This window comes from Diceros bicornis, chromosome 36, assembly GCF_020826845.1.
Source record: "Diceros bicornis minor isolate mBicDic1 chromosome 36, mDicBic1.mat.cur, whole genome shotgun sequence".
Taxonomy (NCBI): Eukaryota; Metazoa; Chordata; class Mammalia; order Perissodactyla; family Rhinocerotidae; genus Diceros; species Diceros bicornis.
The window spans coordinates 4,300,369-4,444,547 of record NC_080775.1 but is presented as its reverse complement, the minus strand read 5'-3'; the positions used below and the strand labels follow the sequence as shown (position 1 = coordinate 4,444,547).

At 37.6% G+C, this 144,179-nt stretch overlaps 1 pseudogene; it reads right to left on the bottom strand.

Annotated features, from left to right (window-relative positions):
* Positions 1–51,152: 51,152 nt before the first annotated feature.
* On the bottom strand, positions 51,153–118,680 carry LOC131398874 (eukaryotic translation initiation factor 2A-like; annotated as a pseudogene).
* Between the last annotated feature and the right edge of the window lie 25,499 nt (positions 118,681–144,179).

Genomic DNA, 144,179 nt, shown 5'->3' with positions numbered 1-144,179 from the left:
ACTGAGACAAAGAAATCTCATTGAATAACTCTGAAAGGTGATATCTACCCTGAAGTTTATTGTAAATAGATATACCCGATGGATTTTTTTCCTCCCTTTCTCTGTAAGCCCTGCTTTTCACAGGGTCATATATCTGAAGTCCTCAGGCATTCGGTATTATCAGTACAGAGGTTCAAGTGTATTAGAAACTCAGGACCTTCCATAGTTTTGTGCACACAGCAGACTTAATAAAGACATATACACATGTCCCATTCTATATTTTTACTGACACATTCTTTGTCCATTTTGTATCCTGATTGAGTGACTTTAGTCCCTTAAATATAAAAACTCTGATTTACCCAAGAAGAATTATTTATTTGCTCTTTAAATTATTCTGTCCTTTATATTTATAATTATGTGTGTTTAAAAAAATACTTGATTTTTTTAGAGCAGTTTTAGGTTCACAGTAAAATTGAGAGGAAGGTACAGAGATTTCCCCTTTACTCTTTGTCCCCACACATACACAGCCTCTGCCACTATCAACATTCCCCACCAAAGTTGTACATTTGATACAATTGGTAAACCTGCATTGACAGATCCTCATCACCCACAGTCCATAGTTCACCTTGGAGTTCACTCTTGGTATTGTACATTCTACGGGTTGGGACAAATGTATCATGACATGTATCCATCATCATGGCATCATACAGAGTAGTTTCACTGCCCTAAATATCCTCTGTGCTCTATCTATTCATCTCTGTCTCTCAAACCCCTGAGCTTTTACTGTCTCCATAGTTTTGCTTTTTCCAGACTGTCATATAGTTGGAATCCTACAGTATGTAGACTTTTCAGATTGGCTTCTTTCACTTAGTAATATGCATTTAAGGTTCCTTCATGTCTTTTCATGGCTTGATACCTCATTTTTTTAGTGCTAGATAATATTCTATTGTCCAGATGGAATACAGTTTATTTATCCATTCACCTACTAAAGGACATTTTGGTTGCTTCCACGTTTGGCAATTATGAATAAAGCTGCTATAAACATCTGTGTGCAGGTTTTTGTGTGGACATAGTTTTCAACTCCTTTGGGTCCACCAGTAATTTTCAGAGCTGTCCTGTTTCCTTCCATTCTGAGGTCTGTTTTGACTTTTTCTCATTTATCTGAGGTATGCCAAGTACTTTCAACACATTCCATTTTTCCTTCTTAGCCAAGTTTCTTTAAGTTTCGTGCCAGCAGAGAACTCTAATAAGACAGGCCCTATAGTTGGGCCAGAGCCTAGCAGCATGATTTCCAGAGAGTTCTGTAGACAAACTCTTAATTCTGGTTGTGCAACTCTAAGCTCAGAACTTTACTTGGACCATACTGTATCAGTCTGGGAGGCTGATAGTGGTAAGTGAGAAGTCCATTCTTAACTAATCAGACTGTATCAACTCTGCACACTCTTTCATACCCTGTACAATTATCATGTTGCATGATGATACATCGATGACTTACAAATGGACTTGATAAATGCTCCCTGACACAGACCCACCCTACAAGTCTACATGAAGAACTAACTACCTAGATTTGATATATATCTTATATTATACATGGATTTGAAGGGAGGAAGTTGATCTTCTATAAGATCTGATGTATTATTTGCTTACTCAAATGTCATTATGCATAACTGTGTAACTCCTAGTGATAATTTTGGGGTCTGGAAGCTTGAACTTCTGTTTTAGATAAATACTTATTGTTCTAGCTGTGGTGCATGCTGACTTTGCTGACTCCCTTCTGTGTCCTTTAGATAAGTAAGCCCCATTTGGCTTACTCACATTCTATCTGTACCTGGGTCTTTCAGTCAGCGTGAGCTAATTGGTAATGTGTCGATCTAGTGGTTTAACACTTATATACTTGATGTTTATATATTGCTCTAATTCTAAGTAATCTTTTCATAATTTTATCTTACGCAATGTTTTGTTCATTGGAAAGAAATAATTCAAATGTTTAAATGTTAAAAAGTTGCTCTTCTCCAGTTTGTTGCTGTTGTTTATTTGTTTTGTTTATTTTTGAATAGAGTTGCTTATCTAGATTTCATTTTTAAATATAGACCTTTCATGTAGCCCTGTGATCTTTAACATTCAAACTCAGATATGTTATTGTCTAAACTGATACTTAAAATATCTGTTGTGTTAACTCGCAGGGTTGTTGCGAAAATTGAATGATACAGAATCTATGATTTCTGCACATGGAAGCAAATTTAGACTATCATAGTTGAAATCTTTTTATTGCATGGATAGAAAATCAAGGCCCAGATAATGCGAAGAAATTGCCAAAGCTGTGTACCTAATTAGAGACTATGTAAAGTATATAAAATATTTTCTAAATGTAATATGCAAAACAAACAAACAGAAATCCAGAAACTGTAATGTGATATAAACTGGAAGAAAATATGCTTATTACTTCTTGGAACCATTTTGTTCCCAATATGGTGCATAGGATGAAAGAAAATTATAAGTAAAATAGAAGACGTTATCTGTGTGGGTAACATACCCAAATGCTCTGACAGAATTATACAAACTAGAAGAGGATCTTTTGGAATGTTATTCATCCCTGCCATCACTCATTTATTTCTACATTTTCTCTATAAAATGATAGTATCTTCTGAAGTTGAAATAGTGATAAAGAAAAAGGACTTCTGGATAACCTTGGGAGTTTTTACATTTGTATTTATCTTCATTTCCTCCTGAGAGGGAAAATTTGAAATTGATAGATTGCCTGATGTGTTTGACCTTATTAAGAGGTGTTTTGCATTTAAACTGAAGAGTTTGGAAGGAATTAGAGATTGATGCTTAGAAAACTAAGGACATTCATTCATATTTTAGTTTTTCCCTTCCACAGACAGATATTGATCAACCTTCTGCACCAGGCACTGTTTAGGTGCTGGAGATGCGATCATGGACCAAAACGACAAAGGCATAGGTGGGGCACCTAGCTGGTGTTCTCAAGGAATGGCAATGAGGCCAGAGGCGGGGCGGAGGGATGTAAGAGATGATGTTGACAAGAAAGCGGAAGGATAACAGATGGGCTTAGGCCATCATAGGACTCGGCTTTTCCTCTTGTGGGGATGGGAAGCCTCTGCAGGGCTTTGAGCAGAGGGTTACATGTTAACAGGGTCATGGATCACACTGGCTGTTGTGTTGAGAATGGAATCGAGGGGGCAAGGGCAGAAGTAAGGAGACTGGTTATGAGGCTCATTTATGAAGCTCAGGCAAGGATGGCGTGTGCTTTGGATAAAAGTGGGAGCAAGGGTTGTGGTGAGACAAGGCTGGCTTGTGGATGCATCTGAAAGGTAGACCTGGCAGGGCTTGCACTTGGATCGGGTATAAGATAAATAAAGGAGTTAAAGGAGAATTCAAGTGATTAGGCCTGAGCGACACGAAGGATGGAGTTCCCATTTACAGATATAGAAAATTTTATGCGAGGAAACATTTTGGGGGTCAGAGCTGGGGAGGTGGTATAAAATCAGGAGTTTTGGTTTGGGCATTGTCATCGTAGGTGCCTATGGGACATCCAAGAAGAGATATAGAGAGACAGTCTGATATCAAGTTAGGAGTCTGAGAGAGGTGTCTAGACTAAATGTAATGTGGTGTCATTGGCACGTAGATGATATTTAAAGTCATGCATCTAATTGCAGTCAGGAGGGGAGTAAGTGCAGGTAGAGTGGGGGCAGTTCCAAGGCCTGAGCCCTGTGTTGCTCAACATTTAACAGGTGGAAAGACAAGAAGTAACCAGCAAAGAAAACGAGAGAGCAGCCAGTGAGGTCCAGGGAAAAAGAGCATTGTATGGTGTTTTGAAAGCAAATGAAGTGGTTTCCATGAGGGGCAAGTGACCTCTGTGCCAAGTGCTGTTGTTAGCACGTGGAAAGTGAAGACAAAAAATGGCCACAGAGTTTCGTAACCTTGAGGAAAAGCCTCATCTGATAGACTCAAGAGAGAATGGGAAGAGAAGATTGGCAGATACAAGTATCTTCTTTTAAGGAGATTTTCTGAAAAGAGAAGTGGGGAAATGGAATGATAAAAGGCAAAGTGGGATCGGAAGAAGTTCATATGTTTATTTATTTTTAATATGTTTGCATAGTGAATGGAATGATCCAGTAAGAAGAAAAGTAGAGAAAGAGAAGATTAAAAAAAAAAAATCATTGCACCTAATCAGTTTCCTAATTAGTTTTCTACAAGTTAATTTTAACCTTATAGGATTGTAAAGTTTCCAGGCCCCCATCAAATGTTACACAAAGATACATGTCTATAGACAGTCAGGTGATCCTAAGGTGGGTGTGTCAGAAATGCTCTAGCATGATATTAAAAGTTTATGCAATCATTTCACTCCTTATCTCAAACCTGGAAATAATTTTCCTGAATAGTGATCTTTTGTAGCTCTAGTGCACACTCGTACAAGTTGGCCTTGCTAAGAACACAGAGAGCTCAACCGTCATGATAAGAATGGAACGGTGTGGGTGTTGATGCTGGTCTGGGTGGATTTATTAACTTCGCATTCAAAGGAGGACAGGCCATCAGGGATGAAATGGTGGGCAGGAAAAATTAGTAGTTACTCAACAATGGAAAACATATATATATATAGTACAATATTTGGCTCAGTTGTAAGCAACGTGTATAGTGGTAAAATGTAAACAATGCATGTTGAATTAAAGAAAAATTGATATTTGACAATTTTGGAAGATGACAAAGGGAGGATTTTGCTGAGTGGGGGTATGCAGGAGTTAAATTCGGATACTTCCTAATAGGAAGTCAAGGCTAATATCCAAAATTGACAAACCAAGTAACAGCAGTATGAAAATATGATTTAGAAATAGATAAATGCCAGAAAAAACAGAATTAGGAGTATGTCCCGGTGGCAGGCAGTGATGGGGGCGGGGGCCTGTTTTTCACAATGAGGCACATCATACAGTGTGGATTTTTAAATGTAAACAGATCATTGGGACAGAATTGAAAGCACAGAAATAAAACCACACATCTATAGGCAGTTACTCTTCGACAAAGGAGCCAAGAACATACAATGGAGAAAGGAAAGTCTCTTCACTACATGGTGTTGGGAGAACTGGACAGCCACATGCAAAACAACAAAAGCAGACCATTATCTTACACCATACACAAAAATTAACTCAAAATGGGTTAAAGACGTGAATGTAAGACCTGAAACCATTAAACTCTTAGCAGAAAATATAGGCAGCACTCTTTGACATCAGTCTTAGTAGGAACTTTTTGAATACCATGTCTACTCAGGCAAGGGAAACAAAAGAAAAAATAAACAAATGGGACTACATCAGACTAAAAATCTTCTTCAAGGCAAAGGAAACCATGAACAAAACGAAAAGACAACCCACCAACTGGGAGAAAATATTTGCAAATCGTATATCCAACAAGGGGTTAATTTCCAAAACATATAAAGAACTCATACAGGTTCTTTATATATATAAGAAAAAAACAAACAACCCAATCAAAAAATGGGCAAAGGATGTGAATAGACATTTTTCCACAGAAGATAAATGGCCAACAAACACATGAAAAGATGTTCAACATCACTAATTACTAGGGAAATGAAATCAAAACTACAATGAGATATCACCTTACACCCATTAGAATGGCTATAATCACCAACACAAAAAATAACAAGTGTTGGAGAGGATGTGGAGAAAATGGAACCTTCATACACTGCTGGTGGGAATGCAAACTAGTGCAGCCACTATGGAAAATGGTATGGAGATTTCTCAAAAAATCAAAAATGGAAATACAGTATGATCCAGCTATCCCACTACTGGGTATTTCACTACTGGGTATTTATCGAAAGAACCTGAAATCCACAATTCAAAGAGATTTATCCATCCCTATGTTCATCATGGCATTATTCACAATAGCCAAGTGCCCATCAACAGGAATGGTTAAAGAAGATGTGGTGTATGTATATATATGTATATATATATATATATATATATATATATATACACACACACACACACACACACACACACACATAATGGAATACTATTCAGCCATACAAAAGACAAATTGTGCCATTTGCAACAACATGGATGGACCTTGAGGGTATTATGCTAAGTGAAATAAGCCAGACAGAGAAAGACAAATACTGTATGACTTCACTCATATGTGGAAGATAAACACACGGATAAGGAGAACAGATTAGTGGTTATCAGAGGGGAAAGGGGTGAGGGAGGGTGAAAGGGATAAAGGGACTCATACATATGGTGACAGATAAAACTAGACTATTGGTGGTGAGCACAATGCAGTCTATACAGACACTGAATATAATAATGTACATCTGAAATTGCACAGTGTTATAAATCATTTTGACCTCAATAAAATAATTTTAAAAAAACAAACAAACAACATAAACAAAACAACAAAAATAGGGAAAGGGAGAAGCAAGTATGCTGAGTGTGACGGACAAAGTTCTACGTGTGGGGGTTCTTTCATGTAACGCTCTTGCCCCATATTTTGTAAGCTTACAGAGATATTGTATCGAGAAATTGCCAATACGCTCACGTTCTCAGGAAAGGATACTGCGTACTATTCATTAAATTACAGATAATTAGATATGGTTAAAAATTAATTACTAAACACCTCACAAATTATTTAAATGTCCTACTGTTATTAGACAGAACTTTCTGGAACAGAAGGGACAAGTGTATTCTGTTGGTTGGTTGTGTTTTCATCTTTTTATGAAACAAGCACGGCTTACAACCGTGTTTGATACCCTGTTGGATTCTGTTTGCTTACATTTTATTTAAGATTCTTTTCTACCAATATTCATAAGTGAAATTAGTGTGTGTTTTTTAGCAAAAGTTTTTGAGGTTTTCAGATCAATGCTTCACCTGATTTATGAAAATGGTTTGGGAGTTTTCCTTTGATCTGGCATAGATCAATATTCAGAAAGTTAAATACACCTAAATACAGCTTCCCTCGGCCTTTAAGGGGACTGGGACTCATATGGTTGGGCAGATCAAGATCAAACTCCTTTTCCTTCATCCTCAGGTTCCCAGGTGTGGCTTAAAAGGAATAGCTCCCCAAGCTCGGGTGGCCCACTATTGCCCTTGCAGTACTCCCACGTACACAAAAACGTGGCTGCAGGTTGGAGGTGAGTGGTTCTCAGTACTTAGAACTGACTCTTCTTCCTGGGGGACTGTCAACTCTCATAGATGGTGGCAGGCAATATGAGGTGGTGACATCCTTTTGTAGCTATGGCCTCCAGTGGTGGGATTTGGGATTTGCTATTTCAGGTGAAGGGTTACATTACCAGACTGTTTATTAACATGAATAATTAACTTTAATGGAATTGCTTCTAATAAAATATAGAAATATTTGCCCTCCCCCTCAAAAAACATTAAATATGAAATATTTTTTTGTTCTTTTCCTAAACTCCATACATAATTTAGGTCAAGGTATGTTTGGGGAGGGTCAGGAGGTGAAAAGAAGAAGAAAATAACGGCTTTCACAGTGAACTGCCGTTGTAACCTCTGACGAAGTATGTGATCTGTGACTACATTTATTCAGTTGACACAATTGCTCCAAAACACATTCTGGATGTCTACATTTGTTGGACATTACTGGATATCAACAGAGTCACTATGGGTGAAGTGAAATCTTAAATATTATTTACTTACAAATTATCTTCTTTCCTAAAGATTTCTTTTTTAAGGAAATTTATTTAACTGAATTAGAAATTTGTATACTGAACCTCTATCTTCAGTAGGTGGAAAGGTAGTATGTGGTTTTTTAAAACTAAGATAAAGTGGAGTTATTTACACTTTCGTACTGAAGGTTAAACCAAGTAACAAATTATATGCAAACGTTTGCCCAAGAGAGTTTCCTTTAGGTCATTTATAATTAGCATATATTTGAAATCTCCAGAGAACATTTTCTCTGTAACTTAAGGCCTAATTTATTATTATTTTTTAGTCATGGGCTTAAAAAAAATTCTATAAGAGAAATGAATAACGATAATAAATTTAGCTCATCAAATATGTTAGGAATTTGGTTGTTAATCTAATAAAGCCTTTGAACTGTGGGGCTTAATCCTTGTACTGCTTTTCATATAAAACAATGTTAAAACAACTTGAACTACTGCCTTCAAAATGCCTTAACCAGGCATTCTGCACCATTCTGCACCAAAGAGGAAATATCCGTATACTGAGACCATGAAAGGAAAGGAAATTGTCAGTTTTTGGCTGCTTAAGTATAAACCTGCCTGAAGGCACTAGATATCTGCTAAATATAAATGAAGATACTAGAAGTGTCAGACTTCACCAGAATGATGGAAGCAAGGGAGGGAATTCACATTGTGCAGCCAGAGCACCTGTTGCTAAAGAAAATACAAAGAAAGAATTGATTATTTTCTAACGTTATCGAGGCTCATTTCTTCCCTTAAAATTTAAACGTTGCCTGCATGTGAAAGATATAACCACTGACTGGGGAGAAGTAGCGTGCTACCTGGCTTGTGACAGTTAAATGTTGAAAAGATAAGGCTTCTAGACAACGGTGCCACACATCTAGGAGAAAGAGCAGATGAGCAAATTGTTTAGGTAGGTAACTTAGCAAAGATGAAGAAAAAAAGAGAGAAAAAAAGTTACTGTATATCTTGGAGTCAATATAAAGGCTGTTAAATGCCCCATAACTCATAATGTCTACATCTTTCCTTATGATAAAATTGTAAAAAGCTAATGCTCAGAGGGAGAACCCTGAAGAACTACAAGATCAGCTAATATACATATATATATTCAATTAGCTAAATACTGTAAGTTGGAAAAGATTGGCACATCAAAAATTAGCAAAAATTATCCAAAACTATTTTTGGTAATGCTCAGGTGATCAATTAATCAAATTAACCTAACACTGAAGGGTTGAACAGCAGGCACTATGACTCAGAGGATAGGGCCACAAGCCTCCTCTCCTACTCACATGATAATGACCTGGGAATTTTTGATGGCCCTTCCCAGAGGGATGCATCATTCCTTCCCTTGAAATGCCACAGTAATTTATCTCTCACTTCCTTATGCTGGAGATGGTTATCTACACATTTTGGTTATGTTATGACTTAAGTCCATTAAACATTTATTAGACTCAAAGCTCTTGGTTACCATCACCTCCTTCTCTGTCTGCCACAGCTTCTGGAAGAGAAAGAGGAGGACTTCCATGCATGCTCTGAGCATCTGTTCTGTGCCGGCTGTACTGAATGGATTTTGTTTTGATTTGTTTTCTAAGCAGTGATTGCCTCCTTTGAACCTCAAGATCAGCTGGCAAGATAAAGATCCTGATGCTTGGAAATCATGTGTGTTTAAGGCAAACAGCTATTGAGCTGTGGCATCCTACTGATGTCCCGTGTGTTTCACTTTCAAGCCCAGGTCTGACCTTTCCTCGCAGCGCCTCAGTGACCAGCAGAGAACACAGCTAACACTATTTCTTGTGAGTTAATGTGGACCGCCCTGTCACCTGCTTGGGTCCTCTTTCTACCCAGAGCTCCCTACTTTGTCTCAAATACTAGCGTGGCGGTGCTTGTTTCTCTCATGACTCATCTTCTTCCCCGCCTCTCTTCTCTCCGTTTCCTTGTTCTGTTGGCAATCGGGACCCTCCTTTGCAGCTCTCACCACAGTTGTAATTTGCACTTGTTGGTCTTCGTATTGCTGGTGTTTCTCGCCACCACCCAACTACAGCTGTGTCTGTTTTGCTCTGAAGTTTCACCTATTGACCCCTGCAACAGCGCCGGGACCACAGGCTTGTTTACATAATAAACAAACACACAGATCATCTAAAAATGAAAATTGCATGTAGAGCTGTGTCTATTTTCACAATATTTTATATTATTCCTTTTTTCTAGTTAGTATTTCCCAAAATATGATAAATCTTAAAAATGATGGCAGGCATCCCTGACTTGTTCCTGATTTCACTGGGGGTCCTTCCAGTGGCATATAAATATGCATAATACTGGATGCTAGTTTGAGATATGTTTTTACTAAGTTTTGTTGATTTATTTTCATTCCTTAGGGTTGGAAGCTAAATATTATCAATGACTTTTTGGCATCTATGAAGTGGTCACATGTTTTTTTTCCTTCAACATATTAGTATTGGAACTAAATAATACATTTTCAAATATTAAATCAATAACTTATTCCTGGAATGAACTGTATCTGGTTGGTATATGACTCTTTTAATATACTTCTGATGTGTGTTTTGTTTCAATACTCTCATGTTCAATTTGCCTATTTTGTCTAGTTTTCTTTCTTTCATTTTAGAGTGCTCTTCCTATCCTCAGTTTTGTTGTCAGTTAATTTGGTTTCACAAGAAAAATAATTTTACATCATCACTTTTTCCCTGTATTACAGATGAGTTTCTAAAAATGAAGAAATTTCCCTTTTCTTAAAAGTTTGAAAAAAGTTGTTCAGTAAGCTGTCTGTGATGGTTACATTTAGAAGGATGACTTTTCATATTTTCTCAGGGTATTGGTCTATTTAGGTGTCTGCATTCAATTTTATCAAAAACTCTTTCCTAGGAAGACCTAGGAAACCATCTGCCTCGTTTAGGTTTTCAAATTCATCGCACAGACTTGCCTGGTGTGTTCTGGTGGGACCTTGTAGTTTTTAGTTTTCTCTGGTTCTTTTATTTCTCTTTGTTATGTCTAATTTTTAACTCATCGCCTGTCACTCAACCTCTTTAACTGGCAGGGAAGCCCCTCACCCCTCCCTGCAGGGCTGGACCAGCTCCTCTAAGAGGATTCAACAGAAAGTTCACACCCTGCAACCCCTTCCCCCAACACCACAGACACAGACACAGACACACACACACACACACACACAATACACAAACCTGCCCCCTCCAACCTGTTAATCCGGTTTCAATGGAGAGCTGAAGGGTGCCTTGGGCATGGAGCAGTCCACTTCTAGGTTCTTCTGAGTATAGTGCTTATACTGATTCTAATTTTATTTAGTTGGTGTCCATGTGGTGTGGAAATGCCCAATTCCCCTACAGATATTTACTCCTCTTTTGATTGTGATACTTTTTGTTTATTTCTGGGAGGCTTGGGAAGAGCAATTATACAAACGTACACTTACTGAACCGTCTTTCTCATAAGGCCAGTGATCGCTTTGTTTCTCATTTCTCACTATGAAGCCACAGTAAGATTCTAGCTCAGTGTGAAAACCTGTCAGAACTGTGAAGGATTCCGTTGTCCGTGAGAGGACTTTCAGCTCTGGGCCTGCCTAGCTCCCATTTACAGTGTGTGGTACTAATAAGGTTTCTGGAGTGAAAACTATTATAGAGCTTTGCAAGGTTATTCAATATTCGACAGTCTATTACTCACCAGCTAGTCTTCTAGATCCTAAAGAAACAAAGGTGAGCATAAATGGGAAGTTGTTCCCAGCTCTCATGGAGCTTAGATGTTTGAAGGAAATAGGCCATTAAAAAAATCAAACTTTCAGAGTGTGGAAAGAGTTATGAAGGACATAAACAGGATGATGTAATAGTCATAAGCAGAGAACAGGGTGATGTACTCTATAAAACATGGTCACTGGAGTCCTCACTGAGTGGATCACATTTGAGTGGACACCTGAAGGATGGAGAGGAAGTTGGAGCAGGTCAGACAGCAGAGACACACTGTGCAGAGGCCTCCTAGTGGGAGGGAGGATGGCTGGGGCATAATGGGCTGCTGGACAGAGTGGGCTTAGAAGAGATTGAGAGGGCGGTCAGGGAAAATCCTCCAGGGATCTGTTTAGTCCATGACAAGGAGTTTGCATTTCATTCTAAGTGTAGTTGGGAGACCTTGATTGGTGGAGGACTTTGGCTAGCTGCTCTGAAGGAGGCAATTCTGAAGCAGGAAGAGGAGTTAGAAGGATATTGCTGCCCCTCAGGTAAGGGATCGTGATGAGTGGGACTAGGATTCTTGCAGTGAGGATGGAAGAAAGGTCTCGATTGTGGAACTATTTTGAAGATAAGTCCTACAACTCGATGTTATATGTGGGAGTTAATAAATATCCATGACATTTACTAAGATTCGGAAAGATGCAGCTCTTTCAAAATGGCAGTAAGTCTTGGCGACTCATCAGAGCTCTTAGTAACAAAGTAGGATTCAGATTTGGGATTTCTAATGGTTTTACACCAGTTTGGAAAGGGCATTCCTATAGGTCCACCTTGTGAGGTTTCCTTTCCAACGGTCTTATAATCATCTTCTCTTACAATCTTCCAGTGGCCGCTTCTTCCTTGATCCCACGGCACTTTGTGCTGTCTTCTACGGGTATCACCTCACTTTTCTTGTAAGTACACTAAGTCTGTGTCGTGCAGATTATTTAAAATAGTTGACGTGTTTTCTAGAGAAAAGAAGGACTCTAGGTAACTTACAGTGAAAATATCTCCAAGGGTCCACTGCTAATTTTCATTTTAATTTTGATCTAATTTCTATAGCTTTAAAGACAGATGTTGCAATCAGATTTTGTATGCACTAGGAAACAAAACACTCAAGAATAAATTTTGGTGAAAACAACAGAATGTTATTAACTTAGTCTTTTTCCAAATAAGGACTTTAAAAATACAAAACTAGGATTTTCTAACAATGTATTTCAAAAAAGAAACAATGTTTTAATACCTACAAAGTAGAAAGGGTAGAATTTCCAAAAACAGTTTTGTCTTTTAAGCTCAAGAAATGTAAATTTATTAAGAAACTCATTTTGCCCATTTCTCTCTTGATCTGTAGGACACACTCACAGTACTGAACTACTCCAGGGACAGAAATTTGGGTGCCAGAGGGATAGGAGATGGGAAGAAAAATAAGGGATACATCCTTTCTTTTTTACTTGGAACTGCCAATTTAGCTGATCATAAAGACAATAACCAATTTATTTCTTCAATCTTTTTATTGTTATTTTACTCGTAGAGTATCATGATATCAAATTTTATTGTAAAGAATAACAAATAGAGAGCTGTGTGTGACTTCTTACCTCTACAAATAGTGAGATACCAGTAAATGTCCCTATGTTCTGGAAAAAGAAAAACAGGCCCCCATGGAGGCTGAGTAAAGAGAGCTGATGACCTTGTGGGGAGAGATATATTAAATCAGTGTCTACAGTAGAGAACAAGATCAGGTCCCTTCTTCCTGGGGAAAAAGTCAAGAATTTGAGTGTGTGGCCCATCAGTTTCACAGCGAGTGAGTCCAGTTCGCATGCAGTTCAGAGGCCACTGAATATGAGCACGGCCCACGGCTCTGAAGAGCAGGACATGGAGTATGTTCAAGAGATTTCAGAGGACCATAGAGTGAGGCACCAGCATCAGAGAAACCTGAATGGAGCCATTCTACAATAGTGATAACAGCAAAGCTACAGCTTTGAGTTGTCATTAAGTGTCCAGCATCTGCTAAGTTCTGTATCTTATCACATTGCATCTTCACGACATGCTCTGCACTGACTGTTTGTGTCCCTCAAATTCATATGTTGAACCCTAACCTCCAGTGTGATGGTGTTAGGGGGTGGGGCCTTTGAGAGGTGATTAGGTCATGAGTGTGGAGTCCCCATGAATGGGATTAGTGCCCTCATAAAAGAGACCCCAGAGAGCTCCCTCACCCCTCCACGAGGTGAGGACACAGGAGAAGATGCCGTCTATGAACCAGACAGGGAACTCTCACCAGACACGGAATCTGCTGGCACCTTGGTCTTGGACTTCCAGCCTCCAGAACTGTGAGGAATAAATGTCTGCTGTCTGTAAGCTGCCCACTCTGTGGTGTTCTGTTATAACAGCCTGAAGGAACTAAGAAACAACTCTTTAAAAGAGTTATAATTATTCTCTTATTGAATATTTTTGGGAGTTTTGATTAAGCTGAAGAGCTATCTGTCAGAGATCTATCCCAAAGCTTCACGTTGTTTCTCACAGCATGGAGCCGGTGACACCGGCTCTGAGCTGGCCACTTGCTTCCATTGTTCTCTGATTGTGAGAAGCCACCACCAGGCTCAGAGCTGTTGATCCCCAAGCCTTGTTTCCAATAAATGAATATCCTTAGGAAAGGAAACTTCCAGGAAGCTTCCTGTTTATAATGATCTCACAAGTGAGCCCTTAAAACCAATGTGGATGCATCCCTAACTGATAACTCGACAGCCTAATCAGAGTTCAAAGATATGCAATCACTGTAGTGCATGAGATGTCAAATGCCTGGTCACGTCACCCTGTGCAAAGAATGATCTCATTGACCAGTAAGAATTAAAGCTGAGCTAACAATGACCAATGGCAGGCCTGATGTTTGGTGCACACTTATGCATTTATCCACATAATCGTCACAAGAATGTCAGCATTACTGGAATTATCTACATTTTACAGATAGGAAAGCTGAGGCTCAGAGAGGTCACAAACATCGGGGATTGCAAGTAAAAAATGAAAGAACTGGCTTTCAAAGTCTTTTTAGTACATCTGCTGGTTTCATCAAAACAATACATCACCCAATATGGCAATTTCAAGAATTTTCTCTATTGGATGAGAAATCTGTAAAAATCCTTAACCATCTCTCTTTCCTACCATGTTCCCGACCACACTTAGCACTCAGTTCCATCCTCTGAGCAGCCATGTGTACAAGGTGACCTGGAGCCAGCATTAGTTGTTAAAACCACACACATTTCCACTATCTCCTTCTATCCATCTTTTCCCAAGCCCTGTGCCTTGCTCTTGTTCCATAAATTATCATCATGCAGACCAAAATCACATTCAGCAGGAGCTCAGCTTTGATTACAGATGTGCTGATGCAACCAAAACTCTCCAACGCAGTGGCTTCCCTTTAAAAAAAAGTGTATTCCGCATCCAGGAAAGTGCAGTTTCAGCCATCTCTTTATCTAATGCTAAGGGAAAATGTAGTACTGTCCAGTTAGATTAAGAAAAGAGAATACTCTGTTTAATTTTCCAGGCTAATGGCCTATGATCCTGCTTTGTGTCAAAGTTTCTTGAACGTATTCTCTTGTATATCAGAGCTTGAGTCACTTTTTCCCCCGTGGTCAATAAATCTTTGGGAAATCTTCTGCCCAATGCAGTCGTTAACATTGCATGATAAACTGGAAGGGTGAAAGAAAGATCAGTTATGCAATCTCAGAAGGAATGTTCTGCCACTTCTCCAAGAGGGGGTGTTTGTAGCAATGCCCCCCACCAAGTGGGGTGGGAGGAAAGAAAGAGAAAGTGAGAAGACAAATGACCCATCCTCCAACTTACCAGTTAAAAGGGCACAGTCTCCACTATTCCCAACAGTAGGGACCATCGCCTAGATACGTTTACTGTGCAAATAACAGGAGCTAAGAAAGCAATTGAGAAATACTTCTAAGCTGATTTAGAGTATTTTGGGGGTATTTTTACTGCTACTACTACCACCAACCCTATGACTAATGTTAAAGTAATTAAAAAAGGAGTCCCTTAGACTGAGGTGGCTCCAATGCCTTGATAGCCGACATAACCAAATTGAAACCTAAGTCAGAGTCAACGTCCTCAAATCTGAGAGAGTGAAACTTAAGAACAACCAACCAACCACAAACAGCCAATGATGCTCTCCCAAACAAGGCAACCGCTGAAACTATAGCCAAGCAAATAATTTATTTCTTTGCTTCAGCGTCTTCTCTATAAAAAACCTCCCCCTTAGCTCCTGTCTGTGGAGCTCTCCTAACCACCTTCAGTTTGGTTCTGCCCAATTAGAATTGACGCATTCTCAAACACTTGAAAAATTGTAATATGCCTCAGGTTCCCTTTTAACACTATTAATCCACCACTTTCCAAAACAATGATTCTGCACTTTTTGAATGGCAGCCCACTAAGAAGGAGCAAAAGTTTCCACACTGGTAAATCCACTTTTTCCCACTTTTCCTAGAAAAAGACGTCAATGAAACGCAAGGAAATGTCACGTCTAAAGACATTTTGGGAGAGATACCGTTAAAACATCTTTAATGATGAGATAAGAATGATGAATAATTTCTCCATTACACACACATGTTTAAGGAGCAGTTAATGAAAACTGATAAAACGGGTGATGAAAATATGCACGATTATACCATACATTATGTGTTAACCAAGTTACAACAATTAACTCGAAAATGGTGAATGGACATTATTTAAAATTAAAAAAAAAAACGAGAGAGAGCTGCCATTTTAAACTCCACCTCAAGACAGCATTGACACAAACACAACCACGTGTGCATTCTCACACCTGTAGGTATCCCTCCGTGCTTGTTGACCACGAAGTGCTGAATTCTCCCCATGATTGCTGTAGTAGCCAGACTTTCTGGTAGAGCAGTTCATCAAAATCCTTTGTAAACTCTAGAAATTGGCTCATTTTTGTTCATGAATAAGACATTTTAATAAACCTTAATAACTCAGTGATTAAGATCCAAATGAATAGCTCTCATCCTATGTAGAAGGAACATCAGTGGAATTAGGTTATTTGCTGATGATCATTGAAGAAGAGTGAGTTTGGGCAAAAGTTTGACCATATGTTTTATGATTCTTGAAATATCATCCAAGGAAGAAAGAAATCGCGTGGACTACCATGAGATTGTAATTACACTTTTGGGGAGAACACGCAGTCACGAACCAGATATACCACATCATAAATGAAATTTATATATTACGTTACTTCCGGAAATTGAGCACATTTAACAAATTATTTCCTGAAGTCACAATCAGGAAATTAGTTTTTAGCACAAAAGCCATAGCCATCTGACTGCTTTAAAAATTCAGGTTCTGCTTGGACAGAGGAGGGAAGTGAGTACAGGCTTTCCTGGCTCTGCAGTGGAACCAGACCGCTGTGCCTGGCTCTGCTCTGGTCCGAGGTATTGCCTGCTTGTTAAAAGGATCTGGAGAAGTCTAATTTACAGAAAGCGCCATGCTCAATCAGAAAACAAGAGAAAACATGTATTGTGTCAGTTTTAGAGTGAGCTAGTGAAAGGCACAGGATGAGACGGGCAGGAGACAGAGAGACTGGAAGGTGTTGGCTCCCAGAACAGTTAGAGAACTGCACCTTCAAGGAGTGCTCAAAGAAATGCTGATCCCAGTCTCCCTTCCAGGCCTCAGGAGTGTCGGATAGCCTGGTACCAGGCTACAGGAGAAGGAAAATAAAAAGAGACATGAGTAAGGATAATCATCACAAGTAACATTGTCTTTTGTCTTCTTCTTATCAAACGTTCTGAGAGAGAATTTTACAATAGTTTTCCTTGGGGAAAATTGATGTCATGGAGTGTGCACAAATTTCCAGCACAGCTGTGCTCATGAGAAAATCCATCTAAGCAAGAGCAGAAGACAATTCCCAGACAGCAGTGAGATGCGGTGTCACTTGTCACAGCGGGAACTGGCTGTAAGCGCGTGGGGGCAGGGTGCCGAGGGAGGGCAGGAGAACACAGGCATTTCTAAAGAAGAGAAACCAGAAGAAGTGGGGGAGAGACTTCTACCAGCTGCTGTGAAATTTCACACAGAAGTGTGAAATGTGGGGCGAGTGGGCGATGTCTGCAGAATAATTGTGGAAATTTGGTTGTGTGAATGACTGTGTCACCCCTGATTCACCACCTCAGAACATCTACAGTAAACAGATTATTTTTAAAGCATGTTGCTTTTAGAATATGATTCCTTTTGCATGTGAAGTGGGGCTGAGGCTGCCCCTGAGGAGACCTGGCTTTGCCCGGGTTACACTTCATTTATTGAGGACGTGTCCATAAAGACTCATTTCCATCACATAGTGGTTACAGAGGGCTAAACTTAAACTCATCATCACCCTCCTCCCAGGTCAACCAAACATTTCAAGCGTCCTTATTCTGTTAATGGTGACACTAATTTCCCAACAAAAGAACAAAATCAACAGTTTCTTTGTATCGACTCATTAGTGCTATCACCAGCAGTGGAGGGGGAGAGTTAATGATGTTTTACATCGAATAAGTATGATCAATTCTGAGTTCTGTTATCACCCACAGGAATAGTTTGCAGCAATGGTGTCTGATATGCAAGTTCTTCAGGTAACTGCTTTCATGGAATATCGCCACCGTGTCATATTCATCCCTCCCAACATATAGCAAATTTAATTAACACAAAAAGCATTTATTAATTATGATATAATGAATTAAATGTTAAGTAAGTGTGCCAAAGTCCTTATCCCCATGCTAAAAGTGTTCCAGTTGTGCAAATGTCTGTCACTTTGCAGATAATGCCTACAGATAGGAGGAGTGAGTTGATACACACGTCTTCAGATGTCACATTTCTGCAGCCTTCCATTCCCATTAGTGGCATGGCTGTACAAAATTTGTGATGACAAGGGGAAGTGACTCTCCTGGTTTTATACAGCCATCTTTATTATATTCAAGTTTGTTTTTAAATTTCTATGTCCTATTATTTACTCTCTCTCTTTATTTCTTTCCTTTATTCATCAAAGTTTAATTTTGGGTCTTTTTTCAGGGGGTCCCAAGAAGTTCGACACTGCATCTCTCTTCTGGATATGTTCCTGTCTTTTCTATCTCACTAGCGGTCACAAGCTGTGGATTTGCAGGCTTATACCATTATACATTCTTATCATGATCATATATATACTAGTCTAGAAAAATAAAAAAATCAATATTATCTTGCCAAATATTGTAAGTTTCAGAGGTTCTTAAGTTTGGCATATAATGCCATACAAAGAGCAATGGCCAGGAATTCAAAACACCCAAGTTTTATTCCTGATCTATTAAATAATTGTATCAGTTTCCATGAACCACAGTTTTTATCATCTGTAAAATGAGAATAATCACATTTACCTCACTCCTTTTAGAGATTTGTTGCTAGATATTTCTTGTGGCAATGCGAGGTTCACAGTCAATTGATAGTTGTTTCGTGATCTGGATTCCTGGCTTTCTGTTGAAACTCCTGAGGTAGGAAGAGGGAGAAGCCAGAAGAGATACTGAAAAGGGGAAAAGAGCTCAACTTATATTTGGCAAACTAGTCACAAACACACTTCTCAGACATAAAACAACAATATAGGTATTTTCTGTGCAAAACTAAAAATATATAAAAATGTGAAAAAAAAAAAGAAATGCTAAAATAGATGAATAAATCAGTGGTAGATAGACTCTTCCCTGTTAGGATAAATAGGATTTTTTTTAATTAGAAAAGTTCCTGATTGTAAGAAAAGTGATGTAAAGGTTTATTAAAAATATAGAAGCAAGAAAATCAATTTGGTCTTCATATCATAGTCAAGGAGCCACAGACATTCTTTTTGCATTTAAGAGGCTGTTTTGATTCCTGAAGCACAGTCTACTCCAAAGAATATTCTGCTTATTTTCAATCTACATACTCACTTATTGAAGTGCTCATTCTTATGGAATAATGATACAAAGATAATTTTTATAAAAGAACAGTTATGACATTGTCAGGAATAGCTATTTCCTTTTGAGAAGTTAATACATTAATTTCATAATGACGTTATGGAGAAGGAGAGAAAGAGAGATTGGCAAACAGAGAGAGAATGAGAGAGACACACAGAGAGAAGAGAGGCTTAATGTTTCTTATTAAACCAGAAATCAGAACAAAGGCTGAAAAATCGACGATGCAATGTGGAACTAGCATTGGACCCCAGTTCAGTAATTCACACTGGCTGGTTTCTGCTCTGAAATTAGCATAACTGGCAGCTGACCATCATATATTTCCAAGTCACTGCAGGCGGAGAGGTCCTTAACTTCAGTAAAGGTATGGCTTTTAGCAAATGTCTTGCACACGATCAATGCTTGTTTTAAAATTACAAGCCAGAGATAATCACCCTGTATGATCCATTAGAGTTTGGGCCTTTTTTCCTAAAGGCTTTTAGAAATGGGAAGGGCACCATATTAATTCTCCTTGATATTTCATTAGTTTCATGTCACTCGTTTCATTAGTTATGTGCTATTTCACATTGGTGTCACTGACACAATGCTAATTTCTTGACATGTACTTTTTTATAGTTCTCATGAATTGTGCTCATTATTGAAAATGGGCTGAATTTTTTTCGGTTTATCCTGAATGAATGATTATATTGAAATAATTCACTTTGTAATTGTTGCCAAGAAGATACTTTGGCAAAAGCGTGTATATTTCTAAAGAAATAGTTTGTTGGGAATAAAATTTTACAGTATTTGATAGACAATGAATACAAATAATGTAGTCACCATATTCACTGAAACTCACCCCCTCAACTACTGTCTCAGAAAATAAATATAATTTTTACCATCCAATCTAATTCAAGAAAATTCTTACTTGTTAGAGCTGCTGATATCAACATTTAAAAAGGTGGAAGAAAGGCTCCAAAATATTTAACACGAGAAATTTGCCTACAGAATATATGGACAAAATATGGTAACAATATGTTTAGAAGGATATAAACTTGCTACAGTGTATTAAAACCTTTAATAGTAACTATACTGGAAAACATTTGGCAGTTGCACAAAATATTAAATACAGAGTTATCATATGACTTAACAATCCCACCCCTAAGAACATGCCCAGATATGTTCAATTGATAATTGAACATATGTCCACACAAATCTTGTACATGCACATTCATTGCAACATTATCATAATAGCCCAAAGTAAAGACAACACTAATATTCATCAATGGACGAATGGAAAAACAGAATGTAGTGTATCCATATAGTGGAATATTATGCAGCCATAAAAAGGAATGAAGTACAGATACATGCTAGAACACGGATAAGCCTTGAAAACACTATGCTGAGTGAGAGAAGCAAGACACAAATAGTTACGTATTATGTGATTCCATTTTTATGAAATATCCAGAATAGGCAAATCCATAAATGTAGAAAGTAAATTAGTGATTGTCAGGGACTGGGAGGAGAGGTGAACAGGGAGTGTTTAATTGTAAACTACATGCCATTTTCTAGGTGATGAAAATGTTCTGGCATTAGATAGTGGTGGTGATTGCACAACTTTGCAAATATATTAAAATCCACTGAATTGTATGCTTAAAAGGGTGAATTTTACAGTATATCAGTTTTGCCTCAAAAATGAATGAATGAATAAGTGAAAATAACTGAAAGTTGATTGATGAAAAATAACTAGTGTTAGAATTCCACCGATATCTTGGTCTTGCACATTTTCCACTAGATCATGTCAAAGCAAAATAGAGATTGGGATATGAAGAGGAGTTTTTCAGTTCCTTACTTTTGTCTGACTCAATACTTCTGGGTTTGGACCTGGCAGACACAGAACATGGAGAAACAGAAAGAAGTAAGAATAAAGCAGAACTGGATATTTTGCACAATGAAATAACAGATATTTTGTCTTTTAATCTTTGAAAAATACTACAGCATCTTATTTCTCTCTAATCTCCTTTTCTAGACGTCATATCTTTCTGATAATTAATCAGAAAGGATGCATATACTTTCTACATTTGAAAGAAAATGGCCAAATATCTTGTTGTAGAGTCATTTTCATATGAAGGGTAAATAAATATATTTTCAAAGAAGAATTCATTATAATGTCATGAGTTTCATACTGAACTTAAAAGCTATTGGGGCTTGAATTTTGTTGAATTTGAAGAAGACAACTTGCTTCTTCAAAGAAAAACATTTATAAGGGGCTTACAAGGTTTTCTGCACATCAAATAGCCCTCATAAAAATACATTTGGACGATTTAATTGTAAATGAATAAACAATAAGATTTTAATTGTCTTCTGACCACCCATGAATTTAAAAATTCAAAAGCTGAGTGGGAAGGAGGGAAATAGAGTGGAAAACTACTATATTCAAATTTATTTAGAATCTTTTTGAAACCTATGATGGGATAACGTAGAAAGACAATTTTCTTTAAAAGATTTTTTTCTTTAAAAGATAAACATTAGGGCCGGCCTGGTGGCTTAGCGGTTAAGTGCACGCACTCCGCTGCTGGCGGCCTGGGTTCAGATCCCGGACGCGCACCAACGCATGGCTTCTCCGGCCATGCTGAGGCCGCGTCCCACATACAGCATCTAGAAGGATGTGCAGCTATGACATACAACTATCTACTGGGGCTTTGGGGGGAAAAATAAATAAATAAAATCTTTAAAAAAAAAAAAGATAAACATTACTATGATCAACAGTTAGTCTTTAACAGATAAGGACCAATTGAAAGATATTTTACAATTTGAGAGAAGCAATGAATTTCAACTTACTGAATAGTTGAGTTTGAATAATAGCTTTGATTTGGAACAGACATAATGAAATCTGAATCCACACAATGGGCAGTTTTCATGCAAGAGGTAGACGTGACATATCATTTTCCTTGTACTAATTTTCCTGATAATTTAGGTAGGAAAATATGATTTTTTTTCTGAACACACTTGGAAAGCTCTAGATGGAATCTCAATTTCATAAACAATACAGTGAACTTTAGTGTGTAATATTAGTCTACACCAAAATAACACACCTGTTAGATAAATCATATGTGTCATTCAGTTATATCCTACTCAATTGGACTTTTGTAAGTCTGAAGGAAGAAGGAAAAGATATGTTAGTCCATTTAATGAATCAGCACATTATCTGGATTCCACGGACGTTAGATTCAGAGGTCCTTATGACTCCTAAGCTACCAGATAGCTGGCACGATCAGTATCTGTTGAATAAATGAAGTAGATAACCAAGACATAAACTTGTCGTGAAAAGAGTATTTGCACCAGATTGTAATTTTATTTATTTTTGGTCAAATGTGCTAACCGAGAAAATGTATGTGGACATTTGTTGACAGTGCCGAGAGCTGCCCAAATGTAGAGTATACAGAAAGAATCTAAGCGCCTGACGTTGGGTAATTCATGGACTCAAGCAGGTCCCAGAACCTATTAACATCCAAAATGAACAGCAATTAAATATATTTTTGTTGAATATTGGTAAAAGCAAAGAAATATTAGATGGAAAAAATCACTAAAATGCAATATCTCTAGACCTGATGGTCCATGGTTAGCCTCTTATGTTTACCCATGAGTCCACAATACACTTAAGACATACAGTGTGGTCTCCTGTCAATCCCCGGTTGAACATAGAGTGTGTGTGTGACTACCTGTAACTCTTCCGCCATAGTCTCAAATTTCTTCCCACACTGAATCAATGAACGTTGCAACATAATTATACACTCAAAGGAATGCAAGTATCCAGGCAGTTTCTGTTGACTTTAGAGGAGAATGTAATATTTCCTTAGAATTGTTTTTGCTTAATTTTTAATTCCCACTGAGTTCATAGGAAAAGAACACACAGTCGAGGCAGAACTTAAGCAATTGATCATAATATGCTCCTTGCATCCACCCCCACAAGTGACTATTCTCTTGGGGGCGCTGTGTAGATTCTGAGAATCTAGCATAATACAAAACTAACTATAACTGTTAAGAACAAACAAAATATGTCTTTTGATACTAACTGGAATTGTATTTTTATAAGGAAAGGGAATGCTGTAACTTTTAAATTGCACTGCCATAATGACTGTATAAATAATTTTTTTACTTAGTGGCCGTGAATCTCAAATTATGAATTCCCAAGAAAAGAAAATTATATATGTGTGTGTGCATGTTTAATTTTCTTGATAATAAATTAAACAGGTAAAAAGGATTTTAAACCAGATGGAAATGAAGAGTGATTTGGGAATTAGACAGCATATGACCTTAATATGTCACTGTTAATTAACCAAAAAAGTCTTATTTATTTTAGTTAAGTGGTTTGTGCTTATTCTTTTCAAATTTTATCATGTAATTAACAGTGCCATTAATCATGTAATTTTAAGCAAATGTAAATTCAGTACCTTTGAGACTGAAAAATGAAGAGAAAATACCCCCAAATCCAACAGCAACAATGACTTCTAGACGAAAAATCACTAGAAAGAAAGCTGTTACACATGGCACATTGAAATTCACAATATGAGGCAATTTAGAGAGCTAAATTAAATCAGCTTCATTACACTGCCAGATGAAGGAGTCATCGTCTTTGACAAGTCTAGCTATTATTAAACCACGCAATGTCTTCAGCATGTAGCTAGCTTAGCTCTCAGAATGCTGGTGACATGAGAGATGGCAAAAAAATGTGTTCCATGAGTATTGGGAATCCAAATTTAAATCCTTAAATGTAACCAGGTAGCAACTCAAATAGTCCAACTGCTTGACTGTGAGAGGTAAAGGCAATTCAAATTCCTTTTGGTACGTTTCATATTTTATTTTGTTTTGTTTCATTTTCTTTCCATCCTACACTATCATCATCTATTAAGAGGATACCAGGGGTCCGGCCCCATGGCTTAGTGGTTGAGTGCACTTGCTCGATACTGGTGGCCCGGTTCGGATCCTGGGCGTGCACCGATGCATGACTTGTCCAGCCATGCTGAGGCGGCATCCCACATACAACAACTAGAAGGATGTGCAACTATGACATACAACTATCTACTGGGGCTTTGGGGAGAAAAAGGAAAAAAAGGAGGAGGATTGGCATGATGTTAGCTCAGGGCTGATCTTCCTCACCACAAATAAATAAATAAATAAATAATCAAAAAAAAAAAAAAGAGGATACCATATTACATAAATTCGGCACCTGCTCCATCAATTAAAAAAAGTGATATCTCAAGCCTAAATTACTGCTTTATCCTTTATCTTACTATCACTGCGGACATCAATTCAATATTGGGGAAAAATAGTAGGTTTGGACTGTTTGGTAAATGTAAAATTTGAGAGCTATTTGGTTTTTTCCTTGCATTTGTTTCATTCAAGGGAAAATAAGACTCGAAGATACTAAATCTTAATTTCATGTTATTATGCCAAATTACATTATCCTAACAATGATAATAGAAGTGACTGATTACAACGATGTCTTTTGGTTGTGACTAAAAGGAACGTTTCAATTCTAATTGTAGACAAAGTAAATACACTAGGGATTTGGCACCTGAAATTGCAGCCAGAAGAAGAAACAAAATATGTACCATTTTCTTTTGACAGGCTAATTCCGAAGAATTTGTGTGTGTGAGTATGTGTGTGTGTGTGTCTTCAGAGCATAGGAGGTAGACATATAGCACTATCCACTAGAAAAACATCCACACTGCAAACGAGAGTCACATACACAATTTAAAATTTTCTATTAACCACATGAAAGAAAGGGAAAAAGACAAACAGGTGAAATTAATTTTAACGATAACGATTATTTCACGCAATATATCCAGAATACAGCATTTCAACAATGATCAATATGAAAAAAACTATTGAGATGTTTTACTTTTTTATTTTTGCACTAAGTCTTCAAGATCCAATGTATATTTTATATTGTCATCATGTCTCGATTTGGACTAGCCACATTTCTGGAGCTCACCAACCACGTCTGGCTCACGGTTACCTTATTAAACAGGACAGCTACCCAGGAGAGCAGCTTCAGGTTTACCTGTGACATTGACACTACGTGATCCCACCCGCACCCCCTTGACAAATCATCCAGTGTACATTTGTTACTCCACCTGTCAAAAATGGGATTATATTTCTGATTTTTCCAACTGCGTGTTGTTGATTATGACGAAGAGCACTAGTAACAATAAAGCTTTGCAAGGTCTCCAGACCTAACCCATGATTACAACAGGCCTCTCACAAGGCCTGATGGTCATTGATTACTTGTTGCTAAATGTCTTTAATATTGTGATTGAAACGTGTTTTTTAAGGCTGTGGTGTTAAGTAAGTTAGGGATAAAACCAATTAGTTTTTAGAAAAATGTTGGACACTTGTTTACCCCAAATTCATTTCCCCATTCTTCTTTGTTCACACAACACTGATTTTGCTTAAGCATCTACCTGTCATGGGAACTAACCTTATCACCTTCTGAGGGGTAAATCCTGTGTGAGGTTGGGCTCCCCACCAAACAGACCCTGAGGCAAAGATCTGCCTCTGCAGGCATTCATGGGAAAGCGCTCTGGGGATGAACCCCGCTCAGGGACTGAAGGAATCAGGAGTGAGCCATATGCTTGTAGCAGGGCCTCAGGGAAATCTATGAGAGCTCTGAAGCCCTGGGATGTCCCTTCAATGATGTCCCAAGTTCAGGCAATGAGGCTGGGCCATGCACCCCATATCAAACAGGCGTTGAATGTGGGCTGCACCCAGCATGGGAGATGAACTTGGGCAACGCTCTCTCTGCTGTGGAAGGAGTTCCTGAGAGGGTTCTCAGCTGGGAGTTCTTAGCCAGCAACACTCCCAGCTTCTGGAGAGTTGAGCCCCTTGTTTCTTGTCAGTCCATTTACACTGCTATAACAGAACACCACAGGCCGGGCAGCTTATAACAACAGACATTGATTTCTCACAGTTCTGGAGGCTGGAAGTCCAGGATCAAGAGGTCAGCAGATCTGGTGACTGGTGAGAGCCTGCTTCCTGGTTCACAGACAACATCTTCTCCCTGTGTCCTCACGTGGTGGAAGGGGCGAGGGAGCTCCCTGGGGTCTCCTTTATGAGGCCACTAATCCCATCAAGAGGGCTTTGCCATCCTGACCTACTCACCTCCCAAAGACCCCACCTCCCAGTACTATCACCTTGGAAGTCAGGTTCCAACATATGAATTTTGGGGGACACAAACATTCTGTCCATGACATTTCTGAAGGGGGTACCTGGACAAGGACCACAGCGCCTCTAAGATGCTGAATAGTATAATCTAATCCTTCCAAAACTATTTACCTCCCAATCCTTCTTGAAAAATAAGTGAATTATGCAGAACACTGGGGTAAACAGATAAGGGTGCCGTGGTGGGAGGTCTTAGCTCTCTGGCCCCGAAGATGAAGGGTGTCAATACCTTGGCACACCTGCAACCTATCTGTGGCATGCAATGGTACCTTGACACAATGGTGGGAAATTCTCATCAAATGGGATCCCATCCTCCTTGTATAGAAATGGGCATGATGTCCAGTTGTGACCTACAAGATGGACCAAGATCCCCCTGGAGAAATGTCTGACACACTGAAAACTGCTACTGGTTGTGCAATGAAAATCTGCACAACTCTTTTGAATAGCAATTTGCTAAAAGAGAGAGACAGATGGAGGGAGGGAGAGAGAGACGGCAGAAGGTAAACCAATTAGGGTACATAGTAGTATAATATATTTTGAAGCCCTTAAAATATCTAATTATAATTTGTTTTCAAAACTGCAGGGTCTGCAAGGGACTTGAAAATGATAACAGTCAATGTGTTGGTACAGCAGTGATTTTTATATTAATTTCCTTTGCTTTTGTTAAAGTCGAACAATATTCTTTTAGCAACATACCTGTAAGATTGAGGAATATTTGAATCCCTTTTTTAAATTAGAAGAATGAATAAGAGGGATATACTTTGATCCTTTTTGCAGATTAGAAGAGTGAGTTAGAGAGCAGGGAAGTGAGGTAGCCACAACTGCCTTGGAAGTTGGCAGCAGAGTGTGAACTGTGGACCTTGGACAAGTGGTTTAATTCTTGGGTGACAACCTTGGGGCTCTGAGCATCTCCTGTCATTGACAGCAAGCTCTGCCACAGAGGATCCTACCAGGTCTTGGGAATCACACATATGTCCTATTTGTTTCCCCAGCTAGATGGCCACATCCTTCATGTTACATGATGCCTCAGGAGGGGACAATATGATAAATAAGGTATAATGCTGAAAACTTTCTTTTCATTTGTTTTGTCTTGTTTTGAGGTAAATATATGCTCTGCTTAGTTTCAATGGTGATGGGCTAGTGTTTAACTCCTACAGGGTTCAGCAGAGATGGATCTCCCTCCTTGGGTTTATTACTTTAATAGTTATTCACTTGAGTAACTGTGTTTCTAAAGCAATTTTGATCACGTCATTGAACACAGTTAAAGTAAGACAGGCTGACTGGGGCCTTTTCATGTTTCTTACTATGGGTAATTACTATTTCTACGAATGTCAAAAAATGCCATGTTTTCACAGAGCTGTGGACAACGTTGTCAATTCAAGGCCAGCAAAATGTAGAAACTACTTCAATGCTTTATGGGTATTGATTTAGAAATAAACAGTAGGAATAGTTAATACTCAGTATTCTCTGTTATAAATCTGGTGCTTATAAGCTTCAGATATCCATTAATACAAAGGATCTAGAAAATGACCAGGATAGCATCTTGCCACTTCTTACAGAAAAGAATCATAATATTCTTTAATTCTTCATTAGTTGTTACATACCAGGCTTGCCAAATCGTATGTAGCCAAGAGAATATCCTAATGTGAAGCCGTATTTCTAGTTGGCTTTTGTGTTTAAATTTTTTGTTTGGAATGTGCTAATGTAATAAAGAGGAAGGTTTTAAGGAGCAGTTATGTCCACAAGCAAATTATAATACAGGCCAGAAGTTGAGAATTGGCGGTTGTGGGTGAAGGCATGGAACGGTCCTGGGGTATTTCTTTCCTTGTCTCACTTCTCAAACAATCCACTATTCAATCAGCAAAGACGTAATGTCAATGCCAAGCAAAACACTGCTGTGTGCTAATAAAAAATGAAATTTGATTTCCCTTCTCTATTCAGGGGGAGATAAGAAAAAATTCCTTTGAGTCTAGAGGAGGAGGTGAGCAGAAGATTTGGCATGCAGGTGTGGGGCAGGGATTTCCCTTTGAAGCTTTCACTCCCAGAGGGCAGGTACCTGTCTTAGGCTGGTCACCAGCCATACCACTCCCGTGGATCCTGTACCCTCCTGCTGCTTCCTGGGAGGCACTACGGACCATTGCTCACACACAAGGCAGGTGAGGGTGGTGCCCGGGTCAGGGCCAACCCTGCTGAAGGCCTCATTCCACAGGAAGGAATACAATATGGCTTGAAAAGGAATACTCACAATTATAATAAGCAGAACTTTTGGCCCCCGCAGGGACCTAACTGTTTAAAGGGCAGCAAGTCCAGCATCCTCACTCCCTGACTCTGCAGGCTCCTCTCATGAGGCTCAGAATTTGGGGAGTGCATCCATGAGGAGCTAGAAAAGCACCAGAGAGCTGAATCCATTTAATCCAAGTGTTTTTGTTTTTGTTTTCCCTCCCCAAAACACCAATACATGGCTGCATATTCTAGTTGTACATTCTTCTAGTTCTTCTATGTGAGCTGCCACCACAGCATGGCTACTAACAGACAAGTGGTGTGGTTCCATGACCAGGAACTGAGCCCAGGCCACGGAAACAGAGCACACTGAACTTTAACCACTACACCATCAAGGCTGGCCCTTGCTCCAAGTGTTCTTAATGGGTGTATGTTCTTTGTGCCTCTTCTGTTTTTTTTAATAAGTGAAGTGCAATCAAAACAACACAGAACTTGCATCATTATTTTCATTGATCTTAAAACCCTTGCCAGATTCTGTCCCCTGGTCTGTGTCATACAGTAGACCTCTTTGTGGTAAAAATAATAGAAGCAAGAGGAAGTTAACTCGGTGAGGAGAATCCACAAACCCCATTGCATCTCTGGCTGCAGCAGAGAATGGTAAAGGGTAAACAAGAGTTCATACTTTCTTCTATTGCTAAAAACCTTCACTGTCTTACCCTATTGTTTCAAGCATAGTGTAGAGTGGAAATTGCACGATTTTTCTGTAAAATCCAATTGTATAGATTTCTCTGTGAAATATTGATCATGTCCACAGCCCATTTTTCTACTGGTTTGTTTTCTCTTATTTAATTTTTCAATGAGAGCATTAGCTGTTTGCCTAAAAATTATGTTGCATTTTTTTTTTTTGCAATTTGTGTTTCTCTTATGACTTTATGATATTTTTAAGCTAAAATATTTGTATAAAGTTATATATTTTGTTTATGGCATGTATATTTATGTCCAGCTTAGAAAGAGCTTCTCCACTCCGTGATTATAAACAAATGTTTCCACGTTTTCTTCTAAAACTTTTGTGGGTTCATTTTTTAAAGTTTAATATTTGATTCTCCTGGAATTTAGTTTCATATATAAATTAGAAATCCAACTACATATTTTTTAAAGAATTGGTGAAACAGCTTCCCTAACACATTTATTGAATATAGGATACAATACAGGATGAAAATGCACTTAAATTCAATTACTTGCACTAAGCAAAACAAAATATATAATGCAAAATAAAGCCACAGTGTGGGGGAGGACAAATTATATAATTGGGGGGATTTTAAGCTTTTTCACTCAGGGAATATTATCATTATTATTACATCTTATTAATTATTATCATAAAGTTCCTTTTAAGCAAGGAGCTGATAAATAGGAAGAAGGTGTAGAGGTCGATAGAAAGGAAGCAGGAACTCAGCCTTAAACCTCTAACAGTAATTGAGGATTAAAACCTGTAAGAAAAAATCCATTAGATCTACTAGAACTGATAGCTTTGGGGTAGAAAGGGATGAAAAGGATTTACTTTAAAAGATTGACAATACAAAATTCAAATGGTTTTATAAAGTTAAAACAAGCAACAGATTAGAAGATAAAGTTGGTATTTCTGTATTAGAGAAAAGTTTATTATTCATAGTATAAAAGGAATACCTATTGTATTAGTTTCCTTCTGCTTCTGTAACCACTTACCACAAATTTAGTGGCTTAAAAGAATAGTTTATCATGTTACAGTTTGGGAGGTCAGAAATTCAAAAGGGGTCTCACTGGGCTAAAATCAAGGTGTCTGCAGGACTGTGTTCCTTTCTGCAGGCTCTAGGGGAGAATTCCTTTTGTTGCCTTTCGAACTTCGAGAGTCCCCCGAATTTCCTTGCCTCAGGGTGCTTTCTCCATCTTCAAGGTGAGCTATGGCCAGTGGGGTCTTTCTCAGGACGCCATTTCTCTGGATCTGACTTTTCTACATCTTCTCATGTAAGCGCCCTTGTAATTACACTGGACCCAGCTAGATAATCCAGGATAATCTCTTTATCTTAAGATCAGATGATTAGCAACATTAATTTCATCTACAACCTTAATTCCTACTTCCTTGTAAAATAACGTACTCACAGGTTCTGGGGATTAGAATGTGGGCTTGTTGCTCTGCCTACCAAACCCACAAGTCAACAAGAAAATAAAGCAACTCAATGGAATAAATGAGCAAAAGATAGGAAAGTGTGGATCACAGAAGAAGAAACTCAAATATACAGAAACATATGTTTCATATGTCACTTCAGTAGTGACCAGAAAAAATTCAAATTTAAACAATATCACATGATGTTATAATATTTGTATGGACAAAAAATAACACTCATATCAAGTGTAATGAAGGCTATTGGGAAAAAGGAATTCATTGCTTCTGCCATCGGGTATCTAATTTGGTATCACAACTATTTATTACCCCCCACCAATGTTATAAACCCTGTACATGAAATTCCACTTCTAGGTACGTCCTCTTGAAAACTTTTTCAAATGTACACAAATAGGTACACATCTCAGCTATCTCAGATTGTCTGAGAAAATCTGCATTTATGCCTAGTATCTCAGTATAACTATTAAGTGTGTCTTCCTTTTACTCCCCAAAGAATCTTATTTTGAATGCCAAAGTATTTGGTCATCCTCATTTTGGATCCTGTAAGAGTTGCAAAGCCCTTTCAATCCCCAAATAAAGACTTGAGTCTGTCAGAGAACTAGGTACAATCCATAGTCCTTTCCAATTCCATGGAGCTATTTGAAATTATCCTTCACTTAAACTTTTTAAGATAAGTTTATCAATCACTTTTAATATCACGGTATCTCTCACTGGATATCCTCTAAGTGAGTTAAAAAAAAAAAAAGAAATCAATCCCTTTCACTGACTTTCTTTCTCCTTAAGACAAAGGGATAAAGCATGGAGAAAGCATGTTATTTAATTCCTTCTTTTTATCTCCCCAGTGATTTCACACTTGAAAATGCATTAGAATATTATTTCTTATTTAAATATTTCTTATTGTTCCATAAGAATTTAAAGTATTTAAATTTAGCAAATAAACTTCAGTAAATCATACCCAACGATGCTCGATAATAAATAACACTCAATGAACGGTTAGCGTTGCAGTTGTCAGGTATGAGATAGCAACACCAACGATAAAGATAAATTTGGCAGAGGAGTTAGTGTATAGTGAAGTATTTAAAGTGAGTAAAAAGTGAAAGCGCCCCAGGCAGAGTGTAAGAGGAGCTTCTTGGAGTTTTAGAGCAAGGGTGAGAGCAGGATTTATAGCTACTGGGATTTACGCTTTGGTTGTTGGCTTTTACTTATAACTTGGAAGATTAAACTTTTTATAGGCCTGGAAAAATATAAGAATACACAGTCCATCTTCTAATCTAATCTTCTAATCTTCTATTAACCGTGAGAAGGATGTTCACAAAATAAAAATTAAGAAAAATATTTGAAATTGTAGATAAATATTCATTATAGGTGGGTTTTTGGTTTCCTAAGTGTCTTTGGACATTTTCTTAGAAAGAGCAAGGCTCTTCAACATAAAACAATATAGCTAAATAAGAAGATATTAAAGTAACTTACTAGGCCAAACTGAAGTGTCCTGTGGTATGGTGAAATAAAAGCTGGTTATATACTGTCGCATCTGCTTAATGTGGGGGGAGGTAATTTATGCATGAACCACCGTCAATGGTGACTCAATCTGATGCATACTCAGTAAGAGTTTGGATTACTATATTATCTCAAGACTCCAAAACTTACTTTCTTATTGCAAAAATCTCGCTTTGCATAAGGTGACAAGTTTTTTAATATGAAAGCCAAAAATAAAAAAAAAAGGAAAAGAATGCTTTACTATTTTATGCTTAACTATTCTATAGGGAATATTTTGGTTCTGTGTTTCAGACAATTCATCAAAGAATTCTCAACAAGGTCAAGAAAGAAAGAAATGAAGGTGCCCGGTGTTAGAGAAGCCTCAGAGAAACTTCAAGGTCAAGTCATGGACTGTAGCAAATTCTTAAATTTGCTTTTGAAGAATGTGTAGGTGGGTATACGAGCTGAAAGTGTAATAAGTTCTATAATTTTTCAAGTTAAAGGTCACTTCTAAAGCAAATGATCTCTCCTCTAACCTTTCTTTTCTCTCTCTCAAACGCACGCGCACACACACACACTTATAGAGTCTTCCTCTATAAGGTGACACATGGAGAAGGGTAAAAAGATTTAGTTTCCAGAATTTGTATCATATGCCGAGGTTTTTGAGAAATGGAGTGTGGGCTGTATAGTTTCATGTCACTGATGATTTTGGGAAGAAATGACAAAGACTGACGAGCATTAAAGGAATGCTGTGTAAAAAACTTGGCCTGAGAGGTTTTATGAAGTTATATATACAGTAGAATAAAACCTGGTACACTGGGTTGAATGCGATGTCTTGCTTCCAAGGAATTAACATTCACTGTGTTACTCTATATGTTATGAGACGTATGGGATGGCATTCCACTTGAATAAAAATGACTTCACCCTAAAATATATCATTAACAAATTATTATTATATAACTATATATTTAGAGTAAATGCTTCTTGGTCAAAATAGAAACAACTCAACTAAAACAGGAATCTTCTATTCAAGCAACAAAATTTGCATTTATCATATGCAAGCCAGTGCATTAAGACACAGCAATTTTAAAGGTGTAGCCCTTACCTACATGCAGATGGCTTTGTGGTAAAATTACATTTGTCTCAGCTATTTGTTCGTGATGGAAAATACACACAAACCATTTGGGAACTAATAATAGCTATTTCTTTTTATTATGACACTTGATTCTACTATTTAATTGTTAGATATAACACCATTCACTGTGGGAACAATGGCAACTTTCTTTTCCGCCTTTGCAATTGTCTCGTGAATCAAAGAGCGCTGGTAGGCTGCAAAAGTAATAACAATAAAAATGCACCATAAATTTCTCTAAGCAATTATCGTATTTCATGCATTATTATTAAATGGAACTTGAATTTTTCTACTTAGGTAGAACCATGATTTTTTGTGGAATAAAAGGTCTCTTATTCAAATGTATTGCAATATGATCTATGGGACACACAATTCCATAGGGGACTTGTAACATTTGTGATAATGAAGGATAAACTCAAATGTATATACGGGGCCATCAGCCCTCCTCTTTTCCCCCACATCCCACATCCCAGTGCGCTTGAGCAAACAACACCATCACAAATGATGCTAGTCCCTGGCTTCCCCAATACCTTCTTGTCTGAACCACTGTCTAGGAGAGATGGACTCAGGATTCTGATTCCCATGCATGGTGCTCTAGGCACAGCTCCTTATCTAGACTGCAAGTGACATGATATGGCATTGCTGACTTTCTTTTTTAGCAGCCCTTTGGCGATCCTTATGTATCACAGCCAGAGGGGGGAGAAATTCATTCATAAAGGCAAATAAAACTTTTTGGAATTTAATTTTGAAACATGTCTTTCTTATGGAAAATTATAGCGGGGACACTGTGTGATACAGTGGCTAATGTTCTAAACATTGTCCTGTAGCAACTGCAATAGCAGGTTTCTAAAGTGGTGTCTTGGCTCTTGTGTTTGGAATAAATTCCCCTCGTAAATATAATACTTGCCAAAGTTTGAAAACTTCTTCAATAGATGTTTAATATATGTTTCCTGGTTGACTGAATTTAAAAAATTTTTGCATAATTACTTACACATGACAAAATTTGAAACTATGTGAGATAAAACTATATAAATGGTCCCTTTTCTCTTAGGTATTCAAATCCATGACCAAAATCTGAACATGGAATAATCAATTTATGTGATATTCCAATCTGCAGTAGATAACATTTGAAGAATTCCAGACAAAAGTTTCTGCCAATAAAGATTCATTCTGTATGAATCATAGTATATGCAATACACTGCTTCCTGACAAGAAGATTCACATAGACTTTCTAATATCTTGGGTGGATAGTGGGAATTACTGCCCACTGTATGTCACCGTGTGTGTGTGTGTGTGTGTGTGTGTGCATGAAAGAGAGAGCAAGAGAGAGAAAGAGAAAGATTCTTATATTTTATAAACATACGGAGTCAACCTTTTCGGCCTATGAAAATCCATTCTTCTACCAGCTTGATAGAACTGAGACTCAAATTTTGCATGAAGATAATTTTTACTATATTTCATTGAGCGATTTTAAAGATTGGAAAGTGTAATTTAATGTTATAAAATGTCAATTAAATTACTTCAAAGAGTTGATAATTCTTGTAAAATTGTTTGAGAGAAATTGTGTTAACAGCTTTATATATATATTATATATATGTGTGATTATATTTAATGCTTACAACAGCTCTATAACGTAAGCATGATTATCTTTATTTTATATATAAGGAAATTAAGAGGTTATGAGTTCTAACATCTATTACTTGCAAAAAAAGCATCATCTGATTTTATGAAGGTACATAATTTTTTTGAAAATCTGGATATTTTTAGAATAAGCAACTAAAATATATATATGAAGTATTCAAATTGTACCTCAGAAGAATAATATAGTCCAAAGGTACATATTTATTATTATCAATCTCTTCTATGTTATTGGTGATATATCATGAAACTCAGCATCAAAGCAGAATAACACAAACTGTGAACATGCCAGGGACACAGATCTTTATCCCTAACAGACGCTTGAAGCCAGGAGATTAGTTTAGTGGACACTAAAAGTGCTTTTGTAGAACTAGATTAAACAGTTACCTTATGAACCTGAGTCATATCCAGTGCGCAATCGAAGGTCATCTGTGCAAATGCTGTTTCCCTCTGCATCTGGTTCCATGACTCTCCAGCAGAAACTGTGGGTCTAATTAATGATACGGCCGCTAATAACCACTCCCTCGGGCTAGCAAAGCTCTTTCCGTTTTTATATATCGCACTGCACTGTAGGGAACCCATTTAGTCTTCCCCAGTTGGATGAAAGCGAGAGATGTTGGTCTTCTTAAACATCTTCTTTAAGAAGTATTTAATACAAGATAAATGCTATGGAAGTTTCATCACAATTTCATATTAAAATAATTGTTACTCTTGAGAGAGAATCTGAAAGCCTCCAGAATTCTTATTAGAGTAACCCACTTCTCGAAATAAATGTGCATGCACGAATGCCTCAATTATTAAAATAATGTATATTTATTGTGAAATGCTAAAAAGCATGAGGACGAGGAAAACATCCTGTAATTTCACCACCCATAGATAGCATTAATAAAATAAATACCTGTAGACAAATTTTAAAACCAGGATCCTATGCTACACTCTGTTATTATTACTTGAACCTTTGTCCTTGTTAATACATATTATGTAATCTTCTAAATTTTCACTTTTCTGACAATCATAATTTATATGAACAGTTTTCTACTGTCAGACACTTAGGTTATTGTTTATTTTTTACTCATATTATAAAATGTGGTGACAAACTTTTTTTTTTTTAAGGACTTCTTTTTTTTGTATTTTTGAGGAAGATTGGCCCTGAGCTAACATCTGTTGCCAATCCTCGTCCTTTTTTCCTTTTTTCTCCCCAAACCCAGCAGATATTTGTATGTCATAATTGTACATCCTTCTAGTTGCTCTATGCGGGACACCACCTCAGCATGGCTTGATGAGCAGTGCATAGGTGCGCGCCCAGGATCTGAACGGGCGAACCCCAACCTGCCAAAGTGGAGCACATGAACTTAACTGCTACACCACCGGGCTGACCCCACAAACTTCTTTTGATACAAATCATTACATTTCTTTCTTTTTTTTTTAATTTTATTTATTTATTTTCCCCCAAAGCCCCAGTAGATAGTTGTATGTTGTAGTTGCACATCCTTCTAGTTGCTGTATGTGGGACGCGGCCTCAGCGTGGCTGGAGAAGCTGTGCATTGGTGCACGCCAGGATCCGAATCCAGGCCGCCAGCAGCAGAGCGCGCGCACTTAACCGCTAAGCCACGGGCCGGCCCCCGTTATATTTATTTCTTATCATTGTCTTCGGGTGTATTCCTAATGGTAATTCCTGGTCAAAAGGTTTGAATATTTATTGTTTTGATATATATCGACAACTGGGATCCACAAAGTTTGCAATAATTTGCAGCTTTGCCCTCAATATACAGATGCCCATTTCCCTGCGTTCTTACTAACATGGGTGTTACTCTTTTTGATCACATCGGTTTGGCAGTGAAAATCATGTTTTACTGCTGTTTTAACCTGCACCTGTTATTTCTAAAATAATAGAATATTTTTATGTGTTTACTTGTCATTTGCTTTTTCTTCAATGTACCATTAGTTCTTACTTTGCCCATTGTCTATTGTGGTGTTGACATTTTCCTCATTGACTTTATGAGAGTTAAATAAAGGAAGAACACTGACACATTGCATCGTGTACATTTTAGGTTTGTTCTACATTAACCTTTGCACACATTATGAGCATTAACTCAGGGACAAATTATACATGCTAAAGGTCAAGAAATAGATAATTGGTAGAGTCCATTTGCAGTAACTGGGATAAAAATTTAAAGATTCTTTTATTTGAAAAAATAATCTATGATCTTGAAATACATTTGAAAAACGAATATAAGCCTCCTTTTAATCATCTCATCCAGGATATTTTAAAGGATAAAATCACTTCATAATAATAGTGATAATGTTAATAACAGTTAACATTCACTGTATGTATGTGTAAGGCATGGTGCCAATCACTTCACACCCTAAGATGATTCATGAAGCAGATACTCTATTCGTGTTTTACAGACAAAGAAACTGACGCTCATGATGTCACATGCACAAGATTACAAAGACATTGTATGTTCTACCACAGTTTTACTCAGGATCACATAGAGAAAAAATTGTCCATAAAATTACCTTCTGTTGTGAAGGAAGAAACAGATTTCCTAAAATAAAACCCTGGGATTAATGTATTAAGTTGAACCACATGAAATGTTCTTTTTGTAGATCAATAGTGATCGAATATCAGCAAGTTCATATGGTTCAAACTAACTAATTTAAAACTAGAAGAAATTATTGAAAAAAAGTGCATATAAACAAACTGTAAAAGAAAATTTGTTACTGGAATATCATTATTAAGGCCCAATCGATATATTTCACAGAAGGTGAAACTGAGACGGATAGAGTTTACACAGATTTCCCCAGCATTTAAAAGCATTAGACTTTTTGAAAGATTATATCTTTACTAATGTCTTGAATATTCAATGACTATAAATGTCTTTATTCCTTTCATCATATTGGTAATTTTTTTGCCTCCTCACCACCAAAATTTCTCTTTCTTCTCCCTTTGTGTCCCCACCTTCTCTCCCTACCCAGCCCTACTCTCTCTCTCTCCTTTTCTCACTCTTACTCTCTACCTTCATCTCTTGTTCTCTTTGCCTCTTCATGTCTATAAATGTTCATTGAGGAACGACTAAGTCATACGTTCAATGCTGAATTCCCATATGTGATGGTGAATGGGGTACAGTATTCCTTTCAAGGAGTTTGTTTATGAGGCAGTAGAGAAGAAAATAGGCAATTTATTTCCACTAGATAAGACATCACTTAGCAGGGGCACTTAAAATAATCTTGGATGATGGTGGGAGACCTTTCCATAGGAGGTGACTTTGAAACTGTGGTGTAGCCCAAGGAGAGCATAGCATTCTCATTGAACTTAGACAGAAATCCAAATTCAAGGTCACTTGAATTTGAAGCGGTCAACATTAGTGGGGTTGGGGACTAGAGGTGAATAATTGCATTTAATAGCACCATGTTCATAAAGAAAATTAAATTCTTAGATAAAAATCTTCCCACAAAGAAAACTATGTTCAGGTGGTTTCACTGATGAATTTTTATTTTAAATTTTTTTTTGATTTTTAAATTTAAAATCTTTATTTTAAATTTTATTTTTAAATCAAATATATAAGAAAGAAATAATACTAATCCTACTCAAGTTCTTTAAGATAACAGAAGAATAGAGGACAGTTCCCATTTATCTTATGGGGTTAGTTTGTCTGATATCAAATCATGACAAAGATATTAAAAAAAAAGAAATTATAGACTAATACCCCTCATGAAGATAAATCACAAAATCGTAACAAAACACTGGCAAATCAAATCCAGCAATATGTAAACATGAGACACATCATAACTGAATGGCTTTTATCTCAGGAGTGTAAAGGTGTTTGACAATCACAAATCAACGTAATTCACCATCTTGACAGAACAAAAGAGAAGATCCATATGATAATCTTAAGAGATGCAGAAAATCACTTGCCAAAATTCAATAAATATTCATTATAAACACTCCCAACAAACTAGGGATAGAAGGGAACATTCTCAACTGATAAAGGGTACCTACTAAATGTTCAGCTAACATCTTACTTAAAATCAGAAATAAGGCAAGGATATGGGCGCTCACCACTTCTATTCAGAATTGCACTGGAGGACCTAGGCAATGAGATGAGGCAAGATAAAGAGAAAACATCATGGCAATCAAAAATGAAGAGGTGAAATTGTCTTTATTTTCAGTGGTCATTATCACTTATGTATAAAATCCTTAGATACCTACAAAACAACTGTCAGAACTAATAAGTGAAAATAGTATGATGGCAGGGCACGTGGTCAAGAGACAAAGCAATTAGATTTCTATACTATAGCAGCAAAGACTTGGAGAAATAAACCATATAAAGGGATTTTTTAAAGTTCCATTTATATTAGCATAAAAATCATAAAGTACTTAAAATTAACAAAAGGTATACAAGATCTCTGCACTAGAAACTATAATGCTTTGAAGTGATAAATTAAAGAACTATATAAAACGACAGTTATACTATGTTCATGTATTAGAATATTCAATGTTGTTAAGATATCAAGTATGTTCATTCTAGTATATACCTGGGTAAAGGGAAATGACCACCGCATGTTCCACTGACTCACTGGAACCAGTAGAAGATGGTCCTAGCCCCAATGCCCCCAACCCAAGAGGGGTCCATGATAGTGCTTCAGGTCCTCAGGTGTGAAAGCAACTTGGACTCTGAAATGGTTCCCAATATGTCTGGCTATTCCCTAATGTATGGTTACCCATGTAAATATCGGTGGGTTCCTTTGAAGGAGCACTGGAGGAGTCATTACTCTATATACTTTCTCTGGGATGGCAGAGTCCTTCCTTATGGAGACCTAGTCTCTCCCTCAGACAATGAGTGCCATTTCTGAAAACTGGCATATTCACATCTGGAATCAAAATATACTCCCAGAGAAGGCAAAAGAACTCAGCGGAGAGAGCACACCACGGGCCTCTAGGAACCATGAAAGCAAAACTAGATGATATTTGACCCTCTTATGCTTTATTGAACTATCCCCCAAATCTCTTATTTTTATTTAAAAGCGTAAAGTTAAAGAGAGCATCCAGTAAAGAGTTCATCAGCTGTCTTAATTTCCAGTCTGTCTTATTAACATATCCTCCCCCTTATTCTGATTGAACTCCTGTTGTCCTTACCGATATGCTGTCAGTTCTAGACTCTTCCCATTGCCTGTCAGCCTAAACGAAGACTCCGGGGGCTTTTACTGGGCAGGCCTTGTTAATGATGCTACTGAAAAGCTGTCTTTCAAACGCTACCATTCCTTGCTTATGACAGATTTCAAAAGCAACTTCCCTCTAGTTGTAACAAAAGGACATCATTTCCATCACTGCTTTCTGCTACAAATGCCTTAATGCAATTGAGAAACACTGTTCAGTTCTTGATTTTTAACAAATGTTACGTAGGGGCAGGCCTGGTGGCCGCGTGCTCCGTTTCGGCAGCCCAGGGTTCGAAGGTTCGGATCCCAGGCGTGGACCGCTCATCAGGCCATGCTGTGGCAGTGTCCTATGTACAGAATAGAGGAAGATGGGCATAGATGTTAGTTCAGGGCTAATCTTCCTCACAAAAAAAAAAAAATAAAATAAAGTGATATGTAAAGTATTCCATTTTCACAGCATGTTTCAACCCACACTAGATTGCTTACTGTGGTATCTTATTCTGACCAAGCTATTTGATTTAGAAACGATGTACATTACTAAATGTACCAAGTGTCTATTACTGAGCGCCTTCCATCTGTTTATGAGACATTGATGAATGCTGCTTCATGAACTAGGACTGGCCATTGTTCCAAAACTTGAGTGTATGTTCCAATCATCATTTAAATGCATAGCAAATTTTGGCATTTCATATTCTGTCTTCGACAGTTGACATCTTTAATTCTGATCATTAGACAAACACTATTTCCCTGAAAGATTGTTTTTATAACCTTCTTTGGGTGAATTGCATTTGCTTATGAGGACTAAGATGCATTTCAGCAGCTATACATCCTTGTTTCTTCTTTACTATGTTAAGGCCACATCTGTAAAGATTTAAAAAGATAGTCCATCTCCTGGATATGTGTTTATAACTTCTTCCAAGTCTATCAAAACCTTCTACAGATATATTATACAAAAGAAAAAATGATGTAAGGTTCTAGTTAAATTAATTGTCAGTTTTGCTAGAATGGAATTAGTACACTGTGCTAATTTCAGCACTGCAGCAGGTTCCACTGGAAATAGGTGGTGAACGACGTATTTAATGGTCTGAATTCTAAGCCTGGCTCTGTCAGAAATGAATTTAAGACTTTGTGTAAATCATTTCCTATATCTGGACTTCTATGCCACTGCTCAAAAACGAAACATATAACATATTGGAAAAGAGACCCGATCCAAGTTTTCCGCCATCTCTAAAATGCTTACCTTCTATGTAGCATTTGAATATATGGTGTTACCCTAAGTTTGTACTGGAAGGAAATCTTTTGTGGAAATATAAGTTCTAATTATAGTTTGATTCCTCCCTATGCCTGGCTAGATCAGTTTTTTTTTTTTTTGCTGAACGATGAAACAACAAATTGCTTTAGTTTGCCTAGAATGGGGGGATGAACACAGAAACTCAAGTTCCACACAGAAGACATTCTTTGTCACCCCAACCAGGGTGTCTGTGCATAGGACGGCTTAAGAGCTCTCAGTGTTGATGGAAGGAATAGGCAGCATCCGTAACTAGCTGTGCAGTTACAGGCAGGGACTCCCACGTCTGGACCCTGTTTCTCTCCTGTGGGCTATGGAGGAGCTCTGAATTATACTGTATACTGACGCGGTAAACTTGACCAGGAAGAAAAGCGGTTTTGCCCAGCTCTCTATTCAGGACAAAAAGCAGAGTTAGCACTTTATCCCAACAATGCACTTCCCTATTTATTACAGGCTTTCATATGAATTTCAGATTCTCTGAGGACACGCACGAAACTCTCAGGTGGCAGACAAAGTGTGTCTGGGTTGATAGCAAACCCAAGTAAGGTATTCCTGGTTTTAGATTTCATGTTCTGGGCATCTCCACCACATACACCATGGTAACACACAAGTTACACATCCAAGTTTTCCCGAAAAGAGCCGTTAATTAAAAACTACAAAAATAAAGGACTCAGACAGTCTCATTTCTGTTTTTCTCATTTCTTTCCTTTTTTCGTTTTGGAAGCCTGTTCTTTAAAACTCGCCGAGCAGTTGAGTTAAGCCAGGGCGGGATTCCATTTGAAGAGAAGCCGGCCTAAACCGTCTGTCCTTCTGGAACCCTCCCAAGCACAGAGGAAAGAATGCTTGGCATCCCAGTCCATTAAGGAGTGAGATGTGACCAGCTCCAAACGTTTTCCGCTTTACTGATGCAAGGCCGCTCTGTGAAGCGGCAGTTGAATATAAAATAGGCTTTTAGCCTGAAATAGAATCTCAATATTTCTCTACCCCTGTCATGCAAATACTGTTTTAAAAACACCATCAAAGGATGGATATAATTCTTCAACTATTTTATCTTGACTAGTATACTTTCATGGTAAAATTATAAGTTTTGTAGCATAGTTCATACTTTGTCATAGAGGAGTTTTTTCTGTTATTTGAAAGCAGAATAGTAACTTTGAGACCTATGAAAAGATGGAAACATATTGTCCTTTTTTTCCATGTTGTATAATTAATCACTTTTAAGTATATTACATTTCTTTCCAATTTGGGTAAATATTATTTTTAATTCTGTGTGTCTATGTGTATATATACATGTTGGTACTTATATTTTACATAAAATTTACATCTAAGCATAAATATTTATATGCTTAGATTTTACATATTTTAGATTTTAATATTTGGTTTAATATTTATATGTATATCTCAGTATAAATAAATATTCATACGCTTATATTTATGTTGCATCTAAGTATAAATATTTCTTTGCATATACCTATGATATGTGGCTAAAACAATAAGACTCACTGTGTTTATACATGCTCATATAGGGATCTTATGCATTCATACATTGAACTTTGCCAAGCACTCTTCTAGATTTGTGGGATATTTCAGTAAAATTTAGACCAAAATTCTCCCCTCAAGAATTCTATATTCTATCAATTGCAGCATTCTAGACTTAGTGTCACTATTTGGAGTAAGGTGAGTACACTTAAGGCTTTCAGCAGCAGCAAAAATATTATTATAGAGGAAGAATTAATAAGTGACATTATTATTTTTTCTGAGCTCCATTGCTTCATTTGTTATCAATTATTAAGTGCAAGATATTTTTATCTTGATCAATTCTATTTTGTTACATTTTATAAGTACATCTTTATTAGGAAGCACCCTATGGCATTTATTATTCATATTTTAGATCCTAATAAATATTACCCACCATAAAAAAGGCATAGAAAATTCAAATAACTGTATAATTATTTATCTTTTAAATTAATTTGTTGACAGATAAGGTAACAGAGAGAATTTTGTATTCCCTATTCCTAGCTCAAGATCCAAAGCCAAATTTTTTTTTTAACATAATCTTCTCTGTTCATATCTATCATGCTGTATTGTTTATTTAATTAGGAAAGTTATATAATACAGCTTGTAAGAATGTATAAACTTCAGTAAGATACCATGTTAAAACTGAAGATAAAACAAAAGTGGAGACACAAACGAGGCGTCAGTATGGGACTGAACTGTATTCCTGATCATGGTTGTGCTCAGTTGGTGTCAGTGCTTCCCAATCATAGTTGCAGGTTAAAATGATTTATGTAGCTTAAAAATACCCCTTCGTTCTTAAAGTCTGGTTTGATTGGCACCCTGAGGTGGGGACCTCGCAATGTTAGATTTTTAAGAATTACAAAAGTGGCTCTAATCTATAGTCGAAGCGGGAGAGCCACTGCTTAGCTGGACCATAGATTTGTCTCTCAGGCCACTTAAGTAACATCTGTGAGAGTGAAAACAAGCCCATTGTTCAGGATAAGTATAACATTGTGGTCCTAGAACTAAGCAGACTTTTCCTGGAGGATGCTCCTAGGAGGACGTGTCATGACATAATGAACCACATCCTCAATAGCGTCTCTGTAAAAGACACAACTATGAGAACCGTCGGACTCTTTCTTATAATGATTCTGATTGGTGACACCACATTTGTTTTAATGATATTAAATTTTCTCAGCTACTGTGTTATTAAAAATAGAGGAAAAAGAAGAAAACTCAAAACAGGTGAAGCCTACGGAAATATCTTGCACTGGAACTTACAGCAATACTACTTCTAGCCTGCTTCCAGTAGACGCTCATTAGATACAGACTAATTCTCACTGCTTTGACTCTGCTACATTACACAAAAGGAAGCCCATCATTAAATCAACAAGCAAACAACCTATAAAGGTAATTAGGGAGGAACAAAAGGTAAAATTAATCCCAATAGATGGTAAGAGAAAGGTTTATTTTCGTAAGACTTGGATATTTTGCAATGGTGAGGATAATGTTTTATAAGTACCATTAATCTTCGTAAAGGGCTGATACCAGTGGAAATTGAAAACAGTGAAGTGCTGAAGCCTGATCTATACTGTTTTAGCCATAGTCTTAGAATTAGATTTTATGAATCCAAATAGCAACTTTTTACATTATTCCTGCATCTTTCGATGTGACAGAGACAGGATTCCTGTCAAAACCAGTTAAAAAGCTGGGATTATTTGGAAGCATGAAATGCTTAACATTAAGACTACAAAAAGCAGACTGTAAAAGTTTAATATTGTGACCATCAAAAGGGCATATTACACAATATAGAAATCAATGATGACTGGGGGATCAATCATCAGTGGCATTATGCCTAAAGGCGGGCCATTGATCATTTCTGTTGCCACTGCCATGATCACTGTTGCTGCGGTTAATGAATGCTATTGAACCTGCTACCCAACCCTAATCAGGAGCATCAGCCATCCTCCTGCCCCCAGTTTCCACTGTTCAAGGAGAACGGGATTAGAAATCCAGATTTGAAAGTTTGCCAAATCTTGATGTCAGATTTATTTTGATGAAATGTTTGCTGTAAAAGATACTGCCAAATAATTCAACAAATATATTCATATTTATAAAAGTAATGGTATCTCAAATTCTGAGCTAAAAATTGTATTTATTTCATGTACAGCAAAAGTCTGGAATAACAGCCTATTGGCTCACCCTAAAAATTTGGGAGAACCATGGCTGGCCACTGGAAGTCCATGTACACAGAGTCTTAGTCTCTTGAGAGAAATAGTGAGTTAAATTTTGGGTACTACTACTAAGGATTCACTACATCAGGATCGAAAGTTTCAGAAAAATGAAACAAGTCTGCTCTATTCTCCAAGGTAAAGATCTAAGTTGTGAAGGACACCTCCCAGAAATTGAAAAGTGAAAAAACCTGAACAAGCAATAACTTTCTTTTGGGCTACCATTTTGTTATTGTTTTTTTAAACTTTTATTTTAGTTAAAATAGAATGCTTTTATCCATAACAGTGTCTCAAGACACTCGAATTTGCTTAAACCCGGTTCTGCATGAGGGGTTCAGAACTGAAAGATCCAGACTACTTATTGGCAGCCTGATCAGGAACTATACATATATATAAATAAAACAAAAACCAGTGTGGGCTAATGAACACAGTGGTAGCAAACATACCAGCAATGAGTAAAGACAAATGCCAAAGGCAAGAGTGGCAGAGTGATGGCAAAACATCCAGTCAATGTAGCCTATTCATCCACTAACTTAAAGAAAGTACTGGAAAAAAACAGCAGGAAAATTTAAAACCATTAAAAACAATGTGTTTTCTTCTTTTTTCAAGAAAAGGAAGGGGAACATGAGGTACCTGATGCTCCACTGTATTGATGTGTAGGTCTCAGAATTAAAGACAACTCCCTACTTATCAATTGTCTTGGTCCTGGTCCTCCCTTGGGGTGTCTGGACTCTGGCTCATCTACTCGAGAGCCTCACAAGATTACAAGGTGTCAGTTGGAGCTGTGGTCTCATCTGAGGCTGGACTGGGGAAGATCTGCTTCCAAGCTCGGTGGTTGTTGTCACATTCAGTTCCACAAGGGTCTCAGAGTGAAGGCCTCTGCTTCTTGTTGCCTACAGGACAGAGGTTGCTGTAATCTGCTTTCCATGTGGTCCTCTCCATACACCAGCTCTCAACCCACAACTTGTTTCTTCAAAGTGTCCCAGAGAGAGTCTCCTGGCAAGATGGAAGCCACAGTCCTGTGTAACATGGTCACATACTTGTAATCAGGTACACTCCTCCCCTTTGCTGCATTTTATTGTTTAGAGGCAAATCTCAGGCCACACCCACAGCCAAGGGAGGGGATTAGACACAAAAGATTCACAAATACTAGTAGTCTGGGACCATGGGGCCACCTTATAGTCTGTCCCACACAAATATAGAGGCAAAAGTTTTAATAAAGTGTTAACAAATTTAAACAGCAGTATGTAGAAAGAGCTATACAGTATGACTGGTGGAGTTTATCTCAAGAATGCAAGATTGGTCTAATATTAAAAAACAACCAATATTAATTCTCTACATTGACAGAATAAAGTAAAATAAATCATATAAAAATCTCAATAAATGAAGAAAAGGCATCAACATGATTCAACTTTCATGAGTGGTAAAATCTCTATTGCTAAGTATAGAAATAGTCTTTCTCAACCTAACAAAAGGCGTATAGAAACAATGTATTGCTTATATCACATTTAATGGTGAAAAACTGGATGCTTTCTATGTAAGAACAGAAGTAAGGCAAAGATTTTTATTTTCAGCAATTCTGTTTACTATTGTACTAGAAATCTTAGCCAATATAATAAAGCAAGTAAAAGAAATAAAAATCACAAAAATAGGAAAAGAAAAAGTACAATTTTTATTCACACATGAACATGTATTTATAAAATCCTAAGAAACATATTTAAAAGCTACTAGAAATAATTGAATTTAGTAAGCTCACAAGAAAAAAATCAATATAAGAATAAATTGTATTTCTTTGTGCTCACAATGAACTATCTGAAATTGAAAAAAAAATAATCCGTTCACAATACTAGCAAAAATCAAAATACTTAGGAATTAGTTTAACAAAAGACACACAAGATGTGTTCCCAGACGCGTTTTTGAAAGAAAGGAAGGAGGACAGAAATAAATGGAGAGAGATAGATGTTCATTGATTATAAAATTCAACAATGCTAAGATTTTAATTTTCCCCAAATTTATCATTGGGTTCACTGCAACCCTGACCAAAACCACAGCAGGAAGTTTTGTAAAAATTGAAAAACTGATTTGATATTTATGCAAAAATGCAAAAAACCTACATAAGCCAGAACATTCTTGAAAATGAAGAAAAAAGTCAGAGAACTCACGGCACATGATTTCCAGATATAATATAACAATAATTAAGACAGTGTGGTGAGGATAGGGAAATAGATTGATGGAACAAAATAGACCATCCAGAAAATGACGCACATCTAGTTTTGTTGTGTAATTGTGTGGTGACCTCTAGGTGTGACCCTGGACTGAGTCCTGTGACTTGCATTAGCCAATGGGAAGCTAGCAAATGTGATGCTGGCAGACAGAAAGTACTTGCCAATTATGCTCACTCACTCTTACACCTCTGCCATCACCAGGGGAACATACCCAAGCTAATCTGACAGAGGATGGAGGACGCAGGGCCCAGAGGCTCCTGCTGCCCTGTCCCAGAGCCAGTCAACTGCCAGACATGTGAGTGAGCCCATCGAAGAGGACAGCTCAGCTGAGGCCAGTCTCAACTGCAAGCTCGCAAAGCCATGAGTTATATAAAAGCTTATGATGTTCAGCCCCTGGTTTTGAGGTGGTTTGTTAACGTGGCATCTTTCTGCAGTAGATAACTGATGTACTTACGATTAATCTATTTCAAAATTTCACCTCAAAGGAATTCTCATTTATTTTAAGAAGTTTTTAGTGTTATTGAGGGGGGTGTGTGTGTGTGTGTGTGCATGAATTGGTTGGAAAGCTTGGTAATTCATATTATGGGTTTTGATTTTTTTTTTTTCCTTTGGTAGCTTAGCAGTTAATTTTTCTAGTAATGAAGGTAAAGCTGCTCCAAGGTCTCAGATATCATGAGTACTTGCAGAGGGTACTATGTATAAATAATTGGACCCCAGTTAAATTTCCTCGATGTTAGTATAATTTGTTTTTCCCACCAAATTCCAGAATTCTTATCAAATTGCCTCCATTTTATGCAATGAAAACGATATTTATCCTACAGAAGAGTTTCCGTAAGGTCACACTTGACATTTGCGTTCATCACGGTCGAGACTTTTGTTTCGAAATGTAGAGTCTGTACACCCACTGCCTCCCAAGATTTAGTAAAAAAACAAAAAGACTCTGAGAATTAATTTCCATTTTTCATGTTTCAATTCATGTTTCCATGAATTGAACAATTCAACAAATGTTACTGCACTTTTTAAAATAGCCTCTCTTCCGTTCATTTTAATATCAATTGGCTTAGCTAATATCTCACTGGTGTAAATCTTCTTCAGCCCTTAGGGAAGCCTTAGAGAAGGCTCTTAATGTGGGAGTGAAGAACAGTGTCAAATCTCAAATGACAATCAATTAATTTCTAGTTATATTTCTGCATTTAGCATCTACCCTCTCTGAATTTTTTTAACTGAAAATGTGACTATTCTTATACTTCTTCTTTAGCATTTATGTCTAAAGCCTGCTATGACATTTCAAGTGATATTTTTCTAACCAGATATTTTTATTATAGAAACTGTGATAGGAATTTTGGAAAACGATATGACCTCTCGGAGCAGCAATTGAATATATTAGAATCCTAAATGGTACTACATGATGGGAAAGAATTCCACAAGTAACCCCAAGGAATGTATGACATTCAGGAATAATCTTATTCTTGAGATAATTCAATAATCTGAGCTTTGTTCAAAAATTGAAAATAAAGCTACAGACTAAAACCATAATTTGCTTCAGTGGGTTAAATTGTATGTCAATTTAAATTTTATTTTTTTCTACTATATTGAGATGGAACTCGTTTGCAGCAAACTACACATATCTAAGTTGCACAATTTGCAGAATTTTGACATATGTATGCACTGTGAAAGCATCACCATAAACAAAATACCAAACATTTCCATCTCCCAGAGAAGTTTCTTCATGCTTCTGGGCCATCCCTCCCTCCCTCCAACCTTGTCCCAGCAAGCAATGATCTTCTCCCTGTCGTATGGGTTAAACTGCCTTTCCTAGAATCTCATATAAATGCAATCATAGAGCAGCTATGATGTTTTGTCTGTCTTCTCTCACTGTGTGATTATTTTGGGATCCACCCACGTTGTTGTTGCATTTATCAGAAGGGTATTACATTTTATTGCTGAGTAGTTTTCTATTGAATGAATACACTGTATTTTGTTTATCTATAAGCCTATTAATGGACATTTGCAATGTTTCCAGTGTTTGGCTATTAAAATAAAGCTGCTATGAACACTTGTGTATAAGTCTTTTTATGGACATTTATTTCCTTCTCTGTTGGGTAAATACCCAGTAGGGGAAGGGTGCTTCTTATGGTAAGTGTATGTTTAACTTGTTTAAAAACTTGTCAAACTGTTTCCAAAGTGGTTCTATCATTCTCTCCCACAGTGTATGAGAAGTCCAGGGCTTCTGTATCCTCATGACAGTCTTTTTAGCTTGATTATGGTTTGAATTTGCATTTCCTCGCTGGCTGATGGTATTGAGCATCTTTTTGTGTACTGTTTTCCTTTTTTGGAGGGAAGTGGGATTTGTCTATCTTATTTTGTGAAGGCCCCCTTCAATCTTTTGCCCATTTTATTGGGTTGTTTTCCTACTACTGAGTTGTAAGAATTCTTCTTATAATCTGGAGACTAGTCCTGTGTCTGATACATGTGTATTGCAAATATGTTCTTCATACTGTGAATTCCCTTTTGATTTTATTAATTGTGTGATAGTGTTAATTCTTTTTAAGAAAAATTGTTTTAATTTTAATGAAGTTCAAGTTATCAATTATTTTTTCTTTTAATATTCAGGGGTATGTGTGAGTGTGTGTGTCTTTGTATTTACTGAAGATCATAAAGTTTTTATTTTTTTTTTACATTTTCTTATAGATATTTAAGAGTTAGATTTTACATTAATATCTATGATCCATTTCAAGATTTTTAATGTATGGTATGAATAGAGTCTGTGTCTAATTTTCTAATATTTGTTGAAATGATTTTCCACTTATTAAATTGTCTTGGTATCTTTGCAAAATTAAATTGACTATATATGTGTAGGTCAACTTCTAAACTGGTGGTTCTGAACTGGGAGGCAATTTTGCCCCCAGGGAATATTTGGCAATGTCTGGAGATACATTTCGTTGTCACAACTCAGGGATGTTATTGGCTTCTAGTGGAGAGAGGCCAGAGATGCTGCTGAGCATCCTCCAATGCACAGGACGCCCGCCACAACAGAGTTATCTGTCCCCAAATGTCAATAACGCCAAAGTTAAGAAACATTTTCTAGGCTTCTCTTAAGTTCCATAGATCTACCTTTTCACTGATATCATGCAGTCTCATTTCCTGTAGCTTTAGGGAAATCCTGAAATCAGCTGGAGTAAATCCTCCAACTCTGTTTTGCCTAAAAAAAAAAAAAAAAAATTACTTTGGCTACTTTAGGATTCTTTGTATTCCCATATAAATTTTAGATACAAATGGCCAATTATTACAAAAGCAGTGCTGACTTTTGTTCAACTGCACAGGTTGTATTAATATGTTTTAGGGGAACTGATATCTTGACTACTGAGCTCTTGTATCCAGGAACATATATTTCTGGCCTTCTTTGATTTCTCTCAGCAATGTTTTTTATAGTTTTCAGTGTAGAGTTCTGGAACGTCATTTGTTAGATTTATTCTCATGCGTTTTATGGTTTCTTGCCCTGTTTAAAAAAAACCTTGGACAAATAGTTCAAGTTATAGATGACTATTAAGGGTGGGCACATGGATATCCATATATATATGCCAGTGCATTTAACAGAAGATGTGTCTGCACTGAGTTCTGGTAACTAACTTGCTTTCTGGGAATCTTTGGATCCCCAGCTCCAAGTCCTCCAGCTCCTGGAGAAAGGCTCTCTTTTGGTGCATTTCCTCTGACTGAAGTTTTTCTAGCTGTCTTCCAGGTTTCGCAGCTGTTTGATCGCTTTCAGCTGCTTCTGTAGGTAGGTTCTTTCTCTGTGTGTCTGTCTCAGGGTCTCTAGAAGGAGACTGAGAGGCAGGCTTTCCTGGCATGCCTGTGGAGCAAGGGTGCGGCCAAATCTGGACGCCTGTCCCTCCTCACTTCCTGCTCTTCAGCTCTCTTAGCCTCACGCTTCCTTCAAGTTTTAAGAGCTGTTTTCGATAGTGGCTCTCCATTTCCTGCTTGTGGTTTCATATTTCCAGGTGGTTCCTCCTCACGTAGTTTAGAACTACCGATTGGTTTATTTCTTAAAACGGGGCATCTATAAGCTGTTTCAGCTTCATGTTCTTCCCTGGAGACTTCACTTGGAACTACTTGGTAAGTTATTGTTTTTGCTGGAAATGCGCCATCCAAAAACCGCTGCCAAGAAACCTGCCATATTTGCATCTGATGGCACATCATACTTGTGCAAGATAGAGCCAGGTAAATGCCAAATCTTGTCCCCAATGTTAACACAACCTGCGAGGACATGTGGCTGTTAAAATGCACTCACCATCTGGGTAGCAAGGAAAATAAGTAGAATCAGAGGCCAGGGGGTAGAAATAAGTTTGTGGTTTGTAAACTCCCACATTTCTTTTGTCTCTTCAGATTTCCAAATTCAGCTAGCACTACTATGTGTCCATGAGGGCTGTCGCAGGCTGGATTGTGACAGCCAGTTCCAAAGTCAAACACAGAGATCAGATTTGGCAAGCATAAGACCGTAAAAACCACAGAACTCAGTAGAACTAGAATTCCGAACTACATCATACCAGAGCCGCCTTTTGGTAATTGCACTAGAGTACTGTCTGCGTCTGTCGTAATGTGATACAGTGTTTCCCCCACAGTAGGAAGCCCCTGTCTTGTCAACATCTGTACCTGCTATTTCAACACAGCAATAGCTCTTTTATTCCCTAGCACTGTAACCTTATCAGCCTTAGAGGAACTTTTGTCGGCGAAAGCTGCATGAGACACACCGAAGTCGGGTTACTGATATAGTCTAAAAAGTGAAGATATGTTCTTACTCGCTGGGACATGGACAGCCACCTTGTACGGTTAAGGTCCAGATGACGACACAAAAGAATTAATTCATTGCAAATTCAATTTACTCGCAATTGTATTAAAATTGTTGTTTTCAAAGAAGTGAAATTCTTTGTTAACATTTCTGGCACAAACAATTTCACCTTCTGATGAGGATGGATGCCAATTTTGCATTTTTTTCTGAATGAAGATTTCAAACATGCCTTGGTTTTCACATCACAAAGTTGGAGCTTGGGTATCCCAGCTGTGCTGTCAGTTAGTTTTAAAAGACATAGAAATTATGTAACATTTTGTAAGGGTCAAAGAAAATCACAAGAATAAAGAATAATATTTACTGTATATTTTTGTTGTCTTTTGGGTGGTTCCTGACTCACGAGGTAGTTTGTCAAAGAAATCTATTTTTATTTATTTTTTAATTAAAAAAATTTTTTATTATTTTTATTTTGAAATGACTGTAGACTCACATACTATTGTAAGGATTAATACAAAGACAACCCATGTACCTTTTACCCAGTTTCCCGCAATGATAACTTGTTATAAAACTATAGCAAAATATCGCCATCAAGATGTTTACATTGATAGAGTCAAGACATAGAACATCTCCATCACACAACTTCCCCCATACACTTTTGGGGATTGGCTTTTTTTTTTTCATTCATCATAATTCAATGAAGATTCATCCAAGTTGTTGCATGAATCAATAGTTTGTTCTTTTATCACTGACTAGTATTCTACAGTATGGATGTGCCACGGTTTAACCCTTCACTCATTGAAGGACATCTGGTTTATTTCAAGTTTTGGGCTATTAAGAATAAAGCTTCTATAAATATTCATGTATATATTTTCCCTTGTGAACGTAAGTTTTCATTTCTCTATCATAAATGTCTAGAAGTGCAATTCCAATTCCTATGGTAGTTGCATATTTAGTTTTTTAAGAAACACCAAACTATTTCCAGAGTGGTTGTACCATTTCACTTGTAACTTATCATATTACTGTAGGAATAGGAGAGAAGTGTTTCTGGCAACTTAATGAGTGATGGTTTCCTTCGTGAAGATGGGAGACCCAAAAGGAGACACCGGTTTGGTGAGGTTAGAATCACAAGTTTTGTTTTGAATGCAATGATTTTGAGATGCCCGAGATGGAAAACCAAGTGTAGATGACTAACTATCATTTGGATAAATATCTACTGCTCAGCAGTGAGACTGTCAGGAGACACAGATTGGAGATATGTGTCCTGGAAGCCATATTTGAAGCCATGAGAGGACACAAGAGTTGAGTGATAAGAATAGAAGACCAAATAAAACCTGTGAAAAATAGGTCAAGTGAGGAAAAAACTGGGAAAGAGACTGAGAGGGGAATTTCAGACCAATTAAAGAAATACAGCAGGTGCTAATTCCATGAAGTCAAAACTGACCACAGTTTTAGGAAATGCTACAGATAGACCACGTTGGTGCATTCAGTTTCAATATATTGGTGGTCAAAGAAACCATGTTTAAAAGTGAATGTGGCCAAGACAGTGTAGACAGTGCTCTGGTCTTTGATCCCATGGGAAATCCATTCTCGAGAGGCAAAAATGGCTGCCTCCAGTGGAGGAGAACTTTCTCCCTGAGTGCTCCAGTGCTCAGTGCTTGGAGAGGCAAGCCTCAGAACGGGTAGGAATCAACAAAAACTGGTCGCTTGCATATGAACTCCTAGTCTCTTAATCTTCATGATTTGATTCTTTAAAATTTTACCAAAGGCATTCATAGCACCTTAAAAAGAGGGTAAAATTTCTTTCACATAGAATGTTAAGTTTAGGTATTAATAATGTTGAATGATCACATTAAATAATAAAGAAATGATAATTTGCTGATCAGAAGCCAAAGGACTAATATGGGACAACTGTTGAAATTCCTCACTTAAAATTGCTCACAACTCACTTTATCAAGAATCTCTAAAAGCCGTAAAAATGACACATGTCAGCTTTTAATAAGTTTCTCTAATTTTTAAATACTCCTTTTATTTACATAGAATGATACCTACTTTTTTGGCTTTTGTTTCTTTACTCAAATTATCCATGAAACGTCCGATAAAATGTTTACGATCTGAATATAACGTATCCCCTTAATTTTGAAAGGATTCCATAGGTTTTTACAAAAAGTCTTATAAAATGAATGACAAGATAATTGTTTGATTAGCACATGGATGGTAATGACTTGAAAAATGGGATTGACATAAGAAACCCATTAAAATATATTGGACAGTGGGATCCTGAAAACAAGTGAGTTCTAAGAGCAAAAGAGTGGTATCTAATTAACCCTAGAAAACAAGAGGGAGACTGGATTTTTTTTTTAATTTCCCTAGAATATAAACTAAAATACTACTAGCTTTTAAACCCATCAGGAAGCTCCTCCCTTCCCTCCTTGGTTGATAATAAGCCAAATTCTATCCTAAATCTTGGTACTCACAATGCTTTTATAGCAAATGAGAAAATAGTAAAGTTAATGCCCCTTAACGGGAATTTCATTTGCACCAGTTTCATTCTGAGTATGACAAATCCATTCAATACACTCAATCTTTACACAAAAATGATTTAAAATGGACGATTACATGGGTACAGTAATTGAACTTTCCCCCTCGGCTGTGAGAAAATCATGTCTTTAGTAATAAAGACTCTTTAAAACAACCAAATTTCAATACAAAGAATGACCTCAGAGGCTGAGAGTTAATTTCTCATTCAATTTCTCCATTTTCTCTCACTTATACCTATCATTTGGAGTCTCTCTGATCCAGTTTCTTTAATTTCTTTCCCTTGATGGTCTCTAACTCAACTACTTTCCCACTGGAAGATGGGCTTGTCCTTTCCATCCTAAAGGACACATGACTCTAATTCTAAATAGGCAAACTTCGCCACATAAATGGTTTCAGTGTGTGTGCCAGGCATTTGATGCTAAAATATGTAGTGGGTAGTTCTTCTTTACTTTAAAAAGTGTGGGGTTTCTGATTCTAGTCTTTGATCTTTATAAAGCCATATGGTCTATCTGACCTTGGATAACGTAAGAGATATTGGTCAACTGAGAATGTGCAAAGGCTGTTGAGAAATAAAACACTCTTAACAGAGGAAGCAACATCGCCCTTACCACCTAAAGCATCTACATCTCCATTCCTTTGGACGCACCAAGCAAGAGATCAAAATTGTCATTAACAAAATTGAATATCAAACACATTGCTTGTGAGACTAAAATATTCTTCCCATTGTTAGAATATTCCCCTGGCAGATTACCCATGTACACTTTAAAGATTTTATTTATTTATTTTTTCCCCCAAAGCCCCAGTAGATAGTTGTATGTCATAGCTGCACATCCTTCCAGTTGCTGTATGTGGGACACAGCCCCAGCATGGCCGGAGAAGCGGTGTGCGCCCGGGATCCGAACCCAGGCTGCCAGCAGCGGAGCGCGTGCACTTAACCGCTAAGCCACGGGGCCGGCCCTGTACACTTTAAATATATATATATACTTAAATACATATATGATATAAAAAAATCTATATATTTAATACTTTATATTTAATAAAATAAAGTATGTATACTTTAATAAAGTATTAAATATATATATTTAATACTTTAAATATATATATATGGGGGGCATGGAGGCACAACCAAACCAGTCTCATATAGTGAATCTAAAATCCTAAAATGTCCTTCCCTGAACAGGCAAATAAATCTCAGTCCAATCCGTTGAAATTTCTTTAATTAAAACGGTAAGGTACTCAATTTAAAGGAGGCTAAGAAGCCCAATCAAAACTTTTTTTGAGTCTTTATCTAATCCTAAATTTTATTTTATTTCAGCGATAGCTTCTGTAGCTTTTAGTACTGAAAACTGGAAAATAAACTTAAAAAGTTGTGAAACTAAGTAGCTTTACTCAAACACCAAGTATAAGAAAATCAGCTTAACTCATCTATATAACTTGGCCAAAGATGCTGAAAGGCATTCAACTTAGAGTTTTTACATCTTATTTTTCTATGTGATCAATGGATAACAATTCTATCTTTTCTATCCAACAAAATGGGCTATTTACATGACTAAATTTTTGTATATTCTATGTGCTTTGGCCTGTCCATATTTATCTCCAAATACCATCCCAATAGTTAGGCAGTTTGAAAACAAGTCATAATATATTCTTCTAAATAAAATTACATAAATGTTATGTGAATTTGAGAGTCATTTTACTAGTAGGAATATATTAAAGAAATTTCTTAATTTCTGAAGCATATGATTAGCTTATTAGACAGAGGAAAAAAGTTGTTATGAATGTGCTTTCCTCTTCATTTAAATCTGTTTCTCAAAGCTTCAAGATAGGTGGAAGGGACAAACACCTATTAGTATATTTATTTAGTGACAGTTTTTTCAAAGCACAATAAGTAAAATATTTTAAGAACGTGATTCTTGAATTACTGGTCTCAGGTCAAAAATAGATGTCATGCATTTTTACATAAGCTTGCTATAATCCTTCATCAATAACGTATCCTTAATCTTTCCCCTATGCCTTCATGAGTTTTGGGAATGAATACAGCATTCACACTAATTCTGAGACTCACATGGATATCATGAATGTTTGGCGGTGTTAAAACACACAAATTGTATTATTTCCATCACACAACAACCAACATCTTTCACACTTTGGTAAATAAAGGAGCTAATGGGTTGAAAGCATTTTGGAATCAGAAGATGGCTACATAACTTTAAGAAATTGTTTTGATATTATGGCAACCTATTAGTTCTAAATAACTTAGAAACAATTTGGACTTTAATCATGTGGTCTAAGAGGGCTCAAGTGACAGCGCCCTTTAAAGAACTCAATATAGTCAACTAACAACAGTAACCAACGGTTTTAGGAATGCTTGCTGTAAGGCTCTGTGTGCGTTTCTAAAGGGAACCCTCTTGAGAACGTGCACATTGACATGGCTATCAATCCATGGTCTCCAACTCTAGTTAGAGTGAGAACATTCTATTATAACCCATCTTTGGTTCTCAGTTGGAATGGGACTGCTGATTCAGTTTTAGCAGAGAATGTCTCAGCAGTAAACCACTGCCCACAGGCAAACGCATCTGTGAAAGCTGTTTCAGAAAGGGACAGCAAGAAGCCAAGTGGAAAGAACCAGATAGTCCAGGAAATTATCAGCTGGTGCAACTATCCCTGCGTCAGCTACACCTGCCCACAAGCTGAGAGGCTTCTAAACCATGCAAGGGGGAGCGATCAGGAGGAATGGTAGAATTTTCCATCACTGCAAATCTATCGAGGCATTCTACCTGACTTTTACAATTTCTACGTCTCATCTCCAGGTCAAATTTTATTAACTGCCAATCCAACCTCCAGAATCCTCCTGTTAAAAAAAAAAAGTCATGTTATGGACACTTTCAACCAAGTGATTCATGTTTCTGCCAATTCAGCAAAAGAAATGTGTTCAGTTTTATCAGATTGCAAGATTCTTTTAAGTCCTGATTTCTGTATATATTCTACATCTCTAAATTCTTTAAACTCTAAAGAATGTCCTGATCCATAAATTAAGTTCAGAGGTTAGCAGTTAATACTCCAGCTGCTCTGTACAATATGGTTAATATGTGACATTCTTTACTTTTTTCTTTCCCGGCTAGAAAAATCATAACCCACAATTTGCCTTGAACTGCAAATCTGTTCTTCTGGACATTTCAGTCTGTTTCTAGAACTTTCACTGTAAAAATGAGAAAGTGAAGGGTGGGAGATAAAAATTTCTAGTAAGTCACTGGTTCCAAACCATGAGTTAGATATTCTCACAAGTCATCATCCAATATCATATAAAAGAAAAGAAAAAAACCAAAGCAATATGACACAGTTCTTCATAGTCTGTGTTAGGTATGGCATGGAAAAAATGTTTTTTCATCATCAGCTGTAGTTTCTGCTCTTCTAGTATGTCAGAATGGGGAAAATTGGCCAGAAATTTTTTCATAAACATTTACTTATGCTAATCTCTTTCTTATATCACATAGACAAAATATAAGATCTCATTGTAATATGCTAATAGTCTAAAATATTGTTATGAAGGCTGGCCAAATACCTTTTGTTGTCATTAACATTGTAACAAACAAACCTGGCCTTCACCATGTTATAATGTTCCTTTTTTTAAAAATGTGAAATCACAATTACTAGGTTTTGAGCATTGTCTATTTCTCTTCAGTAAATTATTCCAAGATCTATGTACCTCTTTCCCAGAGCCGTTCTATAAAAAGAAAGAAAGAAATGTAAAATCTATAGAATCTCCTTGTTAGGAGATTGTATAAGCTTCTACTCTATATTTTTATTAGAGAACAATGAAAAATACAGTCTCTTGATGCCTCATTAAGTAAGAGAGTTTCAGTTGGATGTCATCTTTGTACTTATCTCAAATTAAATAAGAGAATTGTGAATGGATGGCTCCTATGACTGATCAATGTGATGAACGGCATAAAATGAGGTCAGACATCTCTCCCCAGCGTATGTCTTTTAGGGCAGTCATCTGGTCTTGTTCATAAAGCTGAGCTGTGAGTGGTGGGCAAATCCCTGTGTCTACCCTTCTGACTCAATGAGCAGGCCAGTCTCTTGGGTTAGAGCATGGGCGGTTCTCCTGAGATGAGAAGAGAAAGCAGTGGAAATAACATCTAATAGTTAATAAAACCACCTTGTAAAGACGCGTTTTAACCACTGAAGCGAGTCTCTGTCTCTTGGTATTCTGAAATGTCTTTCTCAAAGAAGATCCTAGTCAGTTGGTGAAGAAGAAGATTCCTAACTTTGCCAAATCCTAAAACTGTGGACTTATTAAATTCATTTAAAGTCTTATATTATTAGTCATAGCTTTCATGATTTAATATTATTATAATGAATTATTGATTGGCTAAATAGATAAAGAATATTCTAATGCCAGTATAGAGAGCACCTCATTTTTGCTTTTATCTCAGAAAGTAGCATTCACTCACTCTATGTATGACCAAACATCAAACACTATTATCATCTTTGAGCTTTAGACACTAGAAGGACAAAATATTGATACTAGGAATATTTATAAGAAGTACGGTTTGTTCAAAGAAAATTATTTGAAACATAAAATTCCTTCTAAAATCTACATTTATAAATAATTTGTAATGACAGTTCTAGCTAATTTCTTACAGGTACAACTATAGTTACTCATTATTATCACTTGGCACTTTTAAACTAGGTGGGTTTATTTTATTTCTATCAACAATTATTATTCACATGTGCAGTCATAGTAAAATTCATTCTAGTGGGATTCATTAATTTATGTAGGATATTCTCAAGTCTTCAGGCAAGAACTTAATTATTTCATTTCCTACTTTTAAAAACGAAATTCATGTGCAGTTAATGATGAAATTAGTATAGCATCTGAATGATGTCAGAAATTATTGTAGTTCTTTGAAAGACAAGAAGTTACTTCTTTTAAAGAATGGGTTAATATGTGGTAAGAAGTAAAATACTCATCCAGCTTTAAATTCTACTCAAAACCCACAAAGCCTGGAGCTTCAACGTTAATGATTTTATTGCTTTGCCTCAATCATTTTTCCCCTTTCTCCAATAATTTTTTTTGTATTTTACTTTTTAATTCACTGAATCACAGAAAATAACTCCAGATCTGTAAGCCTAAGGTAGTAATTTTAAAACTAGTTGAAGGGAAAATTTAAATTACTCATTTTCTTGTTCACTTGTTATTGTTCTTTGGAAAACAAAGGCAATGAGGGGAATTTAGGGATCCTTTAGTCCAATTTACTGTAGAGATGAGCAAACTTGTCCCAGAGAGATGAAGCAAATTACCCAAATAAAACAGACACTTGGTGAGCAGAGCAGACAACCAGATCCTCCAGTCCAGAGCAGGGCCTGCAGCCCAGCCAGCGTCCTTGCCTCTTCCTAAATTTAGTGTTGACTTATTCTTGTGGTTCTTTAATCTAAAAACAAACAAACCTGCAGGGCTTTTCTCTCTACGTAAATGCTATTTTAGAAAGGCTTATTTCTCTGTTAATAAAAGGCCTTCATTCGTCTTTTACTTTAAAAACTCTGAGTTAGAAATTTTAATAAAATTGTATTTGGCATCTCCATGGCTCCCCGTCTTCTCCTTCCCCGGGAATGCCTTACTGTCACACTCTCTGAAATCTAAGGACATCGCTCAGAAGAAGCTAAGGTGTGGCCCTCTCCAGAGCATCTGCAGTTCTGAAGACACAATCTTCTTTATGGAAGGCCTCTACAGCTCTGCAATGTCAGATCGTCATGTTGATAATTTTAGACAAAGAATCCTGCCTGCAGCGTCTTCCATTACACTACATATATTTATTCATGTGCTTATTTATATCCCATCTTGTTTGCAAAAGGATTGTGGCCATACCACACCCCACAGGAGGCCAGTGTTTCTGCCAGGTTTGGGCGACGCTTCTGCAACGTTTAGAGACTCTGATCTCTGAGGAATCTAGATGTTTTTAGTCATTAATTAGTACTAAGAGCTACAGGACTGTCCCTAAGGCATAAATACAGAGAAAAAGATGAATAAGTATGAAAACCACAAGCCAAAAAAAAAGTATAAAGAAAAATAACTACAAAGACACTAAGGAAGAAAAGTGGCTAAGTATCTAAATAGCCATAGTTAAAAAAAAAAATTAAATGTTTTGCTTATACAAAAATCAATTCAAAGCTGCATACTTCAGGTCTAATAAGCTCCTGTATACCAACAAGTACCAACTTTTTGTCTCTCTGAGTAAAATGTTAATGCAATGCAAATGATATTTCTCTATCTTAAATAAATGTACTCCTCTTGACTATAAATTAATAGAAAGGGATCCAATTATAAGAGTTTAAAATACTCCCTCTTTTTTTAACTAACTTCTAAATTATATAAATATTACAATCTACGAAAAAAATAGAATACATTATTGGGTCAATATCTTAAATTAATCATTAACTTTCTACAATCAACTAATTTATTTTGAGATATTAAAACATAAAGGGTTCCACATAAATTATTGTTAATTACATCAATTTCATCTGTAATGCTGTATATTTTCCAGTGAGCTTTAATTAGAGCTATTTATATGTGTACGATTATAAATATATTACATATTAGGTTTTTTCTAGAACTGCAGTCGTGAAGGAGAAAAAAGTAATCAGAAGTCAAGCAGTAGAATAAACATGGTATAATTCAACAGAGTACTAGGAATGGCAAGAGAAATAAGTGTTTGGAAATAATTTTACCTGCCCTTTGGCCAGTGCTCTGTCACACAGAGCACTGACCCTAGTGTTCTCATGAATTGCCTCCAACAGTGCTTCTCAAACTTTACAAATGACCTGGGGATCTTGCTAAAACGAAGATTTTCATTCTGTAGGTCTGGGATGGGACTCCTATGTCCGGATTTTTAACAGTCTCCAAATGCCAACCACTGACTTGCAGTCAGCATTTGTGTAGGACGATATGTCTCAAATGTGGTTTCTTGTCCACCTGCAACAGATTCACTAGACTGCTTGTTTAAAAAAAATTCAGAATGCCAGAGATCATTCCAGAACCAGTGAACCTAAATTCCAATGCTAGAGCCGATTTTTTAGCAAGCCCTCCATGAGACAGTCTCTGCACAGCAAACTTTGACAAACACTGCTCCATAGAGAATTGCACAATTTGCAGGTATATGTGTGTTTAACCTGAAATGTTAGATGTGAAAGTTAAGAGCAACTTTTCACAAAATAGTGAAATGAGTACAAGGCTGTCAAAAAAAGAACTGGTGCAAACAATTACTGACGGCAAAAGGTAATTCCAGATCGTTAACTTTTTAAGGTAACTCTGTCATCTGTCTCTGTGACGATACAGACTTTTGCTCCTAGACCAGCAGCCTGCAAACTTCAGCAGGCATCAGAAACACCTGGCAGTTCCAGTAAAAACCACCCCTGAGTTTCTGATTAAGTGCGTCTGGGTTGGGGTCCAAGAATTTGCGCTTCTAAGTTCCCAAGTGATGCTGATGCTGCTGCATCACCACCCTTTGGCCCAGATTATTGAACAATCTTGATCACTCACAAAACCTAGAATGTCGATGTTCTGTTGCGTTCATTTATTCAATCCAAGTATTGTTCACGAATGGGTACATTTATTGAACACAAACTGTTTGCCCACGTGCTGAGACAGTCCACGGGCTAAAGAAAGAAGCACAAAACATAGTCTCTGTTTTCTGGGATTTTGCAGTCCTAGTAGATGGATGAATCTAACATGTAAAACCATTCCATAATTCTTCACGGAAGCCCACAGCAAAGTGTTTAAAATGAATGAATTACACCCACTTCAGGAATTCAGAGAATTCAGTGTGGCCTGGATTAGCTTGTAGTGGCTTAATGAACAATATAGCACTAAATGTTCCTGTTTGCGCTGATAGCAACTTGAAAGAACATTAGTTCAATGTTTGCAGATTCCTTGGCCTTTTCTATAGAGGCAATTATATCTCTTACAAATAATGATGGCTTTGTTCCTTTCTTTCCGATCCTTATTTTTTTAATTCATTTTATTATTATTTTCTATTTCTCATGTGATTTTTAAAAAAATATTTACTATATCACATGGTTCTAAAACAGGCCTACTGCAGAGCATGACCTGAGGGGGGTTCCTTTCATATCCTGTTCACATCAGGTTCTAAGGGAATGTCTCCCCTTGAAGTGGTGTTCTGGGGAGGTCACGCACTTAGAATCTGATATGAGAGGAGTTGGAATTGTGCAATGCACAGCCTTTTGCAAAACTAAATAAATATGTAAATGTAGCTCTATTGTGTCTTGTATATTTATGTTTAAAGAAGCACTGAGAAGAATCTTATGGTCACTGTCCCCAAGCCATCTGGTTATCACTCTCAGCCCCACAAGGCTAACCCCCTAGTCTTCCTGCCTTTCGTATCTTTCCAGAATTTTTATATGCCTCTTCAAGCAGATATGAATATGAAATGCTATTTTAGACCTTTTAAAAAAAGTTTTCATGAGATAACACATATCCTGTACCTTGTTTTAGTCACCTAAAATATATATATCTTAGAGATTTTACATATAATGCTCAGACTTTTTTTATTCTTTCAAATTTTCTCCTCTATAGATTCACCACTGCATAGATTCATCATAATTTATTTCACCAGCCTCCTATTAATGGACATTGAGGTTATGTGCAACGTTTTGCTACTATAAGAAAGACCACAATGAATGATCTTGTTCACATGTCACATAGCAAGAATTAAAACTGTGTAATAAATCATAAGAAGTTAATTACTGGTTCAAAGAGAATTATGCATTTATGATTTTGATAGTATTGCCAAAGTCTAACCTCTCTAGGGGTTAGACATATTTGCAAACTCAAAGGCGGCAATGGGAATGTCCCTCTTCCCAAAGCCTCATTGTTAAGGTTTATATCACACTGGGAATTTCACCAATCTAATAGTGAAAAATAGTGTTTCAGAGAATTTTGAGTTTCCATTTCTCATGTATCCATGGGGATTGACGTCTTTCCCTATGTATAAATCCATTTGTATTCCCCTTTTTATAAATTCTTCATTCATTTCCTTTCTTCAGTTTTCTTTAGGCTTTTTTGGTCTTTTTTCTTATCATTTGTTTTGTCTTGTTTTTAGAAACCTTTACTTATTAGGGCGATTACCTTTGTTTTTTCTGAAATATGAACCCAAACATTTTTTCAGTTGTTGGGTTGTTTTAACTTTGGGTACAAAGAGTTTTCTTTTTAACATAGTAGGTTTTTAAATGTAATCAAGATAATGAACTTCTATATATGTCCACTGGATTTTTGGATAATAATTAGAAAAGACCTACTTCAAATGTATAAAGAAGCACTATCATTTTATAAATTATTTTTATGTTTGCATTTCTTGTAATTAAGTCTTTTATCCGTTAGAATTTAATCTGGTGTACATTTTGAGACATATGTTACATTTACTTTTGTTTTCTCCACTTGGCTACTAGCTCTCCTAATATATATCATTTAAATACATTTCCATGTTATCAATAGTGGTGTCTCCTTACCCATTACTGATCACAGTTACTGTGCCATCTCTGGTTTTTCTTGATCAGTTTCACCAAGGATTTACAGTTTGAGTAGTTCTGAAAGGAACCAACTTTTGGTGTTGCTGATCTTCTCTGTGGTCTATTTTCTATTTTATTAATTGTTTCTTTTATTTTTTCTTTTTTTCATTGTTATGCCTTTCAACTTTTATTTGCTGTAATTTTTCTAATTTCTTAAAATGAATGTTTAGCTCATTGATTTTTTGCCTTTCTTGTTTTTTTAAATATTTGCATTCACAATTTCTTCTTTAAAGAAGAAAACAAAAACCCGTAAGCCTATCTTTAGCTGCATCCACAAGTTTTGAAATGGTCAGATTATTTTAAAATTACATTCAATTCAAAATATTTTCCAAATTTAATTGTAATTTCTTCTTTGAGCCATGGATTATTTAGAAATAGATGATGTATGTTCCAAATGTTTCGGAATTTTCTAGTTCTCTGATTTCCACCTTAATTCCATTATCTTTAGGAAGATAATGTTTTGTATTATTTTAATCCTTAGAAATAATTTGCAACTTGGTCCACGGCCCAGATATACTCTATTTTTGTAAATGTCTTCTGTGTACTAGAAAATCATATGTGTCTTGCAGATGACAGAAATAATATTCTAGATATGTCTACTGAGTCTGCTTTGCTGATGTGTATGTCCTTATCTTTTTTGTCTGCTTATTTTATCAGTTACTTTGAAAGGTATGTTACCATCTTCTACTGTGATATGGATTTGTCTCTGTCCTCCTTTAGTTCTTTACTTTTGCATCATATATTTTGAGGTTGTGCTATCAGAGAAATTCAAATGAGTAACTGTTACATCTTCCTGGTGAACTGAACCTTTTATCATTAGGAAGTGTCCCTCTCTATCTCTAGTGCTACTTGTTGCCTTAAAGTCTACTTGGTCTGATATTAATCTACCTACTTGGCCTTTCTTTTACAGTGTTTCCGTGATAGGTATTTTCCTGTCATTTTCCTTTAAACTTTGTATGATCTTCACACAATCTTCATATAATCTTTTGGTGAATCTCTCATAAACAACATAGCATTTGTGCATGTGTGTGTATGTGAGTTCTAATTCAGCCTGACAATTTTTGATCGTTTGATTGTAGTCTTTTTAATTTAGAGTAATACCTAATGCATTTTTGTTTAGATTTACCATCGTACTATTCACTTTCTATTTCTATGGTATTTTTCTCTCTTAGATTAAATTTTTTAGATTATTCTATTCCTCCATTAGCTTTTTAAATTGTACTATTTTTTAAATTATTTTAATGATTATCAGAGATATTATAATATGCATACTTAGTTATTAATACTTAACATAAATTGGCACTTTTACCTCCTTCAAGACAATACAAAGAACTTAGAATGTCCTCCATTTAATCTTCTTACAAACTATATGCTATTTTGATTCTAAATACATTTTACATTCCACGAAACATTATTTTTAAGAATTTTGTGTAATTAATATTTATTTCATTTACACACATCTTCTCCGTTTCCTCTTCATTCTTCCTGCATCTCTAAGGCTTTGTTTGGGATATTTTCCTTCTGCTAGAAGGACACTCTTTAGTATTTCTTTTAGTGCAAATTTAAGGGTGATAAACTATCTTAGGTTGTTGTATAAAAACAATTATTATTTCGCCTCCATTTTTGAAGGATATTTCATTGGATACATAATTCTGGTTTTGGAGTACTTTCTTTCAGAACCTCAAACGTGTTGTTTACTTGATTCTATCGTTTCCTCTTAGAAGCCAGTCATTCATGTTATCACTGTTCATTTGAAAGTAATCTGTATTTTTTCTCTGGTTGCTTTTAAAGTTTTCTCATCCATTGGTTTCAGCTGTTACTATGATGTTATAAAACACTGTCTAAAATTACATATTCATCATGCTAGTTGTTCATATACTTCTTTAATTGGCAGCTTGATTTCTTTTGTCATTTTCATAAAATTGCTAGCCTTTGTTTCTTCAAATGTTTCTTCTGTCCTGTTCTTTCTCTTCTGTATTTTATTCCGAACATTTCCTTCAGATCTATTTTGCAGTTTTATAATCCTCATTTTTTCTGAATCTAATCTACTTTTAACCCATCCAGTGAGTCCTTAATTTCAGTTATTATATTTTTCAGTTTTAGAACTACCATTTGGTGCTCTTTTATAAATTCCAGTTATTCATCTTGTCTTTTAATTCTCTGAACATATTAAGACTATTTTAAGGCCCATGAATGTTAAATCCATTATTTACATTCTCTGGGTCTGTTTCTATTTTTTGCTGTTTCCTGTGGTATGCACGAGTATGTATTTCCTTCTCAACTGTCTGGTTATTATTAATTATGTGTTGTGAAACACATTGAAAAAAATGTAGAATAATTTGTTATCTCCTTTGGAAAGGATTGTTCTTTGCTTCTCCTTAGCAGATTAATGACTCTAGAAATCCTGAATCACATTTTGCAGTTTCAGGGAGAGGCATGACTTAAAGCTAGCTTGGTATATTTCCAAATAACTCTTATTTCTTGGGTATAATCTTGGGGGTCCACATCCAGAGCGGGCGTTTACCAAAACTGACCCCCATCCTTGGGGGCCCCTGAACTCCGTTTCTGCAGCCCTACCACTCTATGGCATGCACTGCCCAGCCTCTCAGTCTCTAGGATGCGTGTTCTGCTTATTGGAAGATGCTTCTAGCTGTAAAGTTGCCCCAAATCCCAGCTCAACTCCAGGGTTTGCTTATTATCTCAAATCTTGGTATCATAATTTTTCATTGCATTGTTAGATCTCTGATGACTTCAATATGACTTTTCAGATTTTTTCCAGCTTTTATTGTTCTGTTTATTAGAAAAGTTGGCCTGAATATCTGAGCCCACCATCACTGTAAGTAGAACTCCCTTCTCTACTCATCTAAGATGCCATCATTTTAGTATACAACATTGTTGTATAAATTTAACCCAAGGTTTAGATTTTCCTTTTTGTTCTCTAAGTTTTTCTGTCTGTACAGGTGGCAGTAACTTACTGTTTTACTTATTGAGACTTTATAATATGTTCTAATATCTGTTAGGATGACCCCCTTAATTGCTCTATGATTTTTGAATTAGTCCTCATTATTCTAGTTTTTTGTTTTTGTTTTGTTTCTCCCCCCATGAACTTTAGAATAAGGTTAACTAATTCTGGCTAAAAATATATTGTTATTTGGGGAAGGGAGAGGAGATAATCTCAAATTTACATGTTGAATTAAGACAAAACATCTCTGTAAGGCTGAATCTTTTTATCCAAGAACATTGTAGTTCAACTGATACGTTCATATTTTTTCTGTCCTTCAATACTTTTCTTCATAAAGATACTGACACTTTTGTTATGCTAATATTATTTAGTTTATCTTTCTAACATTATTAGAAAAGGAATGTTTTCCCATTATTATTGAGTGTTCACATAAATAAAAGCTATTTAGTCAGTATGTTAATTACATGTTATAGTACTAGATTTGTGTTGTGGTGTAGTTGTTAGCAGTAAAATTGCCTTTGTTTTGATTTAATTAAATAACTTTTCATTTTAAAATAATTGTAGATTCACAGGAAGTTGTAAAGATCGTACAGAGAGGTCCCTGTACCTTTGCCTAATTTCCCTCAATGGTTACCTCTTACATAATTATAGTGTAATATCTAAACCAGGAGTCTGACATTGGTACAATGTGTATGTGTATTCTGCGTCGTTTTATACCATGTGTAGTTTGTGTAACCACCACTGCAATCAAAATACAGAATGTCCCATCACCACAAATATCTCTCCGATGCTATGCCTTTACAGTCATACTAACCCTTCCACACCATCTCCACCTTCCTGAACCCCAAGCAAACACTAATTTGCTCTCCATCTATATAATTTTGTCATTTTGAGAATGATACATAAATGGAAACATATGATATACGACCTTTTGAGATTGACATTTTTCACTCAGCACAATGCCCTTGAAATCCATATGAATTGTTATATATATCCAAAATGTGTTCCTTTTTATAGGAATACATAGAATGAATTTACCAGTATTTTTTCTTAACCACTCTGCTATTGTAGGACATTTTAGTTGTTTCCAGTTTTGGGTTATTTCAAACAGAGATGCTGTGAAGATCCATGTACAGGTTTCTGTGCAAAGGTTTTCATTTCTCTGGGACAAATGCCCGGGGCATGATTGATGGGTTGTACTCTAAGTATATGTTTAGCTTTGGAAAAAATTCCAAAAATATTTTCCAGAGTCGCTGAGTCAGTCTGAGGGAAGGGTAGAAGACTTAAATGTCTTTCTGTCCCTTTACCTTCCCCTGTTTATAATAGTCTTCAAAATTTCCTCTACATACATTGAGAACTACAACAGACAGTCATAATTTTTGCTTCACCTGTCAAACATGATTTTGAAAACACGACAAGAGAAGGAAAGGTTATTTTATTTACCCATATTTCTGCTTACTATGTGTTTTCTTCTTTCCTGATTCTCCAAGTTTCCTTCTTTTTATCATCTTTTCTGTTTAGAGAACTCCCTTTAGCCATTCTTTTAGGGTAGGTATGCTAGTGACACAGTCTTAGTTTTCTGCATCTGAGGATACCGTGATTTCCCCTTCATTCCTGAAGGATATTTACATTGGGTGTAGAGTTCTAGGTGGGTGGTTCATTTCTTTCAGCACTTGAGAAATGTCATGCCACTTGCTTCTGGCTTCCATGGTTTCTAATGAGAGGATGTACTGTCATTTTATTTATTTATTTATTTATTTTTAATTTTTTGTTTATTGCAGTAACATCGGTTTATAATATTGTATAAATTTCAGGTGTACATCATTATACTTCTATTTCTGCATAGATTACATCCTGTTCACCGCCCAAATACTAATTACAACCCATCCCCACACACCTGTGCCGAATTGTCCCTTTCGCCCTCCCCCATCCCCCCTTCCCCTCTGGTAACCACCAATCCAATCTCTCTCTATGTGTTTGTTTCTTGTTTTAATTGTATTTTTCTCTTTAAAAGGTCTCCTTTTTCTCTCACTGCTTTCAAGGTTTTTTCTTTATCTTTCGTTTTCAGAAGTTTAAATACGATATGTCATGGCATGGATTTCTCTGAGTGTGTCCTCTTTCAGTTTATTGGTCTTTGACCAAATTGGGAAATTTTCAGCCATTATTTCTTTTTCAGTCCCACCCTCTTCCTTCTCTTCTGGTACTCCAGTGAGGCAAATGTTAGATCTTTTGTTATAGTCCCACAGGTCTCTAAGGCTTGGTTCATTTTGTTTTTCAGTCTATTTTCTCTCTGTTGTTCAGATTGGGTAATTTCTGTTGTTCTATCTTTAGGTTCAGTGATTATTTCCTCTGTTCTCTCCTTTCTGTGGTTGAGTCCATCTGTTGAATATTTAAATTTCAATTATTATATTTTTCAGATCTAAAATTTTTTTCTTTTTTATACCTTCTATTTTGATGTTGAGACCTCCTACTTTTTCATTTGTCTCAAGTGTGCTTCATTGAAACAATCCTATGTTGGCTGCTGTAACGTCTTTATCAGATAACTCCACAAGCTGTGTCCTCTCTGTTTTGGCATCTGTTGATAATCTTTCCTCATTGTCGTTGCGTCTTTCCTGGTTCTTGATGTGACTGATTTTTGGTTGAATTCTGGATACTTTGGGCAATGTCTTATGAGGCTCTGGATCTTAAATATTCTGTTAGCAGGGCTCCTTATACAGAACTGGGAGAAGAGTGGGTCTGTCTTACTACTTTCAAATGAAGGTGGAGTCTTGGTTCCACACTTGGCCAGGGTGGAGGGACACTTGTTACCACTGGGTGGTGGGGGAGTTCAGGCTCCCCACTCTGCTGACACTACCTGGCTGCAACAGGCAGAGGTGCTGCATTACTGCTCCCCATGTGACTTCCATCATATTAAGGGAGTGGGGAGCCTCTGTACCACTGGTCAGTGGTAGACATCCTGACTCCATCTACCCTTTGGCTGGAATGGAACTGTTATTATCTAAAGGTTTTCTTGTGTATTGTCCCTTCCCCAGCCCCTTGCTAAAGAGACCATGCTTTTTGGGGGGCTTTCCATCTGAAACCATTGGTATTTCTGGATTGCCAACTTCTCCGTCACATTCCCCAGGATATATGAGGGAACTTCAAGCCATCTTTTCCCCCATGTCCCAAGGTCCTTAGCCAGTCTGCCTTCTTCTCTGCACTTTTCCAAATCTTCTTCTATTTGTTTTTTATGTTGTGTCCATGGTTTTTAGTTGTACTTAGCAAGGTGTATAGGGAAACTGCGTCTACTCTATTTTTTCATCTTTCTTGGCTTTTGGGGTATATAGTTATATTACCTAAAATTTACATTCCCAAATATTTAGATTTAAAATGCGATGGCATGTGGAAGGTTATGCTACAAAAAATGTCTCCTAAATTTCAAAGATAGTGGCAAAGTCACTTAAGAAATTTTGTAGATCTGTGCATTGTGTTTTAAAATGCTGATTTTTAGTGAACTAAGTTCTTTTTGCTGCTCTCAACTTTACTCTCTTCTTTGCGCCTGGTCATTGGAATATTCAGTTTTCTCAATCCAAGGCAGGAGCTAGGAAGAAGAAGCAGAACTGCTGGGGACCTAACCCACAGCAGACAGATTCACGCCAGAGGAGAGAAGAGGGAGTTGAGTGTCTGAGCCCTCTCCTCTGACTCCTCCCCTGCCAGCAAGAACATGTTTTCATTTCTACATGTATTTAGGGGAAGGCAGTATATGTAATTTCGTTTCATTTCAATACATATTGATTGAACATCTTCTTTGTGACAGGCATTTTGCTTGTTGTCCTGTTTGGAAACACAGATGCAACAAGGGAATGGAGTTACTGATGTTCCTAAGTGAGCTCAGGGCCAGAGCCTTCCAGGGCAGCAAGTCACACACTGCCGGGTAGTGAGTGACTGAGCAGAGCTGGGGCTATGCATGGATCCTGGCCAAGAGGGGCTGCAAAATGCAGCAAGGAGAAAATGACACATGGACCTCATCTCTGAAAGGTAAGGCCCTCTGCCCAAGTGAGGCGAATCCAGACCAAGGGGAGAAGCATGTTCAAAGGCACGGACATAGTTTGAATTGTCAGGCAGGTAGTCTTCTTTGCTGACTGTTCACTTTTCCTTCCAGGAACTGCCTAATCAACCCCACTTTCCGTGACCTCATGCTGACAGATAACACCTGCTAAGTGTTAGGCAGTCTTACAAATTTCATTCCTAGCCAGGAATAATTTGATGTTTCTCATTTCAGTCACAGTTATAATTTGGAAGCAGGTATAAATGGTGAACATTGCTAATTTCAAGGCTAGTAATAAAATTCCCAACACTCTGGTACTTGGGGGTTCGATAAAAATTGACTTATATTAAGAAGTTTTAGAGTCTAGTCAAATACATCATGTATCTGTCTGTGACCACAATTAAATACTGAAAGCTCCAAAACTGCAAGAGGAAAATGAAGAAAAAGGGAAGGAGTGAAATGAGGGAGCACGGGAGAGAGGAAAGGAGCAAGAATAAGAAAGAGGAAGGAAGAACATTGATGCTACCTCTCAAAGACGGGTGAGCGTTAGTTGACCCATTGAGAATTCTTACTGCACACCTACAACATGATAGGTCCTGAGAGGATACAATGTGTAGCTGAATGGACATGGCCACGCAGGCCACGCGGGCATGTAACTTGTGCCATTATGCCAGGCCTCACTCTCAGAAGGCCACTGTGCTTGGTTTAATGCTCTGCTGTCACCATTTTGAAATTCCTGATAATTGTATCTTTGAACTTGGGTTTTTTCTTTCTTTATTTTTTTGTGAAGAAGATCAGCCCTGAGCTAACATTCATGCCAATCCTCCTCTTTTTGCTGAGGAAGACCGGCTCTGAGCTAACATCTATTGCCAATCCTCCTCCTTTTTTTCTTCAAAGCCCCAGTAGATAGTTGTATGTCATAGTTGCACATCCTTCTAGTTGCGGTATGTGGGACGTGGCCTCAGCATGGCCGGAGAAGCGGTGCGTCGGTGCGGGCCCAGGATCTGAACCCCGGGACGCCAGTAGTGAGGCGTGAGCACTTAACTGCTAAGCCATGGGGCCGGCCCTGAACTTGGGTTTTTTAAGTGTAGTTTGGTGGGACAATGGACCATGCACCTGAGCTGAGGAGATGAGCACTCCTCAAGTAGGTGACAATATGCATGTCACCTACTTGCACATAGGGTTTGCAAGGCTCCGGAGCACAGAATTCTGGTGGGTCTACAGTGGTGGGAGTTCAGCAAGATCCCAGCTTTGAGTAAGCGGAGGCATTGGCAGCACTAGGAGGCCTAGTCTGCATTCAAATCGGAACTCACAAATGCAGAAAGAAGGCAATGGCAATTTAAGAATCATACATGGCCAAGGGGCCCTGTCATATCCTTTCTTAACAATTGTGTTTCTTCCCCAACGTGTCAGCCACTTACGCTGACAATGGTGCACGGAAAGAGAGGCAAGCTAGAGCAAACGGCCGCTCCCTTTCTCTCTGTCCTTCCTCATCAGTGAGTCCAACAGAGAGTGTTGGTAGAATGTGCCCATGTTAAAAGGGGCGATAAAAGCAGTTGAGTCTGTTTTATGTAGCATTTCCACCCTTCTGGTAAGAACAAAATACATATGCATGTATAAGCTATGAATTGTGTGATTTCCTTGATTCTGAAATTATGGGTTTAAGGGAGTCCAAGTTAAGTGTCTTGGACTATGTGCATCTAAAACCGTCATTGCATGAAAGATGAATGGTAAAATCCATGCTAATAATTTAAATTTTTGTATTTTATTTCTTGGAATAACATTAAATAGTAAATAGAAAACATCAGGATAAGTTGAGAGAGAGACCACAGAAGAAAGGAAAAGCCTAATATTTTAGCACCTTTAATGGCACATTTTTCCTATCTTTTGAACAAGGGGCTCTGCATTTTCCTTTTGCACAGGGCTGTGCAAATTATGTAGCTAGCCTTGGTCTCAGGTCCAAATGGACTGAGAGTCTAATGGGGGAATGTCTCCCAGCTCAGTCAATGGTCAAGGCTGTTAAGTGCTCCAAGGAACTTTGCTGAAGATTGCCATCTTCTTGCCGCCTTACTGCGCTTATTTACCCTGGGGGACAAGGAAGTAAGAGTCACTTTACATTTAATAATGGATGAGGGCTAGAGTTGTTGGAGCGATGACTCTTTTTTTTTTTCCATTTTTTATAGGGTGACACTCACCAGTATATTCCAGCTTTACGACTTCCAGGAGAAGCCACTAAAAAAAAAACACCATTTAAATGTGGGCTCTTAATTTTTTAATTAGGGGGCTGCAATCCAGGAGATGATAAAGTACTGAAGGGCAGAAAATTATTTCTGAAAAAAAGGTGGAGTGAACATCCTTCAGTCCACCTTATCTGGGAAAAATCGCTGCGTGGGGGAGCACAAGAGGGCCACAGAAATCTGTCTGCCCTTGTGATGGTTGATTTCATGTGTCAACTCTACTGGGATAAGGGATGTCCAGTTAGCTGGTAAAACATGATTTCTGGGTGAGAAATAACCTGAAGGTGTGTCCAGAAGGGATTAGTATTTGAATCAGTGGACTGAGTAGAGATCTCCTTCACCAATATGGGTTGGCCTCATCCAAACCTTTGAGGGCCTGAATAAAACAAAAAGTCAGAGGAAGGTTAACTTAACTCTCTCTGCTTGAGCTGGGACATCCGTTTTCTCTTGCCCTTAGACATCAGCGCTCCTAGTTCTTGGGCCTTTGGACTCAGACAGGGACTTATACCATTGGCTCCCCTACTTCTCAGACCTTCAGTTTTGGACAGGACTACACCACCAGCTTTCTTAGGTCAGCAGATCATGAGACTTCTCAGCCTCCATAGTTGTGTGAGCCAATTCCTCATAATAAATCTCTTTTTATGCATCTCTCTATATATTATGTTGGTTCTTTTTCTATGGAGGAGAGTAGCTACTACAGTCCTCTTCTCCAACTCTTGTCACTCATTGGTTGAAGGTGACACCGCTGCATGGAACTTCCTTGTGTGTCCTGGCAGCATGACCTTCCTCTTGAGCGCGGGGGTGCTGGAGCTTTGGCTGGCTTCTGCTGCAGCTGGCATGTGGACGAGGTACAGAAGCCCAAGCATCCCTGAGACCCCAGGAGACAGTAAGAGATTAGTTAGCCATAGTGCTGGCGTTCATGGCAGGGATGCAGGCAGGTGGGCACCTACACTAGACCCATTGTGACCCCAAATGTAGATGGCCTGGGATTCCAAATTAGAGAATGTGCTTTGTAACACTTTTGCAAATAAACAGTCTCAGAAATATTCTAAGTATGAAAGAAGCATGATTTTCAAGGTCAATTCTAGAGAAATATCTAGTAATAGTGAGACATACTTAAAGAATAAAATTCTGGAATTATAACATTATTTTTAGATGGATTAGAAGAAATAGCTGAGACGTAAGTGATTGGGTCTAAAGTAGAATGTTGAGTCCATGTTTTTCTTTTTAATTATTTCCCTGTTTTATTCTTGAGTTGTTTTCAGTATTTAAGCAATTACATCTGTTTCAGTACAAGTACCTATGTACCTGTAAGATGCTTATTGTCTTTTACTAATTATAACCACCTGAGGTTCATCTGGATTCTATTCACATTTTAAAGTATTTCTTTTATTTCTACATAATCCCAATATTTATTAAAACCCTCTCTCTATAGCTCATGGCTCATATAGTCAGATAATTAAGTTGATTTTTACATTGTCACCAGGAACTGTTTGCTGCCAACTCTGGGAACAAGCATTCAGAACGTGTAATGGAAAAAAATCTGGGTAATAATTTAATGGAAAAATAAATGCTGCAGTCAGCCCACTCAAGTGTTCAGCCTCTGTCATGCTCTCAGTTCATTGATACAAAGTTTGGTAATGATATTTGTAATCTCATGGGTACCTGCGTTGTTTTTAGTAGCACAAAGAGTAAGCCATTCATATATCTTAGGACTCAAGTCTGGACAAACCAAATAGAACTGAAATTAATTGGATATGAGATAGCTGAAACTGTTTAAAAGCACAGTGTTAAAATTCTTCCAGTTCCTTAATTCTGGATGAATGTAATCATGTTTTTGTTTTTGTTTTTTTAATGTGGCAGAATTTATTAGTAGTCTATTTAAAGGTGCGTTGAGGGTCTTGCCTTAATTCAGAAAATAATTACCATTTCTTCACACTCAATAGATCTAAGTTCCTCCAATTTTCTCAACTTCCAATTGATAGTGAAATTATCCATTTTTTCCAAAAATAATCTATTAAGGAGAGTAGATAGAATTGATTAAATTATAACACATTTAAATTTGTGTCTCAAAGTAGCATTTATTTTTTTCACAGCCTCCACAACCAGATTTCATTTTTGACCAATAGGAATGCCATACCGCCTGCTCCTAGCCTTGTTTACCTTGTGCTGTGGAAGTTATCTTTATTATTACCATTTTTATTATCATTTTGGGTGTTCAGTTTCTCCACCAGTGTTGTTTTAGATCCAGGCAGAAATACGTTCTTTCAGCACTTAAATGCCTACATTCAGGTGAACATCCACTAGACTCCAGCAAGGATCTTTCATCAAATGAACATTTGTTCCTTGCTCGCTTCCTTGTGAATTCAAAATTTTTATGTTACTTCTCCTAATTTATTTTTAATCATATCCTTGATTTCACAATAATATTTTAAAATACTATATTTTATGATTTTTTGAAAGTACTACCCAAACTATGCACCCATTTGCTGCCACCATAGCTGCTAAAAGAAGGACATTAAGGTAATTTTCATTTGCTTTTATGTAAACAATGGGGGACAAGGGTGACACCAGCAGAGGGTAAAGCACACCCTTCTTTCTTCACATCTCCTTTTCCCCCAGGACCGTCAGGTACCAGGAATATGCTTCCACATTTCCTCTAAGATTCTCACTCCAGAACAAAAGTTTCCATGGCACTTCATTTGCTACAAGATCAAATTCAGATTTCTCCGGCTGACATCAGGAGCCCAGCAAGCTTCCCAACGCTGATGTCCACTTGGCCCCAGTGTAGGTTTTCTGTTCTGACAAAAGCGATCTAGTCCTGACGCTCAGCCAAGTTCACAACTTGGCTTACGCTGATCCCACTGCCTGATGTTCTTCTCCCCTAAATATGTCATTCCTACCCACCTGTCTTTGTCGGTTAGGGCTGCTGTAGCAACAGACACTTATTTCTCATAGTCCGGAGGCTGGAAGCGAGGATGCCAACATGGTCAGGTTCTGGTGAGGCTTTACAGACAGCCGCCTTCTCAGAGTGTCCTCACGTCACAGATGGGGCAAGGGCACTAATCCCATCATGGGGGGCTCCACCCTTGTGACCTAATCACCTCCCAAAAGCCCCACCTCCTAACACCATTACCTTAGAGGTTAGGATTTAACATATGAAGTTTGAGGGGGCACAAACATTCAGACCACAGCACCACACCTTCTTAGCCTTCTCTGTGGGGTGCCAGCACACTTTTCAGAGTGGAAGGGATCTCTCTGAGACAACATGTGTACCTCTGAACTCCCTTGACTTTATTAGAGTTTGGAAAGTTATTCAGATTGTTAAATTACACTGTCTTTTTAAGGAAACATTTCAGCTTGCAGCAATTTTGTAGTTACCTGGCCCCAAACCATTCCAGTCCACCCTCAGTGGTGCCTGTAGAGGTGCCTGGCGCCGGGCTTCCCACCACCGCTTCCTCCCAGAGCAGCGGCAGCTCTGCACTGAGGGCTTCCTCCCTTGGGGAGGCACCTGGGTGTTGGAGCCCCTGGGGCAGCCTTGATAGGTGGGACTTGGAGTGTAAATATCCCAGCATCCTTGCCCAAGGGTAAGGTCAGAGGTGTGTCCCACAGCGTCTCCCAGAGAGGCCCCGGGAACTGAGTGCAGTTGCCTCCCAGTAATCCTCTCAATAAGGACCCCACTTGGTTTCTTCCCTTTCTTGTCTCTATTCTCCACTCCCCTGATGGGGCTCCCATGATTTCTGGCATATAAACTGTTGGCACTCAAATCCTCGTATCAGGGTCTGGTTCTAGGGAAACCCAACCTAAAGTAGTCTCTAAAATACCTAAAATCTCTTCTTTACAATAGATACACTTAGAAATACCTAAACTTCCTGCGTGCCTTCTGACCATCATTGGACAGTTCCTCTGCTAATGAATCACATATCTCTGGTCCATGGTCTCATGGAAAGAGAGAAGAACATGAAATAAATTGTCAGAAGACCTAGGCTCTACTGCCTGTTACTCCCACGCATTAGCCCCAGACTCTCAACAAGTCACTCACTGTCTCTTGATCCATGTATATAAACGTGAGAATTACTGCCATGATTCCTTCCCAGAATTGCTGAAAGTAGTCACGAAAGCAAAATCACTCTCAAAATAGAAAATGTAACCTCTTACTAGCAGCTTGTAGAAGACAGTGTAGAGTCAGGTCAGGACGAGAGCAAGGATGCACCAAAGCCCAGTATCCCCCTTGCTTCTTACCCTATGACACTGGAGAGCCATCTCCTTTGCAGGAAAAATCTTTTATGAAATGTTTGCTTTGGATTTCTTTGATTTTTATCTTTAATAATAATGTCTGTTTTTATATAATTTTTGATGAACAAAACTATGTGGAAATTCAGCATTTGGGGTGAACTTCCCTTTTACCTAGCCAAACCTTGACATTTCTAAAATATTAATCTGTTGTCTGAAGTCATTCCCAACTACTATTCAAGAGATTTGAATTTAGTAAAATTAATTTGTTTATTCCAAATATCACAAATTTCATATAGTTCTCCCTCTGAAGTTACAATTCCCAGAAGATTCAGGAGACACGACAGAACATTCAGAAACCAAGGCCACTCTCTTAAACAAATACAAAATGAACACCCGTGTTATTTCATGTCCCTGCAATGCTCTTCAACACTGTCTTTTCCTTCTCTCAGCTTTGTTCCAACATGGGAGGGAAAGTCAGGCCTGGCAGAGTAAGTAACACATCATACAGAGTTGTCATTTATCCGTTGGATCTATTATCCTTCATATTTATTGTAGCCATACTTGACTTTTAAGGTTTTTGTTTAACAAAGAAGCCCAGCATTCCTCTTTTCAATGCCATCCCCAGAATGTACTGTGTACAAGAGCCTTGCTCATTCTTTGTCTGTGTTGATCAAGCGTACATTTGAACTGCTGAACTACACCGAGCACCAGCTGGTGTAGGGAAGGCTGGTGCCTTCCCTCCTCTGCCAAACTTCTGGAACAAAGGGGGTCTCCATCAGGCTCTGCACTCAGCTCCTCACCAAGGGTAAAATCATCTACAAAATTTCTGGCAAAATATCTACTAAAGCCAAAATATATTACCCAGTGGACATTTTTTTCTTCTTCTGGGAGCAAAGACACCCACCGATGGAAGAATGGTTTAGGGTAACTATTAGCCAGAAAGGAGTCAGAGGGATTGATGCTGAATCTTCAGTCTTTCCCTAACACCTGATTATGATTTGTTAGTTTTCTGTTCTTTTTTCCCTTTTGCCTTCTTATAAAGCATTTACTAAAGTGTTAACATACTTTCAAGAATTCATAGATTTTATCACTTCCAGGCTCAGGTCAGCCTGTGTGGTATAAGAGATAATATGCTTACGTTTGGCAGTGGAGATATTTGATTACATAACAGCAATTTAACTGAGAAACTTCCACTCTGAAATATGGTTTTGTAACATGTCAGCTGGTTTCAGCCTACATGCCTGCTTTTCTTCAGCTTTTACCCTGTACTGCAAAAGCTCTATGACTAGGACACAGCAAGATTCAAGGTCAGAAAACCAATGCTCTCTCTGTGTACAAATATAACATGGTTCTGATTTGTATTTCAAAGAACTGAGACAGAATTTAAAAGATTAACATTTAAATTAAAATGTTAATCTATTGATGTCTCAAATTCCATCAGCTATTGATAGTTATCTGCTATCAGAAATCAAAACACCATTTATTGAATCCACATCAGAGTTCTCTGCCTTAATTTCTGAAGTAATGGATGCTCATTTCCAATTTGCATTCTATGCCAAAGACTCAGTTCTCTGCCTCATGGGATCCCGCCTAGCTGTCATGGCCTCACTCAAGCCTCATCTCCTCCTTGAAGGCCTCCAGAATCCCTCCAGGTCATGTCTCATTTCCCTTTTAGTTGCTATGATCACTCATCTAGAAAGTAGTAATTACTCAAGGATGACATGTACTGTTATTTCCCATTTCCTTTTGCACACTATGACCCATTGTCAATGAATGGTCCTAGAGTTTAGTCATAATGTGGCTTACAAATTATATTTTGTTTCACAAAGCCTACTACAGAACTGCATTTATTATTAAATATTCAATATTTTCATTGATAAATTTATTTTATACAGCAGAACTTTGATATACTTAAGAGGTAGCCCTACAAATGGGAAAAAGATCACTTTAATGTAGTAGAGGAGGCAAAATTTTACCTCTGCTCTCAGAGGGTTCTCACCTGGGCCTGAGAATTAAATTGACATAAGACAGATCAGCAGGAGAAAAGCACACAGGTTCATTTAATGTGAGTTTTACCTGACACAGGAGCCTCTAAGGAAATGAAGACCCAAAGAAGTGACAAACCTAAAGCCTTTTATACTAGGTTAAACAAAGAGAGGCAGTTGTGGAAAGGTAACTAAAATATATGAAGAGGCTGAAGGAAGATGGGGAGTATTTAGCAAGGTCTGTTTGCACAGAATTCTCTCGACTTGAACTCCTTGTCCTTGATATGAGAAAGTTACATTCTTCTGGCCCAAGTAGGTCATCTTCCACGTGGGGTCTTCTCTCCTGCTTCCAGGAAGAAGGGGAGTTCAGAGCATCCTTCTTGCTCCTGCTGTTTGTTTAAGTGCCTTCAGCCAAAATAATCCTTATGCCAAAGTGGCGTATTTTGAGGTGACATATTCTGCCAACATTCAGTAGTTTACTGAAAATAAAAAGTGGAGAATGTGAGAGTATATCAGATACTCCACCATACCTTTTTTGTGTCTTCTTCATTTTTTGTCACTGCATATGTGGTAATATTCATGGATACTGCCTCTTGCCAGCCCATCTCAATTTAGTTTGAGCTAATTGAATTCTGAACAGTAGACTTAACTTGCCCTGGACTTGAAAGTTCGTACACTTTGTACTCAAGGACACTTTGAAGATCCTTCAGTCTGAATTCTGAGGGTCGTGATCAAGCACACTGCACCCCTGGCAAACTTCTGAGAAGATTTCTGGAACTAGGACCAATGTCCATGCCTGAGGCTCTGCCTTGATCATACATGGGGCGCAAGTTTCCTGGGGAGCACGAGCCTGAAAAGCTCTATCTAGGCATCTGGGAGGCAGACCCTTTCAGGACACAGGCCTCCCTGAGGCCATTATGAGATGTGCTAGATCCCAGGGCTGCTGTCTGCAAGCCTGGAACGGAACCACTGGCGTAGTCCTGACCACGCCTTGTCTCCCTGGATGGCCTGTCCCCACTGGGTGTTCCTGGGGCTGCCCTGTCAGACTCATCTTGCCTCAAGAACTTTTCTTCTTCACTAGTAGGACTAAACTAAAAGCTTGGCTGGTGTGTCCTCCAGGGGATTGTGATTGTCCAGCTGTGTCTGATTTCTTGAGTAGACAAACACACAGAGCTGGGCTTCCTGAGCACAATTTGGGCACAACCATAAGATTTACAAGATCAGAGCAACTCATCTCTTCCTTTCTCACTTCGCCCACATACTAGGTCTTCAATGGGTGTGAAGAGTGTGAACAGTGAACAGATTCTCTTACTCTGTTATGATCATTCCTGGCTCTATTATTTCATAGCTATTAGATCACACAATCAATAACCCTCTCTGGTGCTAATTTTCTGATGCCTATTAATCCCTATTTTATGAGATAGCTGTGGAGAGTAAATAAGATAAACTATATGAAACATTTAGTACAAAATCTGCCATCCAGTTAGCCCTCAAATCTCAGTTTTCTTCCTCAAAGAAAATAGCTATACAAAGTAACTGGGTTCTCTGTTAAGGATAGCATTGTAATGTTGAGTTTGTTTTTTATTTTCCTTTAAATTTGTATTTATTTATTACTTATGTTTTACAGTTTTGTTGAAGTGTAACTGATATTCCTTAACTGCGCATATTTGAAATGAGAAATCGTCACCGCAATGATAATAATGAGCATATCTGGCTGCCCCCAATTCCTTTGTGCCCATTTGTAATGCTTCCCACACATCCTTCTTTGCTCCCCTTGCCCTCCCATCTTCAGATAACCACTAATCTGCTTTCTATCACTTTAGATTAGCTTGCATTTGTATTTATAGAAATGGAATTATATGCATGTACTCTTTTTCTTGGCTCACTTTTTTCATTCAGTATAATTATTTTGAGATTCATCTATTTTGTTGCATGTAGCAACGATTCATTTCTTTTGTTTTTTGGATAGGATTCGTTTTATGGACATGCATTAATATATTGGTGGACACTTGGGTGGTTTACAGGTTTGGCTATCACAAATAAATCTACTATGAATATTTGTATATCTAGATGTAAAAGCTAAAAGTATAAAAAACTCTAAAAGAAAACATAGGGGAGAATTAGTGACCTTTGGTTTGGTTATTATTTCTTAATTATGAAATAAAAAGCAAAAACTATAAAAGAAAACAGATCAGTGAAGTGTACTTATCAAAATTAAAAACTTTTGCTCTTCAGGTGACACTGTTAAGAAATGAAAATTTAAGCCACACACTAGAAGAAAATATGTGTGAAATGTATGTCCAAGAGAAAATTTGTATCTGGAATATATAAAGACCTCTTACAACTCAATAACCAGAAGACAACAAATTTGAAAAAAAAAAAAAATAGGCAAAAATTTGAACAGACCCTTCACCAAAGATGACATATGGATGACTAATTAACACATGAAAAATTGTTCAACATATTTCGTCATTACAGAAATACAAATTAAAACCACAATAATATACTCCTACATGCCTACTAGAATGACTAAAATTAAAGAGCAACCACACCACATGTTGATGAGGATGTGAGTAATTGGAGATCTCCTTTGATGCTGGTGGGCATGTAAAATGGTACATCCGCCTTGGAAAACAGTTGGCAGTTGCTTAGAATTTAAATGTAAATCTACCATATGACCAAACCATTCCATTCCTAGGAATTTACCCAAGAGAAATGAAAGCATATGTCCATACTAAGACTTCTAGCTTTAAGTTAAAAGAAAATAAACCAAGCTCAATATATAGAGATCAAGTTAAAAGAAAATAAACCAAGCTCAATCCATAGAAACCAATATCTCAAAGAGTGACTGAAGCTTTGTAATAGAAACCAGTGCCTCAAAGGGTCACTTAAAATTCCATAACAAGAGAACAACTTGAGGTCCTCTTCATTTTCATTGGTTATTTTTTAAAATGTGAGGGAAATCAAAAGATATTAGAAATCATGGTGTAAAGGGAAGCAGTGATACAGAAACATAGAAAAATAAAAAACAAAAAACACTATCCAGCAGTAATAAATAAATCTGGGAAAGATATATGCTAACAAACACACCAACAAATAAAATAATTTTAAAACAAATATACTAAACACATAGTATTATTCCACTCAATAATCCTAAAATATTCTAAGTTAGTTTTCAGATACATTTCAAGGGGGCAAAATGCTATGGTAGAGTAAGAGCTAGACTTGGGTGTGTGATCTTGGCCTCCCTAGCATTTGCATTGATGTTAGACTTATACGAACCCTGGAGTGTCTTCTACATCTAAAATAATGATTTTCCAATGAACTAGCTCTCTCATTTGTAAAGCCTACCATTTCGGATATCATATTTCTAAGGAGTTAAATGTTCTTGTCATTGGTGTTGTTTCTGTCATTATAACATCATTACTCCCTCCAAATTAAGGAAAATTGGAGTTGTCACTGATGTATGGAATAGCCATTTTAAAGACAATCTTAAATATATAATTGCTTTATAAAGTAGTCCTGCGTGATTTACAAAAATAAACAAACTCTAATTTGATATATGCTTTTAGAATTTGGATAAGGTGTGTTAATTCAAGTCAACGATGGATATTACATAAAATATACAAATGTAACAAATCCCTTCGCTTGTTTTCAGTCATTCATGTACTATATTAAGCTGTGTAATTCATACCCCAATCGGCAGTTACAAAATAAACTCTTTTAGAAATATGAAATCTTTGTCTAATAATTTTCCCCGTGTTTCTGGCAAATAAATAATTGAAGCTTAAGAGAAATGCTCTCTCTTCTCTCATTTCAAAAGAACAACGACCTAGTATCCTTTTCTACTTTTTAGAAAATTCTTCATATCATAGATCAAGTCACTTACATTTGAAGGACGCCAATATTAATATTTCCTTTTCATCTTAGAGTTCTTATAAAGTAGTTCAAATGATTTCCACACATCTGCAACTTAGAAGTAGATATACCACGTCCTCTAAAGAGGTAATTCTAACATTCTCGTGCTTTAAAATATCTCCAGAGGACTGTCAACCAACTGTTTGGCCTAAATCATCTGACTAATCAGCCGATGACATCAGCCCAAGTCAATGGAAAGAGAAGTAAAAATAAGACTGCCGTTTAATAGCAAGTCCAGCAAGAACTGGGGACACCCCCCACCATGTTCTCAGTCATTTCTTTAAAAAGCTCCCCTAACCAATCAGAAATTTAGGCAAACAATCCTAAGCATAACTTCTTTTTCATTAACAAAAATATGCCAGGATATATGACACGGTATCTCAGGTAAAAGGGGTAAAAGTCATAAGGTAGGTAAATTTTCTAATTTTCTATCCCTCTCTGTCATAACTTTTCCTCCAATCACACCCACTTTTCATCAACCCTAACAATTATACCCCAAGCTATCCTCCCTGATGGAAAAACAATACAACAAAGCAAAACACAGACATTAATTTTTCTGAGTTTCAGTTCTTTTTATATAAAAAGAAGAAAATAAATATGCATTAAACTCATGTAGGTATATTCAGATGAATTTTCTTCACCTAAAAAGAATATCCGCTTGAACGCTTACAATGCATTCAACTTAAGCGTTTGCCCTACGTCTTTATATGAGGGACTGGCTTCCATTTTTTCCCGTTACTTCCATGAGCATTCTTTGTCAGCATTTAGTATTCTCATTTGGTAGTAACAATCTTTCTAAGTTTGACAAGATTTAAGTAATTTCAAATTGTTTTCAAGGCTCACTTCCAATTCATGTTTTAAATTGCAGTATATGAAGCATGTAAAACACTAGTTTCTATGAGAACATGATGCTTGCACTTAGTATTTACACAATATGAAATAAATCATGTCAGAATTAATAAGGTCTAATTCTATTAATGTCAGAAAAGATTAACGTAGGTTCTCTCTTCTAAGCAGACTTACCCGGTACTCTTTGAATTATTCTTGACAGTGTTAAAATTAGACTAAGCCTACAAATAAAATAGGCTGGCAAATAAATTGAAGTAATAAATTAAGACATTGTGTAAATAAAGGTATCTGTGTTAGAAGCAGCAGATTTGAAGGAAAACTCTTAGATTTGTCATCAACAATACATTTGTTAGTATCTCTCCTGATGATTCTAGTTGCCTCTGAATTGAGTTTATTTCCTTTGTGTGTTTTTATTAAACACAATTTTCATACTTGGATGTAAGAAAAGTTAATGATAATTAAGAGAGGTCATACCAAAGCCAGTAAGGATGATTTAATGATATAGCAAAAGAAGTTTTGCTTGCCAGGTTGGTTAGCTTGATCAGAGGTAGCTAAAATGTGTGTCTAAGTCTCCTGAGTTTGTACAGTTACAGTTAATGGTTTAACTTGAATTATCTTTTTTATTTCTACATTTGTTTCCTTGTACGAAGTACTGTACTTATGGGGACGTGTTCTTATAAGAAGTGGGGAAAAAAAGATGTCTTTAATTTAACCTTTCACTGAACTTTTTTGTTCTACCCATGAAAAAGCATTCCTTTCATGCAAAAAAAAAGTTATTATTTTAAAATCTGGTTAGCATCCTAACTGGTAGTAAATGATACTATTGTTCTATTTCATTAAGAGAAATATGGATCAAATTGAGGAGCCTGGATATGAAAGAGAGAAAGTTGTCTAAAATAATATGGAATAACATAAACACTGTATATACTTACAACACCAAGTTAATGGGCAAAGTAGTTGACCAAGAATATTATGGATATAAACATATTTATATAATTAAGGATATATGCTATTTAAATCTTAGTGTATACGGAGTTTATTTAAATTCTCTGGAGCATTTTGTGTAAAATTTATTATAATGGAAAGAACAAAACTTAGTTAACTCAGAGAAGACAATTTTGCTCTGATAATGAAATAGAAATGTCATGTTTTTATTTTCCCCTGAAGAACATGGTTTGGAGGCCGTGGGTTAATACATGGTTTCAAACATTCAATCGAAAGAAATAAAATGGGAAATAAGTAGATTATCATTGCAAAGAGCATGTGGAAGTTGCCTGTAGTTTACTGTTATCTCATGATCCATCTAGGACATGAAATATCCTGGAAGGGTTCAAACAACACTTTGTGGGAAATGTGAGGGGGTCCTAGAGAGCCTGTGGGAGACAGCTGGAGAAATGCCCTTCTCCACGGAGCGGTGCTGCTGGACACTCAGATTAAATTATATATTTGTCAATCATTTGCTCTCAGTGCAGCACTATTCCAAGGACTCCAAGGGGCATGGAAGGTATACTGGACAGTATCACAATCCTCACTAAATTTACAAACTGATATAATAGGTAAGATTTATCATATAAAAATTAGTGTCAAAAGTTAGTAAAATGGCTAAAATAATCCAGTGCTAAGTATTAGGTGCTGAGAACAGATGCAGTAGGGGATTTCAAATAAGGAATTTGGGACATTATGGAAAATAAGATCAGAGTGCAGAGATGATGCGTGAGCAGAAGACAGCTCTATGACCATGTATTTAATGTCAGTAAAGTAAAAAATGCTTCCTAAATGCACTTGTGTATCTGTAAAGAGATGTTCCACACGTCGTTGTTTACAACAGGGAAAGATTGGAAACAATCTAGATTTTCAATAACAGAGGAATAGTATAAAAAGGAATAGTTTATCCATATCATGGAATTATCTAGTAATTGAAAATTCTGTTTCCCATGACAACACTATTTGATTATTTGGGAAAATCTCACTACATAGACTAAGTGAAAATGGAAGTCGGGATGCAAACCTTTCTATGGAGAATAGTATTACTTTACTTTAAACACCCAAAAATTATTTCTGGGTCAAGATGTCAAAGTGAGCACTACCAGCAGCCTCCCCCTTCTGCACATGCACACAGAACGCACTCATACGTGTGCGCACACATGCACATACACGTGCACAGCAATGCACGCACACACGTCACAGATTTGCATATGTACACACACATCACATATTTGCACACAGCATTCACACACAGCACACACATGCACACGTGTGCACACACACACATCACATGCGTATGCACACAAATGTAACTATATCTTTAAATCTTTATGACGGAATAACTAAAGGCCTGATGGGGTGGATTGTGCCTTCAACCTTTCTGGTAAAATTGGGTTTGACAGGGAATGCAGCCGTGTTGCCCAGTGATTGAGATAGTCCACTAAGTAGTTCTGTACCCACACACCCCTACCCTATATGAATGAGAATGGACCAAGGGAAGGCACTTGCTAGACTAGTACTGCCGCTGGCAATCTGGAACAGCACAGTGACCAGTCCTAATGTCCCTTCCAAAAATGGGAAAGTTTGGTAAAAATAAACGATAAGTGGAGAAATAGTAGCTGAAGATAAAAGGGTGAATAAGTGGGTTATGCAATGAGGCAAATCCAGTATTATGTCGATGCCTCATGAGAGGCTCAAAGCAAGAGAGAGTATTGTCTTGCTCAATTGTACCAAATGCTTGCAAGGGGAAGCTACATGTTACCAAGACCACTGTGCTCTCAGAACCTGACAAAGTTGGATATAAGCCAAAAAACTGAGTGGCATCACTGTGGGGGACATTTTGGTCACATGATACAATGATGAACTGATACACAATGATACAATTGTTGATGACTGAGAGGGACTCTACTAACGGGCCAGTATCTTTTGAGTCGCATTTTTCAGGTTACACTTACTATCATATCATGATATGATATAATACTAGTATCATTGGTAAGATTGTAATACTGATACTGGGGGTCAAATGTATCGGGAAATTGAATTAAATTTCCCTCAGAATTTAGGACCAATAATATTGGAATTACCTGTGGAAATGGGAAAATGACTGGCCTGAGCAAGAACTGGATTTAGCTAACCATCAGCTAACTTCTATGCTACACAGCTCTGCACAACTTTTTTTTTTTTTTTATTGATGTTTTAATGGTTTCTAACATTGTGAAATTTTGGGTTGTACATTTTTGTTTGTCCATCACCCCATATATGACTCCCTTCACCCCTTGTGCCCACCCCCCACCCCCACTGCCTGGGTAACCACAGTCCAGTTTTCTCTGTCCATGTGTTGGTTTATATTCCACATATGAGTGAGATCATACAGTGTTTGTCTTTCTCTTTCTGGCTTATTTCACTTAACATAATACGCTCCAGGCCCACCCATGTTGTTGCAAATGGGACGATTTTGTCTTTTTTTATGGCTGAGTAGTATTCCATTGTATATATATACCACATTTTCTTAATCCAATCGTCAGTCGAGGGACACTTAGGCAGCACAACTTTTTAATAAGGTCCAAATAGCAGTAGATCAAGGAGGAAAATGATTTATCATGTTAGTATAAAAGTATGAAAATTTATGTAATGGCTTTATAGGATGAATTAGTTGTTTCTTTGAATCTATCCCTACCCAACACTGGATCTTTCAAATATTAGGCACATTCAGAGTGATACCATTGCTGTATCTTTCATGTAAATGTTATACTAACTGTAGATGCCAAGACAAATGTGATTGTTTTGCTCTAAGAGAGACGTAGCCAAAGGGCAGGGGGTGGTTTGTGTAGTGAAAAACTAATTTACCCAATGAGATGTCTGGCCTTTGTCCTCAGCTCTTGGGAGGTCATCTCTAACCCCTGCTTGATAAGAGCGTCTCTGTTTACCTAGGCTCTGGGCCACACGGATAGTCTGACATTGTGATTTATGGTGGGGACTCTGGGCCATGTAGTATCAGCTCAACTTCCGGAGAAGCTGAGGACTAATGATCAGCCAAGTGGACAGTCAGTTATGTGTACTTGACAGAATCCTAATAAAAACTCTGGACACCAAGGCTTGGCCAGCTTCCCTGGTTGGCAGTACTCCATGTGCACTGTCACACGTCATCACTGGGAGAAGTCAGCACTGTCCACAGTTCCACTGGGAGAGGACACCTGGGGGCTCCGTGTGTGGTCTCCTGGACACGCCCCCTGCCCCTCTTCCCTTGGCTGATTTTAATCTCTATCCTTTTGCTGTAATAAACCATAACTGTGAGTACAACAGCTTTCAGTGTGAGTTCTAGCAAATTATCAAACTTGAATGTGGTCTTCGGGGATCCAGAACTTGCAACTGGTGTCAGAAGTGAGGATAGTCTTGGAGACTCCTTAACCCTGAGGAAATACACAAATTGCTTTTGGAGTATTCTTGCCAAAAATTTGAATCCAATCATGAGAAACAATTAGACAAATCCAGAATGTGGAAAAATTAAAAAAACAACTAGCCTGAACTCTTAATTATGTAAAAAATCTGAAATCAGACAAGCCAAAAAAGTGGAAAGAACTCTTCTAGTATAAAGTGTTATAACATTCAGTGGAAGAAAGAAAATGTTTCTCCTTATCATAGAATAAGTCTTTCAGTTCATACATTTTAGGCCAACTAAGTTACACTCCCATCTCTGAACTGCTAAGATGTAAGGAGGGCTTGCTGTTCGTTGCCTAGCGTAAACCTGGAATTGCGCCCCAGTCCTGGCAGAGTTGATGAGGTTGCTCTTGTTCGTTCGGCTTATTCAGAGACTACCCCCAAAGCTGAGGATGGAGTTGTGTTTTCTCATCACATGCGATATATTAAATGGGGGGGAAAGATTGGAAGTGTTAACACTGTCCAAGGCATACACATACTTTGTCCATATCTTAGGTTCAAACACACCAAAATAGTAAATGTCCACCTTCTTCTGAAACTCAAGTTGGACTACAAGCATGGAGATAAGTGTAATTTCCGGACTCCAACCGCAGAGACCTAATTTTGTTTTAATATAGCTCAACATAAACCAAATATCCTTGAGTGAAAGATGACAAATAGCAGCTACTTGAAAAACCACTAAATAACACTGTTTGGAATATCACTTTCCCATATTTTACAGATTCTCTTGTCTACGTTACCACTAATATTAATATCTGTAGCCACTAGTACCATGCTTCACCATGAAGGATGCTTCACCATGAAGGAGGCCTCCCAGTCCAACGATATATTTTTCCCCAAAAATGAGTGGTTGAGAGCAAGATTCAGATGACCTTGAATTTTAAAATCTTATGATTCTAAAAATAATAGAGGAAAATAGAAGTGACTCAAGAGAGTAGAACTTTAAGAAAATGAATACAAGTTAATAAATTAGATGTTTCTAATAAGTTAGATTGGACCTAGAAATTAAAAATACATCTGAAATTAAAATAACACTAAAAACAAAAGTAAAACTGGGAAATAAAGAAATACACATTAAAAAAAAAAAAAAACCCTCAAGATATCTCAATTTAAGTGAGCCAAATATGTGATCAGATGATACCCATAGGAGAGGAGTCAAGATGGCGGCGTAGGCAGACTCTGAACTCAACTCCTCCCGTGGACACAGCCAATTTACAACTACTCGTGGAAAAATTACCCCTGAGACAGAACTGAAAACTGGATGAGAGGAACTCCTGCAACAACGGACAATCCTAACTGAGGTAGAAGAGGCAGAGACTCCCTTCTGGAGAGGAAAAACGCCGCCTTCACAAGCCGCCAGCCTCACGGCAGCCAGGAGCAGCTCACAGGTCCGCACCCTCCCTGGAGGCGTGGGGTCCTGAGCCGGGGAGCACCCCCACTGTGGGCATTTTGTGGACCCAGCACAATCGACACCAGCGGCATAATATCTGACTGTGCCTGCTACTAAAGCATTGGGGAGTACCCCCAGAAAACCCGGTTCACACAGAAACTAAAACTGGCTCTTAAAGGGCCCGCGCACAAACTCACCCGTTCCAGAAAGCAACCTAAAATCACCAGAAAGAAAGGTGCACAGTGCTTTGGTGAAAAGAGACTCACCTAATAGGCCCTGAGTGCATCTCGGTGAGGGGTGAAACCTCTCCAGGGACTGGGACATTGGCGGCGGCCATTGTTGTGGCCTGGTGTGGGCGTGCTGACACAGACGCCATTGGAGTTCTCCCTGAGGCCGGCTAGCCCAGGGTCTGCTCCACCCACTAGAGCACCGATTTAATCCAGCTCAGCCAGGGCAGGCAGCCCACCCTAGAGACTGACCCCACCCAACAACAAGCCCTCAGGCAACTTGTGGGCCTGCATAGATTGGTGGCTGGATTCTCTGCAGCCTGGCAACTGAGCCGACTTGAGGGGGCAGGGTGTGCACAAGGAGCGGGTGGAGAGTGTGGGGTGGTGGTGGAGTGTGTGGGGCTCCCGCCGTGGTGAGACTGGGTCCGCTTGGGGAGGTCGGGGCGCTCACACGGGGCAGGACTGTGTTGACTGTGTGTGTGGACCTGTGGGCAACAGGGCTTGTCAGCTGCAGAAGACTTGTGCTTCTCAAAGACCTACATAGGAGGTTTGCCCCACCTTCCAAAGCCTGAAACAATTGGGTGGTCCTGTGCCTGAGGCCAGCCCCACCCAGCTGCAATCCTCAGAGAGCTGACAAGAGACCTAATAGGCTAGAGGCTTACAGCAATTGTAAGGCCCTGAGCCTAACAACCTGCCACGCTGGGGGCCTACTCACTTAAAAGAAATACTGCAACACAAATGTGGTATTAGAACTTACAGCCAACTGTGCTGGGGCTCCCCACACCTGACAAAGAGACTGAAGGGCCCACAACTACTACAAGCAGCTGAGCATAACAACAGCTGGCCAGGAGCATAACTCAGCCTCCCTGGGCGCCTATAGGGAGAGCTAACAGGCCACAATAGAAAGACACACGTAGCCCACATAGGGGCCACCCCTGGAACGTTGAGAACTGAGGGAAGCACACTGGAAGCTTCCTAAGGCATCACTTACATAAGGTCACCTATCCAAGAGCAGGAGACGTAGCTGACCTACCTAATACGTAGACACAAGCACAGGGAAAGAGGCAAAATGAGGAGGCAAAAGAATACATTCCAAGTCAGGGAACAGGACAAAACCCCAGAAAAGGAACTAAGTGAAACAGAAAGGAGCAACCTGCCTGACAGAGAGTTCCAACTAAGAGTGTTAAGGATGCTCACTGATCTGGGGAGAAGAATAGATGAACTCAGTGAGAATGTCAATAAAGAAATGGAAGATATAAAAAAGAACCAATCAGAAATGACGAATACAATACTGGAAATGAAAAATTCATTAGAGGGACTCAAAAGCAGAGTAGAGGATACAGAAGAACGGACCTGTGAGCTGGAAGAAAGACTAGAAGAAATTACCCAAGGTGAACAGGTAAAAGAGAAAAGAATTAAAAAGAGTGAGGACAGTCTAAGGGACCTCTGGGACAACATCAAGCGCACTAACATCAGTGTTATAGGTGTCCCGGAAGGAGAAGAGCGAGACAAAGGGGCAGAGAATCTATTTCAAGAAATAATAGATGAAAACTTCACTAACCTAAGGAAGGAAACAGACATCCAGGTACAGGAAGCACAGAGAGCCCCAAACAAGATAAACCCAAAGAGGCCCACACCAAGACACATCATAATAAAAATGTCCAGAATTAAAGATAAAGAGAGAATCCTAAAAGCCGCAAGAGAATGTCAAGTTACATACAAAGGAAACCCCATAAGGCTATCAGCTGACTTCTCAGCAGAAACCTTACAGGCTAGAAGAGAATGGCACGATCTATTTAAAGTGCTAAAAGGAAAAACCTTACAGCCAAGGATACTCTACCCAGCAAGGTTATCATTCAAAATGGAAGGAGAGATCAAAATTTTCCCAGATAAGCAAAAATTAAAGGAGTTTGTCACCAAGAAACCAGTGCTACAAGAAATGTTAAAGGGACTGATTTAAGGGGAAAAGAGAAGACCACAAATAGGAAAAATTATCTATTTCCATGATTAGAACGTAATGGATACAAATGCACAAAAAAGAGGTTAGATATGATATCAAAAACATAAAAGGAGGGAGGAGGGGAGTTAAAGAGTACAGCTTTCAGACAGAGGTCAAACTAAAGTGACCATCAATTCTGTATAGAAGAAGTAAGGAACAGAGAAGGACTACTAAAACACTAAGAAAACAAAAAAGTTAAAAAATGGCAGTAAGTACATACTTATCAATAGCTACTTCAAACGTCAATGGACTAAATGCTCCAATTAAAAGGCATAGGGTGGCTGACTGGATAAAAAAACAAGACCCATATATATGCTGCATACAAGAGACACACTTCAGACCTAAAGATACTCACAAACTGAAAGTGAAGGGATGGAAAAAGATACTCCACGCAAATGGCAATGAAAAGAAAGCTGGGGTAGCAGTACTCATATCAGACAAAATAGACTTTAAAACAAAAACTGTAAAAAGAGACAAAGAAGGGCATTACATAATGATCAACGGAACAATCCAACAAGAGGATATAACACTTGTAAATATCTACACACCCAATGTAGGTGCACCTAAATATATAAAGCAATTATTAACAGACATAAAAAGAGAAATAGACAGTAACACAATAATAGTAGGGGACTTTAACACTCCACTTACACCAACGGATAGATCATCCAAACAGAAGATCAATAAGGAAATATTGGCCTTAAACGACACACTAGAACAGATGGACCTAGTAGATATATACGGAGCATTCCATCCAAACACCGAAGAATACACGTTCTTTTCAAAGGCACATGGAACATTCCCCAGGATTGATCACATATTAGGCCACAAAACAAGTCTCCATAAATTTAAGAAGATTGAAATAATACCAAGCATCTTTTCTGACCACAACGGTATGAAACTAGAAATCAACTATAGGAAGAAAATCAGAAAAGCCACAAATACATGGAGATTAAACAAAATGCTACTGAACAACGACTGGGTTAACGAAGAAATCAAAGAAGAAATCAAAAAATACCTGGAGACAAATGAAAACGAAAATACGACATGCCAGAATTTATGGGATACAGCAAAAGCGGTTCTAAGAGGGAAGTTTATAGCGATACAGGCCTATCTCAACAAACAAGAAAAATCTCAAATAAACAATCTAACAATGCACCTAAAGGAATTGGAAAAAGAAGAACAAACAAAGCCCAAAATCAGTAGAAGAAGGGAAATAATAAAAATCAGAGCAGAAATAAATGAAATAGAGACCAAAAAAACAATAGAAAAAATTAATAAAACCAAGAGCTGGTTCTTTGAAAAGATCAACAAAATAGACAAACCTTTAGCTAGACTCACAAAGAAAAAAAGAGAGAAGGCACAAATAAGTAAAATCAGAAATGAAAGAGGAGAGGTTACAACAAGACACCTCAGAAATACAAAAGATTATAAGAGAATACTATGAAAAGCTATATGCCAACAAATTCGACAATCTGGAAGAAATGGATAAATTCTTAGAATCATACAACCTTCCAAAACTGGATCAAGAAGAAGTAGAGAATTTGAATAGACCAATCACCAGTAAGGAGATCAAAACAGTAATCAAAAACCTCCCCGAAAATAAAAGTCCAGGACCAGACGGCTTCCCTGGTGAATTCTACCAAACATTCAAAGAAGACTTAATACCTATCCTTCTCAAACTCTTCCAAAAAATTGAGGAGGGGGGGAAGCTCCCTAACTCATTCTACGAAGCTGACATTACCCTGATACCAAAACCAGACAAGGACAACACAAAAAAAAGAAAATTACAGGCCAATATCACTGATGAACATCGATGCGAAAATCCTCAACAAAATACTAGCAAATCGCATACAACAATACGTTAAAAAGATTATACACCATGATCAAGTGGGATTTATTCCAGGTATGCAGGGATGGTTTAACATTCGCAAATCAATCAACGTAATACACCACATTAATAAAATGAAGAACAAAAATCACATGATCATCTCAATAGATGCAGAGAAAGCATTTGACAAGATACAGCATCCATTTATGATAAAAACTCTGAATAAAATGGGTATAGAAGAAAGTACCTCAACATTATAAAGACCATATATGAGAAACCCACAGCTAATATCATCCTCAATGGTGAAAAACTGAAAGCTATCCTTCTAAGAACAGGAACCAGACAAGGATGCCCACTGTCACCACTCCTATTTAACATAGTATTGGAAGTCCTAGCCAGAGCAATCAGGCAAGAGAAAGAAATAAAAGGGATCCAAATTGGAAAGGAAGAAGTGAAACTGTCACTATTTGCAGATGACATGATTTTATATATAGAAAACCCTAAAGAATCCACCAGAAAACTTTTAGAAGTAATAAACGAATATGGTAAAATTGCAGGATACAAAATCAACATATAAAAATCAGTTGCATTTCTGTACACTAACAACGAAGCAGCAGAAAGAGAAATTCAGAATACCATCCCATTTACAATTGCAACAAAAAGAATAAAATACCTAGGAATAAACTTAACCAAAGAGGTGAAAGATCTGTACACCGAAAACTATAAAACATTTCTGAAAGAAATTGAAGAAGACACAAAGAAATGGAAAGATATTCCGTGCTCTTGGATTGGAAGAATTAACATAGTTAAGATGTCCATGCTTCCTAAAGCCATCTATAGATTCAATGCAATCCCTATCAAAGTTCCAACAACATTTTTACTTTACTCTGCCTGACTTATTCCTCTCTCAATTCTTATCCTATCTGATTCTTGCTCACTCATACTTCCTCTCTCCCACTGGACTTTGGATGAAGGCAGTGATCATGTCCATTTTTGACACCAGCATGTAGCTGACATTGAGTCCACAGGCCGTCTGCTGTAGAACCAAGAAGAGTCAATGATGCTTTACTCAAAGTTCATGAATTTAAATGAAAATCTCATCTAAAAATACCCTGTAGAAACATCTAGAATGTTTGGCCAGATAACTAGGCACTGAGGCTCAGCCAAATTGACACATAAAATTAACCATCACAAAAGCTAATGAGAGATTTAGGTTAAATTGATTGAGTATATGGTCATCCCAACTTTACAGGGTCTATAACAGAAATATCATATTCCAACTCCCAAGGCAGTGCAGATTGAATAATGGCAGTATTCTCTCTTTTTCTATTTCTAGGAATATTTTCTTCCAGGGAAAGAGTGGCAAGTGGGATGTGGCACATAGAGAACAGACATCATGATAGTACTATGCATAGTAATATAAATAGAAATTTTCTAGTTAAATTTTCGTTATAATCATGAAGATATTTTTACACTTTTTTTGTGTGTGTGTGGCGAAGATTAGCCCTGTTCTAACATCTCTTGCCAATCTTCCTCTTTTTGCTAAGGAAGATCGGCCCTGGGCTAGCATCCATGCCCATCTTCCTCTACTTTATATGGGACACCACCATAGAATGGCTTGAGAAGTGTTTGTAGGTCCACGCCTGGGATCCCAACCTGTGAATCTCAGGCCACTGAAGTAGAGTGTGTGAACTTAACCAATACACCACCACCGGGCCGGCCCCATGTTTTTAACACTTTTTATTAAAGAAATTTCACAACTATAGACAAGTCGCAAAAATTGTACAATGAACAACTGTATATCCTTCATTTAGATTCACTAGTTGTTAATTCCTCTTTATTTCTCTCTCTTTCTGAATGTATGTGTATCATTATCATTGTCTCCTCCTCCTCCTCCTTCAGAGTATCATTCTCATTATTATTGCCAATGCATCGACGAGTAAGTTGCAGACTTCCCAATCCTTCAGTCTTAAAGACCTCTTCATCTGTCTTCTAAGAACAAAGCCATCACGTTACATATCTACAAGACAATGATCAAACTCAGAGAATTTATCATGATACAATACCAGTGTGTATTATAGACTCCATATTCATATTTCAGTATTTTTTCTATTAAAGTTCTTTTTCAACACTTTTTTTTCAAGTCAACATGCAATCCGGAATCAACCATTTCGTTTAGCTACCACATCTCTTTAGTCTTTTTCTGGAACAACTCCTCAATCTTTGTCTTTTATGACATTTATGTTTTTTTGAGAAACATTTTCAAATTGTTGCCTGATTTATGGATTTCTGATTGCTTCCTTATGACTAGACTCAAGAGTCTGTTGTTTGTTTGTTTGTTTGTTGGCAGAGATGCTTCCTGAGTTGTGCACTCTCAGCTCGTCACACTGGGAGACACACATCTGTCCCATTCTTGGAATGTTAACTTGAGTCATGGGGCAATGGTGGCGTCTGCCAGCTCTCTGCACTATAAAGGCAGCTTTTCCCTTTGTTGTGAACAAGCAATCTCTGGGGAGATATCTTGAGGCTGTTCAAATATCCTTTTCCCCCCATAAACTTTTACCAAATGGTTTTAGCATCCATTGACTACTCTTGCCTGGATCAATTATTACTATTGTGGCTGCTAAATGGTGATTTTACCACCTCTATCATTCCTACTGCATTTATTAGTTGGCATTCCACCATAAATAAGGCTTCCCCCCTACATCCACTTTTTGAAGTTAATTTAACCATGTACCTTGAAATCATCATTATAAATGTTAAGCTATGGCTAAAATAGGACAGTAGATACACATCTGAGATACAGTATATCATGTGGACCATTGGATGGAAAACTCAACCTGAATTTAGTCCAGATTTTACTGATAACATGCCGGAGATATTAGGGAAATCACATCACATCTCTAAGTTTTAGTATTTGTATCTATCCGTTGAGTGTTTTGACTTTTAATATCAACATTTTCTTATAGTTTTAATAGTCTATAACTCAAATATTTTTCAGTCGGAGTTTGTGAGGCTTACAAGACCTTTAAGAGAGGAAATTCTCCCTTCTCAGTCTTAATAACAGCTGGTTTGATTAATTGCAATTGGCCAAAAACTGGCAAAGAATCTCCTAACCCCATTCAGTTATTTTGGTTCTCATTAAACTTTTAAATTCACTTACTTTCCTTTTCCCTTGTCTATTTCAAGCTTATTTTCATCAGCATTTCTTCTTTGGCAACCATATTCGGAAAATGCACAGATTGAGCACCAGTGTGGGAGGAATTATACAGCTAAAAAACATTCCATGAAATGATCACGAGTATTTCAGGGTGCTTCAGGATTAATTATAGTGCTACAATTCTCACATCAAGGCAGTCCGTGGGTTAGAAGGCTGGGCTGAGAGAGCTGCCATCCCAGGAATGACATTCTAAGGGAGTGATTTACTAAAACAAAATCTGTACCAAGTTCAACCTAAACTTTTAAAAAAGCCATATAACCATTAAAAAAAAAAATGGCCCTAGATGTGTTCCTAGGAAATTCTGCCCTATAAATTCTAGAACTGTGAGAAAAATGTGGCTGAAAGTTGAAGGTTGACAAAATGTATAACCTCAAGAACATTTTAGGAATGATAATTTTAACATCATTACTAATATTTAAGAATCTAGAGAACAAAATGAAAAATCATTCTGGGGATAATATAGGGAATGTAAAATAGTTAAGCATCTATTAAAGGTTTAAAGTTTCAATTCCATAAACAGTAATATATTTGGCTGTTTCTCTTGACATTGTTCAGAGGATATATTACATCTACCTAAAACAATTTGTTACTTTCATGCCTGTCACTTTTAAACTGTAAATTTTAAATTGAAAAGCATTATTAAGGAAAGTTTATAATTCCACTGTGATTTTCCTAGGAATAAAATATTCAAAAAATACATGATAAATAGTCACTTTATCTATATCGATCGTTAGTGTTTGATATGTATATGCATATATGTGCATAAATATATCTCTATAAATATATGAGGGTAGTAGATCATTTTTATTGAGTATTTCCTTTGAAAGAGGCCCTAAGCACTTCACATGAGAATTATGACTTTATATAAATTATGTCACTTAGTCTTCTTAATAATCCTAAGAGATATCTACTACGATTGTCCCATTTTGCAGTCAAGGAAATCAAGTCAAAAAGTGATTATGTTAGTTGTCCATCGCCAGACTATTAACAAATGGCAGAACCCATTGTGAAAACAGATCATATGCAGCTAAACACTATGTCTTTTATTCTTAAAATTTATTAAATCAAATAACAAGGAGGCATTTCTCTCTTTTTCTTTCAAGGCATTTTTATTGTGTATATATAATTTGCCTCTGTTTTTATATTTACATATAATGTGTATATATTATATGCTCACTAAAAGCACTGTGTACAAATACATTTCCTACCTGTTTTTCAACAGTATAAGGAGCCCAGGCAGGCCATGTGGGCTGACCTGGCGTACAATTTGATAGAACTGTGACTGTGTTCTCTGGTGAAACATTATTCTCTTGGTCAAAATTAACCTTTAAACCCTGTAAGGCCCAAGACTGTGGGAATGGGGAGCAAAATACTTTTACTGGCCTATTAACATGACAGTGAGAGGGGCTGCTCTTACCTTGGCTCCCAACAGCTCCCAATTCTTACCATGGTGTTGACAACACAACACATTGGCTGTCAATCAGAGTCAAACAGAATTCTCTAGGACCGAAACCGAAACCCAAACTTCGAGTGTGCTGTCTCCTGGCCGATCTATCATTCTATCAGCTGTTTTAGGATGATAAGGCTCCTGGTAATGCCAGTCGATGTCATGGGTGTGAGCTCTCTGCCTCCTTTCTCTGCTATAAAATGAAGTATTTGTTGGAAGTGGTTAAGAAGACTTTCTGAAAGTCCACGTATGGTGATTCTGGCAGAATTGTTACAGCAAGTGAGGGAAAATTCACTACTGTATTGTAAAATAAAGAGTGTCCCTCTTCATTATGAAGAGTCCAATATAACCAACTTGCCACTGGGTAGATAGCTGGTCCTTCGTGGAATGATATAACAAAGGGCGCGCAGAATGGGTCTCTCCTTTTAAACTGGGTACTCAGCAGGAGCAATAACCCATCAATCTTGTGAGTGGAGCTAAATAAATTCATGGCCAATAATTGCTTTAGAAATTTATATGAGTAACTAAATTGCTTCTCTGTTTTGTATGCTTCTCTCTGTCTCTCTCTCTCTTTCTTATTCAAATGTTAAACCACATCTCTGAAAGCTGTCTAATCATGCCTTGGCTGAGCTAAAGAGCCAGGAAAGTTTCCATAGCAATTTAAGGATTAGCAGGAAAATCAGAGCTTCTGGATTCTCGATCTGGTGATGGTAGTACCAGCTTTTTGTTTGTCCAATATCCCCCCAGGAGTTATGAAACCGCAACAAGGTTGAGAAGTAAAAATCCGGGAAAGAGGATTTGAGGACAACCAAGGTGGATGACTCCCTGCCACCTCCTTTTTTTCAGAGCTGTTGATCACCAGAGGCCTTATTTTATATGGCGGTTACAAAGACTCCAAAAGCACCTCATCAAACAAGTGTGCAAAAACGAAACCAGTGCGGTGCCAATTGGGTGCAGTTAATTTTTAATTATTCTCTCTCTGCTGACTTTGTTTATTGCCAAGCAGCTGTAAGGGTAGAACCCCCCAGAGGGTAACTCACTAGTTCTGTGTGAACAGGAGTATCCTTATAGTCCACGGTCCAAAAATAGATTACAGCTGAGACCGACACAGTTCAGAACAGCTTGTTTTTTCCTCCTTAAATGTCACAGTAATACAATCCTGTCTTTACAAAGCCGAGGTGCACAGAAATGCACAAACGTTGTGGCTCTCACATTCCCCTCACTCCTACTTGAAAGATCCTATTCAAATCAGAAGAAAAACATCAGAGCCGCCTAAAGAGGAAAACACAACCAATTAGAAAAACAATCTACTGATCTCTTTATATTCAGTTCAATAACCATCCCTTATCCTTTGAGGACTTGAAAAATAAAAGAGAAATTGTGCTGTTATGAAAGATTAGATTGATTTAAAATCTTCTACACACTCAAAGCTTCACTGCTTTTTGCCAAAGCATGGTAATCATGCCCTGGAACTGGACCGATCTCTGACGGTGAGGAGCTGCATTCCTTCAGAAATGATCACTTACGATGAGGTGAACAGAACCCAGGGGTTCTCAAAGATGCTATTATACAATTAAGAGTGCTGATATAAGAATACATGGAGTAAGAACTGGGGCATAAGATTATGGATTTCAAAACTTCTTTAATTTTTTTCAGATCTATTGATCATGGATAAAATTATATGCAAAGATAAAATCAAGAGGACAATAGCTATTGTCACACCAAACCCTCTGAAAAAGATTCTAGGGTAAATGTTTTGAGATTGCATGCATTCCCAAATACAAACAAAAACAATTACAATCAGTGCCCAATAACATGGAAATAAATCAGAGTGCAAATTCCTTAGGAGATGGGTTGATAAAGTGTTGATATTTAAATACAACAGTTTGTAAGTTCTTATTGTATTTGTATCACGTGACACCCTATTTATCAAGTGTGAATCAATTTCAGTTTCTCTAAGACACGCATAAAATCCTGATTGCCGTTTCTTATATAAAAACCATCCCAGCCTATCTCATCTTTCAGGTAAACCTAAATGGAAGTGCCTATGTGAAAAGAATGATTTTTTCCACCCTCAAGGTGTTTTGCTTTGTTTTTTCCCATTCTGAGGGGGCTTTGCTGCTTGGAAGAACCTGGAAGCTGCTTGGAAGGGAATGTTTTATCTTAAATTATAGTTAGACTTGGTTTTTAAAAAAAAGTCATTAACGTGAGTACTAAGCCTTAGAATTCAGGAACACGAATGTCTACTCCCGTAAAGGTGTTAAATTCTTCGTTTTTAGCCTTGTTTGATGTGTATGCAAATCCCCAGATTGGTGTATTTATCATGGGAGCACTTGAGTGTTTCCTTTGAAACTGTTAGGTCCAGGGACAGTTTGGCACGTGTGTTTCTAATGGTCTCACACTGCTCACGGAAGTCTGGCTTTGTAGAGGAAGTGTGAGGTCCAAGAAGCTGTTGGGACACAGTTTCCTTGGAAAACGGAAGTCATGTTCTTTTATTTTATAGTTCACAGACTGACTTCTGAAGATTGGAATTATTTCTAATGTATGAAATCACAAAGTTCAAATACGTGCTAAATTTGGCAAGGCGTTCTTCCCTTTCTGATTAGAATGATGTCACCGTGTGAGGCTAAAGGCAAAGAAACAATAAGCCCTCTGGACCGAGGAAGCAGAAATTTCATTTCCAGGATTTCTTTCCCTTAAAACTCTCTTCGATGGAGGCCACAACACTTGTGTACAGACGCTGTCATCCATGATGTCATATTTCCCAGTAATTCTAGAACAAAGTTATAGTTCCTTCAGCAACTTTGCTTAATATCTTAAACATTCATTTTAACATTTTTAAAAGATTGTATTGCTCCATGGAATCCTTCCAACCTTCAATAAGTAGTATGTTTAAGTATTGATAATTCCATTTTAGAAAATAAATCATGCATTCCTCTCAGTATTATTGGAGAGAACAATCGACTATGGTGTCAATTTTAAAGACTTTGGAGCCACAGACCTTGGCTCTTCCTGCTTTCTTGGCTCTGTGTTCTTAAACAAATACTTGATCTCTGTGTATCAATTTCTTCATATATAAAATGAGTGATAATGCTCACCTGAAGTTTTAGAAGAAAAGAAAGTCAACAAGACCATGCCTGAGAAGTAAGTAACAGTGGTTGGCATTCATAGTGACCCAGCAAATGCTAATTTCCTTCCTTCTTACGGCTTTGAACAGGAAATCTCTCTACCGTTATTGACAATTAATCCAGATAATGAGTTTTGCCAGATAACAAAAACCTACTTTTAATCACATTTCAGGAAGTGAAATTCCTATGGCAACCGAGATTTATTATCTTCTTGGAGAATTCAAAGTGTTCAATGGATAGTGAAACTACATTTAAAACTAGATTTTAAACATATTTAATTAAAATTTTAATCTTGCGTGATAGACTTTTTGACCTCCCTACAAAGAAGAGAAAAATTGGAGAGCTTCTAGCCACACTTTTTTGTTTCTCTCACTCTCAGCACTGCTTTTATCACAGCTGTGTCTTCTTGAGCATCTTATCAGCTCTAATAACATCTATCAGGTCTGCATGCTGATCCACCAGAACACTGTTGAAAAGGAATGCGATTGTGTGAATGCTTATTCCACCACAAATCATTTTTTGGAAAAGACAAGGTTAAAAATATATGTGTGTGGGGGCCGGCCTAGTGGTTAGGTGCGTGTGCTCCACTTTGGTGGCCCGGGGTTCATGGGTTTAACTCCTGGGCTTGAACCTGCACACTGCTCATCTGGCCATGCTGTGATGGAGTCTCACATACAAAAAATGGAGGCACGGTTGGGGTCGGCCCTGTGGCTTAGCTGTTAAGTGCATGTGCTCCGATACTGGCGGCCTGGGTTAGGATCCTGGGCGCACACTGACACACTGCTTCTCCGGCCATACTGAGGGGGCATCCCACGCACAGCAACTAGAAGGATGTGCAACTATGACATACAACTATCTGCTGGGGCTTTGGGGTAAAAAAGGAGGAGGATTGGCAATAGATGTTAGCTCAGAGCCGGTCTTATTCAGCAAAAAGAGGAGAATTGGCATGGATGTTAGCTCAGGGCTGATCTTCCTCGAGAAAAAAAAAACAAGAGAGTCATGGAGGTTAGCTCAAGGCCAATCTTCCTCAACAACAACTATATAAATATATATATATATATATATGTGTGTGTGTGTGTGTTCATAACTTAAAATAATCCTTAAAGTCCATCTCTAATGTTTAAATTTTGAAAATGCCATTAATTTACTATTTCACTGAAACATCTCAATAGTCTATGCAATATTATGTCAGGCACAGTGGAATTGGGAAAGTATGTGGAATCCATAAAACCCAGGTAACTTATCTTACATATCTGCTGTCTGATGGATACCACTACCAATGGTGCTGCTCTGACCTTGCTTGGCCCCCCACCACTGCACTGCACAGCCCTCTGGACTTCAGTGACTGCTTTGAGCACTGTGTGTGTCCCAGGATTTTCCACTCCCCTCAAGCTCTTCTCTGCATCCCTGTCCTCCTACAACTATGAACTTTCAAGATGGCCACACATTGCTCTTTACAGTCAAGTTGACTTTGGTTCCCTTCCCTCCCTTTGGTTCCGTTCCCTCTAACCCCTGACCTCTGTATAACCTCATCTACCCCTTTCTTCTCTGCCCATCTCAAGAGGAAATATCTGTTTGTGTGTGTGGAAAAAGCAGTATGGCCCAGTAATAAAGAACATGGCTTTGACTGGACAAACCTACATTGAAATTCACCCCTCATTAGCTGTGTGACTTGGATGAGTTTCTTGAATTTTCTGAACCTCACTTTTCTAGTCTGTAAGATGATGGAAATGGCCTACTCCCTGCCAGGGGTGGTCATAAGCATAACATTTTACAAATTATTTAAGGCTGTTTCTCATTTAAGTGTCTTTGTTCTCCTCTCGGTTCTTGTACATCTACCATCTCCTACTTTATGACCAGCATTTATTAAAAATATTTTTTTATTTACAGCTAATAATGCTCAGCTTTATAAATGAGAGTGAAAAATCCAGCCTAGAGAGCTGTCTGTACGCACAACCTGGAACAGACCTTGCACATTCAGCTTTTCCAGTACGTTTCCACTCATGCTGGTAGGCATAACCCTAATAGCCAGGTGGGACCCAGGTGGCAGGGAAATATCTCTAATGATACTTATATGAGTTTGTTTACTCAAGCAGGAAAATTGAGAATTATTGAACACTCAATGAGCCAATTTATAATCTAGTATAAAGTAATTATACAAAAAAAAATATCAGAGGGGTTCTGATATTAACTTTCACTTTCTCTTATGGCATTGATTATGGTGCATGCTATGGATTGAATGTTTGTATCCCCTCAAATTCACATGTTGAGGCCCTAACCCCCGACGTGATGGTATTAGGAAGTGGGGTCTCTTGGAGGTGATTAGGTCATGAGGGAGGAGCCCTCATAAATGGGATTAGTGTCCTTGTTAGAAGAGACATGAGAGAAATGATCTCTCTCCACCACGTGAAGACACAGCAAGAGGCGCCCTTCTGCAGACTAGGAAGCTGGGTCTCACCAGGCACTGGGTCTGCCGGCGTCCGGCCTCCAGAACTGTGAGAAATAAATGCTTGTTGTTTAAACCCGGCCATCTGTGGTGTTCATTTATAGCAGCCTGAGCAGATTAAGTCAGTACACGTAGACAGTAGTAGCTCAAAAATAGTCAGCTTTGTGGTCCAATTTGGATTTCTGTTTGTGTTTTTTCCAAATTATATGTGTACATTTCTATGCATTCCATATTGCCATAGACCTTCCTGACCAATGTTGGGATATCATATTTGTATGGAGCTTTATTTCTGAATTTTTGCTTTTTAAATTTTTGGGTTCTCTTTCACCGCATTCTCTCACAGTGGTGATTTGGAGGAAGAGACTTTAATTAAATTTTCTTGGCTAGTAAGCTCATTTAATCAACTCTATTCTTTTCTCTTAAAGTTGTTTCTGTCTCTAAGCACTCTTATTACACCCTCTAGCTCAGCTTGCTTGGAACATCCATGAGGGGATAGGAGAAGAACTGGAATGGTATATGACAGTTTTCATTATGACTGTTTTCTCAGTTGTCACAGCAGCTAAGGAAAGCAATGAAATCACATCACTGGTTTAGAGCAGGATTTCTCAATCTCGGCACTATTGACACTTTGGGCTGGATAATTCTCTGTTGTGGGGGCTGCCCTGTGCATTGTAGGATGTTTAGCAGCATCCCTGGCCTCTATCCATTAGACGCCTGTAACACCCCGGATCCACATCATGAAAATCAAAAATGTCTCCACACATTGTCAATATCATCTATGGGGACAAAATCGCCCTTGATCAAGAACCACTGGTTTAGAGCCAGCACCTTTTAATAAAGAAATGACATTCAGAAAGGATATTTTCATATGTAGTTATTTGAATAGTCTGTTATTAAATAGCATACAAAATAATTTATTATTAACAGTAACTCCAATAATAGCTCACCTATCTTGAGCACTTACTTACTTACTATACACAAGACACCACGCTAAATTCTGCACATACATAATCTAATTTTATCCTTAAAACAACACAGAATGCCTTCTTGAGGCTTATATAGACCTAGGCAGGGAGTAAAAACAGAACTTCAAATGCCATTGCCTTAAAGGCCACACAAGGTATCCATTGGTACAGCCTCATAAATTTTCCTGACTTTATTCAGCATCAATTGATCTATTTTATTTTTTTAATATTTTCAGCCATTGATTTCCATTGGAATGAGCAGTCATTAAAAGATACTTACCTTAAATTCCTTCTGTGGAATAAATCCTGCATTTTTATTTTATTTTTCTGTGTTCTCATCAGTGTTGGGCAATAAATTTAATTGATTTTCTTTTCTGTGTTCTACAGCGATCACATCAAACTGTGTATTTAAATGTATTCTTGCCATTTAAACTGTTACTTTGGGAAGTAAACTGACAAGGGAGTTTGCCTTTGGCCTATAGGAATTACTAGTAGAATGGTGATACTTTGTTATATATTTTCTTCTTCACTGATGAAAATTGATTTTTAGTATGCAGTGTGGGATTTTCAAAAGAGAGAAATGCACAATGAACACAATTACTATTTTATATATCATATGACTCATTTTACACACACAGCTTTCACATAGTACAAAAGAAGAGAGATTTTTATTTTCATTAAAACAATCACATTTATCTAAAATAATTCCTCCGGAATATGGTCATGTTATCAGAAAATCTGTGGGCAACATGTCCAGCTGAGAGAGTAAAAATTCATAATTCACTGTCAAGTCACTGATGTACTGGTAGAGGCTGAAATTAAAACTGTGTCTGAAGACAGATTGACATTCAAGGCCAAGTTTCTACTATCTCTTACAATTGATGATGGAATTTAACTGGACAGGCTCATCTGGACAAGTTGAAAAATTATTTCATATCCTGAACTCAAATGATTAATAAGTATTTTATTCCACTCCATAAATCACAGAGTTATTGAAGATAAATGAACAGCCTTTTCTATGCCCAGAGTGCATCAATAAACAATTTTGTTTGTTAAAGAAAAAGTGACTCCCAAGTTATAAATGTTAAACATGCTGTTGAATTCCTAAAGGAAAATACTAGAACTTTCTTCTCCATCAAAGCCACTGGTCTTCATTGTGTTGTCATAATCATGCATAATCAAGAACTATTTCCAGTGTTGCATTTCTCTGGCTCCTGGATCCCTGTCTGGAAAGAAATAAAACTTCTAAAGAAACAACAAAAGTGGTCAGTTATGGGTTTCGTAGATCATTTCAATACATGTATGAAAGCCAATGCTGCGCCTGGCACTTTTTGGTCTTAATTAATACAAGGAACAAGAAAGGGTGTAACAGATATATTTCTGCTTTGAATTTGACATACCCCAGATATAGTTGCAATATTTAATAGCAAAAGAAACGTTTGATAATGTGACAAGCAATATTCAACAAGGAAGTTGTTAATCAAGAGAACAGAACTTCGCAAGAGATTACAGAAAAGTTTCTGAAAACCCATGGTTGTTCTTCTTAACAAATACAATTTGAAGTGATTGGTGGTCAAGAATTCTATAGTAAGTTGAAAAGGTAATATTTAATAATTTATAATGTGTCTCATATTTACTCACATAATATTTTGGCAGCCTTCTGCGTATCAGACAGATACGCTAAGCACTTAGAGACAGATCACTCCCTGAGATAGTCACAATATTTCATTGCTCACTAACTCTTTCCTACTTAGCTTAATAGATAGCCAAAATATTGGATGTTTTTTTCTATTCCAGAAAATATAATAGATAACATAAAGGATAAAACATGGTCATTGTTAAATATGTAGAAAAGATAGTGGAAAGATAGTTTTCCAAACCTTCTGAGCAATGAAGTATCACATATTTATTCAACAAAAAACAATTTCATTAGACTTTAAGACTATCTATGTGCTATTCACTGTGGCTGTCACTGGGGTTATAATAATAAAGAAGTCAAACAGGTTCTTCTCTGCTCTTACGGATTATCTATTCTAGATTGAAAAGACAAACCAAAACACAAATACGTGAGCAGGGTGACCACCACATAATACTGATGGAGCACATGAAGGGACTCGATGGACTATGAATTACTACGAAGTGTCCTGAAGGACAAACCAGATACAGCTGAGTTTTCAACATAGCCTCTCAGAGAAACTAACAGTTAAACTGAAACTTGACCCAAGATAAGAAGCCACACATGTGAATAGCTGGGGAAAGAACATTCCAGACAGAAGGAATAGAAGGTGCAAAGGCCTCGAAGCAGAAAATTGCTAAGAGTTTTGAGAAACTGATAGTAAACCAGCATATCTAGAGTCAAGTCATTCAGGGTCCTCGAAGATTCTGTTCTCAGTGCGTTGAAGACCACAAAAAAACGTAAAGAAAGAAAATTGAATGGTCACATTTTCCTTCTGGAAAATTCACACCATCTGCCATGTGAAAAATGAATTGTAAAGAAGCAGACTCTTGGCAGTCACATCATTTATCAGCTACTTTATGTAGCACAGGTAAGAGATGATAGTGACTAAATCTAGCATCAGCAGAGATTGTAGAGAAGTGGATTTATTTGGAATTGTAACTGATAGGAGTTACTGAGAGAACTTATACTCAAGGCGCCTACTTCAATTTTTAAAAACACTTCTTTTATTAAAATGAGCTACCTTCAATCATCCAACATCTGCCTAATTTTGGTTTGTCTATTAATTTTTAGAAATGTGTTGATCGGTTGATCCCGGTTCAAGCAAGAGTAACGAATACTTAAAAGATTACAGACCAGCACTTGTAAATTGAGGAGCTGAATCTACTTGATGCTTATGCATTAACAGAAATTTATGGTTCAGTTTAACAATAGTTCAGTTTTAGCAATATCTACAAACCTAAGCAAGAAAGTTATACATGGTATTCTTTCCACCTTCTGACCACATAAAGAAAGAAAAGGATAATTCTACTCTAAGAGGTGATATTTCACAAAACAAAAAGTTTGACTTCTGTCTTAAAAACTGGATATACTTTTGCCAAATAAAGAGAGAGAGAAGGGAATATTGCAAAGAACAGATAGCTCTTGCAAAGACAAGAAGATAGGATAGACCGCGACACATCAGGGAACGTAAGAAAATGCGAGTGACTAGATAAGATGGTAACTGAAGGAGCGCAGCAGGATGTGAGGCATAGGAGCTGCTTGGGCCTAGGTTATGAAAATCCCCACGTTCCCTGCTGAGGAGTTTGGCTTCATTGGGAAAGGACAGTATTTTGATGCTTTTAGATAGGACAGTAAAACAATTGAATCCATATTTCAAGAAGATAACACAGGGCTAAAACAGTGAATTAGCAGAGGCTGCCAGAGTGTTCCTCTCCCAAATCAGCCTTGAAGAAGCTACAGAGTTGGAGGAAAACATGGTCTGAGCAACACACCCACCCACACCCACACACACCCACACATGCACACACACACAGTGAAAACCCTGGGGGACAACAAGGCCTGACACAGACGTTGTGTGTATGGATTTCAGGGAACAGGATGCTATATTCGTTGCCCGGACACAGCAGTGAAAAGACAAATTGCAGGAGAGGAAGAAGTCCACTTTTACTTGTCCCCAGTCTTACACTGGGTTGGTTATTGCTGACTAGTCATTACATAAATTGGAAAGAAAAAGTCATCCCAGGGTAAGTTGCTAATGAAGACAGTTTGATCAGCTGCCTGTGGGCATTCACTTCTGAAGAACCTCCCTTCCAAACACAAAATGCTGGAGGAACCCAAACTAAAGAAATTTGCCTGTTAGTTCTGCATTCCCTGAAAAGTATGCAAATAAAACACTGGCTAGACAGGCACATCATACTGGAGATAGGTGGTGAGCACTGGGTCTGTGTTCTTTGGCACATCCTACTTTGGCCTCCATTAATCTCTCTTGGAGGCACACAAACCCGGGCCTGCCTTTGACCCCTTCCCAACATACTGTACAGACATGGTGGTGAGAGCCCCAGAGAAGACAAGCTCATGGGCCAATGACTAAAATCCTGTGGATTACAACCATGACAAAAACGACAACGCATGATCTAACATATACCACATGAGGCCAAAGCGTTGTGAAAGAGAGGGAATTTAAAATCAAAAATCCTTAAAAAGATAAAGGACATTTTTCATCCGAGAAAGATAAGAATTTATAAAATATCAAACAGAACTATTAGGCACAATATATAGGAGTTGAAATAAAGGAACAAGCCCTGGAAAAAAGTAAAGTTGATAAAGCTGAAGAATGATTGAGGTGAACGAGTCAATTGAGGAAGCCTTGGATAAAGTAGCAGAAAGAGACAAACATTCACAAAAAGAAAGATCAACATCTGGATAACAGCAGTCCTCTAATAAAAGAAAAACTAAAGGAGAAGAGGAACACGTGAGATCTACTCTCTTAGCAACTTTCAAGCATGTAATAAATATAATATTGTTAATTATAGTCACCATGTTGTTCACTAGATCCCTGGAACTTCTCTTATAACTGGAAGTTTGTACCCTTTGACCAACATCTCCCCGTTTCCCCCATACCCCCAGCCCTTGGTAACCACCCTTCTCCTTTGGTTCTGTGAGTTCCACTCTTTTAGATTCCACATATAAGTGGGATCATGCAGTATTTGTCTTTCTGTGTCTGGCTTATCTCACTTAGCACAACGTCCTCCAGGTCCATTCATACTGTTGCAAATGACAGGATGTCCTTCATTTTTATGGCTGTGTTAATTAGCTTGTTTGTGGTAATCATTTCACAATGTATAGATATATATATCAAATCATCACATGCCACATCTTAACTATATACAATTTTGTTTGTCATTTATCACTCAATAAAGTTGGAGGCAAGAAAGGAGAAGAGGAAATATTTGAGGAAAATGGGATGACAGACTTCTTGTCCCTTCAAGCGGCGGGATTCGAACATGACAAGGCATCAGAACCACCTGCTAAAGCCCAGGCCACAGTGACCACCAGACCCTCAGAGTTTCTGATTCATTAAGTCTGGTGTTGGGCCCAAGAATTTGCATTTCTAACAAAGTTCAACACTCTGGAGACCATATTTTGAAAACTGTGTTTTAAAAAAGATGCAAGTCATCTGATTTAAGTGGCTTATAGATTACTGTAAGGAACTGAAAAAAAAAACTACATGAGAACCTATTATAATAAAATTGAAAATATCTTCTCCAACGATCATTTAAATGCATTCAGAGATGTAGAGGGGACCATCTACAAAGGTGAAAATCAGATTGACAAAACTGAATGAAAGAAAATAATAAAGTAATATTGTAAAACTTGGAAAAAGTAAAACTGAATCTCTAATTTTATAGTGAACCGAATTGTTACGGAAAATAAGGTCATAATACTTATAATCTCAGCCATAGAAAGCCTTTGAAATATTGCTTCATAAAGGCCAACTGTAAAAACCATTTTGGGGCCGGCCGGGTGACGTAGTGGTTAAGTTCCTGCACTCTGCTTCGGCGGCCCAGTTTTTCTTCCTCAGCAAAAAAAAAAACTCGTTTGGATTCAGAAATCTGTGTCACTTCTACATCCATGAAATTGTGGCCAGCTAACATGTTAGCTTACAAGTAAAGCAAAATCTCAACCCTCACAATTCTTGACACTCATGGGACAGTTATTTTTGTAGAATGTCCCTCAATTTGGTTGAGATATTTTCTCACAATTAGATTTAGAAAATTCCTTAATTTGGTTATAAACCAAAGAAAAAAATACAGTAAATATTATATATTGTCCAAAACTTCTGACTTACTTATTTTATGATTAGAAACAAGTCAAAATTGTTCACTATCTCTGTTTCTGTGATAGAAAGGAAGAGTTAGAATAGCCATTATTTGTAGGTTGATATGGTCATCTACATACTAAAGCCAAAGAATGAAACCAATTAGAATAAATAAAAGAGTTTATCAAGGTCATCTAACAATAAAGTTACAAAAAATAATGGTACTTATCTACACTAGCAGTAAAAAAGTGGAAAATAGAATACTAAATGACAGTAAAAACAGTAAAAACTATAACATTCCAAAGAATTGACTAAAGAAAGAAGACAAAGATCTCTCTGGAGAAAAAATTCTTTTATTTATTGAAGGAACTTAAAGATGGAGAGACATTCCATGATTAGTTAGCATTATTATTAGTTACTAGTGTTATTAAATGATGATTACCCATACATTATATTGTCAATTCCATTTACGTCCTATCAAAATTCCAGGAGGATTTTTTCCTGCACTTAAAATTTATTTATTATTTAACATCCTAGCCAACACAAATGTTATTAATGTTAAGATTTGACAAAGGTGTATTTTTGTTTGCTTGTTTTTAAGATTTTATTTTTTTAGAGCAGTTTTAAGTTTACAATAAAATTGAGAAGGTACAGAGATTTCCCATACACCATCTGCCCAGACACATGCCCAGCTTCCCCCTTATTATCAACATCCCCTGCTAGATGGTGCATTCGTTACAACTTATGAACCTACGTTGACACATCATAATCACCCAAAGTCCATAGTTTACATTAAGATTCACTCTTGGTGTATATATTATATGGGTCTGGACAAATGTACAACGACATGTATTTATCATAATGTCGTAATACAGAGTATTTTCACTGACCCAAAAATCCTCTGTATCTGCATATTCTTCACTCCTCTCTCCCCAATCCCTGGCAACTCTTGATCTTTTTTATTGTCTCCACAGTTTTACTTTCTTTTTTTTTTTTGCTGAGGAAGATTTGCCCTGAGCTAACATCTGTGCCAGTCTTCCTCCATTTTGTACGTGGGTCACTGGCACAGCGTGGCCACTGACAAGTGGTATAAGTCCGTGCCTGGGAACCGAACTCAGGCCGCAAAAGCAGAGCATGCCAAACTTAACCACTAGGCCACAGGGCTGACCCCTGTAGTTTTACTTTTTCTGGAATGTTATATGGTTGGAATCACACAGTTGGAGCCTTTCAGATTGGCTTCTTTCACTTAGTAATATGTATTTAAGGTTCCTCCTTGATTTTCCATTGCTTGATAGCAAATTTCTTTTTAGCATTGAATAATACTCCATTGTCTGTTTATTCATCCATTTACCTACTGAAGGACATCTTGGTTGCTTCCAGATTTTGGCAATTATGAATAAAGCTGCTATGAATATCTGTGTATGGATTTTTGTGTGGATATAAATTTTCAAATCCTTTGGGTGAATATCAAAGAGCACAATTGCTGGATTGTACAGAAGAGCATGTTTAGTTTTGTAAGAAACCACCAAACTGTCTTCCAAAGTGGCTGTAGCATTTTTCACCCCCACCAGCAGTGAATGTGAGTTCCTGTTGCTCCACATCCTCACCATCCTCAACACCCTTGCTCCACCTTGCCAGCATTTGGTCTTTTAAGCATTCTGGATTTTGAACCAACCTTGTATATCTGGACAAATCCCACTTGGTCATGGTATATAATTATTTTTATACACCATTGGATTCAATTTGATACTGTTTTGCTGAGGATTTTTACATTTGTGTTTATGATATTGATCTGTCATTTTCTTTTCTTGTAATATATTTGATTTTGGTACTAAGGTAATGCTGGCCTCATAGAATGAGTTTGAAGTATTCCCTCTGCTTTTATCCTCTGACAGAGATTGTAGGAAACTGATAGATCTTCTTCCTTAATGTCTAGTAGACCTCACCAGTGAACCCATATGAGCTTGGTGCAGTTTCGATGGTTATTAATTATTGATTCAATTTCTTTAATACGTATTCAATCTATTATATATCTATATTATTACAGACTGAATAGATAGGAATTTTCAGATTGTCTATTTCTTCTTTGTACGAGTTTTGGTAGATTGTCTTTCAAAGAATTGCTCCATTTCATCTAGGTTTATCAAATTTCTGGGCATAGAGTTAGTCATAGTATTCCTTTATTATCTTTTTAATGTCCATGGGCTCTATAGTGATGTCCCTTCTTTCAGTTATGACATTAGTAATTTGTGTCCTCTCTCTTTTTTTCTTAGTTAGCCTGGTTAGATCCTTATCAATTATATTGTATTTTCAAAGAACCAGCTTTTGGTTTCATTGAGTTTCTCTATGATTTCCTGTTTGCAATTTCATTAATTTCTGCTCTAATTCTTATTCATTCTTTTCCTTGCTTATTTTGGATTTAATCAATGCATCCCACAGATTTTGAAAAGTAGTGTTTTAATTTCCATTTAGTTCAAAATATTTTTTAATTTCTCTTGAGATTTCTTCTTTGACCCACGTGTTGTTTAGAAGTGTCTTATTTAATCTCTATGTATTTAGGGATTTGCCAGATATCTTTTTGTTATTGATTTCTACTTTAATTTCACTGTGGTCTGAGAGCAGGCATTGTGTGATTCCTATTCTTTTAAATTTTTTAAGGTGTCTTTATGGCGCAGAATGTGGACTATCTTGGTGAATGTTCCATGTGAGCTTAATAAGAATGTGAATTCTGCTGTTGTTTGATGAAGTAGTCTGTAGATGTCAATTTTATCTAGTTGACTGATGATGTTGTTGAGTTTAACTCCAAGTGGATTTTTTGAGGAAAAAATTCTATATATGAATATTTTTTCCTTTTACCCATCTCTAGGTATCTTGTCTATTGCTGCTTTGCTATGGTGGTCCCTAATCACCACTATTATCAACTTTCTTCTCAACAAATTAACAATATCTAAAACACAATCAACAGTGCATTTTTGAGTGACTATAATGTCATAGAGTTTTTGTTAATGTAGCTCTGTAAATTAGAGTTATAATAGGAGAACAACCTCTTTTACATTCAAGTCGTTAAAGAAATATTGGGAGAAAGGAAGGAAAGTCAAGCAGTTTTGATAGTGAAATCCTAGTGTAGTATCAGTCGTTATTTAGCTTGTAACTAAATATCAACTGTACATCATTTTACCCACCTACTCTTGATCTGAGGGTCCTCAAGTTCGTTCCACAGGAGTAAGTGTTGTTGGCCTCTCAGTTCATCACTTTTCCTGCTGGTAAGTCTGATGGTGTCATCCTCTAGCTGTTGATAACAGTGAAGGGGGAATCTGTCTAGTAGATTATGATGGGAATACTTGAATTTGGAGATTCCCTATAGGTAATAATTACTTGTGTTTTTAAATAAAAAATTAATATTTTAAATATCTTGAAATATTTTCATTGATATTTAATATTGTTTATTATTAATTAAAATATATAAAACTTCTAACAAATTATTTTTTACAATTTATTCTGATATTAATGGAGAGGGAATATATGGGGAAGTACTACTCTACTATTTTATTTAAAATTACTGAATGTTTTTAAGCAATGTAATTTAGAAACCTTTGAACTATTCAAGTAGTTATTTTTTAACAGTGCTGGAAGAATTTATGCTAAATAATAGGCTTTTTGAGCAGTGATAATGACATCTCTGCTACTTATTGAAATTTGTCTCTTTGTCAAGACTAAGTTCCTTGAAAGCAGAAATTTGAACGCAGCATACTGTTTATCTTTGTTTACTTATTCTTGAACCTAGTAGGTGCTCAATAAAACTTTGTTGACACAAAATGACATATCATTGGCCACTGCTTCATTTCTGGGGAGCATGCCATGGAGAAAAGTATAGCAGCTGATTTGAATCAAGATGCTCTGAGAATTTGCTAACTGATTCACCTCTGCCAAGTAAGAAGTATTCTATTAAACTAAACGCATCAGTTGCATACCTGCTGTGTGCTTAGTGTCATTAGATTGGCACACCTACCCAATAACTGTGGACAGATGGAATTAGCTGATATAAAAGAGCATGTGTTTTTCCCACTCTAGCCCCACCCCGCACAAAGTAGAAAAATAGAATTCTCCATCATTTTTTTTTCTAACAAGGATATCTTTGGATGTATTAGTCAAACTTGGAGTCCCTCCAACACAAAAGCTTATGTCTAATTTTAGAACTAATGAGCTTTCTGTATGTATCAAACTGGAAAGCACATATTCTCTCCATTAGCATCAAGGCACCTTTATTCAACATAAATCTATTGCCAAAGAGAAAATTAATGTTTCTTACTTAGTGTTAGTGGCTCACAAGCTCAGTCTTTCCTTAAAGTGCTTGGGGAAAACATGAACATGTTCATTAGGGAAGAACAACAGGTTTGTTGAGAAAATTGATTTCAGAGACTCACCAAGCCCTCCATCTGAATAGACCTTTAAAGGTCTTTCAGCATGACACTCCTTGACTGCTAGTATTTTTTTGCAAATAACTTTCCTGGGTGATTATCCAGTCCTCTAAATACCTCCCCTGCCAAGGCACTCTGATCCACTTTTTACCAGCTCTGATTGACAGCCCCTGGCACAAAACCCAAATCCTTTTCACTATTGCCTCCCAATTACCTCCAGATTTGTTCCTTTGGACCCACGGATTGCTAACTCATTCATATGACGTTTTTTTTAATGCTTTATGACAACTGCCACATATTCTCCTTCTCGTTTCCTATGCCTCTGCACCTCAGTCTTCTCTTATCCAGGCTAAAAACTTTAGTTCATCTAGCCTTTCTCCTATGCTCTATTTCAAATTGCTTCATCATCCTGGCCAGACTTATGTTTCAAATAACACAACTTTCCTAAGAAGGACATCATAACATTTAAAAGAAATTAATTCTGGCAGAAATGTGCAACATGGATTGAGGGGGAAGATACTCAGACCCCAACCAATGATTATGGCTGAAATGAGTGATTATTAAAATAGTACATTTGATGTGGAGAGGAGGGAGTAAATCCGTGACTAGTTTATTTACAGAATCAAAGGAAGTAATGGTCACCTTGATGGGATGAGACCACAGAGATGAAAAACTCAAGGACACTTCAAGGTCTAGTTTGGGAGTTGAGTAGAAGATGGTACTAATTTTAAATCAGAAAGTAAAGGGTAAATTTACCTGTAGGAAGAAAAACCTAGTGCATCGAATATATTTTCTTAGAAATGTTTATTAAAATTGCTAGATAGATAAGTTTACAGAGTAATTAAAATATCTATATGCTGGTTACATGTTAAAGCATCTCATAGCTGAGTCCTCTCTCCCAAGCCTAGACCATCACATGTAGAGCTTAATGAAGTTAAAATATTGAAAATGAAACTGAACCCTTCTTTCCCAAACTTTCTGCCCCATTTTGATAATCACAGTCACCACCAAGTCAATCTTTCACGTTAAAAAACTGTGGTATTTCCCTGTGATTCATCATTTTTTTTTTTACTCTCACATTCAATCAATTACCAAATTTTATCTATTAATCTCAGAAATATCTATCAAATCTAGATGCTTTCTCCCATTCTAATGCCATTGCACTAGCTTTGTCACTTGCCACTAGTCTTCAACAGCTTGTGTTATTTCATAACACATAACACCTGTCCTCCTGACTGTGTGCTCCTATCCAGTGGAGTCCTGGAGCCAGCTTGGATTGGTGTTGAGGAGCCCACTGCCGAAAGGTCACGAATTTTGTGAGCTGGTTGTCAAAGGATTGCTAGCTTGAAATTCACCATAGTGGGGGTATTTACGTGATGGAAATCCACAAACTCTACGAATTAGGACTTGTTTTTTTTTTCCTTTATCAGAATACTACCGTTCTTGCCTTTCCAATCTATCCGCCACACTGGTATCAGAATTTTCTCCTTACAAAAGCAAAGATGGCAATGCCACTATCCAACAAAATAGGAAAAGTTAAGTGCAAGAACTTGACTTAGATACTGGTGAACACAGAAGTCTGATTTCAATTTATTTATGTCTGATTTCAACATATCATATTTATAAGTCAGATTTCAATACATTTTCAAATTATTTATGATTCATTACAGATTTAGATACAGAAAAACACTCACACAGAGGCGTCTTTATAGATAGTTTTAAATGGTAGCTACTCCCGTTTGACGAAGCAGCAGGTGGCGGATTCGTCTTCAAGGAGAGTGGAAGGTCTTCTGCCAGATGGATCCATTCAATGGCTCTTTTACATGTGACTAGGAATCTTGATTAATTGTTTCCACGTGCCCTGTGTCTTATTAATTAATCAACTGGTGTATTGTAAGGTTGACATACAGAGATGATGGTGATTCCTAGCCTTGGAGGAGGGTCTTTTCATCCATGTGTTCTCCAAAGCCGATTTGTTCTTCTGAAGTGAACATCTTTATTATACGCAGGATCTCTGATCTAGGGGAGGTGAAATATCTCTGGCAAAGTGATCTGCTCAAAATCAGAAAGTAATGTTGATTTTTAAACTTGCAAAGATAATTTTCGTGTTTCTGAGATGAAGATGTCGGGCTGGCTGACATGCTATGCCTTCCCCCAGTTCCTTCAGGTGACCACATACCCCGAGAGTTCAATCTCCAGAATTTCTCTGTGCAGCCAGACAATTTCTATTTGAATTCTCTGCTAGTTTTAACTATTGGTCCATGGCTAATTTTACTTGTACATGCGTCCTTTATCAACATTGCTATTATAATTTACTCTGGTCTGCTCAAAATGTGTTTCTAGTACCCCCTCCAAAGCCATCTAATTTTTGTTTGTGCCTCACTATAGGTGAAATTTTGGAATTTCTCTTACAGTTTATAATTATATTAGCACTATTACATTTGGGCTTATAGAATTTTGCATATTTCGCTGCTTTAAAAACTCCGCTGGCTTCCTTTTGTCCAAAGGAAAATTTACTTTAAAATCTTCTTAAAATGAAAATGTGTGAGAAACTCTGGGGTGAGGACAAGGTATTGTGTTATTTTACCCATCGAAGTTTGAAAACCACAGGCGGAGAGATCAGGATAACAGCCAGACTCTCTAATATGAGACACAATTGTCCTTCTTTATCCAACTCTATCATCTTAGCTACCTTTAAAATCCCATTTCCAGCCATATTCATCCTGCATTTTCTGAAACATCAAATTTTTCAATTGGTTCCCTGCTCTCTAGTCTCTGGGCATATTAGATGTTTTTACATTTTCATAAATTCTTATCTCTGTTTGAGAGGCCTTTCAAACTGCAGAATGCGGTTTGCAAATATCACCTCCTCAGAAAAGCATAACAGCAAACACTTATCGAGTGCTTTCAGTATGTTGCTAAATCCTTCCGAGGATCATCTCATTCAATCATCCCTGCATTTCAAAAAGGATGTAAGAGGAGGAACATGCAGCATGACCCGTCAAGTCACCTGCATAAGTTTACACAGATCCAAGTCCAGTTCTGAGAATCCAAGTGGTTGACACATTGCTGCTATTGTAATCGGACTGGAGAGTCCAATCACCCAGGTTCTTGGTCAGCATAAGAGAGGAATTCAGACACCGAGACAACGGCAATAGGAAGCAAGCAAAGAGTTATTAGAGGAAAGGTCAGATACACTCCAAGCGAGGAGCCGGCAGTGCCAGAGAACGCATCTGCCCCGAGTCTTGGGTTAGTTTAATTTTCATTTGGGCTGTTTAGAGGAGATTTGCATTATCTGATTATCCGCCAATAACAATTTTTCCTCCACCCACACGTTGGGAGGGGGAATTCTTGACCTTCTATGGGAATCTCCGGAACTGTCATGGCAGTCATCCCCGCCCCCGCCCCCTGCATTGGGGGCTAATGTATATGCAATTTGTATGTAAATTAAAGAAAAGTCAATGTCCTCTAGAAGTGTAGAGCAGAAGCCTTTGTTTTCTGCACTCATTATTTTTATCGTGTTGGTTGAAGGTCACAGACTCTGGTATTATTTGTATCTTGTGGGATGCCAGCAAGACGCTTCTTTGATGTAGGGAGGTCTCCAGCTATGATTCCCTGCTCTTGTCTACCTAGCTACCTGTCTCACTATCAGTCTCTATTGCTTTTTGCTGATTTATTTTCTTTATGGCAGTCATTACATTCTAAAATGATCTTTTTCATGCATTTATTTAGGTGTCTATGTTATATTTTTCTCTATCAGAAGTAATGGTTAACTAGGGTATAGATTTTAAATCCGGGGCCCAGAACAGCCCCTTGTACATGGAAGAGGCTCAGTGAATGTTTCTTGGATGGATAGATAGATGGATGGATGGATGATTGGAAGAAAGGATGGATGGATGGATGGATGGATGGATGGATGAATGAATGGTTGAATAAATGGGCTGATAGAAGGGTGAATGATGAATGGGTAGATGGAAGGATAAACGTATTGGTGATTGAATGAGTGGGTGGAAGAATGGATGGATAGATGGATGATTCTGTTACCTGAGTCTTTACTTTTGGAAGAAGAGGAGAAACAAATGTCTCAACAGATACATAAGCATTCAAATTAGATATTCAGACATGTCCCATGTGTTTCCCCTTTTTTCTCTCCAGAAGGCAACCAGTTTGAGGTAATACTTTAATTCTCAATGTGTGGTCTGCAGAAAGATAGAATCAGAATAATCTGGGGGCTTATTAGAAATCTAGAACCTTAGGCTGCAACCCAGACCCACCAAATCAGAATCTTCATTTTAACGAAATTCTCAGTTAGTCCCATGTACCATATCTCCCCACCTAGACAACATTTGCCTGGGAAGAATCTGTCTGATGTAACTATTTTGGAACTCTGGAGTCTATCGAAGGCTTGCAGCTTCCAGGGGAAGGCTTAAGTGGTAAATTTCAGTCAAGTGCAGTCAATTACAGCTCTTAGCTCAGTAGCAGCTACCCATCTCCAACCCCCAGTTCCTTGGCAGGCAGCTGTGTACATGTTCCTGAGGTAGCTTGCACACAACTTGAAGGAGCCAGGGTACGCAAAGAGGATTCTGTCCTCCACATATCAGGGATCTGTGCTGTGATCACTGTCAGGTACCTCTGATCACAGACGTGCAAAGAGACCAGCAGCCATTGTTGTTTCACTTCTGCTTGTTGTTGCAAGCCCCTCCCAGACCAGCTGAAGCGACTTCCAGGGGATTTAAAGGGCTGGCACCCTTCTTCCCCTCTTCCTTCATTGTTCTCTTTTGCCTCCTTTGGATTCAGACATTAAAAAGCAACTCAGGAAGTTAATCAGCAGGCCATGCTTGCTCAGTCTAGAGGTCCATCCTAACTGTCTCTTGTTAGCTATTTCTTATCTTTGTTACCTCACTTTGCCATTATCAGGGATATGGTTCATCATCAGGGATAAAGAGGTTCATAAAATGCCTTTCCTGTGTCTGGTTTCTATACTGCATGGTTATTTTATTCATGATAATGAAATATTAATACAAACACTAAGCACACTTTATTGAGTAATTGCTCTATATGCTTATCTTATTTAATCCTGATGATAACTAGATGAGATGGATTATACTATTCCATCATTAGTATGGATGAGGACCCTTATGCTTAAGAGTATATAATTTTCCCAAGGTCACAGTTAATCAGTGCCAGGGTTGGATCTGACCCAGTCTGGCTGGCTCCAAAGTTCTTGGTCATAAACTCTGAAATCTGATTAAGGAGAAGTAAAGGCCTTCTAAGAAAAGCTTTTCACTCTAAGGACCATTTTAATGTTAAGAATTCCGAAACTTCAGCAAGCCAATGGAATCAAGTATTGTGGATGGTCACGCATTCTACTTCTGTGAACTAATCACCTGAGGTGTTTTCAAAAAGAGAGGGGGTGGTGGAGTGGGTTTGAATGGGAAAAAAAAAAACAGCTTATCATTTCCAGCTCTGAAAACAATTATAATCTTCAGGAGTAGATTGCATGAAACATGTCCCTGTCATTACAAGTCTATTGTGAGTTAGCACATATGCCTAGAATGATATGGTGTTAATAGAAAGTATGTTGTTTAAAATAGATATTGATTATAAATACACTGTTTGTAATGTACTCTTATTTACAGAAATAAATAACTTAAAAAGTATTAACTAATTTTACCCTTTCCTTGAATTTTTTAAAACCAGTGCTTCACTGTTCTATAATTAGTGAAAAATCTCATAAAATTATGCATAACTCAATACTTTAAACAATCATTGTTTGCTTAAACTTTGAGATGTTACTGAGTACTGTCATTTTAAAATGGCTTTGTGTTTAAATATGAAAATTTGCAAGCAATTAGTTCCTTTAGTGGACTAATTGCTGTTGCTATTTAAAACTTACACAGCACGGCTATTTCAATTTGAACAGGAAGACTCATGTTCCAACATAAATAAAGTCATAGAAAGTTTCATAGAGAGTTTCTTGCTGTTTTTCTCTATGTACATATTACTTTGGTCAGCTTATATTCAGGGCTATTGGGCTGATGATTAATAATCTAAGATTTCTCTAATAAAGCATTAATGCAATTGATCCAGAAGACACAGTGCTGTCGACTGGGTCATTGATTTTTAAACTTCGAATTCCCTTTGTGTACCAAGTTATTAATCAGTTGCAATGGCTCCACTGGAGATATGCTAATTAATAAACTCTTCTGATTAACTCCTTGATATATCCTTGACCCAGTTATGTTTACTGCAAAATTTCTGAAGTCCTTCATCACATTGTACAAGTAATCTATAAAGAGTTCGATAGCCACCAGGAAACATGCAACACCATTATTTTTCAGACGTAAGGGGAATGACCTCCATTTGGATAATATTCAACTTGGTCGCGGAGGCTAATAAAATGAACAAGGGAAAGTCGCTGCAGTTTGTGTGATTATAGAGGTAAAGAAGCAGCACAGGGGTGTGGGGGCTGGAAAGTGGAACGTTCTGGCTTGGGCATTAGGAGACATGAGTTCTTCTACTAAGACCTTGAGCACTTGTGCAAACCAAAGCAAACGGGTCATCTCTCCAGGAGACTCAATTCTTAATGAGAAAATGAGGGCAGTAGACAGTGTGATTTCTAAAATACCAGGAATTTTGGCCCAATCTTGGGGCAGCTCTTGCTCCTGCATCCCCTGGAACTTTCCTAGCAACAGAGCAGGATAATCATCACCATTACTCAAGGGTTAAATTCTTTGTGACAAGCAGCAGACATGAGCTATGATGGCCTAAGCTGTACAGAATTTGTTATACAAATATTAGATAGTCCATAGAATTTCAGGAGGGGTTCAGAACCAGGCTTAGAACCTCCCCAGCCAGAAACACAGACAAACATGCCACAGCAGATCTTCCCAGGGACACTGCTGCCAGCCTCGTCACCATCAGATGCTGTAGCTGCTACACCTGACACCTTAGGTCATGACATTGAAAGTTGCTGCTGGTGCCACTTCCTCTACAATACCCAGAAACTGCAGGTTCTCCATTGCAGATGGTAAGCCAGACTCTAGGACTCTGGAGGTCTACACTGTGATGCTCTGATTGAGGCTTAGCAGAGGTCTGCACAGCATTCTTATGCCTCCAATACAATGGGATCTGCCGTTTCATAAGGCTCAAGCTGGAGGGTCTCTTTAACTGCACATTGAAACTGCCTCAAAGTTACCTCTTGTTCCAGACTCTTCTCAAAAATGGCAGCCTTATCAGCTACCTGATAATGGGTTGGCATAGTATTTCCAGATTCAGACTATGCAGGCCCCCAAACCAAAGAGTTCTACCAAAGGCAGTGTGCTTCATTCCTCATGATAGGAGATGCAAGGTGTAGACGTGTTCTTTACCTTCAAGATGTCACAGCATATTCCCATGTACTGGGCCCCTGAACTCTTTACTGATATCTGAGATCCCTTAATCTTCAGTAGAACTTACTTTCCACTGTAGAGTAGCAGAACATGCCACTCCAAAATATGCCAATTTGGCCGAAGGATTATTTTGAGCTGAAGGCAATTGAGAAGAGGTAGATGCAAGAAAAGCTCTCTATTCTCCCTTATTTGCCTAAAAGCAGGACATAAATTTGTAAAGGTGTCCCCTCCCCTCTCTACCAGGAAGGACAGAAATTAATCACCAGAGACAGCTCTAGACCCTGACCAGCCCAGAGTTGGCACCAGAAGATTCTACACAACAAACCTCGCTAACTAGCCTTTATCTCCCATTAGTTCCCCATATATTTGCCTTCCCACAATTTGCTACCCCTAAGAAACTCAAAGTCATTTTCCTTTGTCTTGTCACTTCTTTAAAAATGTGTTGTTCTTTTGTTAAGATGCTCTGTAAGCCCAAGTTCTAACCACCCCTTTGAGTTACTCATCACTGAGTTCTCCCATGAGTATGAGCGCTGCTGTGTTAATAAACGTCTCTTTGGTTTTCTCTGTTAATCTCTCTTTTGTCAATCTAATTCACAGATGCCCCAGCCAGAGAATCTAGAAGGGTACATCCCTACATCATTATTTTTCTTTGAGGTTACTGACACAGCCTGTGGCTCACCCACTCTTGACCTGTTTTTTCTATATCAGTCAAGTACGACCCCAATGGTTGCCCATCTACCTCACACCTGTGAATACGTTGTCCATCAGCCCTGGCCACAGACCCCCTAGTTGCCATTCTGTCACCAGTGCTGCCACCTGGCATCTGCTGCTGCAGAATCCTGTCACTCCCATGGATGCCGGGGGCTCAAGTCCACAGCAACATGCTCTGCTGTTGTGCTGGCCTACAGGACAGCCAACACTGAGCTGGTCAACAAACAAACAAATGGCCCTGGAGTCCTTTATTGCTCTGGGGCTAGAATACTCTCTGGCATCTCCCAAGGACACAGGGTCAGCTGGTGAGTTTCCCAGCTTCATGTAATAAATCCTTTCTAATGTGTCCATCTTCCAGAGTCGTCTTACATCTTGCTCCTTACTCTGCCAAGTCTGTGCTAGCATCTCCATCTCAATACTTATATGCCAGTATTTCTTTCTTTCTCCAGCTTCATTGAGGTATAATTGACAAAAATTGTATATATTTAAGGTGGGCAATGTTAGGTTTTAATATATGTATATTGTGAAATGATTACTACAATCAAGCTAATTAACTCATCTCTCACCTCACAGTTACCATTTTCTTTTTTGTGCTGAGAAAACTTAAGATTTACCCTCTTAATAAATTTCAAGGATACAATACGGTATTGTTAACTATAGTCACCACACTGTACATTAGATCTCCAGAGCTTATTCCTTCTATAACTGAAACTTCGTGTCCTTTGACCAACATCTCCCATTTCCCCCCATCCCCAGCAACCACCATTCTACATGGTATATATCCACAATAAAATATTATTCGGCCTTAAAAAAGAAGGAAATCCTGCCATTTGTGATAATATGGATGAATCTGGAGGACATTATGCTAAGCGAGATAAGCCAGACACAGAAAGACATTTATTTGCGGAATCTAAAGAAGTTGAACTCATAGAAGCCTTTGTTTCTTTTAAATTTCAAGGAGACAGACAGCAGCACATTAGCTGTTTATTCCTGTAGTGCACACTGTTAATATTAAACCTCCCTTCAAAAGCTGTGCTGAGGCTTAGAAGAGACACTATTTTTAATAATATACATTTGTTATCATTATCATCATTAATACTTTAGTATTCTTTTAATGTGTTCCATTTTTTCCTTTTTACTCTGTATTCCAATGGGCAAGTCATATAATTCTCTATTTTGCCTATTTCCAAATGAGTAACACACATAAAATATACCCAGTTGCTTAGTATTTCCATCTGAGTTAATGTAATGTGGTGAGAATTGATTCCAAGAGAAGGAGGTTTCTTCTGCTACAAGAAGGGAGCTGAATGACCTCAATTGTGACTAGATCAACAGGAGACAGAAGACAATCTTTGTTTTTCCTTCCTCTCTAGAATGCCAACCTCCTTTATTTTCAGAGTTCAGTGCTTTGAGAGCAGGACTCTCTAGTCCCTACACATATGGAGTTGTAGTTCCTGGGACCTATTCAGGTCCCAAGAGCTATTATTGCAGAAGTGGATATAGAAGGAACATACATTATTGTTGAAATGTCTTTTGGGGAGTAAAAACTAACCTGAAAAGGACAGTTAGGTGAGAAAACATGGAGAGAGAAGAATGGAAGTCTCTTCAGAAATGAGGGACAACTGCTCAAGAGTGGACAGCCATGATGAAAGAGATTCCATTTAGCCAACCCAGCTTGGAAAGGAAAAATCTTTTATCCGAGAAGATGGTCTCTTTCTTTCCACAGTTACTTTTGTATCATACTAACAAAACCCCTAAGTGCCCTGCTCCATCAGACGGGTCTTGCTTGTAGCCCCTCTGCAAGCTGCTTTGTCTGAGCTGATGACCATGTGGTCAGCTGCCTGGAATAAGTGGTAAGGAGCCATTAGACTCAGGCATCAAAGCCCGGCCACCCTCCATTGCTCCATTGTGGCAGCTTTCTTCTGCTAATCTGGCCTTGGGTGCCTAATTTACAGGACAATACATGGTTTATCCACACTTGACAAAGAGAACACATTGAACAACAGCTCTGAGAGTGGTAATTTGAGGTAATTCTGTAGCTCTTTGGGTTTCAGAATCCTATTCTAACCCTTTCAAAAATCTAAGAGGCAGCTGAGGATCCTTAGAAAAACAAAATGGAATCCCCAAGGCAACTACAAAAATAAACCCAGACAGCATTCATTTACCTTGTTTTCTGGAATATTAGAAATATCTAAAATTTATTACCTCTCTGCAGTTCTCCAATTCTCCACTTCTCAGGATATCTGATCTATAGGAAGCAGAAATGAATTGTCTAGAAACACATCTCATTCATATCACATTTGCTACAGAAAAACAAAACACCTTTGCCAGGCGTTTCATACTCTATGATCTTGCTGCAGAACTACACGGCCTTGGGCATTGGGCAGCCTCCGTTCCGCTCAGCCACCACAGATGAATCTTTCCTCAAGCACGGTGTCCTCACCGGATGCTTTACACAGGCTGTCACGCAGCCTTTCTCACATTATGGCTCCTCTTTGAACACAGAGGCCTTACCTTAAAACCTCATAGGGCTGGACATAATACGTTACCCCTGTGAGTCTAGTGAATGGCTTCTCTATTTTACGACCATTTTGTAAGAGTCAGACTTCACTTCACAAATACATATTAAACCGGTCTCAAAATGCCACAAGCAAAGCCTATCCCTTTTGCGAAGGTTGACCTTGAGACACCAAGAAGGTTTTCTGATTTACATGCTGAAATGCCTTTGTACAAGAAATTTTTCCTGATAATAAAATTGCTGACAAATGCTTATGCTCGTTTATAAACCGTGTTTTATAGAACCTGCAGTTCATTTCCTTTTCTTCTTCCCTCCAAAGGACTCTGGCAAAGTTAATAGAAAAAAAAAAAATACAAAAAACTTGTAAGACAGAAAAGATTGTTCATTATTAATAAAACTTGAAAGCCAGTGGCCCACATGTTAATCTGTAGTAAACTGCAAATGTTTCACATTTGTGAACCCTAAGTGCTTTGATTTTTGGCAAATGTTAGAAGAGATAAGTACAGAAAAGGAAGAATCAGGATAACAGGAATTTAGAGACTTACGGAGAAAAAGACATGCTGTTTTAACATGTCATCACCTTTCACAGTAGACAACGACGTTTTCCTGGATGATCACTACATTTTGACAGAAGCATCATCGTAAAAAATTTATTTACGTTAAGAATATTTTACAATCTGAAGTAGCAAACTGGTTTATTATCCATCTACTTAAGGACAATAATAAGGGCTCAAAAACATTAGAACTGTAATTTTCAAGGCATTAAGAAATTAATTCTTCATTTTCATTGGTATAGAAAGAAAAGTCTCTTTTCTTTCTCTAACATCACAAACTTGGACATGTACACACGCAGAGAATCACGCCAGAAGCCTAAATATAGCCAGATATTGAATTAAAGTTCAAGAGCTCTGAGCAGGATTTCACGTCACTGGAAAGTAGATATGTTTCGATTTAAGTGTAGGTCATTCATTTTAATTAGATTGTCTCGAGAAATTAAAGGATCATTTCTGCGTAAGCACATAGGCTATTCCAAGATTTCAAATGAAATTAGAATTCTTCTGGCTTGCAAGGGACATTTTTCCTGACTTAAAAGGTCAAAATTAGTGTCATATGGGCTTTAGAGCAATTGGTAACTGATAGCTTTAACCATTATGATGATCACTGAAGATAAATTATGGGTAGACGGAAAAATGGCTAATTATTTTTGCATTTTTATTTCATGTTATACATGTTAGAATCTGTTTCCTTTACCTTTCTTAAAGCTTTATCCCTGGGATTAATTCCTTAGGAGGGATTTCCCATGTTCTCCTGTTTCACAACAACTTCTGACATACATTTTATGTTTTTTTTTGAAAAATATATGTATTTCACTCATAATCTCTTCTTGTAATTTATTTAGAAACACTCTTATAGCCATTGAAGTTAACTCTTAAAGGAAAATGTTGACCACTATGTATTCTACTATTCCACCAACAAGACAAAATAATAAAAACCCAACATTAAGAATAAAAATGGTAAATATAAAAAATACAAAATCCAATAACTCTGTGCAACATGCAGATGACGATTATCTCCTTGACTAGGAAATCTCCCATTTTAATCATAGCTCATGTAAACCATTTGATAAATGATTATTTGAGCTATTTTCTTGCTCCAAGTTTCCTTCTGGTGGTCATAACTGATAGCAAAATGTGACAAAGAGTTATTACGACCTCATCTAGAATCCACAAAATTTTCTGGCTCAAAATATTTACTTGGTTGATGTAGAGGCCTGCATCTTTCTTCCTCATAAGCTATAGGCATTTAAATAGACACTAGTAAAGCTTCTTTTTAAATTATCATGATTTTATTTTAAAAATGAATTGGAAGCTGCGCTTTTAAGATTACACTTTCTAAGTAAGCAGTGTTTATCCTTTTTTTGGCTGTGGTGTGGACTCAGGCTGAGATTCTCAGTCGAAAGTCTCAATAGACATGAAGGATAATTATAATTACTTAAAAATGAGTTGAGTAATTCTTAGCTGATTACTTCCTACAAGCATAACTAATCTACTGTTGCGCTTCCCATGGAATAATGGTTGAAATGCTAATTTTTAAGGCCTTATTAAAACTTAATTGTTATTTGTCTCAGCTGAGCTCATTAATCATTAGCCATATCAGTCCCCATTTTTGAATAGAGAATCTTTATTTAACGGGACGGAGGAGGACCTTACGCCAAGGCCCTTCCTCCTTCCCTGGTATCTCTCTATTTCTTACAGACTTAGACCTCAAGAGGGAAGGAAGACGGGAGAGGATATGGAGCAAAAAAATAAAAGAACATAGTGTCAGTATATTATGTACTAACATACATACACCTTGGAATATCACGCCTCATGACCTTGGGGCAGAGAAGTGAACGTTATAAAAACACATAATCCTTTATACAAAGCTGCTAACTGAGCAGAGTTGTTCTCCATATTTCTTTAAAGGAATACAGGGATAGATGTAGGTGAACAATGAAGCTGGCACAGAACCAAGCCCAAGAAGTTCTGAGTTCCCACTTGTTTTTCTGCACAAGAGATACAGACACAAATATGGCTACCTTTTGAGCATGGTCCCCCAGCCCCACTCCCCTGCAAGGACATCGCAAGCCTTCCCAGCTGGCTTGCACATGTTTAAATAATATATTTCCCCAACCTTGACTGTACATAATCTGAGCACTTCTAACCACTTCTTCTCGAAGGTATCGAGCTTCTTCATTGATGGACACTTTTCAGGGGAATAAAACGACTACAGTCTTTTTCGTATAAACTCTCCCAATTCTGTCTCATTAGTCCTTATCATATTCTTCTGCACCCTCATCCATCTCTCTTTTCAGTTCACGCCCAACAGATACGTGTAGACATTTATTGTGTCTTTCCCCGGCCGTCACTTAGGAGAGTTATTCATACTGCATTCGTTTAACACGTCTTCATAAATCAGTGCAAACAGCCCCTTCATCATTTTCATCGCTTTCCCCTAAACTCCCGTCAGGCTTTTCCATGTCTTGCACACACAATTAGGAATCCAAAGGCCAGAAAAACACTCTAATATAGGGACGCACCAGATTCACTGGGAAGCTGCTTTGATTTATTCTTGCTCAAGGTGATGTTCTTACAGTTGCAATTTTAAATTTCATGAATTCTCTGAAAAGAATCTACTATCCAGCCACGGACAAGACTTTTAATGCTCACAATCACACGGTGAGTTAGACAGCAAGAGCTTTTATTCCCAGTTTAGAGATAAAGGCACTCAAACATAAGCCATGGCTTGGGTATTATGGCAGATGTTTCTGTTGGAGACAGTTTCTACTAAACTTGAGTTCATTTCAACATACGGAAATATATACATTAGTCCTTTTTCAGTAAATTGAATCATTTGAGGATATCGAGGTAAATTTAACAGAACCAAAAGATTATGAAAATGATAAGTTTTTGTATTACTTTTTGGAGTCAGTAATATTTGTGATAAAAACAGTTTAAAGTCACATACAAGTCAGAATAATTCTGATCCCAAGAGTCTGTCACAGTTCAGGAAACTCTTTTCTCACCATTTCTTAACATGTGCTATTCCTTTTATTTTGAAGCTAACCTTATCCCTTAAAGTTTTTGCTCCCACCCTGCTATAAACTAAATGTTTGTATTCCCTCAGAATTTGTATGTTGAAACCCAACCCCCAAGGTGATGATTTGAAGATGGGGCCTCTGGGAGGTGATGAGGTCATGAGGGTGGAGCCCCAGTGAATGGGATTAGTGCCCTTATAAAAGAGACCCCAGAGAGCTCCGTGCCCCTCCCACCACGTGAGGACGCAGCTAGAAGACAGCTGTCTGCAACTCTGAAGATGGCCTTTACCAGAACCCAACCATGTTGGCACCCTGGACTTCCAGCTTCCAGAACTGTGAGAAATAAGTGTCTGCTGTTTATAAGCCACCCAGCCTGTGGTACTTTGTTATAGCAGCCCAAACAGACTAAGACACATCCCCACACCATTCCTGTCCCCAGACACACACACACACACACACACACACACACAGCCTGAGATATATCACACCTCAATAGTGCAACCCCAGTTCAAGACACATGAGGAGGCACTGGTGGAGAAGACTTGGGTTTGAAATCTCAGCTTTGCCACCTGCTGTGCCAACATTCATTGGTACACATGCTAGTGTAACTGACACTTTACCATCCAATCATCTTACTTTGATTCCAAATCCTAAACTATGGTAAGAGCTGACCAGCAGAGACACAGAAATGATAGGCAAGTCAAGGACCCAGTGAGACTCTTCCAAGCTGATGTGAGCGGTATGACATTATTATTGATCACACCCAAACATCCTTTCTTTTCTTAATCTGAAAAATACTATTCAACTTAATTTTTATATATAAAAACAGTGAGCACTTACATTTCCCTTGACTTTCAGGTTAGGCAGTCTTCAGATATAGATGAATGATCTGCTCCTGGACATTCTGACAGCCCTTTGGGCTTAGGTTGGACAGGTCCTTACTGGTTGAAAGAAGCAGTAAAAAAACTAAAATGCCCAGTATTTATTTACCTTGAATAATACCAGTGGCTATTGATCTTCCAAACAATGGCAAAAATATCTCTTGCAGTGAGAAAAATTATTTTGTACATATTTGTGAGAAGTAAAAAGCCAACCTCTTTGAAATTTTCATTCAAAAGTATTATAAGAATATTTTAATTGCTCTAGGACAAAACATTCCAAACTAATATATAAATGCTAAATTTATCCACTGGAATTTTAGCCAAATATAGTTACTCTATACAAACAGCACTACTTCTTCAAAATGGAGACCTGAAACTTCCTCTAGTTGAAATGTTAGTTTTTCTGAAATGTCTCAAATTTTAAATTGCTAATCCACAGCTACAGTTGTGATGAAAATTCAACACTGATATTTTGACAACTGATTTACATAGTTGAGTCGATTTTATTCTCTCTTCAAGAAATTGAAAACAAACAAATAATAAAAAACTCTTTTAAATAAAAGGTATATGTCTGTGTGTTTGTGTGTGTGTGTGCTTATATAGAGGAGAAGGTGGCACAAAAAATTTATAGTATTTACACTGCAAGTTTAGAATGTTTAAAAAGTTATTAAAACTTATCAACTAAGGGAAGGACATATTAGCTAACATAAAATAAAGTAGAATACTAATAGCTAATTCTTATGAAGCACCAGGCGTGGTTCTAAGGCTGTAATGTGGTAGCCACCAGCCATATGTGGCTACAGTGGAGTTGATTGAGGCTAGTTCAAATGGAAATGTGCTCTAAGTGCAAAATACAGACTGGATTTGGAAAACATAGGGGGAATAAAAAGAATGAAAAATATATCAATAATTTTTCTTTTTTCTATGTGTTGAACGATAATACAGAGTTAAATAAAGCAAAAGTTGTTAAAATTAATTTAATCTGGGTGTTTTCCCCTGCTTTTAAAGTGGTTCCTAGAAAGTTTAAATGTCCCTATGTGGCTGTCACGGTATTTCTATTGGATAGTGCTGTTGAAGCGCTTTGCTCATGATCTCAGTTAGACCTGTAACAATTGCACTAGGTAGGTGCTATTATTGCCCTCATGTCACAGATGACTAAATGGAGGACGGGGAGATTAAGGGACCTGTCTAAGGTTACTCCAGTCCTGAGGGGTGGCACCCAGCTATCTAACTTTAGATCCCATGGCTACTGGGCTCCAACACACTACAAATCCCAAAAGTAATACAAATGTGCTGTAATCAACACAGTAATTCCTTTATTCATATAATCATTTTATATGAATATAAAAATGATATATAACAGCATGTTTCTTGTACTAGAATAATTGTGGTGTCTTTGATTGCTGAAGTCAGAATCACACAAAACGGACTCTAGTCATGCTTGGCATTAAATATCTGTGTGGTTTTATAAAATCCTAAAATACAATGGCAATGCTCCACATCAGCGATACTGTTATAAACTTAATTCCCTCCACAAAAATGTTATCCTTAAAAGTACCTCCTAATCTTTCCCAGATTAACCTCTTCTCAGGATTGCTGATAGGATGTCATTTCTCTTCAGAGGAACTCTCGTATTGACAGAGTGTGGTGTGGCCCACTGTTCCTGAGTAGATGTTCACTGCTCAGATCTGCCTGGCCTGGGGTACATCGTACTCCCCAGCTGCAGAAGTACTGCCTGCTTAATGCTCAGTGCTTCTTTCCTGGGCCCTGGCTGAAGAAACCTAACCCACTCAAACTTTAGTTCCCTTGACTCTTTGGGGTACACTAGGGAGTGTTTTGAGCTCCAGGGCATGAGTGGGGTCAGCCGAGATCCTGTAGAAACTGCATTGCAGTTCAATTTGTCTCTCTGATCAAAACTGCTTCATTCTTTCCCAGATGCATATTATTCCTAAGACTCATCCCCAATAAACCTCCTGTACACAAATTTCAGAATTTGTTTCCTGAGGAAACACACCTAAGACAGACAAACTTGTCATCTCTTAGCAGCAGGAGATTTCTCAAGTGTGAGTTATACAGTCTTAATGTTGTACCTTGGACACTGACCTCCCAGTAGAGATTGACTCCTCAAGACCAACCTTCAGATGAGACCAGCCTTATCCACAGTCACATTGTTAAACATAATCCAAATAAGGGCTAAGCGATGCCGTTACTTGGGATTGCCATTGTTATCTTCCAATTCTTCCTTCATAGACGATGGGAAGAAGGGAGAATTTATCTGCCCTCCTTAGATACTTTTTGCCAGGGCACTCCATGTGGACGACATCTTTGTATGGCATCCTAGAAACTTAACAAATTTGGATATTTGGCCTATTTCTTCTCATTTGGCCTCTTCTTAGAATCACTGATCAATCAGGTGTTTTGGGCAAATTTTCCACTCTTGGCACCCAGTTGTTTCTGGTTCCTGTGGTTTTTCACGTGCTTTCAGCATCTTACGTGAGGGATTGCAAGCTCATGGTCATTGTAGATGAGTTAACAACTGTTACCCCAGCTGAAAATGCTAACTGCTGTGTTTCCTTATTTTATGGATCAGATACTGATTCTCCCCTGATTTCTGCTTCCTGAGATCCTGACCGAGCAGCATGTCAGCCCGTGCGGCTTTCTGCAGTCCTGCATACTCACCAATGCCTAATCAGTAAGCTTATTTGGATTGCAGCTGCTTCAACTGAAGACTAATGGGACTTTCAAACACCCTCTCCTTTTTCTAATGAAAACCAGAGATCACTGGTTTAAGATCTGCTAATGAAGAGAAAAACAGCGGTAAGGTTTCCCCTTGTTTTTAGACATGCCTACAAAGAAACGCATGGTGATGCCATTAAATCTTCCATAGGCTTCAAGGTCCTGAATTTTGAGTTTCACCTTATCTCTTAGGAAGTCAGACCCAAGAGGAGTGCTTAAGGGCAGTTCTAGACAAGGAAAGAAGATGGATTTTGGAATACTCAGTGCAGCATAGACGGGATGATTCCAGCAAAACCCATTAATTCCTGGCAGGGTCCTATGATCCTTGCATGATGAGCTTTAATGCTGTGGCTTATGAGATTGCTCTCAGTGCATTCCTAAGGTTTTTAGACACATCTACACATGCAATCCATCATCTCTGCCCATTAACCATCAAGGGTTCAGAAGATCTTAAAATTTAATTGGTCAAGGCCGCTGCCATCACCTAAGGGCCATCTCTGCATCACAGAGCCCCCTTTATCCTGTTCCATTGGCTAGCAACCCGGAATCATTTTAAGCCATTCCTTCTCCCTTACTTATCATGTGCATAAAAATTCTCAGATTCATTTCTCCCATACATCTCTCAAACTTGTCACCTTTTCTCCATTTCCTCCACTGCTATCTGAGTTTGACTTGTTACTATCTCCACCTTAGGCTATAGGTTCCCCTACTCCTAACCCATTACCCTCTCCAGAACTTGCATCACTCTGCAATCAGAACATCTGTCTAAAAGGCAAGTTTTTCAAGACACTCCTGCCCACCACCTATAGCCTTTGATGGCCGGTCATTACTTTTAGAGAAAAATAAAGCCAAATCTCTAACTCCTGGCCCCTGTCTGCCCTTTAGCCCCAACTGGTGTCTCTGTTCTCCACAGTCCTGCACTACAATGGTGCAGGCCCTCTGAGTGCTCAGAGCACAGCAAGATCCCTTCCACCCTGGGGCATTCTTCCCTCTGTGGTCCCTGCACTCTTAGCCACTTATTGCCCACCTGTGCTTCAGACGTCAGGACAGGTATACATCCAGGGAAGCTGTTGCTGTCCTGATGAGTTTTATTCATTACAATTTCATATAACAATTGTTCTTTCCTTTCAAAACATTTATCTCACTTTGTAATTGTACACCCTTGACAGAAACTACCTGATTACTGTCAGTCTTTTCTCCTAGAATGTATTCTTTGTGAGAGCAGGGAACAAGTCTGACCTTGTAAAATAAGTGTAACTATTGCATCTATTTCTTCTCCAAAATTCTATGATTCTATTGTAAACAAATGTCTTAATGCCAATGATGTCTACAGTATACATTCCTAAAGACAAAGTAGAGAAGAATAATTCTTGGTCACAAGTGTTACTAATAGACTGATTTCTCTTACACCCGTAGAACTTGAGTGTAGGAGAAATTGAAAGCATTAATACTTACACCATGTTTCTTAGATGTCGTTTTACTTTCAATTCTCTGATCTATTTTCCTAATCAATTTAATATTTCTGAAAATTAAATTTTGTTATTGTTGTGGTTCCTATAGATTTCAATGGGGTTCTCACTAGACTATACAACATAAGACGTGTCAGAATAACTCTTATAATATGTGCTGAATGTATTTTGTCCCATGCCCTTCCCCCAAGATATCCAGTTGGAAAATCTTTTTCCTTTTCAAGGCTTTGCTCAAATCTCCACTTCTCAATAAGACCATTCTCTTCAACACCATCACTACCATAGAAATACTAATCTCCTTCCCATGCTTTACTATTTTGTCTTTAACTTCTAACATAACTTACTTATTTTCATATTTATCATTTATCATCTGTCTCCCTCAGCTAGATCTTTGTATTTGGATATATCCAAACACTAGAACAGTACCCCGTGCATAATTGGTGCTTAATAAATATTGACTAAATGAGTGATAAATGATTCCTTTTCAAAGATAAGTCTAATATTAATTCAAAGATAAGTCTAATTAATATATGAAATAAAACTTTTTTTAAACATGTATTTATTCTCCTCTCCTAATTTATTCCGGACTTTCCCTGAGACTCAGACCATCTTTCACTATTTAAATCAGGGCATACTAATGGATCAACTTTTTTTTTTTTTTTTTTTTTTTTTTTTGTGAGGATGATCAGCCCGGAGCTAACATCCATGCTAATCCTCCTCTTTTTGCTGAGGAAGACCGGCTCTGAGCTAAAATCTATTGCCAATCCTCCTCCTTTTTTTTTCCCTAAAGCCCCAGTAGATAGCTGCATGTCATAGTTGCACATCCTTCCAGTTGCTGCACGTGGGACGTGGCCTCAGCATGACCGGAGAAGTGGTGTACCAGTGCTTGCCCGGGATCCGAACCCGGGCCACCAGTAGCGGAGCACGCGCACTTAACCGCTAAGCCACAGGCTGGCCCCAACATGTTTTTATTTTAACCACGTGTCTGTAAAGCATGCTTCAGCCCTCTCAGTGGGTTTCCTCAGTCAGTAGCTTCTGTCTCATTAGACTTGAAACGGTAGAGCCCAAACTAATGGATGCTTCTCTTTTATATGAGTATATGCAGAGTCACATACATTTGCTTTTTAAACACTTCTTGACTAGAAGAACAAGAGCAACCATGAGAAAAAAACCTCCAAAACAAACCATAATGGTATTTACATGTCTTCTTAGAGAGTATTTAACCCAGTCTGTATCAGCCAGCTCAGGTGTTGAAACAGAATACCACAGACTTGGGGGCTTAAAGCAACAGGAAATTATTCCTCACAGTTCTGGAGGCTAGAAGCCCAGATCAAGGTGTTGGCGCTAATCCTACCATGAGGGCCCCACCCTCATGATCTCATGTAACTCCTCTTAAAGGCCCCTCCTCCAAATAATGTCATATTGAGGGTTAGGGTTTCAACATATGAATTTGAGGGGACACAAACATTCAGTCCATAATACAGTCTATTAATGCTTCTCATAACATCTGCTCTTCTGGTCACTTCATTAACTTGTTCTAAGTTTTCTATATTACCATATAAATATTCAAGTAATATATAATATTGGTGAAGAAGTTGAGGTTTAATCAATCAGAGAGTCAGAGAAACTAAGACAAAGTTTGAAATCTGTACCTAACATTGCCTTTTTTGTTGTTTTGCTTTTGAGTAGAAAAATTGGACATGAATCTTGGGTCATCAAGTCATTAACTGTCATGTGTCTTGTATTCCTGTTTTGTACTTAAAACCACATCTCAGGGGCTGGCCTGGTGGTGTAGTGGTTAAGTTTGTGTGCTCCTCTTCAGCAGCCCCGGGGTTGCAAGTTCAGATCCTGGGCGTGGACCTACACACCGCTCATCAAGCCATGCTGTGGCAGCGTCCCATATGCAAAGTAGAGGAAGACTAGCACAGGTGGTAGCTCAGGGACCATCTTCCTCAAGCAAAAAGAGGAAGACTGGCAACCGATGTCAGCTCGGGACCAATCTTTGACACCAAAAACAAAAAAAAACCCCACACATCACAAATCCTCCAGTTACCACTCTCATTGTCCTCTCAGACATGAAAAATTCGTTCTCCCACATTAAATTCTATAGGGTCTCCATTTGTAATCCCTCAACTTCGCTATTCTGTATCAAAGAAAGCAAAGTTTTCATAAACCCCTAAACTGAAGAAAGCTTCCACAGGTCTTCTAGGTAAGGTTAGCAGATAGCTTTGTTGCTGGCATGTGGTAGACCCTAAATGCATGTTTGAATGAATTAAATCATAATTTTCACCATGGTTAAGCAAATTGTTCCTAACCATTTTAGTTAGGAGACTGGGCTGAGAGACTTGATTCTGGTCATAAGAAAGAACAGAAGTTTGCTGGAAAAAACATTGCCTCTCTTGCTTTGCTGATAGAAAGTAGAGACAAGGCTGGCAAAACTTCTCCATTTTCTTCCTGCCTTGAACACAGAGATGATGTCTGAAGGCGTCACAGCTATGATGGGACCAAGAAGCAATGACATCAGGGGCAGCCAAAGGGTATCACCAAACACTGGATTTCACATTGTTGAGCTGCTGGAGTAATGGTGGCCATTACATCATCTCAGCTTCTTGTGAGCTGCTCTTAGAAACAAATGCATTCCTAATAGAGTCAGTTCTTTATTCAGATTTAAAACGTTGTGAGAAAAAAGCCGATGCAACCTTCTCAGTAACCTTGTTCAGAAACAACATTACAAAGAAATATGTAAAAAAAAAAAAAAATTCAAAAGAAACTCTAAAGTGACTGCTAGGAAAAAAGACTTACTATAGTCAAATTTAAGGTAGAGTATGAAAATTTTAATGGACTTAGCAGCAATCTATTTTAATGTCTATGTTATATCTAAAGTGATTTATCATTTGTTGGCAAAGCAAGGCTGAGGTTTATCACAAAGTTAATGCACACATAAATCATTAATTATTAGCAGTGATCAATTCTGTTAAAAACTTTTCCTACTTGCCTAAATGAGCACGTCCGTCCGTCTTGATCCTTATTCAGCTCTCACTTTTTTTTGGCCAGATATTTAAAGATACAGTTAACCTTAAAGAAGTGTGAGAGCCTTGTGTTATGTTCCGCATTATGGCCAAGGGGGTATGCCTGCAAAATCGTTAGAAAAGCCATGATTCAAGTTGCTTTATTAGAGAAATTACAGGTGGAGGTCTCTACAACTGGAATACTTGATCCTGCAGTCAAAGCAACTTTCCAGAACGAAGATTGAAAACTACAATCGAAGTCAGAATGAAAAGTATGACACTGCATTTTGTAGTATAATTCCAAACAGCAACCAAGCCATTAAAATAGTGAGTGATGATAGTAGATATGTTCTTTTTGGCTTAGGGGCCAATATAAGTTTCAAAATGTCTGAACTGTAGATTTACTATGTTCTAACTTCCCTGATACTGATGCTGTGGTCTACATAAGGAGATATAGTGGGCATAAATGAAGTATAGAGGGAGATTTTCAATGTTAGCCCAAACCATTTTGATTATTGAATATACTGATAGCTAAGTTGGAAAGGGAAGAAAGAGTTTCTCTTCCTTTGAGAACCATTTTCCTTTGACAATAATTCAAGCCAGCATTTTCAAGTCTAAATGACACACAAGTACATACACGGGGGAAAGGCAACCTGGATATAATAAAATGAATATTGGCCTTGAAGGATCTGGGAGTAAATTGCTACCAGTGCTACTGGCTCTTTGATATTTAAGGTCTCTGAACCTATTTGCTATTCCAGGAGGCAGCAAACCTCAGTGGAGTAGAATTTAAGCTTTAGAATCAGGCATTCCAGCTCTTTCACTTAGGAGCTCTGTGTCAGTAGCCATTTCACTTAATGTATCTAATCTTCTAGCTCATCTGTGAGACGGGGTAATTATACTTGTCACAGTGTTGATGTGAAGGTGAATCTGGCAATGCACGAATAGCTCTCACCATAGTAAGTCAGTGGAGAGGGTGCACAAGAGAGGTCTAGAATACGATTATAGATAAGAGTGTGTTAGTATAGAAATATACTATTGTAATCATGGTATATTATATATCATAATTATATATATTTATTTTTAATAATTGTAACTTACTGTTAACTATACTATATTATAATTATAGTATTATAGTATTATATGTTACTGTTCAACTGACACATAAGGTCTGAAATGGAAATACCAGCAGCTTTTGAGTCTCTCGATCACATGTTTATTTTTATTGGGTGAATGAAGACACTATAGCATGCACTAAGAGAAATTTCAGGCCTGGTCACTGTCCTCAAGGTGTGTAATTGTTCTGTCAACAGTCAGAACAAAGAGCCATGGATAAATAATTTGGACCATATCTTCTGAGTAGATGTAAATCAGAGAAGATCAGAGAAGATGTTGGTTAGTGAGATTTGGGGGATGGGATTTCCATCACTCAGTCCATGAAAAGAGTGGTAAAGAAAGGAAATGCCATGAGCAGGGATGTGTAGGTAGGAAGATGTGGTCCAGAAAAGGTAAGTAGCTTGACTGACACAGAGGGTTCTAGAAGAGCACAGAGGCAAATGTAGGAAATTTAGGCTGAGAGTATTGAAGCTCATGAATCTTGTTACTGAAAATTCATATTCTATGAGGCTTTCTTGGCTTAATCATAGAAGAACTTACCAGTAAATATCACTGTACTGCCAGTGTGTAGCAGAAAGAATACAGACTCCTGAGTCAGGTAGATTTGATTGAAAATCTAGTGCTATCTCCTGTCAGTTATGTGCTGTTAGACAAATAGTTTGGACTCTCCAATCTGCAGTTTCCCCAGTGGCACAAAGAGGAATGCACTTACCACGTAGAATTATAATGGAGATTAAATGAATTAGTAGATGTAAAGCATCTAGCAAAATGCAGTAACGTGTGCTAGTTGTTCAATAAACATTAGATCCAATTTGTCCTGCTTAGTAGGATTATACTTCATTCAGCTGCAATGCACATCCAATGTCTAGACTGGACATAAACAATAGCTTTTCAAACAATGAATTAAAGAGCTTTTATTCGGGTTTAAAATGTCGTGTATCCATCAGTATGAGTTCTAGAAAAAGTCTAATGGAATAATTACATGTTAAAAGTATTCCTTGCTGTATTTCTGCCTGAGTGAATTAGATAGTATTTGGGCACTTGTGTTCAAAGTAGACTGTAATACCTTAAAAATATCAATAAGTCTAAATGGGGGGGAGGGATGGCTGGGGATGCAAAGCCACTGACTATTAAGTGACCTCACTGAAAAGTCACCAACACAATATCTTCTGAAGTGAAAGAAAATTATTATGAGTTTCTGAAGAGGTTTCTATTAAAGGGATTATCCTTATGTTTAGTAGTTTGATAGCAACATCACATTGTGTTAATTTTAGCCAAGCAAATGATATACTTCAACCCTTCAAGATAATGAAATGGTGGAAGAAAACCAGCCTATCCATGTTAAATTCTTATTAATTTCTCTTGTCAGGTGATAGATTACTGGTAAATTTTTAAAAATGAAGATTCTTTTTTTTTTTTTTGTGAGGAAGACCAGCCCTGAGCTAATGTCCATGCCAATCCTCCTCTTTTTGCTGAGGAAGACTAGCCCTGAGCTAACATCCGTGCTGATCTTCCTCCATTTTACGTGGGACGCCACCACAGCACGGCCTGACAAGCGGTGCATTGGTGCGCACCTGGGATCCAAACGGGGCTGCCAGCAGCAGAGCAGGTGGACTCAACCGCTATGCCACGGGGCCAGCCCAAAGATCCTTTTTTTAATATAGCCATCCGTATATTTTCTTAAATTACCAGAAAATTCTAAAATAATGAAAAAAGACAGTGAACCGTGCTTTGAAAAATTTAATGAATGAAATTGAAGTGGCACATAGAGACACCTGAACTAACAAGTGGGACTGTATGACTTGGAACTGTGGGGAAGGAGTTTGGGAAGAAAACAAAGCCATGTGATGCCAACTAGGTTTTCGAAAAATGAAATCAATTTCAAAAGGAGCAATTTGGGATCGTACACATTGGCGGTAGTTGGTTCCATCAGAAATATAATAAAAACCAAGACAGCAAATACACCTCCCGGGGGCCAGAGGTCAGCACAGCTACAAAGAGCACGGTTCACTGGCAGCTCAAGAGAGAGATTTCGATATACCTTCAGAACTTACTTCACTCGTTGGTGCACAGTAAGATTCATTTAAGTAATTATTTCTGAAGTAACAGGAGGAGTGGAGCCAAAACTACCCTCAATAAATAATACAAGAAGTTTAAGTGTTACTTCAATAAACCTTTGAAGGAAATTTTTTTAAAAATGTTACTTAAATACTTAAGCCAAAGGTTATAATCTCTGTTTTAATTTATCGACTTAGCTGAAAAGTAAAGTGTTGGCATTCTATGGAGAGAAAGACAGAGACAGAGAGAGAGAAAGGAGAGGGAGAGGAAGGGAAGGCGAGAGAGAACAACAGGCTAAGATAGAAACACAGACAAACTTGCTCTCTTGCATCTCTGCCATTGCCACGTGAAGAATATTATGAGACTAGCTCACAGATTCCAGGAGGAGAATGAGAGACACTTGGGATGGGGCCAAAACACCCTGGTCAACCCAGCCTTGATAAGCCGATTCATAGCTAAGTACCAGATGCATGATACAGCCCTGCCAATATCAGCAGATCCACGAGCAGAGCCTGGCGAGTCTTCTGAGCCTCAGCTGACACACAGATGGGTAACAATACATGACTGTTGTAAGCTGTGAAATTTAGATACGGTTTGTTAAACGGCATTTTGTGGCAATAGCTAATTGACGCATAGGTAAATATCCAATACTATGAGATTAGTTAAAGTTTGTGGTGAATCTATAAGTTGCATAAGATAAATACATAAATGAATGCTTTTATTAAATATAAAAATTTAAATGAATATATAAAAACATTTGAGAAATAAATATTATATAATATATATTTAAACATCCAATATAATATATAATTATATTTCAAAACAACAAGGTAATTTAATCTTTATGTTTTTAAAAATACATATACATATAAAGGAAGACATAAATGGTGAAAATATTAAATGTGCTCAATACAAATAAAAATTATTCAAAATAGAGCTCCTTGATCATTATCACTTCATCATTTTTTTAAAAAATGGTGTACTGCCTACAAAATAAGAGCACAAAAATTTAAATTATTTGTATTTGAATTAAACACTTTTATTTCCTATGAGGATATCTACATGGTATCCTTGAACATAATTTATTAAAATCTCCATTCCTGGAGATATTCAATAATTTATTTAGATGCATGATGGAATTTTACATTTGGTGATATAGTGAATAATTTCTTCCTAGCATAGATGCTTAATTATTAAAATCTGCATTGTGGTTTATAAATTTTCTAGGTAAAATATATCGTAATCGATGATCCAGCTAGATTGTCCAATATGCCTTCTAGTTCTAACAGTCTAAAATTTATTCAACTATTTCAGATACCTTTTTTCTTAGATTGACCATGAAAAATGAGCTCCCTTCTTCCATGGAGAAGGGATTCATCCACTTCATGCTAGAAGTCAGAGGGGGATCAAGAGGAAGGAATTTTGAGATACTGAGTTCACTCTAACAAAACGTTTATCTTTATTCCCTTGCCCTGTCAATTTGGATTATCTGATGATAAAGCATATAATAAAAATGCCATCCACTTACAAAGAGTGGCCCAGGGAATTCCTATTTTTAAGACAAAATTGTCATTTATACAAACTGATATAAAAGACCTAAAAGAAATATTATTAAATAAATTATTTGAGCAAGTATTATAGAAATAATTACTGACATCTGCATTTTTAAGATCCTTGATTCTTCATTAAAATGAAAAATTTGCTTAACCCAGAGGTGATATATTTTGCAAACCCACTAATAAATAATATTTTTATTCATTCACTCTTTCTTGGAATCTAAATGCTGGTCTCAGTTACCTGTGGAGATTTCTGAGAAACTTCAAATTTTTCAGATTAGAAGATTCAATAAAAGTCATGATGTGATCATCTAGGAGCTGCCATGTACAAATTAAGGTGCCCAGGATTATATATAGAAAAATAGAGAAAAAAAAATTATAGCAACTGAGGACTTCCACTTCCAGAAAAGATGGAGTAACAGGGACAAGGTTTACCCTCTCTCCTGAAACAATTTTAAAAACACACAAAATATTAGAAACAACAGTTTTTAAGACATTGAGCAGTAGGCATCAGAGCAGAGAGATCCTAGAGAAAAAGAAACAGGTGAGGTAAGTCCCCAAATTGCTGTAGTTTATTGCCTAGAGACAGTTTCCAGACCAAAGCTCAGAGCTGGGAAGCCAGGTGGATGCAACCTACTGCCTGAGTTAAGGAAACAAAATCTGGAGAGGGCAAGGCAGCTAAAGAACACAGGACTGAGCAGAGAGGTGGACAGAGAAACAGGTCTGGTGCTTTGCAGAGGGTCCACCTTGAACTTCCACTGAGTGTTTATCAGTGCATATGTATGAGGAAACTACTCTCAGCTGGGAAAGAACCACTTGAAGGATTTAGAAAAAGCAATCTCTGAAACCACACAAAGCCAGAAACATTTCCTGTTCCCCAAACCCAGAGTGGAAAATCTTATAATTTACAGGGCATTGGGTAGAGTACTCATAAGAGAGAGCCTTGAGTGGGAGAAGATTAACCCTAGGAAAAATGCTACACTGGTCCCACCTAACAAAGATCGAAAATAAGATCCCAAAATATTGAATTATCACCAAGTAATGAAACCGTATCTCAGAACATAACTCAAGCATATTTACAAGAATCCAAAATTATTCATGATCAAGCTAACACTGAGTAAAAGATAGCTGTGATGGCTTTCATTTCAAGCAAAGTATATTTTAGAGCAAAGAATATTCTTAGGGATAAAGAAAGTCATT